General features: G+C 46.8%; 1 protein-coding gene across 3 annotated transcripts; it reads right to left on the bottom strand.

The window, feature by feature from the left end:
* Positions 1 to 57,741: 57,741 nt before the first annotated feature.
* On the bottom strand, positions 57,742 to 135,265 carry LOC141094260 (uncharacterized). 3 transcript variants are annotated; one of them, XM_073580083.1, is made up of 8 exons: positions 135,112 to 135,265; positions 133,047 to 133,292; positions 74,550 to 74,699; positions 74,241 to 74,420; positions 74,035 to 74,158; positions 73,857 to 73,951; positions 73,570 to 73,660; positions 57,742 to 62,372 (listed from the first exon to the last, which is right to left on the bottom strand). In XM_073580083.1, the coding sequence occupies exons 3-8, from the start codon at positions 74,619 to 74,621 to the stop codon at positions 61,012 to 61,014; spliced, it is 1,923 nt and encodes a 640-aa protein (XP_073436184.1). In that variant the 5' UTR covers positions 74,622 to 74,699; positions 133,047 to 133,292; positions 135,112 to 135,265; the 3' UTR covers positions 57,742 to 61,011. The 3 variants fall into 3 exon arrangements, with proteins under 3 accessions (XP_073436184.1, XP_073436183.1, XP_073436185.1); XM_073580082.1 differs by lacking the exon at positions 133,047 to 133,292; XM_073580084.1 differs by lacking the exon at positions 133,047 to 133,292 and having other exon boundaries at positions 57,742 to 62,369.
* Between the last annotated feature and the right edge of the window lie 8,914 nt (positions 135,266 to 144,179).

Raw genomic sequence — 144,179 nt, 5'->3', positions numbered from 1 at the left:
CATGGTACATGATCTGAGAGAGATAAATAAGGTTCTTGTTCCTTTGACACCAGTAGTACCTAACCCACACACGCTATTGGCGAAAATCCCTAGTCAATCGAAATGTTTTTCAGTGATTGATTTGTCAAACGCATTTTTCTCAGTGCCCCTCCACAAAAGCTGTTGGCATCTATTCGCTTTTACATTTAAGGGCAAACAATATGCCTGGACCAGACTGCCACAGGGCATGCAGCATTCACCCACACTGTACACGCAAGCATTACAGTCTGTGTTGGCCGGCTGGCCACATCCACCTGATATTGTGCTCTTACAATATGTGGATGACCTGTTGCTTTGTGCACCTGATGAGGCTAACTGTAGAATCCATACACTTTCACTACTGATGTTTTTATCAGACAATGGATGTAAGGTCAACAGAGAAAAATTACAGTTTTGCCAACCAAAAGTCATATTCTTAGGACATTGTCTATCACACGGTACCCGACACCTAACCAGTGACAGAATCACAATTGTACAACAAATGAAGGAACCGACAACCCATAAGCAGTTGAGAGCATTTTTGGGTTTAGTTTCGTCTTGCCGCCAATGGGTCATACATGCTAGTGAACATATGCAGCCACTGTATGATTGCATCAACACAATACCTTTCCAACTGACTGACATTGCACGAGACTCATTTCAGTATCTGAAGAAGGCCATAGTGTCAGCCCCAGCATTAGGTATACCCAACTATGATATACCCTTTCAACTGATGGCCGCTGAAATTAGAGGGCATGCTACTGGCATTTTGACACAGAAACATGACAAAAAGAATAGACCCCTTGCATACTATTCTGCCAAATTAGACTCTGTGGCACAGGGAACACCATCCTGTGTTAGAGCAGTCTCTGCAATCGCATTGCTGCTTGACAAAGTTTCTGATATTGTGCTGGATAACCCACTAACTGTCTGTACCACACATGATATATACGGTATCCTGAATCAGGTTTCTTCTAAACATATTTCTATGGCAAGACAACTCAGATTGCAATGTGCCTTGCTTATGCCTCCTAATGTTACATTTACCAAAACTCAGAATCTGAATCTGGCTACATTGTTGCCAATTGCAGATTCTGAAGGGGGGGATGTAGATGAGAACACATTATCGCTTTCTTTTGAGCCCCCACACGAGGTTGAACATGATTGCATAGAACTGATGCAGCAAGAAGTTGTTGGCTTGCCCAATGTCACTGACACACCATTGTCAAATCCAGATTTTGTACTTTTTGTGGATGGCAGCAGATATGCCGATGAAAGTGGAAAATTCCACACAGGATATGCGGTAGTGTCACCACATGAGACTATTGTAGCAAAGGCACTTCCACCCCACATGTCCGCACAAGAGGCTGAGCTGACAGCTCTAAATGAGGCATTAAAACTTTCCAAAGGAAAAACAGCAAATATCTACACTGACTCAAGATATGCCTTTGGGATAGTACATGATTTTGGGGTTTTGTGGCGCACAAGGGGTTTCATGACAGCAGCAGGAACACCCATAAAACATGCCACACTGATCAGAGAAATCCTCGAGAATGTGGCCCAGACACAGGGGGTGGCCATTATGAGGGTGCCAGCACACACCAGAAAAGACAACATGGAAGCAAAAGGCAATGAAAAAGCAGACCAGGCGGCGAAGCAAGCTGCCTTGGGGACTCCAGAAAAAGTAAACATAGTGCACAAGGATGCATCAGAATTGTTTACAGACTTACAAAAGTTGCAAGAAGACTCCGCTCAGACGGACAAGGAGACTTGGGAAAAGATGGGAGCTGAGAAGACGAACGGAATGTGGAAGAAAGATCAGAAGTACTGTTTGCCTAGGGTTTTGTACCCAAGGATGGCAGAAGCAGTTCACCTTCCAACTCACATGTCCGCCAATGGAATGACGCGCCTAGTCACGAAGGTTTGGATTGCTCCTGGGTTTGGGAAGGTGGCGCAGCTACACTGTACTACCTGTCCCATATGCCTAGCACACAATCCCGGACAGGTGGTGAAAACTCCACTGAAACACAGTCCTAGGCCGTTATATCCCTTCCAGAGACTACAGATCGACTACATTCAACTCCCCAGAAGTGGACCATATGAATATGTTCTGGTGTGTGTTGACATGTTCTCTGGATGGCCAGAGGCCTACCCGGTGAAAACGGCTACAGCTCGAGCTACTGCAAAGAAACTGGTGATGGAACTAATACCACGATTCGGTGTCCCTGAGACAATTGAATCAGACAGAGGCACACATTTCACTGCTGAGGTAATGCAAAATGTCATGCAAATGATAGGTGTAGAACAGGCATTTCATACACCCTACCACCCACAGAGTTCAGGGAAGGTAGAAAGAATGAACGGGACACTGAAATTGAAAATACAGAAAACCATGGAGCAGACCCATAGACCATGGCCAGAGTGTCTCCCATTAGCATTATTCTCAGTAAGGTACACACCCACGGGGAAAACTAAACTGTCACCCTTCGAGATACTGTTTGGAAGACCACCAAACACAGGGTTGTACTACCCACAGGTCTTAACACTTAATGTGGATAATTTGACAAGTTATGTAATCCAGTTGCAAAAGCATTTAACTCAAATGCATTCTCTAGTTTTCTCTTCCATTCCAGATCCAGATAGTGTGGAAGGAACTCATTGTCTACAACCTGGTGATTACGTATATGTCAAGAAACACTCCAGAAAGACCCTTGAACCCCGATATCAAGGACCTTACCAAGTACTCCTGACAACGCCTACTTCTGTTAAGTTGGAAGGACGACCAACCTGGATCCACGCATCACATTGCAAACTAGCCACAGGAATTAACAGAGCATAAGAGTGCATAATGTTTTGGTTTGGTTTTGTTGCATTTTCTGTAATAATGGTAGCTGCGTGGGATAGTTTAAATTCTCCAATGTCCTTGAATAATAAGTTTATACAACATTATGAAAAAATACTAAATGATTGGTCAAAAGACACTCAGTCTCCAGCAGACTGCTGGATCTGCACACATTCACCAGTAACAGCCACTAGTATTCCGTTCCTTGTTATTCCTGTGCCACCCGAGGAATTATTTGCCTGGACCAGTTGTTCTGATACACTTGCTAATAATGCCACAAATAATGTGAAGTTATGGAACACAACTGTTGGTATACCCATTGTGGGATGGGTAGGATATCCCTGGTGGCAGGGTAACCTTTCAGGAAGTAGTACACACCTTCAATATCTGGCATATAAAGGGGGAGCTTGGGTACCCAGGAATAGAACTCGGTTAACCTATTTGGGGCAAATTCCAATGTATAGCCTACAAGTTAGTTTTAGTGTAACTTCTCACTCTACTGACGCCTTTAAGCCAATACTGCTAGAAAGAAGGTTGCATAATACGTCCTGGGAGTATTCCAATTTATTTCCCCAGGGCAATAATGAAACTTGTTTTAATATTTCAGGTAATATACCTTGTAACGAGTTATCTGGATATGAGAAAGGAACTCCCACCTGTGGAAATCCCGATGTAGGGTATTGTAGCCCTTTAGGACAACTTCCAAATTGGTGTATGCTTCAGAATGTATCTGCGTTCATAGATTTAGTCCATAGACTGGTATTACAACATTCAGCCCTATGGGACCTACCTAGTGACATGTACTGGATATGTGGAGACAATGCATATAAATGGTTGCCAGTAGGGGTAAGAGGTACTTGTACTCTGGGACGTTTGACTCCGGCTACCTTTATCGTTCCAAACCAACAATTAGATATGAAGGCAATACCCAAACATACATTATACAAAAGAGCTGCTGACAATACACCTCGCCTCTCTGGGAGACCACATATAGTGCAGATGAGTGTGGCTAATAAAATTGTCAGCTCTATTTTTATTTATCCTATGATCACTCAAATGTGGGATAAATTAGTCAGGGCTACAGATTACTTAGATGACCAAATATGGGATATATTGGATATATTGAACACCACTGTTGCTGTCCAAAATCAGCTCATCATAGTCACTAATCAGCATACCATAGTATTAGATTATTTAACTGCAGCGCAAGGAGGTATGTGTCAAGTCATCGGACCCGCTTGCTGTCATTATATAGATCCCAACAGTAGTTTAAAGTTAAGATCAAAAATAGAGGATGTTCAAAGACTTAGAGATCAGTACGATAAAGACAATGATCGTACTAAGGATAGTTGGTGGTCAGATACATTCTCCTTTCTTAATCCAGCTAATTGGTTTAAGGGTATTGGAGGCTGGATAGCTGGGATTATACTAAGTCTATTACGTATTGTTGTTTGTATCTTCGTAATTTATGTATTTTTTAAACTTGTTTTTTGGTGTTTTTCTGTATGTAAGAAAAAGTACAGGTATAGATGAAATAGATAAATTAATGACAGAACATATGCCAAAATTGATAACTGTTTTCTTTAGGTTTCAGGTTGACATCTCATTTCTGGCATGAAGGAGCGTACTCTTGTGATGACAGACGTGGCCTTAGTAACCAGGGGATGGAGAGGGTAAAAGAAGATACCTGTCTCCCTTGGGCAACCCGTCGGCCTGGGATAGTACCTGGTGAACGAGCCACTATCCGCTGTTGTTGCAGGATCCAGTGTTCCAGATTGTGGAAAATGAAGATGTCAAAGGGGGGAATGATAGGAACTGAAGGAGTTAAATTGAGTTCTGTCTATGTTGCATTCTCTTGTTTTAAAACCTTATCTTTTCTTCGAGGAGATGTCTCAGACATCTCCCTTGTGAACCAAGGTCAAATACCTCTGCTTTTTCGCCTAAATGACTTTCTTTGTCGAAAACAAGTTGTAAAATCATTTGTACTGCGCATGTCTGTAAAATGTTTAAATTCTTTACTATAAAAGACGGAAGCCTAACTGATAAGCCAGAGGCGTCTTGGAGGCATCCCGAGTGGTATCATACAGCCGTGTCTGTGTTATCCTTCTCGACAGAGCAATTGATTAGAGACATATGGTGCTTCACACCTAAGAACATCGGTCCTTCAGATGAAAGAGTAATCTGAGGGATCCCGACAACATAGAGAATAATGGAGCCTCCGGCACCGACCTCCACCCGCAGAGCCGCACTCCACATAGAGAATAATGGAGCCTCCGGCACCGACCTCCACCCGCAGAGCCGCACTCCACATAGAGAATAATGGAGCCTCCAGCACTGACCTCCACCCGCAGAGCCGCACTCCACATAGAGAATAATGGAGCCTCCGGCACCTACCTCCACCCGCAGAGCCGCACTCCACATAGAGAATAATGGAGCCTCCAGCACCGACCTCCACCCGCAGAGCCGCACTCCACATAGAGAATAATGGAGCCTCCAGCACTGACCTCCACCCGCAGAGCCGTACTCCACATAGAGAATAATGGAGCCTCCGGCACCTACCTCCACCCGCAGAGCCGCACTCCACATAGAGAATAATGGAGCCTCCAGCACCGACCTCCACCCGCAGAGCCGCACTCCACATAGAGAATAATGGAGCCTCCAGCACCTACCTCCACCCGCAGAGCCGCACTCCACATAGAGAATAATGGAGCCTTCAGCACCGACCTCCACCCGCAGAGCCGCACTCCACATAGAGAATAATGGAGCCTCCGGCACCTACCTCCACCCGCAGAGCTGCACTCCACATAGAGAATAATGGAGCCTCCAGCACCGACCTCCACCCGCAGAGCCGCACTCCACATAGAGAATAATGGAGCCTCCAGCACCTACCTCCACCCGCAGAGCCACACTCCACATAGAGAATAATGGAGCCTTCAGCACCGACCTCCACCCGCAGAGCCACACTCCACATAGAGAATAATGGAGCCTCCAGCACCGACCTCCACCCGCAGAGCCGCACTCCACATAGAGAATAATGGAGCCTTCAGCACCGACCTCCACCCGCAGAGCCGCACTCCACATAGAGAATAATGGAGCCTCCAGCACCTACCTCCACCCGCAGAGCCACACTCCACATAGAGAATAATGGAGCCTCCAGCACCGACCTCCACCCGCAGAGCCACACTACATAGAGAATAATGGAGCCTCCGACACCGACCTCCACCCGCAGAGCCGCACTCCACATAGAGAATAATGGAGCCTCCAGCACCTACCTCCACCCGCAGAGCCGCACTCCACATAGAGAATAATGGAGCCTCCAGCACCGACCTCCACCCGCAGGGCCACACTCCACATATATGGTTGCTCTGTGTGCACAGGACCTGTGATGAGGTCACAGGAGGGGAGGAGTCAGGGGTCACATGATCAGGCCCTCAGTGTGTGCAGGACTCTGCTGTGCTGTATTCAGCTTTTCTGCTGGAGTTGCTCCTTTAAGAACAGGGAACGTTGCAAACAGTAGAACAATTTCCCCCATTAAGTGATTGGAACCTTCCAGATCTGGGAAAGATCTTAGTGATATTACAGGCGGGAGATTCCAAGAGCGCTGGATTCAGGGGTGTTCCTGGTGCTGAATGAGCCATGCGGCCTCCATCTTAGAGAGCGGCCACAACCCCAGACGATGCAGCGGCCGGAGCAATGTTAGTGATGGAGAGAATTTCTGCGAGCAGCAGATTAATGAAGAATGTTTTCCCGGAACCTCCTGGGGCATCAAGGAAAACCCGTCTCCCATCTCCACAGGTTGTAGTTATTATAGGGAGCAGGGGTAGAAGATGAGGTGGAGCGTGAGTGAGGGTCGCCTCCTGCAATGTCCCAGGGTGCAGCATCTTCCATCAGACCACGCAGACATCTCTACATTTCTGCTTTCTCAGACAAGATGGGGTGCAGAGGGGACATTAATGAGGGAAAAATGGACTTTACTGAATTTACCAAATGGCTGCAATAAAACAAAGAGGGAAAAATGTTACGGGGTCTTTGCTGCATTATACCATCTGTCCCAGAGGATCTGCACCGCAGCGTCGGCTTAACACCTTCATTACCGAGTGCCACAGGTGGCGTCACAAATTATCTACCTATAAACTTTATTCAGCTTCATTCCATCTATTTTACATGGACACCCAGGACCACGGACCGGGTCACAGCCACCGTGACACATCCCTTTAAGACACCGGCCTGGTACCGAGTGATCCCCACACCTGCCCTGGGGGTGATCCATTTTGGCGTCACGAACAGGATTTTGAATCCTGGTGCCACCGGGTCATGTGTTCCAGAGACTGTACTGTGTGCCATAATAATAATAATAATCTTTATTTATATAGCGCCAACATATTCCGCAGCGCTTTACAGTTTAACAGTTTCAAAACACAAGTCATAAGTAACAACGCTAACAATACAATAATTAAAGCGAAATAAGACGACCCTGCTCGTGAGAGCTTACAATCTACAATGAGGTGAGGGAGATACAGAGTACAGGTGTGTATTTACAATGGTGTATTTACAATGAAGGTCCAGCCATCTTGCAGGAGTGAAGGATGGATGGAGATAGTGAATGGGCTACGCACGCACACTTACACAGAGAATGACTTTGATTAGTGAATGTGATAGGCCGCTCTGAACAGGTGTGTTTTGAGGGAGCGCCTAAAACTATGCAAATTGTGGATAGTCCTGATTTCTTGGGGTAGAGCATTCCAGAGGATAGGAGCAGCACGGGAGAAGTCTTGGAGTCGGGAGTGGGAGGTACGGATTAGTGCAGAGGTTAGTCGAAAGTCGTTTGCAGAGCGCAGCGATCGGCTAGGCCGATAGACAGAAATGAGAGAAGAGATGTAAGGGGGTGCCGCACTGTGGAGAGCTTTGTGGGTGAGAACAAGTACTTTGAATTGGATCCTATAATGAATGGGCAGCCAATGTAAGGACTGGCGAAGAGCGGACGCGTCTTAGTACCGATTACCCAGATGGACGATCCTGGCTGCTGCATTGAGTATGGACTGGAGAGGGGATAGTCGAGTGACGGGGAGGCCAATTAATAGAGCGTTGCAGTAATCCAGGCGAGAGTGGATCAATGCTACAGTGAGGGTTTTTGTTGTTTCCATAGTGAGAAAAGGGCGGATTCTACAGATGTTCTTTAGGTGTAAGCGGCAAGAGCGGGTAAGGGATTGTATATGGGATGTAAAGGAGAGATTGGTGTCAAACATAACACCCAGACAGCGCACCTGCTGCCGGGGTGTTATTGTGGTACCACCCACGGAGAGGGAAATGTCAGATTTAGGGAGGTTAGCAGACGGCGGGAGCAGAAGAAGTTCAGTTTTGGAGAGGTTGAGTTTCAGATAGAGAGTGGACATGATATTGGAGACTGCGGACAGACAGTCACTGGCGTTCTGTAGTACAGCGGGGTTAAGGTCGGGGGAAGACGTGTATAGTTGTGTGTCATCAGCATAAAGATGGTACTGAAAGCCAAATCTGCTGATGGTCTGTCCAATTGGGGCCGTGTAGAGAGAGAAAAGAAGGGGGCCAAGGACTGAGCCCTGAGGTACCCCGACAGCAAGAGGAAGAGGAGATGACGTGGAGCCAGAGAACAAAACACTGAAGGAGTGGTCAGAGAGATAGGAAGAGAACCAGGAGAGTGCAGTGTCCTTAATGCCTAGTGACTGGAGCCTAGAGAGTAGGAGATGGTGGTCAACAGTATCGAAAGCTGCAGATAGGTCAAGAAGAATGAGCAGAGAGTGGTCACCGTTACGTTTTGCTGTCAGAAGGTCATTGGTCACTTTGATGAGTGCAGTTTCAGTCGAATGTAGGGGGCGGAAGCCGGACTGTGAAGGGTCTAGAAGGGAGTGAATGGAGAGGTAACGGGTAAGGCGGGAGTAAACTAGGCGTTCCAAAAGTTTAGAGATGAAGGGGAGATTGGAGACTGGTCTGTAGTTGTTTGTGCAGGATGGGTCGAGAGCAGGTTTCTTTAGTAGTGGAGTAACGATGGCGTGTTTGAAGGAGGATGGGAAAATGCCCGAGGAGAGGGAGAGATTAAAGATTGTAGTTAGGTGGGTTGTGACGACTGGAGAGAGAGACTGGAGGAGATGTGAGGGAATGGGGTCGGTAGTGCATGTAGTCGGACGAGAAGAAGAGAGGAGTCTGGAGACTTCTTCTTCTGTTATGGGATCAAATGTGGAGAGTGAGCCATGGGAGATGTAGGAAGGGATGGGAGTCACAGCACTTGGTGGTTGGGAGCAGATTTCTTGACGGATATTATCTATTTTTTCTGTAAAGTGGGAGGCCAGGTCATCAGCACAAATGTCTGTGATAGGGGCTTGTGCTTTTGGCCTGAGGAGGGAGTGAAAAGTGTCAAAAAGTTTCTTGGGGTTGTTGGCTAGTGAGGAGATCAGGGTGGTGAAGTAGGTCTGTTTGGCAAGGTGAAGGGCAGCGTTATAGGTTCTTAACATAAATTTGAAGTGGATGAAGTCTTCTGGTGTGTGGGTTTTTCTCCATAGGCGTTCAGCACTCCTGGAGCATCGCTGGAGAAGTTGAGTTTGCGATGTGAGCCAGGGCTCTTTTACTCTGTGTTTGGAGGTTCTGAGGGTGAGGGGAGCTACTTGGTCAAGGGTGCTTCTAAGAGTGTCATTGTAGTGATGAACAGCCAGATTAGGACAGGAAAGAGAGGAGATTGGGGACAGAGATGAGTGTAGGGAATCTGAAAGTGTCTGAGGGTTAATAGCTTGTAGATTTCTGACTGTGTGGTAGGTAGGAATGAGCTGGGGTGGGCGAGGATTTGTGAGCGTGAAGGAGAGAATGTTGTGGTCAGAGAGTGGAAGCGGTGAGTTGTTTAGGTGGGAGATTGAACAGAGCCGGCAGAAGACCAGATCAAGGGTGTTACCGTCCTTATGTGTCTCAGAGGTTGAAAGCTGTGAGAGGCCTAGAGAGGTGGTTAGTGATAGAAGCTGGGATGCAGATGTGGAATTAGGGCTGTTAATGGGGATGTTGAAGTCTCCCAGGATGAGGGTTGGTAGTTCTGAGGACATGAAGTGTGGCAGCCAGGCTGAAAAGTGGTCAAGGAAGAGGGTGGGTGAGCCTGGGGGCCGGTATATGACCGCTACCCTGAGGGAGAGGGGACGGAAGAGCCTGATGGTGTGGACCTCAAAAGAAGGGAATAAGAGTGATGGGACTGGGGGGATGACCTGGAAAGTGCATTGTGGGGACAGGAGTATGCCAACTCCACCACCAGGTCTGTTTGTGGGTCTCGGGGAGTGAGAGAATTGTAAGCCACCGTAGGAAATGGCAGCAGGAGAGACAGTGTCAGAATCCTGAATCCAGGTTTCAGTGAGGGCCAACAGATTAAGAGAGTTGTTCAGAAAGTAGTTGTGTAGGAAAGGAAGCTTGTTACAAGCAGACCGTGGATTCCAGAGGGCACAATTAAAAGATTGAGATGAGGGAGTACAAGTAATGTTAACCAGATTATTGTGGTTTCGATATGAGGTAGGGTAGGGGTCGAGGTTGGGGGATGGTGGACCAGGGTTGGGGGAGATGTCCCCTGAAATCAGTAGGAGAAGGAAGATAAAGAGCCAATAGTTGTTGGAATTGTAAGTAGTTTTTTTCTGCGATGTGTTTGGGCAAGATGGGCTGAGGTTTCTCAGGAAGGTGAGGAGTGTGTGGGAGCTGTACATGGGAGAGGGAAGTATAGAGGGGCTGATGTGTATGAGTCGTGATGGAGGGGGGATAGGGTGATGAATGTGGATGGCAAGGGAACACAGGAGGACAAAAATAAAGCACATGGTTAAAGGGGAAGGCAAGGTGTGGGTTACCTGACTCCTGCCCTGACTAACTGCCATGTATAACTGCCGTTTTGCTGGATGCTTATCTTCTGTGATGCTTTGCTTATGGGATTCTTGCGTGCTGTACCCCACACTGCGTGCTTCCCCTTAGCAACTACTACATATATAGGCCACACTACAGGGTCAGGAGAGAGGGATTGTGGGAGATGGTTGGGTAAAATTTGGCAGCTGGGGCCAGCACACCAGGGGATGGTTAGATGATCAAAGGCACTAGACCAAGATGTGGCAAAATGCTATAGCACCTTCCACCTGATAAGATCTAGAAAGGCCCCAGACACAGATCTAAAGCAGTAAGTATTACATACAGTGCAACAAATGAATTATACCAAAGCTTTAGCAAGCACATTTAAATATGCAGCAAAATGGTCAAGCAGCAGAAGTATGGAGTTGTACCATTTGGATATATTACAGCAGAGAAATAGAGGCAGCAGAGGTGGGAAGTTGTATCATTCAGGCTGCTTGCTGGCAGTGAATGGAGTAAATACATGCAGGGTGGCTCAGTTGATTACCATTTGGATATATTACAGCAGAGAAATAGAGGCAGCAGGGGTGGGAAGTTGTATCATTCAGGCTGCTTGCTGGCAGTGAATGGAGTAAATACATGCAGGGTGGCTCAGTTGATTACCATTTGGATATATTACAGCAGAGAAATAGAGGCAGCAGAGGTGGGAAGTTGTATCATTCAGGCTGCTTGCTGGCAGTGAATGGAGTAAATACATGCAGGGTGGCTCAGTTGATTACCATTTGGATATATTACAGCAGAGAAATAGAGGCAGCAGAGGTGGGAAGTTGTATCATTCAGGCTGCTTGCTGGCAGTGAATGGAGTAAATACATGCAGGGTGGCTCAGTTGATTACCATTTGGATATATTACAGCAGAGAAATAGAGGCAGCAGAGGTGGGAAGTTGTATCATTCAGGCTGCTTGCTGGCAGTGAATGGAGTAAATACATGCAGGGTGGCTCAGTTGATTACCATTTGGATATATTACAGCAGAGAAATAGAGGCAGCAGAGGTGGGAAGTTGTATCATTCAGGCTGCTTGCTGGCAGTGAATGGAGTAAATACATGCAGGGTGGCTCAGTTGATTACCATTTGGATATATTACAGCAGAGAAATAGAGGCAGCAGAGGTGGGAAGTTGTATCATTCAGGCTGCTTGCTGGCAGTGAATGGAGTAAATACATGCAGGGTGGCTCAGTTGATTACCTGTGTGAAGAGAGAAGATGAATGTTAATTCCATGCCATGTATAACTGCCGTTTTGCTGGATGCTTATCTTCTGTGATGCTTTGCTTATGGGATGCTTGCGTGCTGTACCCCACACTGCGTCATAGTGCCACAGACATAGTCACAGTGCCATAGACTGATCGTGCAATTGCCGCCATTACCCCGACGCATGCGGGAAGCCGAAGGGGCGTGCCGTCATGAGCGGAGCCTGTGAGAGAGTGCAAAAAGTGAAGTGCTCCATGTGAAGATATCAGCAGGTGGGAAGTTAGAAGCGGAGGCCTGCAGTCCCGGCGTGCTCCAATCATACAGCCTGCGGCGCTGCATCCTGGAAAGCCAGCAGAACACGGAGCCTGGCCAACGGTAACTGGGGGGGAAGAGAATGTCTGAGGTAGGAAAAGATGCAGCGGTGGATGCCACCGTACCCCTCACAGCACCACAAGATGCAGGGGCGAGTGCAGCTGTGGCGCCGCAGAATCCAGCGGCCAGTGCCGCCTCCAGAGCACAATAAGGTCAAGCGATCGCCAGAGCGGTTCCCATAATGCCGCTATCCATGCCATATATACCAGGAGCGGCCTAGCTACCGCAATACTCAGGCGAGTCACATACCCTGAGTGATTTTAAAGAGAGACTGTGCAGTTTGTTTGACGTATATCCTCTGTCTGAAAGCCAAAAGGTAAACATCCTTATTGGGCAGCTAACTGGTGCAGCGCAAAGAGAAGCAAAGTCTTGGCAGGACACTGATAAAGAGACTGTTAAGCAAGTTCTGGCTAAGCTGAGGAGCACCTTTGACACGCGCACTGCAGCAGAAATAAAAATGAGCTTCTTTGGGTGCAAACAAAGGGCGCAGGACAGTATACGGGACTATGCTCTTAACCTGCAGGAGGCGCTGCGGGCCATCAAGCAGATTGACCCAGACAGTGTGAAAGATGTAGATAGACTGTTAAAGGAACAATTTATTGAGGGACTTCTATCTAGCACCCACAGGACACAGCTGCGTATCATGGCCCTACAAAACCCTGATCTGGGCTTTGCAGACTTTAAAGACAGGGCTATTCGGGTGCTGCATGAACCAAATGTCAACAGTTACATACCACCAAGAGGCAGCATCTTTCCCTCAGAGCCGTGTGGAAGCTGATGCACAGACTCTAGATAGTGATCCATCTGCAGAACTACGCCTTCAGGTCCAAGAGCTGACCAAAAATATGGCTGCACTTGCCAAAACTGTGCAGTCCATGCAAATGTCCTCAAAGGAGAAGATCCAGCTGTCCTCCAGTCCAGAGGACGTCCCTTGGCTACGGAAGAAGAGGATCCCACCGCTCAGAAAGAAAGAACGATCGGTACGACCAGAACGGACGTCCCATCTGCCGCCACTGCAGCAAAGCAGGTCGCATCAAAAGATTCTGCCACCATGGGGCAGAGGGCCAACCCCCAGGAGTAGGACAACAAGGTCCAAAGAACTGGTGAGCCAAGTATGTTGGAGGGCAACTGGTCCTCCCATTGGTGATTGACGGCATTCCCAGGAACGCTTTGCTGGACACTGGCTCTCAGGTGACAACTATGCCGTATATTCTTTACAAAAGGTATTGGGCTGATTCTGAACTTACTCGCGGCCCAAGTGATGAGCTGACAGTAGTTGCCAGCAATGGTCAGTCTTTGCTGCAAGTGAGATGTAAAGAGATCACCATTAAGGTGGGGCGAGTAGAGTTAAAAAAAACCCAGGGTCTGATAGTTGAAGACATTGATCGACGGGAATGTAACCAAATAATGACCTTAGGTACTAATGTGATTGAAAATTGTCTTGCCGAGGTTATTGTTTTGATGCAACAGGTAGCTGAGACTGCTGGTTCCAGTGAGCAACAGGTCCTGCAGAAGGAGATCAAGGTCCTGATGCAAAGACAGCAGGTAGAACTATCTGGTGGAGAATTTGGCAGTGTCAGAGAGATTCATTCCCCATTGCAATAACCCCCAGGGGTGAAATGTTAATTTGGTGTCGGGCAGCCATAAGCCTCAGAGGAAAAGATTGTCAAGCCCTGGTAGAGCCAGTGTACTCTGATAGCTGGCCCACTGTCCTGACAGCCAGAGAGGTAGTTGATGTCCGCAAGGGGAGAGTACCTGTATGCATCTTAAATTGTGGGGAGGAGGAGGCCACAACACTTCAGTATGCCACAGTTGCTAAGCTGTTTACTGTCAGTAACAACGCAATACAGGCAGCAGAGCCCTTGATCTCATCCGACCAGGCGGAAGACAGTGGCTCTGTAAAGCAGCTGGAGGAGTGGTGTCAGCAGCTGCATGTGGAAACTGACTCCACCCCTTCACACCAAAAGAACGGGGTTTACCGAGTGGCTCAGGAGTAGGAGCAGGTATTCAGCAAACACCCTCTAGACTTTGGGAAGGCAAAAGGGGTCCAACACCATATCCCCACTGGAGATCATCCCCACTGGAGATCATCCACCCATTAAAGAAAAGTACCGGCCTATACCCCCAACACAATATCAATGTGCCAAAAGTATGTTGCGGGAGATGAAGGAAGCTCGGGTGATCAGAGACAGTTGTAGCCCCTGGGCAGCCCCAATAGTCTTTGTGAAAAAGAAAGATGGTACCATGAGAATGTGTGTTGATCACAGAAAAATTAACAGCATTACACATAAGGATGCCTACCCATTACCCAGAATTGAAGAGTCAGCTGCACTTAAAACTACTATTTTTCCACCTTAAATCTCACTAGTGGGTATTGGCAGGTTCCCATGGCAGAGGCAGACAAAGAGAAAACAGCGTTTACTACACCAATGGGTCTCTGTGAGTTTAACTACATGCTGTTTGGCTCTGCACATCCCCAGGGACGTTTCAACGGTTAATGGAGTGCTGTCTTGGACACAAGAACTTCGATATAGTTCTGTTGTATCTTGATGATGTCATTATTTTCTCCAAGACTTATGAAGACCATTTGGATCACCTGGCTGAGGTGTTTGAAGCCTTGTCCAACTTTGGCCTGAAAGTGAAGCCCTCCAAATGCCACCTCCTGAAGCCCAAGGTGCAGTACCTCGGTCATGTAGTGAGCGCAGAAGGTGTGGCGACGGATCCTGACAAAGTCACTGTCATCCAGGACTGGCAGAAGCCCAGCAACCTCCATGAGGTACGTCAATTCCTCTGGTTGGTAGGCTACTACCGAAGGTTCATCAAAGGCTTCACTGAGATGGCCACACCCATGCAAAATCTTCTAGTGGGCCAGCCCAAGAAAGCCAGAAAGAAGAGTCCTACATTTGAATGGAATGAGGAACTGGAAAGGTCCTTCACTCGACTGAAAATGTCTCTCACAGGAGATGAAGTTCTGGCCTACCCAGATTATGATCATCCATTTGTTCTTTATACTGATGCCAGTAACGTGGGACTGGGAGTGGTACTGTCACAGGTACAGAATGGCAAAGAAAATGTGATCTCCTATGCCAGCAGGAAGCTTCGTCCCACTGAAAGGAACCCTGACAACTACAGTTCCTTCAAACTGGAGTTCCTCACCATAGTCTGAGCCGTGACTGAATGATTCATGCACTACCTAGCCACAGCCAAGTTTACCATCTTCATGAACAACAACCCGCTGACCCACTTGGAAACTGCAACACTAGGTGCACTGGAGCAGAGATGGATGGCCCGGCTGTCTAACTACGAGTTTACCATCAAGTACCGAGTGGGGCACAAGAATACCAATTCTGATGCACTGTCCAGAATGCCCAATCTGCCAGATGGGGGGGAAGAGCCTGAAGCACTCGAAGAAATCGAGTTACCTGCCTTTCACCGGCCAATTGCAGCCCAACGCGCCCAAGGAGTGAGGAACAAATGCTATGTCGTGAAAGAGGCCACCCTAAAGCCATTGCCTCATCATGAGTGGGCAGAAACACAGGATAGCGAACCTGCAGTCTGTCTTGTAAAGGACCAACTGACACAAGCTGATTCACCCCCAGGTCTAGATGCTCCTGAAGAAACCCAGCAGTTGTGGAAGAAAAGAGGCAGGCTGTTCCTCTATGAGGGAAAGCTATGTCGGAGGAGTATCAATGCCCGCACTCATGAGCTGGTCTGGCAGGTGGTAGTCCCAAAGAGGGAGGCATCAAGGGTCTTGGAAGCATACCACAATGGAGCAGGACACTTTGGATGGAAGAAGATGGAGGCCTTGCTCCGGGAGAGATTCTACTGGGCTGGTATGAGGAAGGCCATTGAAAATTGGTGCCGGGAGTGTGGACATTGTAACCTGCGCAGGAAGGACCGTAACAACCAGAGAGCTCCCTTGCAGCCAATAATAACCAAACAGCCACTTGAATTGGTGGCCCTAGACCATGTGAAGCTGGTCCCAATCCATTCGGGCTATGTTTATGCTCTTACCATCATTGACCACTACTCAAGGTTTCCTGGTAGTTGTGCCTGTCAAGGATAAAACAGCCAGGACAACAGCCAAAGGATTCGAACACTTTTGCCAACCACATGTTTACCCTGAGAGAGTGTGTACAGATCAAGGCCCAGCCTTTGAAGCAGAAGCGTTCCAGGAATTTTGTAACTTGTACGGTTGCAAGAAGATCAGAACAACACCGTATCATCCGCAGACCAATGGCATGTGTGAAAAGATGAATCAAGTGGTGATCGATCTACTGAAGACCTTGCCTTTGGAAGAGAGAAATCTGTGGCCAGAGAAGTTGCCAGATCTGGTAGACCTCTACAATCACATTCCTGTGAATTCCACCAATTGCACTCCAGCCTACTTAATGAGTGAGGCCTGGCAAGTTGCCTATTGATTTGGATATGGGAGTCCTGACACCTGAGGTGACAGCACCAGATGCTGACTGGGACACAGAGCGGCATCAGCAATACCGTAAAGTGCAAGAGTGCATAGAAAAGAGTCTAGCTCAGACAAGACAAAAGCAGGAAAAGAACTACAATCCACATGCACCTGCAATTCCCTTGTCGCCAGGAAAACAGGTCCTAAAAAGAAAAAGGAGGATGCACAAATTAGATGACCAATGGGAGGCTGAACCTTACACCGTCCTACCATCAAACTTTGACAACACCAAGGTGTGCCTTATCAGTAAGGATGGAGGAGAAACCTCATCAGCAGTGTCGAGGGATCATCTGAAACTGTGCCCTGACCAACTAAAGGAAAGGATAGAAGAGCAAAATAACCTTCAGCCCATAGAGGAAGAAGAGAAAAAGTCAGCACTGTACTCGGTGTATTCCCTGCAAATTGGACTAGAGTGAATCAGGCTATAGTAGTGCCAGTTTTGACTTTTCCCCAACTGGTAGTGCAAGAAGAAGTGACTCAAGACCACCCTGAAAATCAGCAAGTACAGGCAGCAGATGCCACACCAGCAGTGGAGCAAGAGAACCCTTGCCCTGTCAGTGGTGAATCTGTCATGCCCACAGTGAGTAGAGGTGGTCCTAGGAAATCTATCATCCCTGTGCTATGCAGAACCACAAGTAGTGTAGCCAGTAAAGAACGCACTACACCTGTAGTAGTTAATATAAGGGTTCCAGTAAGGTCCCCAACAACACCAGTGCTACGTAGGTCTGTCCGTAGTACCCAAGGAAGACCACCCATAAGGTTCCGTATATAAATAAGTTATGTAATTGGTAAATATAAATATGCAACTTTTCAAGAATGTGCCTACAGAGATTCTGTAAGAATCTTTTGAGCAATCTCAGTTTAGTTTTTGATGGACAATTGGGCCACAGGACTAGGTGTGGCCAGGAATATCCTTGCATATAGTTACCAACTGCTCAGGAATGGACCATGGATAATGACACATGGACTAATCATCACAAGGACTATTTTTTGAGCTATGGATTTTGTAATTTTTTTTCATTTTTGAAATCTTGTAACAGTTACAACTGTTCATTTGTTTATGTTTGCTTATGTTTTCTCAGTCCGGTAGTAGTGAATTGCACTAGGGGGAATGTGGTGCCCCCAGGAGTACGGTCGCCACAGTGGCATTACCTCCCTCCTAGGGAGTGTGATGTCATAATTGGAAGCAATGAAAGGGTCTCTCAGGTAATTCCAGCACAAAGCACAGGTCCTACTCCAGGCCAGCAGAGGGAGCTCTGAAACTAACTGCTGAGGAGCTGCTCTCTGTTGTCAGGAGGAAGGAAGTTAGTTAGTGCCGAGAGAGGGAAGAGTGGAGACGAGCTGGGGACTGAGGTGAAGTCAAGCTCACCCCTAGCTGAAGCGCTTTGACCGGACCCTGGTGTCCAAGACTGTGTGGATACTAAAGGTCCCACAGCAGAAACCGGAGGAACAAGAGGCTGTAAATGCTCTATTCCCACCTAAGACTTGAAGTCACAGCAGCAGCATGTGTGAGCCAGAGAGAAGGCTACAGCTGCCTGCTATGCAAGTGGAGTTCTAAGTGTGAGCAAGAAGGAGGAACTTGAGTGTAATTCAGAACTACAAGTAGTTCAGATTAGCGCTAGAAAGGAGACTACGCAACCCATCTGCATAGAGAGATTCCCAAGTTGCTTCCAGGCCGACTAACTCCTGTACCATCTGTAATCCGGATCCTGGACTGTACCTACGAAGCAAAGTAAAAGGTACTAGAAACTGCACTGTCGTGTTCTTCGAATCCTTTCTGCAACCCCTTCAGCTCTGCTACATTTCTGTGCCTAACACTACACCATCTACCTCAACACCTACAACTACTGCCCTGGGACTACAGCTCTACCTGTGGAGAGCTATTCCGTCTTTGCTGCATTATAACATCTGTCCCAGAGGATCTGCACTGCAGCGTCGGCTTAACACCTTCATTGCCGAGTACCACAGGTATCGTCATGAATTATCTACCTATAAACTTTATTCCGCTTCATTCAACCTATTTTACATGGACACCCAGGGCCATGGACCAGGTCACCACCACCGTGACACATCCCTTTAAGACATCGGCCTGGTACCGAGTGATCCCCACACCTGACCTGGAGGTGATCCATTCTCATTGAATGTCAGAGGACTTAATGTTCCAGAGAAAAGAGCTGAAGTGTTTTATCAGACGTACATTTTTTCTCTCTTCAGGAGACCCACTTTAGGGGCGATCATACACCTCAGTTACTAACAGATATTATTCATCTTGGAGCCACAGTACAAATGCTGTTTCAAGGTCTAAGGTGCTGAGTATGGGCCGACACAAATCACAAATCAAACTTCCTAATTGTGACCAAACTAAAGCCCCTGTCACACTTAGCGAGATCGCTGCTGAGTTACAAGTTTTGTGATGCAGCAGCAATCTTGCTGTGTGTGACACGTATCAGTGACCGCCCCCCGCTGGGTATCGCTGATCATGCTCTAATGTCCTGGGCATTTTTTGATCATTGGTCTCCTGCTGGCCAGCACGCATCGCTGTGGCAGTGGGGGACCATCGATCAGCGAGCTCCCAGCGCTGTTAGCAGATGCTGGGAGCTGGTATCCAAGGTAAACGGGGTAACTAAGCGATGCGCGCGCTTGTTACCTGCATCGTCGCTGGTCTTGACCGCTGGTGAGTCTGCCTATTTACAGCACACCAGCGATCATGTAGCGACACACCAGCGATCCTGACCAGGTCATATCGTCAGGATCGCTGGTGTGTCGCTAAGTATAACGGGACCCTAAGACATGCTGTAAATATTAACAAACTAAAACATTTTGTGGGGGGCCTTATCATCATTGGAAGTGACTGTAATTTTGTTTAGGACACTTCTTTAGACGCGTCCCTGGGCCGGAGTCACCAATCTAAAACATAAGCAAAAGCTTTACTAAACATGCTACGATCTCTCCCACTGGTCTATGTATGGAGGATGCTACATCCAGACATGAAGGATTATATGTATTATTCTCTTTTATACAATACACGTAGCTGTATAGCCCTTCTCTTAAATAGCCATCACGTGCTTAACTGCTATATGGTCAGATCATGCTCCTGTATACTGTAATCTGACTATACCTAACTCCACACAAGGCTTCAGTTGTTGGAACTTAAATGATAATCTGCTTTAAAGGGAATCTGTCACCCCATTTTTGCTGTATGAGCTGCTGGCATTGACATCAGGGGCTTATCTACAGCATTCTGTAATGCTGTAGATAAGCCCCCGATGTAACCTGAAAGATAAGAAAAACAAGTTAGATTATACTCACCCAGGGGTCCGGTCCGATCTGATGGGTGTCACAGTCCGGTCCGGCACCTCCCATCTTCATACGATGACGTCCTCCTTACTTCTGCTGCGGCTCCTACGCAGGCGTACTTTATCTGTGCTATTGAGGGAAGAGTAAAGTACTGCAGTGCGCAGGTGCCAGGAAAGGTCAGAGAGGTCCGGTGCCTGCGCACTGCAGTACTTTACTCTGCCCTCAACAGGGCAGATAAAATACACCTGCGCAGGAGCCGCGGCAGAAATAAGAAGGAGGACGTCATCGTATGAAGATGGGAGGCGCCAGACCGGACCGCGACACAAACCACACCCGCCTCCTGGTGAGTATAATCTAACTTGTTTTTCTTATCTTTCAGGTTACATCGGGGGCTTATCTACAGCATTACAGAATGCTGTAGATAAGCCCCTGATGGAGGTGGCTGCAGCTCATACAGCAAAAATGGGGTGACCGATTCCCTTTAAGACTCACTCTCTGTCTCAGCCTTTCGTGAGACTGTAGCCGCTTTAAAAAATATGAGCATGATTGTGAGGAGCTGGCCACTTACTAAAGACTATTAGACTAATGGACGTAGAGCAGCGTCTACTGCTCTAAGGGATGCAGATTGTTTGTGTCAATATTTTTGTGTTTTATTAGAGATTTGCTTGATCATCAGTTCAGCCTCGGGAATCAATGTTTCCATTCAGCGACAGTAAGCAGAGGAAGGCGTACAGGCTGGATCTTATGCACACATAAGCCAAACCCAATTTATAATCAAGGAGCTCAATCATTTCATTGTTCTTCCAGCCCATAGTCTTACCATGTGTATGGGGATTGTAGGCCCACGGCAGCCGTCAATATGGAGGTCTCGCATGCAGTCCCAGGTGTTGGGCTTATGGAATATTCTAAATTCTTTGAGCTAAAAGCAAATGTTTAAGTGGGTGGGAGGAAATGAAGCCACTTGTATAGTCATGCAGTTGTTGGAGTGACGTTGAGGGGAGAGGATTTAGGCTGGAGTCCTGGAGCCATGGATGGATGACCTATGGAGTTTTGGTGATCGGTTGCCACCTGGGCTGGATATTCCTGCTATAATTGATGGATCTGTCTTCTGGATTTCACAAACTTTCTTAAGATCTATTGCTCCCGGAAACATGGACATCAGTTGTGTTATTTCGCGTCTGGAGGAGACTGTACTGTGATTACAGAATATACTGGCGGGAGATACAAAATTTTGGGGCAAACAAAAGTTGGGAGACAATGATGGGGCAGTGAGACTATTATGGGAGGGTAGTTGATCCTGTGGACTGGAGTGTTGTGAATTCTCTTGATCTGACTTCTGAGTCGGGGCGCCCTCTGGTGGTTACTGTGGGTAGTGGAGCTGGCTGGGTTGACAGAAGTCTGCCACCTGACGACGTCAGGGCATCGTATGTACACCCCACGTCTACTGCTAGTTGTGTTGTTAGGATTAGGGGTCTGCAATCCGCTAAGTTACCAACCTTTCTGGTTTCCTGGTGGCCTAGCCTATTCCTGCCATCCTCCTCAGTGACCTATTCATAACACTGGAGTTAATGTATTTTGGCTATGTATCTGTGTTTGTTGTAAAACCATGGACGTAAGGAATAAAAACAGTAGCATCGTTAACCTGCATAGGTGATTATTATTATCATTATTTTACATTTATATAGCGCCATTTATTCCATGGCGCTTTACATGTGAAAAGGGGAAATATAGACAAGTACAATAAACGTGCAAGACAAGGGACACACAAGTACAGAAGGAGAGAGGACCCTGCCCGCGAGGGCTCACAGTCTACAGGGATGGGTGAGGATACACTAGGAGACGGTAGAGCAGGTCGTGCGGTGGTTAAGTAGACCGAGGATCATTGCAGGCTGTAGGCTTGTCGGAACAGGTGGGTCTTCAGGTTCTTTTTGAAGGTTTCCATTGTTGGTGATTGTCTGATGTGTTGCGGCAGAGAGTTCGAGAGTATGGGGGAAGCACGGGAGAAGTCTTATATGCCGTTGTGGGAAGAAGAGATGAGGGGGAAGTAGAGGAGATCTTGAGTGGATTGAAGGTTGTGTGTGGGTAGGTACTGGGAGACCATGTTACAAATGTATGGAGGAGACAGGTTGTGGATGGCTTTGTATGTCATGGTTAGGGTTTTGAACTGGAGCCTCTGGACAATAGGAAGCCAGTGAAGGGCCTGGCATAGGGGGGAGGCTGGGGAATAACGGGGAGACAGGTGGATTAGGTGAATTATTAGAACCACAACTTCAGATCCTCACAATGATGAAACTGCCTTACCATTTCAATGGGAAGCAGTCAAATGTGTCCTCAGAGGGATACTAATAAAACAAGGATCCAGTATGAAAAAAAGAGAGAGCAGCTAAAGTCTCCCATTTGCTTGAGTGGATTGATATTCTTGACACACAACATAAATGATTTGCTTCCCTCCAGGTATACACCCACAAAGTGGCCATTTCTATGGAATAATGGATATACAGTCATGGCCAAAAGTTTAGAGAATGACACAAATATTAATTTTTACAAAGTCTACTGCTTCATTTTTTCTAATGGCAATTTGCATATACTCCAGAATGTTATAAAGAGTGATCAGCTTAATAGCAATTACTTGCAAAGTCAATATTTGCCTAGAAAATTAACTTTATCCCCCAAAGAACATTTCAACATCATTGCAGCCCTGCCTTAAAAGGACCAGTTAACATCGTTTCAGTGATTGCTCCATTAACACAGGTGTGGGTATTGATGAGGACAGGGCTGGAGATCAATCTGTCATGATTAAGTAAGAATGACACCACTGGACACTTTAAAAGGAGGCTGGTGCTTGGCATCATTGTTTCTCTTCTGTTAACCATGGTTATCTCTAAAGAACCACGTGCAGTCATCATTGCACTGCACAAAAATGGCCTAACAGGGAAGAGTATCGCAGCTAGAAAGATTGCACCTCAGTCAACAATCTATCGCATCATCAAGAACTTCAAGGAGAGAGGTTCCCTTGTTGCCAAAAAGGCTCCAGGGTGCCCAAGAAAGACCAGCAAGCGCCAGGACCATCTCTTAAAAGTGTTTCAGCTGCGGGATCGGGCTACCAGCAGTGCAGAGCTTGCTCAGGAATGGCAGTAGGCAGGTGTGAGTGCATCTGCACGCACTGTGAGGCGGAGACTCTTGGAGCAAGGCCTGGTCTCAAGGAGGGCAGCAAAGAAGTCACTTCTCTCCAGAAAAAACATCATGGACAGACTGATATTCTGCAAGAGGTACAGGGAGTGGACTGCTGAGGACTGGGGTAAAGTCATTTTCTCTGATGAATCCCCTTTTCGATTGTTTGGGACATCTGGAAAACGGCTTATTCGGAGAAGACCAGGTGAGCGCTACCACCAGTCTTGACTCATGCCAACTGTCAAGCATCCTGAAACCATTCATGTGTGGGGTTGCTTCTCCGCCAAGGGAATGGGCTCTCTCTCAGTCTTGCCTTAAAACACAGCCATGAATAAAGAATGGTACCAGAATGTCCTCCAAGAGCAACTTCTCCCAACCGTCCAAGAGCAGTTTGGCAATCAACAATGCCTTTTTCAACATGATGGAGCACCTTGCCATAAAGCAAAGGTGATAACTAAATGGCTCAGGGAACAAAACAGAGATTTTGGGACCATGGCCTGGAAACTCCCCAGATCTTAATCCCATTGAGAACTTGTGGTCAATCATCAAGAGACGGGTGGACAAACAAAAACCTTCAAATTCAGACAAAATAAAAGCATTGATTTTGCAAGACTGGACTGCTGTCACGGGGGGCTTAGTCCCACTAAGGCTGTAATACCCGGGGGCCCTGTGATGTCCCTATAACTAGGGGAAACCCTGTCTGACCCTCAACCCAGGGTTTTTGCTGATGGTGCAAATGCCTGAGCCTCCACCCTTTCCTTGTCTCCTGCTCAGCCCTGCACTTAACCCTCCACCCTCCACCCAGTGAGGAGACACACCACCAAAGCCCCCACACGAATAATGACAGACAGGGAGAACTTAAACTGCACCGCGCCGCATACACACAGGACTATACAGTAATGTGAACAGGGCACAACTAAACACAAATATGGGAAGGAGAAAGGATAACAACGGATCATACGACACCAGATACGAATCTCTCTCTCTACAACACCTCCACTCCAGACCGGAACCACTTGGTATGAAACACAAGCTATAATCGGCGACGCCCATAGGCCAGCATGACTATTTAAAGACCGTGGGCGTGACTAACCATCCAACCTGGTCTCCAACAGGATTAACCCCCGAGAGCCTGAAGATCAGGCCGGCGCCACTGAGGCTATAGTGGCTGGAGGTGGAACTACCTCTGCCTGCCGGACGCTGTGGTGTGAACAGCGTCCGACATGACATTACCCCGTCTTCTACGAGGGACCTCCGGACCCTCAAGACTCATAGGACCCGGCTTGTCCGGATGACGACGGTGAAAAGAACTGACCAGCCGATCCGCATGTATGTCTGAGGCTGGAACCCAAGACCTCTCCTCCGGACCATACCCCCGCCAGTGCACCAAATACTGAAGAGTACGGCGTACTACTCGAGAGTCCACTACCTTGGCGACCTCAAACTCTAAATCGACATCCACCATGACTGGAGGTGGCATCGGCGTCACGTCCACAGAGCCTACCACCTTTTTCAATAAAGCTCTGTGAAACACGTTGTGTATCTTGTACACCGCAGGAAGTTCCAACCGATACGCCACTGGGTTAATGATGGCAGAAATCCTAAAAGGCCCAATAAACCTTGGACCCAGTTTAAAAGATGGAATTTTGAGTTTTATGTTCTTCGTAGCTAACCACACCCATTCACCCACACACAGGTCCGGACCTGGCACACGTCTACTGTCAGCCACCCATTTGTACCTGGCACTCATGCTCAACAAACGCTGTTTCTCCCGCCTCCAGACTGATGACAATTGGGCTCCTAGCTGATCCTCCTCCGGGACACCCCCCGAGTCACCCTGACGTAAGGTACAAAACTGAGGATGTTGACCGTACACACAAAAGAATGGAGACTCTCCCGATGACTCTTGGCGGTGATTATTTAACGCGAATTCGGCCAGAGGAAGGAAAGTAGACCACTCCTCCTGGTTGTCGGACACAAAGCATCGTAAATATTGTTCTAGATTTTGGTTCATGCGCTCAGTTTGTCCATTAGACTGTGGATGAAACGCCGATGAATGTGACAACTTGATCCCCAAACGTGAGCAAAAAGCTTTCCAAAACCTCGCCACAAATTGCGTACCCCTATCCGATACTATGTCCGACGGTACTCCGTGGAGTCTGACCACCTCCTTCACAAATACCTGAGCCAACGTCTTAGCATTGGGCAATGAAGACAACGCCACAAAATGCGCTATCTTTGAAAAACGGTCAACCACCACCAGGATGACGTGTTCCCCGCCGAGGCTGGCAAGTCAGTGATGAAATCCATGGAGATTTCTGTCCATGGCCTATTGGGTACCCCCAGAGGCTGTAGCGTGCCAGCAGGACGGGTACGGGGTGACTTAGCCCTAGCGCACGTGATGCAAGCTGCCACGTATGAGACCACGTCCTGCCGGATTTTGGGCCACCAGAAACGACGCGATACCAGCTCTAAGGTGCCACTCACCCCTGGATGACCAGCCAGTACCGAGTCGTGGTGTTCCTTCAACACCTTAAGCCGAAGATGCAGGGGTACAAATGATTTGTTGGTGGGAAGTCCTGGTGGTACCTCCTCTTGGGCCTCGGCAATCTCCACCTCTACCTCCGTCGTGAGAGCCGAGACCACTACCCCTTTCTGGAGGATGGGTACCGGCTCTTCCCGAGGTTCTCCCCCCGGAAAACACCTAGACAAAGCATCCGCCTTGGTGTTTTTAGCCCCGGGACGGTAAGTCACCAGAAAATTGAAACGAGTAAAAAACAATGCCGAGCGAGCCTGCCTAGGAGACAGACGCTTAGCCGACTCCAGATAGAGCAGATTCTTATGGTCGGTGATGACTGTGACCTGGTGAGCCGCCCCCTCCAAGAAGTGTCGCCATTCCTCAAAAGCCAGTTTGATGGCCAACAACTCCCTGTTGCCGATATCATAATTCCGTTCGGCCGGCGACAGCTTCTTGGAGAAGTAGGCGCATGGATGCATCTCGCTCAAGGACGAGCCTTGAGACAGTACTGCCCCCACTCCCACCTCTGACGCATCAACCTCCACCACAAAAGGTTTAGACACGTCTGGTTGCACCAGAATGGGGGCTGAAGCAAAACTATTCTTCAGACGCTCAAATGCACGTATAGCCACCTCAGGCCAGCTCGCCAGATCGGCACCTTTTTTTGTCATGTCCGTGAGCGGTTTGGTGATAGTTGAAAAGTGTTTTATAAATTTCCTATAATAACTCGCAAACCCAAGGAACCGCTGGAGTGCTTTCAGACTCTCCGGCCTCTCCCATTGCAGCACCGCTTGCACCTTAGCGGTGTCCATCTTAAAGCCGGCTGCGGACACAATATATCCCAAAAAGGGCAACTCCTGGACAAAAAATAAACATTTTTCCAGCTTAGCATAGAGCTGGTTCTCCCGGAGCACCTGTAACACCTGCCTGACATGCTCCAAATGAGTGTCCCGATCGCTAGAATAAATGAGGATATCATCCAGGTATACAATCACAAATCTCCCCAGGACATGAGCAAATACATCATTAATAAAATGTTGGAAAACGGCAGGCGCGGTGGTCAACCCAAACGGCATAACCAGACTCTCAAAATGACCCTCTGGAGTGTTAAACGCCGTCTTCCACTCATCCCCCTGACGGACCCTTATGAGGTTATACGCCCCCCTGAGGTCCAGCTTGGAAAACCATTTCGCCCCCGCTACCTGGTTGAACAAATCCGGAATTAACGGCATAGGGTAAGGATCACGGACAGTAATCTGGTTTAACTCTCGGAAATCCAGACATGGGCGTAACCCCCCATCTTTCTTCTTAATGAAGAAAAACCCCGCGGCTACAGGCGAGGACGAAGGCCGGATGTGTCCTTTGCTCAGACTCTCCGCGATGTAGTCTTTCAGAGCTTGTCTCTCAGGACCAGAAATATTAAACATCCTGGCCTTAGGTAATTTGGCCCCGGGTTTTAACCTGATCGCACAGTCATAGGCTCTATGTGGAGGCAGTTCTGAGCAACCCTTCTCAGAGAAAACATCTGCGAAATCCTGCAAAGCCTCCGGCAGGCTGGGCGTCACGGCGGGCACACATGTGGCCAAGCAATTGTCTTGGCAAAAACCACTCCATTGTACTATGTCCTGAGTTTTCCAATCAATTACCGGGTTGTGTCTGGACAACCATGGAAAACCCAGGACCATTTGTGCTGGGAGTTTACGGAGGACCCTACATGTAACCGACTCAGAATGTAGGACCCCAATGTGGAGTTTCACCTCTGCCACAAACTCCGTAATCTCCCCTTGAGGGAGGGGAACAGCATTAATGGTCACCACCTGTATGGGGTGAGGAAGTTTTTCAATCTTAAACCCGGCGGTGTGTGCAAACTCCTCATCTATGAGATTGGTGGCGGAACCGCTATCCACAAACACTGATATTGGTAGCTCTCTGCCCGTGATAATAACCTTGGCAGGGAGCATACATTGAGATACCATCATGGAGGATATGCATACGCTCAGTTGGGTCTCCTCCATACCCTCTGAGCTTAACAGTTTTCCGCCGAAGTGACCCTCTTAGGTAGTACCGGGCAAACGTTAATATAATGACCTCTTTTACCACAGTAGAAACATGCTCCGGGCTGTGCCACGCCAGCAATCTGCATAAGTTCAGGGGACTCATCTACTTCAACCACACTTGCACCTCTGCTTTCCCCCAGAGGTAGCGTCTCCTGTGCCCCCAGACAAAAACGGCGATCAATACGTATCACCAAACTCATGGCAGACTCCAACGATGCCGGAGACTCATACATCAGGAGGGCTTGTTTAACACTCCCTGACACCCCATGCATAAACTGGCTCCGCAGCGCTGGGTCATTCCACTGTGTGTCTACGGCCCAGCGGCGAAATTCCGAACAATAGTCCTCTGCCAAGCGCTCCCCCTGGCGGAGGGCGCGGATTTTAGATTCCGCTAGAGCCAGTCAGTCAGGATCATCGTAAATGAGTCCGAGGGCAGAAAAAACATTATCAACAGAAAGAAATGTAGCAGAGTCAGCTAGTAAGGAAAATGCCCATGCTTGGGGGTCACCACTCAGTAATGACAACACCAGCCCTACCCGCTGGGCCTCATTACCTGAGGAGATTGGCCGCATGCGGAAGTATAACTTGCAGGCCTCCCGAAATACGACAAATTTGCTGCGATCCCCTGAAAAACGTTCTGGCAGCGGAAACTTCGGCTCTGCACCGATACCTGCAGATACCGTTTGCACTTTCGCTACTACCAGGCCCTGCTGCTGAACTGCCCCTTTCAACTCGGAGACCTGTAAGGACAGCGCCGCCAACTGGCGGGTTATGGAATCTAATGGATCCATGGACTCCTGAAAAAATGTGGGCCGATTATAATGTCACGGGGGGCTTAGTCCCACTAAGGCTGTAATACCCGGGGGCCCTGTGATGTCCCTATAACTAGGGGAAACCCTGTCTGACCCTCAACCCAGGGTTTTTGCTGATGGTGCAAATGCCTGAGCCTCCACCCTTTCCTTGTCTCCTGCTCAGCCCTGCACTTAACCCTCCACCCAGTGAGGAGACACACCACCAAAGCCCCCACACAAATAATGACAGACAGGGAGAACTTAAACTGCACCGCGCCGCATACACACAGGACTATACAGTAATGTGAACAGGGCACAACTAAACACAAATATGGGAAGGAGAAAGGATAACAACGGATCATACGACACCAGATACGAATCTCTCTCTCTGCAACACCTCCACTCCAGACCGGAACCACTTGGTATTAAACACAAGCTATAATCGGGGACGCCCATAGGCCAGCATGACTATTTAAAGACCGTGGGCGTGACTAACCATCCAACCTGGTCTCCAGCAGGATTAACCCCCGAGAGCCTGAAGATCAGGCCGGCGCCACTGAGGCTATAGTGGCTGGAGGTGGAACTACCTCTGCCTGCCGGACGCTGTGGTGTGAACAGCGTCCGACATGACAACTGCTATCAGTCAGGATTTGATCCAGAAGTTGATTGAGAGCATGCCAGGGAGAATTGCTGAGGTCCTGAAGAAGGGTCAACACTGCAAATATAGACTTGCTGCATTAACTCATTCTGTCAATACAATCTTTTGTTACTCATAATATGATTGCAATTATATTTCTGTTTGTGATAAAAACATCTGACAAACACACATAAAAACCAGAGGGCAGCAGATCATGTGAAAATAAAATATTTGTGTCATTCTCTAAACTTTTGGCCATGACTGTATTGTGTGTTTTCATATAAATGCTGTGCATTTTTATGTGGACTCGGCCTTCTAAATACTTTGTGAGACCTGCTGACAGCCAGCGCAAAAAGGGTTAATCCTCTCCCAGGCTTGATCAGGTGACCAGCTCTCTTAATTTGCAGAAGGTTTCAGGCCTCCATAGAATTGTTTTTGTTGTATCTTAGCCTACTTATTCACACAATTTTTCTGCCCAAAAAATACAGGCAAGATATTGAAAGTGGGCGAACTCCGTCAGACGCCTCATCTATCTGTGGGCTGCAAATTGTGGCATTTTAATCCTCCATTGAACTGCTTTTCCTGTGTCTTACCCTAGTTATTGACACCAGTTTGCTGAAAAATCAAATGTTACAGGACAGATATTTTAAACTCTGGTTTAAATGCACACGGATCACTTAAGGGCAGCACGGTGGCTCAGTGGTTAGCGCTGCAGCCTTGCAGCGCTGGGGTCCTGGGTTCGAATCCCACCAAGGACAACATCTGCAAGGAGTTTGTATGTTCTCCCCGTGTTTGCGTGGGTTTCCTCTGGGTACTCCGGTTTCCTCCCACATTCCAAAGACATACTGATAGGGAATTTAGAATGTGAGCCCCATCGGGGACAGTGATGATAATGTGTGCAAACTGTAAAGCGCTGCGGAATATGTTAGCGCTATATAAAAATAAAGATTATTATTATTATCACTTAGCAGTTGGCTTGAAATCCATGTGGCCATCCAGTACGTGGGTTCAAAGGCTTATTGGCATGCATGTAACTTTGGTGCAGGTCAGGCCTTGCATTCAGTGCATAAGCAAATAGTATGGGAGTGCCAAATGAATAATGTGAACTTGGTTTTCTTGTGGCCATCCAGTGCGTGGGTTCAAAGGCTTATTGGGATGCGTGTTACTTTGGTGCAGGGCAGGCTTGCATTCACTAATAGGCTAACAGTATGGGAGACACACTTTCTTCTAATGGGAACATTTTTGTCATGAGGCCCTCAAGTACATCTGTGGAAAGGGTTATTGGGGAGTGTGTAACTTTGGTGCAGGGCAGGCCTTGCATTCAATGCATAGGCTAACAGTATGGCAGTACCAAATGAAAATAATGGGAACTTTGGTTTCATGTGGCCATCCAGGACATCTGTTCCAAGTGTTATTGGGGTGCGTGTAACTTTGTGGTAGGGCAGGCCTTGCATTCAATGCATAGGCAAACACTATAAGATGCAGGATAGGAAAAAAGTGGTCAGACAATCCGCGCAAGTATCATGAAGGCTCATGATACATGCATGTGGTTTTCTCCTGAGGAAGGAGTTCTGTGAAACTTCGAAACGCATTGAATAAAGACCACTGTAATAATAATTGTTCATAGTGATTCGCAGCGCAGATTGTCTGACCACTTTTTTCCTATCCTGCATCTTCTACGTTGGTCCCTCGTGGATCTGTGGTTTCTGCAGCAGCGAATCCTCCATGCTAATTACAAGCTCCATCTGGTGAGTGTATTATTTTTAAATTGATATACCTACACTGGATAATGCACTATTGCGCTATTTCTCTTCAATAGTATCCCTAGCCAAACACTATGGGAGACCAACTTTCTTATAATGGGAACAGTTTTTCAGGAGGCCATCCTCTACGTCTCGTCAAAGGGGTATTGGGGTGCATCCTAATTTTAGCAGCCCAGCCATTCACTGCATAGGCAATAACAGTATAGGAGACCCACTATTTAATAATGGCGCTTTAAGAATAGTAATGCCTACTGATGCCCCTATAAAAATAGGCCTTGTGACCAGGGGAAGAGTCTTGAGGAGATCATTTGCATATTCCCAGTGCCTTCTGGGATAAGTGAAGAGTCTCCGCGAGCTCAACGATCACTGGGTTTTGGCCGTTGCAGCTGAAAAGAGGAAATCGGAAAACTAGGGGAAGAGTCTTGAGGAGATCATTTGCATATTCCCAGTGCCTTCTGGGATAAGTGGGCTCATCTTTCATCGTTTTTAAGAAATCTCAAGATGGAAGAGGCCAGGAGCCATTTGGTGAGCTGCATTTCTTGCTACATGTTCACAGACTTACCAGTGGAAAAGCCAAACTTCACATGCCACAAATGCAAGCTTGTGTCCCTGTTGGAGGAAAAGTTGCAAAATCTCGAAGAGAGGTTAGCTACGTTGAAGATCATTAAGGAAGGTGAAGAGTTCTTGGACAGAGCAGAATTATCTCTTCATGTTACAGAAAGAGAAGAAATTCGAAGTGCACCTGAAGAAACAGAGGAATGGAGACATGTGACCCAGAGAAGCAGGAGGATCAGGAGGCAGTCAGCACCCATACTGCTCAGAAACCAGTACCAGGCTCTCACGCAGGAAAACAATGAAGAAATACATCAGGATAAGACTTTGCCAACAAGCAGCAACCTTGTACGCCTTCAGAGTCCTCCTGGATGGAGAAAGAAAAATGTTGTGAAGAAGAAACGGAGAGTGGTGGTCATGGGGGATTCCCTGTTGAGAGGAACTGAGGCCGCTATCTGCAGACCGGATATAACTTCAAGAGAAATGTGTTGTCTTCCAGGTGCAAAAATTAAAGATGTGTCTGACAGGATATCAGGACTCTTCAGACCTACAGATGACTACCCATTCCTGCTACTACATGTGGGGACAAATGACACTGCAAGAAACGACCTGGAAACCATCTGCAGAGACTTTGAAGACTTAGGTAAGAAAGTGAAAGAACTGGGAGCGCAGGTGGTCTTCTCTTCCATCCTCCCAGTGGATGGCCATGGAACAAGGAGGTGGAATAAGATTCTGCAGGTGAACAACTGGCTACGTCGATGGTGCCGTCAGCAACGATTTGGATTTCTGGATCACGGAGTGAACTACTTATACGATGGACTACTTGCTAGAGATGGGGTGCACCTTACGAAGACTGGTAAGCATGTATTTGGAAGTCGCCTTGCTACACTTGTAAGGAGAGCTTTAAACTAGAACAACATGGGAAGGGAAGCAAAAGACCAGAAAAAGCCATACACCTGACAAATGCTATTGAGAACTCTGCTATTAGAAGTGGAAAGGAAGAACAAAGACGAAAGAATCTAATTAATAAAAATATTGGAGAAAGAGAAACCAATCACAAACTAAAATGTTTCTATACTAATGCACAAAGCATGGGCAACAAACAAGGAGAATTGGAACTACTAACACAGGAAAAGAAATATGATGTCATTGGAATCACTGAAACTTGGTGGGACAATACACATGATTGGAATACAAGACTAGAAGGATACAACTTATTTGCAAGAAACAGACTTGATAAACGAGGAGGAGGTGTCGCATTGTATGTTAGAAACGCGTATATCTGCACAGAGATTGAAGCTTCAGAGACTGGGAGTTCTGTGGAAACTGTTTGGGTAAGAATACAAGGACAGAACAATGGAAAGGACACCATTGTAGGCATTTACTACAGGCCGCCTGTGCAAGCTGAAGCTATGGATGAACTCTTTATGCATCAAATGGCCAAGTTCTCCAAAAAATATGACATAGTTGTCATGGGAGATTTCAACTATCCAGACATTTGTTGGGAATCTCTCTCAGGCAAAACTAACAGGTCAAGGAAATTCTTATCCTCTCTTGCTGACAACTTTATCTTCCAAAAGGTAAGGGAGAAAACAAGGGGAACTGCTACCTTGGATCTAATCCTTATAAACAGGGAGGAAATGGTTGAGGAGGTAAAAGTGGCTGGGACCCTAGGAGGTAGCGACCATGCTATTTTAGAATTTTGGATAACTAGAGGCGGAAGACCTGTGAAGACTCAGACGTCAAGGTTAGATTTCAGAAAGGCAGATTTTAAGGGATTCAGAAAGAGAATTGGAGGGATCCAATGGCTGGATATCCTTAAAGACAAAAATGTCCAGGAAGGATGGGAAATCTTGAAAAATGAAATTCTCAAAGCACAGTTGTTAACAATTCCGAAAAGAGGGAAGAATAGGAAGCAGTTAAGGAAACCAGGATGGATGAACACAGAACTTAAGCACATGCTAAAAAGGAAGAAAAAAATGTTTATAAAATGGAAAGAGGGAGGCATATCTAAAGAAGAATATAATGCTGTCTGCAGAACCTGCAGGGCACAAATCAGATTAGCTAAAGCTGAAAATGAATTGAGGCTTGCAAGAGATGTCAAAAGTAATAATAAAGGATTTTGGGGATATGTCAAAAGTAAAAGAAAAGTCAAAGATGCTATAGGATTTTTACAGGATGAAAATGATGCAATGGTAAGACAGGATGTTGAGAAGGCTGAACTTTTAAATTCCTATTTTGCATCTGTTTTCTCTCAGAAAGGAAATGTAACATCAACTGTTATTCACTGTCCTATTAAGGGAATAGAAGAATCCAGGATATCTATAAACAGAAAGATAGTGAGGAAACACTTAGCTAGCCTAAATGAATTCAAGTCTCCAGGTCCAGATGAATTACACCCCAGAGTACTGAAGGAGATAGCAGAAGAAATTTTTGAACCCCTCTCTATAATCTTTGAAAATTCTTGGAGAACAGGAGAAGTGCCAGAAGACTGGAGAAGAGCAAATGTTGTTCCTATCTTCAAAAAGGGGAAGAAGGTGGACCCAGGTAACTATAGGCCGGTGAGTCTGACTTCTATACCAGGAAAGATCTTTGAACAAATTATTAAACAACATGTATGTCAATACCTGGATAAGAATGAAGTGATTAAACAGAGTCAGCATGGGTTTGTAACTAATAAGTCATGTCAGACTAACTTAATTTCCTTCTATGACGGTATCACTGATTGGGTGGATCAAGGAAATGCTGTAGATATAGTATATCTTGACTTCAGCAAAGCATTTGACAAAGTCTCTCATACAATTCTTATTGAAAAAATGATTAAGTATGGAATGGACAAGGCAACTGTTAGGTGGATTCATAACTGGCTTAGTGATCGGACCCAAAGAGTGGTCGTAAATGGCTGCACATCCAGTTGGAAGAATGTCTCAAGTGGGGTACCACAGGGCTCTGTCCTGGGCCCTGTATTGTTCAACATCTTTATCAACGATTTAGATGAAGGCATTGAGGGTAAACTGATTAAATTTGCTGATGACACAAAGCTAGGAGGGATAGCTAATACTAGAGAAGAGAGAGAGAGGATTCAAAAAGATTTAAATAAACTGGAGAAGTGGGCAGCAACAAACAGAATGGTTTTTAACAGGGAGAAATGCAAAGTACTACATCTGGGCAATAAAAATGGAAAAAGCATATATAGAATGGGAGGAATAGGGCTAAGTGACAGCACATGTGAAAAAGACTTGGGTATACTAATAGATCACAGACTGAATATGAGTCAACAGTGTGATGCAGCAGCAAAAAAGGCAAATGCAATTCTAGGATGTATTAACAGAAGCATACAGTCTAGATCACGTGAGGTCATTATTTCCCTCTACTCCTCTTTGGTCAGACCTCATCTGGAATATTGTGTCCAGTTTTGGGCACCACATTTTAAAAAAGACATCAACAAACTGGAGCAAGTTCAGAAAAGAGCGACCAGAATGGTGACCGGTCTGCAAACCCTGTCTTATGAGGAAAGGTTGCAGGATTTGGGAATGTTTAGTTTGCAAAAGAGAAGACTGAGAGGAGACTTAATAGCTGTCTACAAATATCTAAAGGGCTGTCACATTGTAGAAGGATCAACTTTATTCTCATTTGCACAAGGAAAGACTAGAAGCAATGGGATGAAACTGAATGGGAGGAGACACAGATTAGATATTAGAAAAAACTTTTTGACAGAGTGATCAATGAGTGGAACAGGCTGCCACGAGAAGTGGTGAGTTCTCCTTCAATGGAAGTCTTCAAACAGAGGCTGGACAGACATCTGACTGGGATGATTTAGCGAATCCTGCTTTGAGCAGGGGGTTGGACCAGATGGCCCAGGAGGTCCCTTCCAACTCTACGATTCTATGATTCTATGATTCTATGATTCTTTCAGAGTCCCTCCTTCATAAATGAAACAGGATGTGTCTGATGATGTGTCACACACCACATGGCCAGCTAAGGTTGTTAAATGTTAAAATGACATTTCCCAGTAAATGCATTTGTGAAAGCAATACTAAAGATTAAAAACGCTATGTGTGAACATAGCGTTTTTGGTGGAGGTACGTTTTTTGGGTTATTTCTTTTGCCTTACATGCAAATTATTACCCTGGAAAGGATGTTCCTTAACATATTTCCCTGAAAAATCTATTTTGGTTTTGCTTTTGTATGGTTTAGTGTGCTCCTGTAAAAGTGGCATCACACTCTGACAACACTGGTCACAGCAGTGACTTAGGAATCAGAAATGCTTCCAGGGGTCTTCCCCATGATGTTCCCATGTCATTTTAGCATTGTTCCCATCGATTTCAGATGTTTTTAGACCCTAATATGACCCCCGGGGGGGATCACGGTAAAAATGCTAGGATTTCCCATAGATTTACATTGGGCTCGTTGCTCGGGTTGAGTACCTGAATATTCCAATTTGCTCGACCCGAGCAATGAGCATCTGAACATTTTAGTGCTCGCCCATCACTAGAACTAGCAAATCTGATCCTCACCCTCTCCTCTTTCTGGTTGGGAGGCGTGGGTCTGCTCGATGGAGAGAGATCTGAAACCCTCAGTCCCTACCTCATGCAACCTCCTCCCCTACTCTGCTCATTCACACTTCTTCCTTTCTTTTTACTCACCTTTTCTTTTCTATCTAGAAACTTATGTCTAAACCTCCTCATGCATAAATATGCATAGTATAGCTATTGTTGTCAGCATAATATTTTTTTATTGATTTCATTGACAGAAGTAATCAATATTACCGAATGGAAGTAGTGGCAATCTTCAATACTAAACAATCTCACTGAAAATGATATGCTAATAACAACCACACGGTTGTGATCAAGTTATACCAACATTTAGTATAAATGTTTATACTTCTATATTATATATTCAATTTCAATAAACTTGATTTCTACAAAAAAGTTGCCATTTTCCGAGACCTGTACCTGTCCACTACCACCTATATCATGGTATTGCCACTGGAAGGTGGTAGACCGGTGAGTCCATGGCCTGTCAGGTGTGAGTTCTTCAGCCGGCTGGCTATGAGTGCTTTTGGAATGGGCACAAACCCCACAAGCCGATATAAATTTCTTGACATCGGAACCAAGTGAAGGCCACCAAAAAACCCTGGCTATCGACTCTTGTGTGGCCGTGATACTGGGATGAGCACTCATCCAGGACTGGTGAAACTTCTGCAGGTGATACCGGGATGAGCACTCATCCAGGACTGGTGAAACTTCTGCAGGAGATTAGGCCGCAATAGTTCTGGCACAAACAATTTATCCCTAGGCCTAGAAGCCGTGGCCAGAGACTGAGCCCTCCCATTCCAACTCTGAAGATACCCCGTCACCACCACCCCGGGACGAAGAATGGAGGATGGCAGTTCAGGGGGATACAGGGTCAAAACTTCTGGACAGGGCATTTGCTTTAACATTTTTAGAACCCGGATGAAAATTAATAGAAAACTGAAATCGTGACAAAAAAAACGACCAACAGGCTGTCTAGGAGTCAGTATGTTAGCAGATTCTATATATGCCAAATTTCTATGATCCGTGATTTCAGTGATAGGGTGAGCCGCCCCTTCCAAAAAGTGCCTCCATTCTTCGAATGCCAATTTGACTGCAAGAAGTTCTCTATTGCCTACATCGTAATTTACTCGGCGGAAGAGAATTTCTTGGAAAAAAGGTGCAGGGTTTGAGGTTAGTAAGGGTGGCCAGACCCTGGGACAACACTGCCCCCACCCCCACCTCAGAAGCATCCACTTCCACAACAAAAGGTTTGAATGGGTCTGGCTGTACCAAAACCAGGGAGAACATTAAACCTTTCTTAAGTGCCGAGAATGACTCCTTGGCGAGCCCTGACCAATTCTTTACGTCTACTCCCTTGCGGGTCATATCAGTGAGTGGTTAACCACTTGTGAGAAACCCTTAATGAATTTCCAGTAATAGATAGCAAATCCTAAGAAGCGCTGAAGCCCCTTAAGATCTCGAGGCTGAAACCAGTCTGCGATCACCTGCACCTTCTTCGGATCCATGTGAAACCCCTCACAGGACACAATCAGACCCAAAAAAAGACATTTCTTGTACAAAAAATGAACATTTTTCCAATTTAACAAACAATTGGCTCTCCCTGAGTCTTTGGAGAACTGTCCGTAGATGTTGTTAATGAGACTGACTGTCCGGGGAATACACCAAAATGTCATCCAAATAAATTATAACAAAGCGGCCTATCAGGTCAGAAAACACAACAATAATAAAGTTCTGAAAAATAGCGGGAACATTAGTAAGTCCAAACGCCAGGTTTTCAAAGAGTCCCTTCGACGTGAGGAACTCCTTTTTCCATTCATACCCTTCCAGAACCCTTATCAGGTTGTCGGCTCCCCGGAGATCTAATTTGGGAACCATTGAGCCCCTGATAACTGGTTACATAAATCTGGGATGAGGGGAAGTGGGTAGTGTTGTGAATGGGTCACCGAGGAGGAAAACAAAAAGCTAAGTCCCAGAAAACCAGAGAGGTTTGTAACTATGCAGATTGCAGATCCCTGATCCTATCCACACAACTAGCAGTAGCAGTGGAGCGTTCCTACGATGATCTAGACGCCTCGTCACCGCCGGAGGACTAAATAAGCCTAAAGCAAGAAAAGGGGAAAACTAACTGCCCCACAGCAGACCCCAAAGGAATAGACAGCCCCCACACATGTATTGACGGTGAAACAAGATGAAAACACAAATACAGGCAGAAAAATAGGCTGAGCAAACGATGGGGCCCAAACTAACTATAAAGGACAGGAAAGGACAGACACTCTGCAATCTGCCAAAAACCCTACAAAAAAAATGTCCAACACTTCTGATAACAAAATTAACCCTGAAGTCACTAAACTCCCACTATATCAGCACTCTGAAATATTCTGAGACAGAGCAAAAAGAGGCCAATCTAATAAGGGACCAAAAAGCAAATTGGCAAATACAGATAAATAAGAGTGGAAATTCAGCACAGCCCCAGCTGTTCAAGTGTGAACATTAGCAAAAACACTTATTTTGAGAAGGCTGGAACAGAGCTGAAAACCAAGACCTGAAAAGCAGAAGCAATCACCAACACTGACTAGGGCATCGCCTGTCTTAAATCCAGTCTGATTCCTGAGGTCCAATCGTCATCCTCATTATCAGGTGGCAGATTACTACTGATTAAATCAGCCTCACTACCTCCTGTTACCACCAGAGGGAGTCTGGAAGGAGAACTCACAACTGGTGGACCCGAGAATGAACTCACAGCAGGGTAGGTGTTCCTTACAGTTATTTTGTTGAGCTCCCGAAAGTCGAGGCACGGCCGCAAGCCAACATCTTTCTTTTTTACGAAAAAGAACCCTGCTGCAATGGGTGAAATAAAAGGCCGAATATGCCCCTTGTGGAGACTCTTGGTTATGTACTTCTTCATGGCTTGTTGCTCAGGTCTGGACAAATTAAACAAACGAACCTTGGGTAACTTGGCTCCAGGGACTAAATCAATGGCACAATCGAAGGGTCTATGTAGTGGAAGTGCCTAAGCCTCGCTTTGGGAAATCACGTCTTCGAAATCCGTCAGGTATTCCGGAATACCTTCCAGACCGACATAGCCAGATTTTACAGAGGTGACAAGAGGTACCAGGTTACAACAGGAATCATTATCCTTACATCCCCACTGAGTGATCTCCCCCATCACCCAATCAATGATAGGATTATGGCATTGAAGCCAAGGCATCCCTAGTACCAGTCCTCCAGGCAAGTTATCTAACACAAGACAAGTTAATTTTTCCACATAAGTGGGACCCACTTTCAGCAAAAAACTTCAAACATGAAACAAATACCATCGCGGGTGAGAGGAAACGAGTCATTAGCCACAATTTTAACAGGATCCTTGAGCCTCTGTCCCTATTTTATTAAGAGTAGTGATGGGCGAACACTAAAATGCTCAGATGCTCGTTGGAATACTCGGGTACTCGGACAGAACAACGAGCCCTTTGTAAGTCTATGGGAGACCCGAGCATTTTTACCGCGATCCCCCCGGGGTCCTTTTAAAGTCTAAAAACATTGGAAAATGATGGAAACACTGCTTATATGGCACAGGGACATCATGGGGATCGCCCCTGATAGCATTCCTGACTCCTAGTTCACAGCTTTAAACAATTTTTTCAGAGTTTCATGCCATTTTTACCGGTGCACCAAAAAAAATACCAAAACGATACGAAAACGGATTTTGCTGGGAAATATGTTAAGGAACATCCTTTCCAGGTTAATGACATATATAAGGCAAAAAAATTAAGCCCAGACCAAATTGTTCCTCCCCCACTTGGGCTATGTTCAGACGCAGCGTTTTTGAAGCATTTTTCAACTTTAACATTGCTTTCAACTAAAACAAATGCATTCACTGTGAAATGTCATTGTAACATTTACCAACACTAGCTGGACATGTGGTGTGTGATATAAGCAGACACATCTTGTTTCATCTATGAAGGAGGGACTCTTAAAGTCACAGAGCCTGTTTTTACAGGGGCATCAGGCAGCATTAATCTGCTTAAAGGGCCATTATTAAACAGTGGGTCTCCTAAACTGTTATAGCCTATGCAGTGAGTGGATGGGCTGGCAAGAATTACGACGCAGCCCAATACCCGTTCTTGAGATTTAAAGGAGGGCTTCCCTGAAATATTGAATGCAAGGCCTGCCCTGCTACCAAGTCAAATGCACCCCAATAAGCCTTGGAACCCACATACTGGATGGGCCCAGGAAAATTCACTTCACATTATTCATTTTGTACTCCCATTCTGTTTTCTTATGCATTTACTGCAAGGCCTTCCCAGGTACCAAGTCATATGCACCCCAATCCCCCATTGGAAGAAATATGGAGGATGAACCCTTGACAAAAAATGTCCCATTAAAAAGGAGCGGGTCTCCTAGACATGTAAAGCCCATACACTAAGTGTGTTGGCTGGCAAACATGTTCCCCTGTGGGGTACACATCAACCTTTTCCATAACAAGTATTTTACATGCAGCAAAACCACCCACCCTTGTTCGTGTGATGACACCTGGAGTGGATCCTCTGGGCCATGATACCAACCCACCCAAGGCGAGCTGACCTAGTGAGTACCACCCCCTGTACATGGAGCATCAGGGTCAGGCCCAGGGGAATAAAGTACCACGACTGCTGAAACGAGGTGGCCAGCTCAAAGGAGGCACGAGAGACGGTGTTTAGCAGGGTGAAGACGGGGGCACGCAGGGTACAGGAATAAGTAAAGCATGTACTCGCGGCACGCTGGGTACGAAAGTGTGTAGAGCGTGTACATGAGGGCTTGCTGGGTACAGGATGGTGCAGGATGCGTACTGGGAAGTACGTCTGGGTACAAGACAGAGCAGAGCGCGTACTGGGAAGCACACCAGCGTACAAGGTAGTGGACCTGAGTACAGAGAGCCACCATGCAGGCATTAAGAAGGCCTAGTAAGGAAGTAAAAGCAATAGTTAGTTGCCGCCTACAGGATGATTAGACAGGAAGACGTGTAATTTTGGTCAGTATGGACTCGGGTGATGTCAGGTACAGATAGATAGATGTGCGTGTCTTCAGCATAGTGATGAGATTGCTAACCGTGCCATTACATCAGCTGTCCCAGGCTGAAGGTGTAGATGGAGAAGAGTAGGGGTCCTATAACTGAGCCTTGGAGAACACCGAAAGACAGGTGTCGAGGAGAGGTGGTGTGGGAGAGGAAGACAATGAAAGTCCCCCTACCAGTCTTGTTGGTTTTTAAAGACTCTGCCGATAACCCCAAAAAGGCCATTTGTACCACTGGCCATGCTCTCATAAGCAGGGGTAGCAAAACTACCAGCCTTACCACCACCAGCATGATCAGGCACATGGCAGCAAAGCACCCGACTTTGTTGGTTGAACATCAGGCTTCATGAACAGTGTCTGCGCGTGATACCACTAATTCTTCCGTTTTGCGTGCAAGCCAATCCCTTGTACGTGGTGCATGCAAAGATTCCTCCTATCCCGGCGTCTGTAGTTGCACACAAACTCAACTAGCACCATTAACAACCACGTCCATGTCCTTGTCCCAATGCAGCGTTCAGTTGTCCATACCCCAGTCCTTGGAATGCAAGCGGAAATACGCAGGCAACGCCACAGTACAAAATTTACACATTTCTCATCTGCTTGCGCTTGAAATGTTGCATCTTAGGCTCATGGGAGATGGAAGCTTTCTGCAACCTGAAGGTGGTGACCGTAACTAGGTACTCGGTCCACACCCGTCACTCTTTCTCCCGGTCTGCCGTCATGACATTACACAAGCAAGCACGTGTCCCACAACATTACCCGGGCCCTCAACAATGCTGTTACAGGGAAAGTGCAGGGACAGTACATCTCGCTGACAGCACACTGGGTTAGCGTACAAGAAGTCATGACCCATGTCGGACATTGGGAGACCATGTCACAGACGTATGGAGGAGACAGGTTTGTGCAAGGCTTTGTATGTCATAGTTATTGAACTGTAGCCAATGGGCAATAGGAAGGCAGTGAATGGCCTGGCAGAGAGAAGCTGACAGTTGGATTACTCTGGCAGCAGAGTTTAGGATAGATTTGAGTGTTGCAAGAGTGGAGACCAGAGAGTAGAAGGTTACAATAGTCGAGGTGGGAGATCATGAGTGCATGCACAAACATTTTTGAAGTTTCTTGGAGTGTACGGATCCAGGAAATGTTTTAGAGTTGTAGTGGGCAGGGGGAGGCAAGGTCTTGGATATGTAGCTTGAAAGAGAGGGCAGAGTGGAGGATCACCTCAAGGCCACGAACATGCGGGACTATTTGTCCCAGTGTGCCATCCCGGCATTACACAGGCACGTGTCCCACAACATTACCCGTGCCCTCCACAATGCTGTTACTTGTTAAGTCACCTAACCACAAACACGTGGACAAGTGCTTGTAGTCAGGGACAGTACATCTCACTGAGGGCATACTGGGTTAACATAGTGGAAGCCGGGACCCACTCCGACCTTTGTATGGTGCACGTCCTCCCAACCCACAGTATTGCGGGCCCTACGTCAATCCAGGTTGCCCCCAGGCTACAGCTGCACCTCCTCCTCCGCTTCCTCTTCAGCCTCCATCTCCAAAAGTAGCACATCAGTCACAAGCTTGAAGCACTGCCTCATCAAAGTGGCAACAGGCTGCGGTGAAGCTAATATGCTTAGGTGACAAACTGCACAATGATGAAAAGTTGTGGACAGCTCTGAAACAGCAGGCAGATCTGTGGCTGACACCGCTGAACCAACAGTCCGGCATGGTTGTGTGTGACTATGGCTGGAACCCGGTGGCTACTCTGTGGTGAGGCGAGCTCACACATGTGCCATGCCTGGATTATGCACTTAACCGAATTGCTCAATGTTTTTTGAAAAGTGACACGGAGCTGGCAGATCTGCTTGTAAAAATACAATGCTCTAAATGCCCATTTTAGAAAGTCAGTTACAGCTTCATCCGCCCTTGCCATGATTCAGCAGCGGTTGCTGCTTCTGGCTCACTGACTGGTGTGTGATGCCCCCAGGCCTTGGACCTCTACTCTGCAGATGTAGGAAAGGAATTCTGAGCAGAAGAGGGCAGTTGGTGACAAATCTACCATCCAGCATCAACAAGGTTATCGGTATTCAGCTCTGCCTTCACATATAACATCTGAGGTGCGGACATGGATGTCTGACATGTGTACCATCCTCCAAAACTTTGAGGAATCCACCAAGAGGATGAGCATCAATGACAACATAACTAACATCTCCATCCTGCTTATCTGTGTTCTAATTTGAACATTGAAAGTTATTATAGAGCGAAAACATATTTACAGTTTAACAGTTTCAAACACAACAGTCCTAAATAACTACAATAACAATAATCCATTAATTAAACACAAATAAAACTACCATAACCATGACAGCTTTCAATCTGCACCAGTGGGCTGACTTTATGCTGCTCTGTGTTGCCTGTGACCCTCACATTATAAACATTTTCAGTGACACTCATTACTGGTTGGTGACACTACTAGACCCACGCTACAAGGAGAACTTTCAATCTCTTCTTCCAGTGGCAGAGAGGTGTACAAAATTGTTGCTGTACCAGAGGGCACTTGTAGCGGAATTACTGCAAACAATTCCCATGTGAGAATGCTGGCAGCAGACGTCAGAGTTTGTTGTACAACCAAGGAGTCCAAGTGAGAGAGACAGAAGTACAATCCAGCTCAGGCAGGGGAACAATGGCAAAGTTCTGGGACACTTTTCTCAGACCTTCCCATCGTGCCGGCACAGAGGCATGGGGTGCTGGCATAAGAAGTGCAATGTTTGGGAATATGCTGAGGGAGTACCTTGCAGATCGTACAAACGTCCATCGGGATTCCTCTGTGCTTTTTAATTATTGGGTATCCAAGCTGGACATGTGGCATGAACGGGCTCCCTATGCCTTGGAGGTCCTGGCCTGCCCTGCGGCTAGCGTTCTGTCAGAGGGGGTTTTTAATGCCGCTGGTGGAATTACAACAGATAAGCGCATCCGCCTGTTAACTGACAAGGCTGACAGGCTGACTTTTATAAAAATGAGCAAGGCTTGGATTGAGACAGACTTCTGTACACCACCGAATGAAAGCAGTGAAACATAACCTCCAATACATTCTCTTTTTTTCTGGAGGTGTATTCCCATGCACCTCTTCACAACCATATATGGGTATCCGCTTCATGATTTGGTCTGTTTGGTGTTATCCTCTTCCTTATCCTCATCCTCCACAACCAGTAGAACACCTGGGTGAACATATAACAGAATAACCCTCTGCAGCAGGGATAATGCACCCTCAGAGGAGTCTATAATTCTCTCCATTTCAGTGTTTTCTTACTACTCCATATTCACGGACCACTCAGGAGCAGCCTGTGTATTGATGAAGGTCGGATGTATTGACTGAAACGTTTACTGCCTTTGACTGCAAATTAAATCCTTTGTTTATTCTCAAGTTGAGTGCCAAAAATTTACATTCATTATTTTTCTTCTGGGAGAGACGCAGATCAAATGTAACTAATATTGCAGTTTGAATATAAGCTTTTATTTTTTTCTGTATTTTTCTGACTTTAACCCCTTTCTGCCATGAGACGTACTATCCCGCCCATGTGCCCTGGGACTTAATTCCCAGGGACGGGATAGTACGTCATAGCGATCAGCGGCACTCACGTGGTGAGCGCCGCTGATCGCGGCCGGGTGTCAGCTGATTATCACAGCTGACACCCGGCACAATGTGGCAGGGGTGGTCACGGACCACCCCCGACACGTTAACCCCTTGTACACAGCGATCAAACACGATCGTGGTGTACCGGGAGTTAAAGGGAAGCATCGGCAGGGAGGGGGCTCCTTCCGTGCTTCCGAGCCCCCCACGGCAGCGCAATGTGCAGTGCTCCTGCAGGGTGGCTCTTTCCCTACAGGCCCCCAGATCCAAGATGGGGACGGGGACCTTCAGGGGCCTGTAGGGAGCTGACTTCCTCACTGCCTGCAAAGCGCAGGCATGAGGAAGTCTGCGTCTATGCCTGTGACAGATCGCTGATCTGTGATGTGACAGGTAAGCGATCTGTCACAGGACAGTGATGTCCCTCCTGGGACAATATAATAAAATTAAAAAAAAAAAAGTGTAAAAATATTTTTATAAAAAAAATCGCTAATTAAATTAGTAAAAAAAAAAAAATTCCCCAATTAATTTTTTGAAAATAAAAAAACAATAAAAAGTAAACATATTTGGTATCGCCGCATCCATGGCGATCTGCCCTATAAAACTGACCCATTAGTTAACCCCTTTAGCGAACCCCTTAAAAAATAAAAACGAAGCAAAAAATAATGATTTATCATACCGCCAAACAAAAAGTGCAATAATGAGCGATCAAAAAGACGCATATAAATATCCATGGTACCGCTGAAAACGTCAGCTTGTCCCGCAAAAAACCAGCCGCCATACAGCATCATCAGAGAAAAAATAAAAAAGTTATAGCTCGCAGAATAAAGCGATGCAAAAATAATTTTTTATATAAAATAGTTTTCATTGCATAAAAGTGACAAAACATAAAAAAACGACCTAAATGAGGTATCGCTGTAACCGTACTGACCCAAAGAATAAAAGCGCTTTATCAATTTTACCGCACGCGGAACGGTGTAAACGCACCCCCCCAAAAGAAATTCATGAAACGCTGGTTTTTGTTCATTCTGCGTCCCAAAAATCAGAATATAAAGCGATCAAAAAAGTCACGTGCCCGAAAATGGTACCAATAAAAACGTCAACTCGTCCCGCAAAGAATAAGCCCTCACATGACTCGGTGGGTCAAAATACGGAAAAATTATAGCTCTCAATATGTGGTGATGCAAAAACTATTTTTACAATAAAAAGCGTCTTTTAGCGTGACCGCTGCCAAACATAAAAACCGCCATAAATAGTAAATCAAACCCCCCATTATCACCCCCTTAGTTAGGGAGAAATAAAATTAAGAGAAAATGTATTTATTTCCATTTTCCCATTAGGGTTAGGGCTGAGATTAGGGTTAGGGGTGTGTTGGGGTTAGGTGTTGAGTTCATTCTCCCCTTCACCTTTGATGTCTGATGAACTCCCTCTGCTGGTGAAGAGAGGTAGTGAAATTGATTGGGATGGGAAGAACCCATGATCTGAACAGGCGGAGTGTGATTGGACATCTGGAATTTCTGAGTGGATATAAGGCAGCTGACGCCCTGCAGGGCTGCTGGTGATCCTTTCTGTTCTGAGCTCTTGCATCCAGTTTAGTTCCTGTCTACTAAAAGCTAAGTTTTTGCCCTGCTATTATTCCATGAGATTTTGTCTGGTTTCCTTGGTGTTTGTATTCAGCCAGTCCTGGTTGGGACTGGCTGAATTCCATTTTTGTCTCTGATCAGTTGATCTCTTTGCTCTGTTTTCAGAATATACCTGAGTGCTGATATAGTGATTTTGAAGTCTAGCGACTTCAGGGCCTTTTTCCCTATCAGACGGTTGGGACATTTTTGGTAGGGTTTTTTGCGGATTGCAGCCAGCATCTTATCTGTCCTGTCCTATCTGGTTAGTTGGGCCCCATCGTTTGCTCAGCCTGTCTTTCTGTCTGTGTTTGTGTTTTCATCTGTATTTCACCGACAATACATGTTGGGGGCTGTCTATTGCTTTGGGGTCTGCTCTGGGGCAGTTTAGATTTCCCCTTTCCTTCTTTAGGCTTATGTAGTTCTCCGGCTGTGACGAGGGGTCTAGGGTACCGTAGGAACCCCCCACGGCTACTGTTAGTTGTGGTGTATAGGATCAGGGGTCTGCAATCCGATAGCTACCAACCTCTCCGGTTTTCTGGACTTAGCTTGTATTTTTGTTTTCTCCTCCTCCGGTGACTCATTCATAACAGAATCACCAGCCATACCGCAGATTCTAGGGTACTCAATAGCAGGAAAGAATTGTAAAAAAAAAAAAAAAAAGTGTCAGTTTTTTTTTGTGCATATTTTTTCCTCTATTTCTTTGAGGCCGTAGGGGGAATTTTTTCTCAATGGAGATTAAGCAATTGTCTGATCGTGTGCAGCAGCTTACTGCTGAAGTGCGGGGAATTTCCGCCTATCTTGCTCATTCACATGCTGCTGAACCAAAGATCCCTACTCCTGATGTGTTTTTTGGAGATCGGTCTAAATTTCTGAATTTTACGAATAATTGTAAATTATTTTTTGCCTTGAAGACTAACTCATCGGGGAGCTCCGTGCAGCAGGTTAAAATTGTCATCTCTTTGCTGCGCGGCGATCCCCAGGACTGGGCGTTTTCTTTGAAACCTGATGATCCTATTCTGAATGATGTGAACACATTTTTTCAGGCCTTGGGGTTGTATGATGAACCTAATGCTATTGATCAGGCTGAAAAGGCCCTGTTGGCATTGAGCCAGGGTCAGGATTCTGCAGAGTTGTACTGTCAAAAATTCCAAAAGTGGGCGATCCTTACTACCTGGAATGATGGTGCCTTGGCAGCTGTCTTTCAGAAGGGTTTGTCAGAAACCGTAAAAGATACTATGGTGGGATTTCCTGTTCCCTCTGGTCTTGACGATTCTATGTCATTAGCCATTCAGGTTGATCGGCTTTTGCGTGAACGCAAAACTGCACGAGAGGTGTTGCCACCTGAACAAATGTCTGAACCTATGCAATGTGATAGATTTTTGTCTAGGGCGCAACGTCAGGAGTTCAGAAGGCGTAATAAGCTGTGTTTTTTCTGTGGAGATGCCTCTCATATTATTTCTGTCTGCCCTAAACGAGAGAAACGTTTTGTGTTATGATGAGTCACCGAAGGAGGAAAAAACAAAATACCAGCTAAGTACAGAAAAACCAGAGAGGTTGGCAGCTATCGGATTGCAGACCCCGAACCTATCCACAACAACTAGCAGTAGCCGTGGGGGGTTCCTACGGTGCCCTAGACCCCTCGATCACAGCCGGAGAGCTACATAGCCTAAAGACAGAAAGGGGAAAAACTAAAGTGCCCCAGAGCAGACCCCAAAGCAATAAGCAGCCCCCAACATATAATGACGGTGAAGCAAGATGAAAACACTAACACAGATAGGAAGATAGGTTGAGCAAATGATGGGGCCCAAGCTAACTACATAGGACAGGATAGGAAAGCTGCTGTCTGCCATCCGCAAAAATCCTATCAAAATGAGCCAACCGACTGATAGGAAAAACAGGCCCTGAAGTCGCTAGGCTTCAAAAGACTATATCAGCACTCAGGTATATTCTGAAGACAGAGCAAAAGATCAACAGATCAGAGACAAAAATGGAATTCAGCTCACCCCCGGCTGGGGATGGCAGAACTCCCAAAAAACAAGGCAAAACAAAAACAAAACTGAAGAGTACAAAGCAGAGCAGAAAAACTTAGCTTTGAGATGCAGGAATCAGACTGGTCTCCAAGAATCCAGCAGGAAAATCACCAGTCAGGAAGAAGGGTGTCGGCAGCCTTATATCCAGTCCTCAATTCCAGCCACCCAGTTATCATCTAGCTGCCCAGGTGTTTGGTAATCAGTCTCACTACCTTCCTTCACCAGAGGAGGGAGTTCATCAGACCTCAATGGTGAAAGGAAAAATGAACTCAACAGTTTTGCACACACATTTGCTGTGGGTGGTGTTCAACTTAAGTTTCTTCTGGCAATTACTCTGATCTGCTCCCTGTCCACATTTTCCGCTAAGGCTTTTGTGGATTCGGGAGCAGCTCTGAACCTGATGGACTTGGATTTTGCTAAACGTTGTGGGTTTCCTATGACACCTCTGCGGATGCCTAGCCCTTTGAGGGGTATTGATGCTACTCCTTTGGCGAAGAATAAACATCAGTTTTGGACCCAGGTGGTAATTCGGGTCGCCCAGACCATCAAGAAAATTGCAGATTTTTGGTGTTGCATAATTTTCATGATACCATCGTTCTGGGGTTTCCCTAGTTGCAAATCCACAATCCAGTTTTAGATTGGAAATCTTTGTCTGTGGTGAGTTGGGGTTGTCGGTGTGCCCTTAGTGACGCTCCAATTTTCTCCACCTCTCCCCAGTCGCATGATGTTCCTGACTATTTGGCTGATTTTTATGATGTATTTAGTGAGAATGAGTCTGCGTCTTTGCCTCCTCATAGGAGTTATGACTGTGCAATTGAGCTGAGCCCTGGGTGTAAATTTCCCAAGGGTCGACTTTTCAATTTATCTGTACCTGAGCACGAGGCTATGCGATCCTATATTAAGGAGTCGTTGGAGAAGGGTCATATTAGACCATCCTCTTCACCCTTAGGTGCTGGGTTTTTTGTGGCCAAGAAAGATGGTTCATTAAGGCCTTGTATTGACTATCGTTCCCTCAACAAAATTACTGTTAAATATCAGTATCCGTTACCCCTGATTTCTGAACTATTCTCCAGAGTTAAAGGTGATTGCTGGTTTACCAAGCTTGACCTCAGGGGGGCGTATAATCTTATTCGCATTAAGCAGGGGGATGAATGGAAGACAGCGTTTAATACTCCGGAGGGACATTTTGAGTACCTGGTGATGCCTTTTGGGCTCACTAATGCCCCTTCTGTCTTCCAGTGCTTCATGAATGATATTTTCCGAGACTTTGTGGATACATTTTTGATCATCTATCTGGAAGATATTTTGATCTTTTCCAAGGATTGGGACTCTCATGTGGAACATGTTCGGACTGTGTTCCGGATTTTGAGGGAGAATTCCCTGTATGTCAAGGGATTGAAATGCCTTTTTGGTGTACAGAGGATTTCATTTTTGGGATTTATTTTGTCTCCGTCAACTATTGAAATGGACCCGGCCAGGCCAAGGTACAGTCCATTTATGATTGGGTTCAGACCACTTCTTTGAAGGCCCTCCAGAAGTTTTTGGGTTTTGCTAATTTTTATCGTAAATTTATAATTGGTCTCCGGAGGCTGTTTCTTCCTTTCAGGAGCTGAAGTGAAGGTTCACTTCTGCTCCGGTTTTGCGGCAACCTGATGTCTCACTCCCGTTTCAGGGAGAGGTGGACGCTTCTGAGATTGGTGCAGGAGCTGTTTTGTCCCAAAAAGATCCTGTAACATCTAAAATGAATCCCTGTGCTTTCTTTTCCCGAAAGTTCTCCCCATCCAAACGTAACTATGATGTGGGGAATCGGGAACTGTTAGCCATGAAATGGGCATTTGAGGAGTGGAGACATTGGTTGGAGGGAGCTAAACATCAAGTTGTGGTCCTTACTGACCACAAGAATTTGATTTATCTGGAGTCGGCCAAACGCTTGAATCCTAGACAGGCTAGGTGGGCCTTGTTTTTCACACGTTTTGATTTTGTGGTCTCTTTTCTTCCGGGCACTAAGAGTGTCAAGGCAGACGCCTTCTCTAGGAGTTTTTTTGCTGATTCTCCTATTGTGACCAAGCCTGCTACCATCTTAGGTGAGGGGGTAGTTCTTTCTGCCATCTCACCCGATTTGAGACGTGTTCTGGAAGAGTTTTAGGAGGACAAACCTGAGCATTGTCCCATTGGAAAATTGTATGTTCCTGATCAGTGGAGGAAGAGAGTGATGTCTGAGGTTCATTGCTCCGCATTAGCTGGTCATCCAGGTATTTTTGGTACTAGAGATTTGGTGAGTCGGTCTTTTTGATGGCCCGCCTTGTCTCGTGATGTCAGGAATTTTGTGCAGTCCTGAGGGACTTGCTCCCGGTCTAATCCTTGTTCTCGCTCTAGTGGGTTGTTGATGCCTTTGCCGGTGCCCCGGAGGCCATGTACCCATATTTCAATGGTTTTTATCTCTGATATGCCTGTCTCTCAGAGAATGACTGTTATTTGGGTGATTTGTGATAGATTCTCTAAGATGGTCCATCTTGTACCACTCCCTAAGTTGCCATCTTCCTCAGAGTTGGTGCCCTTGTTTTTGCAGCAGGTGGTTCGCTTGCACGGGATTCCTGAGAACATTGTATCTGACAGAGGAGTTCAGTTTGTTTCTAGATTTTGGAGGACTTTCTGTTCCAAGCTGGGAATTCAGTTGTCCTTCTCTGCGTTTCACCCTCAGACCAATGGGCAGACGGAGAGAACAAACCAGATTTTGGAGTCATATTTGAGATGTTTTATTTTTGCTGATCAGGATGATTGGGTTTCATTTTTGCCCTTGGCAGAATTTGCTTTAAATAATAGAGCTAGTTCTGCCACTTTGATGTCACCTTTTTTTTGTAACTTTGGGTTTCATCCTCGATTCTCTTCAGGGCAGGTGGAGTCTTCTGCCTGCCCAGGTGTTGACACTGTGGTGGAGAGAATGCACCAGATCTGGGACCAAGTGGTGGATAAGTTGTCTCTCTCCCAGGAAAAGGCCCAGCGGTTTTCCAACCGGCATAGGACTATTGATCCCCGGTTTAAGGTGGGTGATATGGTTTGTTTGTCATCAAAGAATACCTCTATGAAGGTGGCTTCTCCAAAGTATAAACCTGGATTTATTGGACCTTACAAGATTTTGGAGATTCTTAATCCGGTCTCTTTTCGATTGGCTCTTCCTGTTACATTCAAGATCCATAACGTGTTTCATAAGTCTATGTTAAAGAGGTTTGTTGAGCCAGTAGTTCCTGTGGTGGCACCTCCTGACCCTGTATTGGTTGAAGGTAATGTGGAATATGAGGTTGAGAAGATACTGGATTCTCGTCTGGCTAGACGGAGACTCCAGTATTTGGTTAAATGGAAGGGTTATGGCCAGGAGGATAATTCTTGGGTCCCTTCATCCGATATTCATGCCAAAAAATTGGCTCATGCTTTTCATTGGGCTCATCCTGATCGCCCTGGTGGCGTGGATGAGGGTTCGGTGACCCCTCCTCAAGGGGGAGGAACTGTTGTGAGTTCATTATCCCCTTCACTTTTGATGTCTGATGAACTCCCTCTGCTGGTGAAGAGAGGTGGTGAAATCGATTGGGATGGGAAGAACCTGTCATTTGAACAGGCGGAGTGTGATTGGACATCTGGAATTTCTGAGTGGATATAAGGCAGCCGATGCCCTGCAGGGCTGCTGGTGATCCTTTCTGCTCTAATGTCTAATAAAAGCTAAGTTTTTGCCCTGCTATTATTCCATGAGATTTTGTCTGGTTTCCTTGGTGTTTGTATTCAGCCAGTCCTGGTTGGGACTGGCTGAATTCCATTTTTGTCTCTGATCAGTTGATCTCTTTGCTCTGTTTTCAGAATATATCTGAGTGCTGATATAGTGATTTTGAAGTCTAGCGACTTCAGGGCCTTTTTCCCTATCAGACGGTTGGGACATTTTTGGTAGGGTTTTTTGCGGATTGCAGCCAGCATCTTATCTGTCCTGTCCTATCTGGTTAGTTGGGCCCCTTCGTTTGCTCAGCCTGTCTTTCTGTCTGTGTTTTCATCTGTATTTCACCGACAATACATGTTGGGGGCTGTCTATTGCTTTGGTGTCTGCTCTGGGGCAGTTTAGATTTCCCCTTTCCTTCTTTAGGCTTATGTAGTTCTCCGGCTGTGACGAGGGGTCTAGGGCACCGTAGGAACCCCCACGGCTACTGTTAGTTGTGGTGTATAGGATCAGGGGTCTGCAATCCGATAGCTACCAACCTCTCCGGTTTTCTGGACTTAGCTGGTATTTTTGTTTTCTCCTCCAGTGACTCATTCATAACAGTTAGGGCTGGAGTTAGAATTGGGGGGTTTCCACTGTTTGGGCACATCAGGTTATCTCCAAATGCAACATGGCATCTGATCTCAATTCCAGCCAATTCTGCATTGAAAAAGTCAAATGGTGCTCCTTCCCTTCCAAGCTCTGCCATGCACCCAAACAGTTTTTTACCCCCACATATAGGGTATCCGCATACTCAGGACAAATTGCTAAACAACTTTTGGGGTCCAAATTCTCCTATTACCCTTAGGAAAATAAAAAATTGGGGGCAAAAATATCATTTTTGTAGAAAAAAATGATTTTATTTTCACGCCCAGATGTTATAAACTTCTGTGAAGCACTTAGAATCAGAGTTGGAAGGGACCTCCTGGGCCATCTGGTCCAACCCCCTGCTCAAAGCAGGATTCGTGAAATCATCCCAGTCAGATGTCTGTCCACCCTCTGTTTGAAGACTTCCATTGAAGGAGAACTCACCACTTCTCGTGGCAGCTTGTTCCACTCATTGATCACTCTGTCAAAAAGTTTTTTCTAATATCTAATCTGTGTCTCCTCCCATTCAGTTTCATCCCATTGCTTCTAGTCTTTCCTTGTGCAAATGAGAATAAAGTTGAGCCTTCTACAATGTGACAGCCCTTTAGATATTTGTAGACAGCTATTAAGTCTCCTCTCAGTCTTCTCTTTTGCAAACTAAACAATCCCAAATCCTGCAACCTTTCCTCATAAGACAGGGTTTGCAGACCGGTCACCATTCTGGTTGCTCTTTTCTAAACGTGCTCCAGTTTGTTGTCTTTTTAAAATGAGGTGCCCAAAACTGGACACAATATTCCAGATGAGGTCTGACCAAAGAGGAGTAGAGGGAAATAATGACTTCACGTGATCTATACTGTATGCTTCTGTTAATACATCCTTGAATTGCATTTGCCTTTTTTGCTGCTGCATCACACTGTTGACTCATATTCAGTCTGTGATCTATTAGTATACCCAAGTCTTTTTCACATGTGCTGTTGCTTAGGCCTATTCCTCCCATTCTGTATATGCTTTTTTCATTTTTATTGCCCAGATGTAGTACTTTGCATTTTTCCTGTTAAAAACCATTTTGTTAGTTGCTGCCCTCTTCTCCAGTTTATTTATATCTTTTTGAATCCTCTCTCTTCTCTAGTATTAGCTATCCCTCCTAGCTTTGTGTCATCAGCAAATTTAATCAGTTTACCCTCAAATCCTTCATCTAAATCATTGATAAAGATGTTGAACAATACAGGACCCAGGACAGAGCCCTGTGGTACCCCACTTGAGACATTCTTCCAACTGGATGTGCAGCCATTTGCGACCACTCTTTGGGTCCGATCACTAAGCCAGTTATGAATCCACCTAACAGTTGCCTTGTCCATTCCATAATTAGTCATTTTTTCAATAAGGATTGTATGAGATACTTTGTCAAATGCTTTGCTGAAGTCAAGATATACTATATCTACAGCATTTCCTTGATCCACCCAATCAGTGATTCCGTCATAGGAAATTAAGTTAGCCTCACATGACTTATTAGTTACAAACCCATGCTGACTCTGTTTAATCACTTCATTCTTATCCAGGTACTGACATACATGTTTAATAATTTGTTCAAAGATCTTTCCTGGTGTAGAAGTCAGACTCACCGGCCTATAGTTGCCTGGGTCCACCTTCTTCCCCTTTTTGAAGATAGGAACAACATTTGCTCTTCTCCAGTCTTCTGGGACTTCTCCTGTTCTCCAAGAATTTTCAAAGATTATGGAGAGGGGTTCAAAAATTTCTTCTGCTATCTCCTTCAGTACTCTGGGGTGTATTTCATCTGGACCTGGAGACTTGAATTCATTTAGGTTAGCTAAGTGTTTCCTCACTTTCTGTTTATAGATATCCTGGATTCTTCTATTCCCTTAATAAGACAGTGAAGAACAGTTGATGTAACATTTCCTTTCTGAGAGAAAACAGATGCAAAATAGGAATTTAAAAGTTCGGCCTTCTCAACATCCTGTCTTACCATTTCATCCTGTAAAAATCCTTTAGCATCTTTGTCTTTTCTTTTACTTTTGACGTATCCCCAAAATCCTTTATTATTGCTTTTGACATCTCTTGCAAGCCTCAATTCATTGTCAGCTTTAGTAATCTGATTTGTGCCCTGCAGGTTCTGCAGACAGCATTATATTCTTCTTTAGATATGCCTCCCTCTTTCCATTTTATAAACATTTTTTTCTTCCTTTTTAGCATGTGCTTAAGTTATGTGTTCATCCATCCTGGCTTCCTTAAATGCTTCCTATTCTTCCCTCTTTTTGGAATTGTTAACAATTGTGCTTTGAGAATTTCATTTTTCAAGATTTCCCATCCTTCCTGGACATTTTTGTCTTTAAGGATATCCAGCCATTGGATCCCTCCAATTCTCTTTCTGAATCCCTTAAAATCTGCCTTTATCCTTGTACCCTTGGGAAAATAAAAAAATTGGTGACTAAAAGATCATGTTTCTGGAAAACATGGGATTTTTTTATTTTCATACACGGGCGTTATAAACTTCTGTGAAGCACTGAGGGGTTCAAAGTGCTCACCACACATCTAGATTAGTTCCTTGGGGGGTCTAGTTTCCAAAATGGTGTCATTTGTGGGGGTTTCTACTGGCACATCAGGGGCTTTCCAAACGCGACATGGTGTCCGATCTCAATTCCAGCCAAAAACGTCAAATGGCGCTGCTTCCCTTCCGAGTTCTGCCATGCACCCAAATAGTGGTTTACCCCCACATGTGGGGTATCAGCGCACTCAGGACAAATTGCACAATAACTTTTAGGATCCTGTTACCTTTGGAAAAATAAGAATTGAGGGTGAAAAGCTCATTTTTGTGGAAAAAATATGATTTTTTAATTGTACCGCTGTACGTTATAAACTTCTGTGAAGCCATTGTGGGTTCAAAGTTCTCACCACATATCTAGATAAGTTCCTTGGGGGGGTCTAGTTTCCAAAATGGGGTCACTTGTGGGGGGTTTCCACTGTTTAGGTACATCAGGGTCTCTCCAAACGTGACATGGCGTCCGATCTGAATTTCAGCCAATTTTGCATTGAAAAAGTCAAACGGCGCTCCTTCCCTTCTGAGGTCTGCCATGCGCCGAAACAGTGGTTCCCCCCCACATATCAGGTATCAGGGTACTCAGAACAAATTGCACAATAATTTTTCCAGTCCAATTTCTCCTGTTACACTTGGTAAAATAAAAAAAATTGAATCTGAAGTATTTTTTTGTGAAAAAAAGTTAAATGTTCATTTTTTTTAATTATTCAAAAAATTCCTGTGATGCACCTAAAGGGTTAATAAACTTCTTCAATGTGGTTTTGAGCACCTTAAGGGGTAGTTTTTAGAATGGTGTCACTTTTGGGTATTTTCTACCATATAGACCCCTCAAAGTGGCTTCAAATGTTATGTGGTCCGTAAAAATAAAATGGTGTTGCAAAAATGAGAAATCGCTGGTCAACTTTTAACCCTTATAACTTCCTAGCGAAAAAAAATTTTGGTTCCAAAATTGTGCTGATGTAAAGTAAACATGTGGGGAATGTTACTTATTAAATTTTTTGTGTGCCGTATCTCTGTGATTTAAGGGCATAAAAATTCAAAGTTGGAAAATTGCGAAATTTTCTAAATTTTTGCCAAATTTCCGTTTTTTTCACAAATAAATGCAAGTTATATGAATGAAATTTTACCACTAACATGAAGTACAATATGTCACGAGAAAACAGTGTCAGAATCACCGGGATCCATGGAAGCGTTCCAAAGTTATGACCTCATGAAGGGACAGTGGTCAGAATTGTAAAAATTGGCCCGGTCATGAACGTGCAAACCACCCTTGGGGCTTAAATTGTGGTTATGAGTTTTTTGGTGCTTGTTTTTTATTCTGCCATTTTTCCTTTGTTTTTATCTTTCCAGTTGGTTATAAGGGATTCTAATATAAGCCCATATATTCCGGTAAGTATATCAGGTTCTGGGATTTAATTGGATTTTTTAATAATAATTTAATTCACGATTATTCACATATTTTATTAAAAAAATGTAATAAACAATAAATTAACATTTCTCTTTTTTTACACATCCTAATACTGATTTATTTATATTTCTATACTTTAAAGAAAACATTTTTATAAGTGTATACACTTCACAACAAACACTTTTCCATATATTTTACTATATATATTTTTTCTCAAATTATCCATCACTTTTTTTAAGCTGCTTTTATCTTTACAACTTTATCATATCAGTTTTTATTCTGCATTTCTCATCCATTGCACAGTTGCCCTTTCACTGGTCACTTGGTGGTGTCACATTTGGCACTTTTCACATGCATGGTTTTGTTTCCTGACACCCCTCACTATCACTTTACCTAATTGATCGCTACCAGATCGCTCTATGCAGCTTTATCTTGGTCTTACCAGCAGGTTTTCATCCTGAACTTACGGCTTCTTTGGGGATGCTGAACGCTTGCGTGGTGTGGGCTAGTGCGGTCTCCATGGCGATGCGTCTATCCAGCGTCGTTCCAGTCACACTTTTTCCCCAGAGTTACTCTCCTTGCCTGGATTAGTGCAGGACCTTGGTTTGTTGGAAACCCATATAAATACACCTTTGGAAGCACTTATCCGCACCCTCTCTGTCACGTGATTGCATGTCATCAATGGGTTGGCATGACAACCAGGTCTCCAGCAGACATCTATGGTTGTCACTGCCTGATCCTAAGAGTGCTGCCCGGTGGTCGGCGTGCATAGCAAGTGAGCAACTACTGTATGATACATACAGGTGATCTGATCATCACCTCTATGTAGCAGAGACGATCGGGTTTTGGCAGCTACTAGTCTCCCATGGAGACTAATGAAGAATGCCTGTGGAGACATGGGGGGGGGGGGGGGGTCAGCGGCCGCCCCGGTTCGCTAGCCGAAACTGCATGGACCAGGGATCGTCCCGCAGAACTTCCGCTCTCCTTTTAACATGGGCAAAACGCTACTCAGACAACACAGGGTGAGGGAAAACAGTGTGGCAATGCTTTATTGAAGCAGAAAACAGGCAGATAACACATGGAACAGTCCCAGCAAAATACCCAAGATGGGGCACATTACAGAGCCTCACCCTTCCGCAGACTCGTCGGGATAACAGCAGCTGTGACTTCAGAGCTCCCAGGGTCGCTACCCCACCTGTGGCACACGCACAGAGAGAAGGTAATGACAAGCGTAGGAAGATGACAGTCCATTGAGTCCATACAAGGTACAAGACCAATTGATCTGAGGATCACAACCTGCCTTCTCCAAATGTATCCATGGTTCAGCGATGGTCAATGAGCGAATCTGTATTCTTCCAACCGAGGCTGAAAACCCCTAGGTTGTTTCCTATAGAATGATAGATCCGTGTCCCTCGTGATGGAGCCATGATCTAAAATTGCTGCTGTCCTGTCTCTGTCCTTTGGAGGTATTAATGTCTTGGCAGGATCTCTCTGGCTGTTTCTCTCTCTGTCTCTTTATACAGAGGCATGTAACCTATTTTTAGACTTAATAAGTGTCCCCCATTCAGAATTTACATAAAGGGTAAGAATGGAGATGAGATCAAGCAGCATTACTTGATTATTTTAACTGTTTGTATAGTCTTTCCCTCTCTGCTTTCGAATTCAACAAACTGGTTCCATAATACAATGCATAATCAGCATATCAGTAGTGATGAGCGAGTATGTTCAGTGCTCTGGTTTTCCTGAGCATGCGCGGGTGTTCTCCGAATATTTGGGTGTGCGCGGAGATTTAGTTTGTGTCGTCGCAGCTGCATGATTTGCGGCTGCTAGACAGCCTGAATATATTTGGGGATTGCCTGTTTGGGTATTCCACATGTATTCAGGCTGTCTATAAGCCGCAAATCATGCAGCTGCGGAGACACAAACTAAATCTCCGAGCAGGCTTAAATACTTGGAGAACACCCGAGCATGCTCGCAAAAACTCGAGCACCGAGCATACTCACTCATCACTACATATCAGCAAACATCACTAGTGATCAAGGATAAGCGCACAATAAAAGTCAATATTACAGGCTTACACAAACAAAAGTCTGTTTTCTTGACCAATCAGAAATCAACACTTAAATATGAAAGCCAACATACAGATAACATTCTATTATTCTTTGTTTGCTAAAAATAGACATCCGGTTAATTAAGATACAATGCTATACGTCTCCACAATGACAAAAGTAAAAAAAAATGTTATTAAAAACAAAAAAAAAATATAAAAGTTCAAAACACCCCCTTCACCCCACTCAAAATAAAACAAAATCAAACATACACATATTAGGTATCGCCGCGTTCAGAATCGCCCGATCCATCAATATAAAAAAAGAATTAACCCGATCGCTAAACGGCGTAACGAAAAAAAAAGTCAAAACGCCAGAATTACGCTTTTTTGGACGCTGCAACACTGCATTAAAGTGTGATCAAAAGATTGTATCTGCACCAAAATGGAATCATTAAATACGTCAGCTCAGCGCGCAAAAAATAAACCAACACCCAACCCAAGAAAATGAAAAATGGAGCCGCTACAGGTATCAGAAAATAGTGCAATACTTTTATACTTTACCTAATAAAGATGAGTTACTTTTACTGATAAATGTTTGTTTTGGGTCATTTATTTTCTGTTGGTATTTGGTTTATCCTATAAAACTCCCATATAATATTCTCACCTTGAATTTATTCAATAAAACTCCCATATAATATTCCATCCTTGATCGCACGCCGCGCGCATCATGTTTTAATACAATTTGTCAATAATATATATAGGTTCTCCCCGTCTGAGTTATTTTTGAAGGTCAACAAAATACAAATTCCTGTAATTCATTTCTCACACTCCAGGTAGGATAATGACTTCTCTCTGTGTGGGATTTTTGATGTTTAAAAAAGGTTGTCCACTATTGGGCAATCCCTTCTCATTCCTCATGTTTAGTCCTGTTAAAATAAAAGTACTTATACAAACCTCCCATGCTGGCGCCATTTCAGCAGTGTCGGCACTTGCATTCTTAGGGCATTTTGAGGTTATGTCATGTGATCCTTGTGCCCCACTTTCGGACAAATCGAGCATCATGAGGCAGTCAGAGAGCAGCCGCGGCCCTGGCTTCCTGATGATGTTAAATACGTTCGAAGGTGGGAACAGTGAAGCTGCCGCTGATTGGGCGCAGGGGTCGTGTGATGTGACAACCTCACATAAGTCCCGTGAAAGTGAGTCTCGACACCGCTGAAGTGAAGCCGGCACACCAGAAGAGTATGAGTGTTTTTATTTTAATGAGGCCAAACATGAGGAATGAGTTCATTAAGAAAAAAAAAATATATATATATAACATAACAACGCATACACCAGCTAACCTCCGAGCTCTGGATGGTAAATACCTGTTTCCTCTGAATTGCATGGACCAAGACTGGGAACAAATCCAAATGTAGAAATAGTTTCGCGGTAACGAACTGCCGCCTTCTTCACGGTCTCAAACTGTTTGAGACCGTGAAGAAGGCGGCAGTTCGTTACCGCCGAAACGCATAGTCTGTTCAGCATTATGTCTGCATCTTGTTACTGAACTCTGGATTTTTTAAATTATCTGCAATAAAAAATTCTTGAATTTTATTACACCACCTGAAGTTTCTGCTTGCTGGACTTTTCTGCCTTGAGATATATATAATTATCCCTTGATTAGACAATTCACTGACAAGAGGATAAAACTAAACTTTATTCATTCCAAATATATACTGTATTTTCACATACTATCTATTCCTCACACCGGAGTGGCTTATATACTTACAAAGTATATAGTGTGAAGTCTGGGGTCTGCCAATATGTGGCTAGTTTTCTGACTGCTTCAGATAACATTATTTTAGTTTTTTTTTGTCTAGTCTCACTTGAATATAGGTCAATATTAAATAGTCTCCTGATGAGTCGCCTTTGGTGAGGACGATGAAACCCGTAGAAATGAGAGGCTTGGAGAGTGAGTATACATCACATCACCAAATATATACTTAGACGTGGGGAATGTGTTTTTTTTCGATTTGTCACATCCTGACTAACCTTCAGGGGGTAAATTTTGGGTATAGTTTTATATTTGGAATTAACAAAGTTTAGTTTTATCATATTGTCAGCAAACATGAAGAATGACAAGAGACAACCCATTTAAGAAGATCCAATTTTCGTTAAAACTATTCCAACATTATGAACTTAAAGGTTTCTCCCCTATGTGACATCTCTTATGTTTATTAAGAGTTGATTTCCAAGTAAAATATTTCCCACATTAAGAAAATGAAAAAGGCTTCTCCTCTGTGTGAGTTCTCTGGTGACTAACAAGACGCTCTTTCCGGTTAAAACATTTCCCACATACTGAACAGGAAAACGGCTTCTCCCCTGTATGAATTCTCTGGTGACTAACAAGAGGTGATTTCTGGTTGAAACATTTCCCACATTCTGAACAGGAAAAAGGCTTCTCCCCTGTATGAATTCTCTGGTGACTAAAAAGATGTGATTTCTCGTTGAAACATTTCCCACATTCTGAACAGGAAAAAGGCTTCTCCCCTGTGTGAGTTCTCTGGTGGCTAACAAGAACAGATTTCCAGTTAAAACATTTCCCACATTCTGAACAGGAAAAAGGCTTCTCTCCTGTATGAGTTCTCTGGTGAATAACAAAAAGTGATTTCTTGCTGAAACATTTCCCACATTCTGAACAGTAAAAAGGCTTCTCCCCTGTATGAGTTTTCTGGTGACTAAAAAGATATGATTTCTGGTTGAAACATTTCCCACATTCTAAACAGGAAAAAGGCTTCTCCCCTGTGTGAGTTCTCTGGTGAATAACAAAAAGTGATTTCTTGCTGAAACATTTCCCACATTCTGAACAGGAAAAAGGCTTCTCCCCTGTGTGAGTTTTCTGGTGACTAAAAAGATATGATTTATGGTTGAAACATTTCCCACATTCTGAACAGGAAAAAGGCTTCTCCCCTGTGTGAGTTCTCTGGTGGTTAACAAGAACCAATTTTCGGTTAAAACATTTCCCACATTCTGAACAGGAAAAAGGCTTCTCCCCTGTGTGAGTTTTCTGGTGACTAACAAGATGTGATTTAAGTGCAAAACATTTCCCACATTCTGAACAGGAAAAAGGCTTCTCCCCTGTGTGAGTTCTCTGGTGATTAACAAGAACCGATTTTCGGTTAAAACATTTCTCACATTCTGAACAAGAAAAAGGCTTCTCCCCTGTGTGGATTCTCTGGTGCTGAACATAATCTGATTTCAGGTTAAAACATTTCCCACATTCTGAACAGGAAAAAGGCTTCTCTCCTGTGTGAATTCTCTGGTGTGCAACAAGATTCCATTTCCGGTTAAAACATTTCCCACATTCTGAACATGAATAGGACTTCTTTGCTTTAGGAGCAGTTTGTTTTTTAATGCCTCTTTTGTGACTTTGATTTTCCTTAGTAGTCGATAATGAATCAGAAGATGGGACCTGTTTCATAGGATCAGATGACCGATCTTTGCTGTGAATGGATGATGGTATATCTGGAGTAACAGCAATCACTTCAGTTGTATCTTGTAGGATCTCAAGATCATCAGATTTAAAAACTGAAGATGTCAGCTGTCCTTCTGATCTCCTGGTACAGTCATCTGCTAAGATAAACAATTTTTTTTAATAAAATATCCTCGAGTTTTATATTTTTGAATATTTCTACTTAAACTGTTCATAAAAATGACAAGCTATGTAAAAAAACTTTATTTAGGCTGGTTTCACATTTGCGTTTTTTAGCGCTGGAAAAAAACGCATACGTGCGCATGCGATTTTTCCCCTATATTTAACATGGGTGTGCATACCTGCGCGCTGGCATGCGCACGTATGCGATTTTCATGCGCTGCGTTTTTTTGGGGTGTGCGTTGGTATTTTCCAGACGCAGCATGTTGCATTTTTTGGCCCTGGAAAAAAGCGCATGCGCACGTATGCGCACGTTTTGCGCTAAAAATGGCCATTATAGCCTATGGATGCGCATACGTGCGCACTGGCATGCGTTTTTTTAGCGCTGCGTTTTTTGGGTGGTGTCCACTTGTTATCCTAGTTATAATCTTCTAAAGTCAAAAAAAAAAAGTCTATATAAAGGAGGTGCCTGCCAAAACTCTGCCACTACTACACTGACAGATTGAAGAGCAGACAGTCAACCAAGAACCCATTATATCAGCGAAGAATGTGAGTATATTACATTATATGCCTGTCCTTTTAAATTATGTATGTACTAATGATTTTTATTATTTTTACATGCAGTATGTCTTCAGAATCCGAGTATTCCCCATCGCGGCAGGAATTGGCTCAAGCAGACCGTGAGGTGATTATTTTCGTGCATCTGGTAAGTATATCTGCTGCTTCTCCAAATCTCTTACGTTTTTTTCAACTTTTTTAAGACATCGTCATCATCATCTGCGGACGGGACTAGTGAGGGCGAAGAGCAGGAGCAGCGAAGCCAAGTCCCGGTGGTGATACGGAATGTAAGTATCAAATGATTTGTAATGTTCTTTATTTTTTATCTTCTATTTTTACCCTTTTTTTTGTTTCTTTTTTTGTAACTTTTTATTCAATTTAAATTTGATTATTCTAATGAATGTGTTTTGTCTAGGTTCCACAACGGGATGAAGACGTCTACCTGGATAATGAGCAGCTCATCAGCCTGGTCCAGGAGCGTTCGCCGTTGTGGGACAGCCGTGACCGGCTGTACAAGGACAATGTGGTGACCCGGCGGCTATGGAATGAGGTGGCCGCAGCGTTGATGGATGGCTGGGACAGCGCCACAGCATCCTCCAAAAAGGCGTTTAGTGAGTATTTCCCTGCTCTGTATTGTGCCGCAGTGACTGTTGTCCTTGACGGCACTGTTGGGTTTCGTGCTAGGCATATTCTAGCAGGAAACCCAACAGTGTCATCGGGGTCTACAGTGACTGCTTTGAGTATTGTATTGCTACATTGTCCCTCAGTGACTGTTGTCCTTGACGGCACTGTTGGGTTTCGTGCTAGGCGTATTCTAGCAGGAAACCCAACAGTGTCATCGGGGTCTACAGTGACTGCTTTGAGTATTGTATTGCTACATTGTGCCGCAGTGACTGTTGTCCTTGACGGCACTGTTGGGTTTCGTGCTAGGTGTATTCTAGCAGGAAACCCAACAGTGTCATCGGGGTCTACAGTGACTGCTTTGAGTATTGTATTGCTACATTGTGCCGCAGTGACTGTTGTCCTTGACGGCACTGTTGGGTTTCGTGCTAGGCATATTCTAGCAGGAAACCCAACAGTGTCATCGGGGTCTACAGTGACTGCTTTGAGTATTGTATTGCTACATTGTGCCTCAGTGACTGTTGTCCTTGACGGCACTGTTGGGTTTCGTGCTAGGCGTATTCTAGCAGGAAACCCAACAGTGTCATCGGGGTCTACAGTGACTGCTTTGAGTATTGTATTGCTACATTGTGCCGCAGTGACTGTTGTCCTTGACGGCACTGTTGGGTTTCGTGCTAGGTGTATTCTAGCAGGAAACCCAACAGTGTCATCGGGGTCTACAGTGACTGCTTTGAGTATTGTATTGCTACATTGTGCCGCAGTGACTGTTGTCCTTGACGGCACTGTTGGGTTTCGTGCTAGGTGTATTCTAGTAGGAAACCCAACAGTGTCATCGGGGTCTACAGTGACTGCTTTTAGTATAGTATTGCTACATTGTGCCGCAGTGACTGTTGTCCTTGACGGCACTGTTTTTTTTTTTTATCAACAGTGGACAAAGTCCGAACACGTTGGCGTTCGATCAAGGACCGCTTCAACAGTGATGTTCGTGCTGAGGGCCAGGTTCGCAGTGGATCTGCGTCAAGGACCAGAACTAGATACCGTCACTATCACGCGTTGCAGTTCCTAAGACCGGTCCTTGCCACGAGATCGTAAGTATTATACATTTTGGGTTTTTATTTTTATTAATCTGTGTTTTTCTAATCCACAGCTGATGCTTCTTGTAAAGGCATGGTAGTAATGATTTTCCTTTCTTCCACAGCACCTGGAGCAGCACCCTGCAACCTGGCCCTGGAGCGGTCCTTCCTCGGACGTCCTCTGACCCGTCCCAGCCATCCGACAGCCAGGAAGCACCTTGCAGGTCAACCACACACACAGCTGGTGACCAGGAAGCTGGGCCATCAGGTGTTCCCCTGTCCCAGGTCTCTGCCACTGGTTATGCGGGCACTACCCGCCAGCGGCAGAGGGCCTTGGACAGGAATGTCTTGCCCAAGTTTATGCATTTGAGCGAGACATTTAATTCCAGCCTCAAGTCACTGTCCGACAGAGTTGAAAGCGGTTTTGCACTCATGGAACGTGGTTTTAACCACTTTGAACACCGCTTCAATTCTGTAGAACAGCGCCTTGACCGTCTGGAGGCCGACCTCAACAGACCAGCACACCATTTTTTTAGTAAGATTGAAAAGGGCATGGCGGAACACCTTAGTCCTGATCAACAGCTGAATGTGCTGCAGGCCTGCAACAATGCTTTCTTGCAGGCTATGCAGCATAATCGGTACGGTCAGCAGTCAGTGGTGTCCTTTCCACCTGTGCCACCATTGACTCGCTTCACCTCACTACCGACTTGTGCTGCATACCACTGCACGGACACCTCTATTCAAAGCCAGGACACCCACCGTTACACCACCACAAGTCTGAGTGCAGCTGGTCACTTCACCGACACCACCATGGCAAGCGCTGCTCCTGTCTGGAGCACCACCGCCAATCCCATGCATGCGTGGAGCTCAGCCACCACTAGGCAAACATGGAACAGCCCTGCCGCTACAACAACATGTAGTAGCCCTGCCACCACCACTCTGCAAACCTGGACCATCACTGCCGCCACCAGTCCTCCTGCAAGGACGAGCACTAACAACGAAGAGCAGCAGCAGCCACCTCAGCAGCAGCCACCTCAGCAGCAGCCACCTCAGCAGCAGCAGCCACCTCAGCAGCAGCAGCAACCACCTCAGCAGCAGCAGCCACCTCAGCAGCAGCAGCCACCTCAGCAGCAGCCGCCACCTCAGCAGCAGCAGCCGCCACCTCAGCAGCAGCAGCCATACTAGCAGACGGGGGACCTACATTCCATATTTGCCCCTAGTTCAAGGCGAAATCAATCAAGGCGGGCATTGGGCCAAAGTCGGTCCAGGCACACAAGCCTACGGCGACATGCCATTACAACTAATGTACCTGAACAGATTTCCTCTCCTCCAAGTGTTCCTAGTTTAATTCCCTTAACTGGACTACCTTCCCCCACAAGTTTTGTTGCCCCTTCCCCTCAAACACCGTCTTCAACTGCAAGTGTTGCATATTCCCTGCACACCCCCAAATTGAAACCATCTGCCCCCAAACGCCGTAAAAAATAATTTTTAGGTTTATTTTTGTGATAAAAAATAAATTTACATTTGTGGTTCACCATTACTAAGTTTCATTAATGTTGTTTGCGCCGCTCACACACACTGATGGGTAAATACATGTTAAAAACCAACCCAAGGCCTAGTATAGTCATATGTGAAATAACACGGACTAGTATAGTCATACCAAGGCCTAGTGTAATAACTCGAGTTTTACCAACTTGGATCTGGTTTCATGAAAAACAAACTGTTGAAACTTGTCTAAAAAATAAGTTTCTTTCTAGTTTCACCAGTTTGTTTTTTGTGAAACAAGATGCTAGTTGTTAAAAATCCAGTTATTACAGTAGGCCTTGGTATGACTATACTAGGCCGTGGTATTTCACATATTACTATACTACTAGCCCCAAGGCCTACTATACTCATATTTGAAATACCACGGCCTAGTATAGTCATTCCAAGGCCTAGTGTAATAACTCTAGTTTTACCAACTAGAATCTATTTTCATGAAAAACAAACTGTTGAAACTTGTCAAGTTTCACCCGTTTGTTTTTTGTGAAACAAGATACTAGTTGGCCAAAATCGAGTAGGCCTTGTTATGACTATACTAGGCCGTGGTATTTCACATATGAATATACTAGTAGGCACAAGGCCTAATATACTCATATTTGAAATACCACGGCCTAGTATAGTCATTCCAAGGCCTAGTGTAATAACTTGTAATGGAGCAGATTACATGAGCAGATTACATTCATCCACTCAATGCTGACTTGTATTCCCCATGGACTTTCATTGGGGTTGGGTTTTGAGGGTTGTGTTTTGAGAAAATCACATACTTTGTTTTAAACTAGTTAAACAATTTTCTCTTGAAAAAAAATGGTTTCCTGATTCATGGCCTGCAGCTTTGCTCATTCCAATATATTTCACGCAGACTAGCAATGCTGCATTTTAACTCATATGTGTATTTACCTGCCCAGGTGTGTGAACATAAAAAAATTCAGTTATACATGGGAAGTTTTTTAATTAATTGGAGTTTAAAAAATATAGTGCACTCAGTAATGGTATCAAATAAGGATTTTTATTACCATAAACAAACAACAACATTACACCATTTCATCTTGCCAGTGCACCCGTCCTACATCAGAAATAAAGTAGGCCGCAAATTTGTCCCTCATTTGGCCAACTTCAACGGATGACCTGAGAGTGTGCTGAGTGAATTCAGGCAATGGGTTAGGAGCATCATCGTCCAGTTCAAAGGTCGGGTGCTCTTTAGCCATCACAAAGTTATGTAGAACCACACAGGCCTTCACCACCTCATCGACTGTTTCAAGTTTAAGATTAATGGCCGTGCCCAGAATTCGCCATCTGGAAACAAGAATCCCAAAAGCACACTCGACAGTTCTTCTGGCCCTGGTCAGCCTGTAATTAAATATTTTTTTGGTGTGGTCCAAGTCCCGGCTGGAGTAGGGTTTCAGTAAGTTTCCGCACATTTGAAAAGCCTCATCGCCAACCATTACAAAGGGCAGTGGCGGAGCTTCGGTGTGAGGAAGAGGCCGTGGCATAGGGAAATTGAATTGGTTGCCATACAACCTCCGGCCCATGTCTGAGTTTTTAAAAGCCTGTGAGTCATTACCACGGCCAAATGCTCCAATGTCCACTGCTACAAACATACATCCGGCATCTGCAATCGCAATGAGTACTATTGAAAAGTACTTTTTGTAATTATAGTACTCAGATCCCGTTCTTTGGGGTTTGATGATCCGTATGTGTTTCCCATCAACAGCTCCCAAACAGTTGGGAAAATTGCATACTGTCCAGAATTTGTCAGCAATTTCCATCCACTTTTCAGCGGTGGGCAGGGGCATAAATTCTGGGCAAAGAACATTCCAGAGAGCCCGGCAGGTGTCAGCAACAATTCCAGACAAGGTAGAGATTCCAATACGGTACTGGAAGTGTAGTGAAGATAGGGTTTCTCCAGTCGCCAGGAATCTGTGAACAGACAAAGAAGTAAAATTAATATTTATGTATATTATTTTTAAAAACTATAAAATAAAATATTAGTACATTCACGAAAACTAATTACCCAAGGTTTTGAATACTAAATTTACAAAAAAAAACATCAGACCACACCCCTTGGTTTTTAAAACATACCGTAATGTCACCAGTAGCCGTTCCTCAGGAGGAATCGCACGACGGAGCTGTGTGTCCTGTCTCCGGATGGATTGTTGGACACGAGCAAGCAAATCCATGAAACTTTCGTGGGACATCCGGATATAATCTGTAAATTTCTCCGGGTTTGCCCGTAGCTCGCTGTAGAGGGTGTGGTATGCCCCACGGCTCTCCCGGAGTTCAACAATCGGATGTATCCACATACGCCGCCGTCTTCGCTGCCTCTCTCTCTTCCTTTGTTCATGGCAAGCAACTGCATACGCCTGAGCCATCGCGATGTCCAAATCCAAGTTGAAGTGAAAACTCTTCCAGCGCAGATCCATGGTCACGAGAAGAATCAAGCAAATGTGAAGAATACTGTAGACAGGGTCTATATATTAACATACCACACCCACAATGAAGTCCCATTGGTCTTGTGTGTTGTTGAATGGTTGTTTTTTCATTTTTGTGGGGTTTTTCAAAAATCTGTAAAAAAACGCTAACGCACAAAAAACGCATACAAACGCGCAAAAACGCTGCGTTTTTTTCCTGCATGCGCATAAAAATGCTTGAAAAAAACGCAGCGTTTGTATGCATTTGTATGCGTTTTTTTAATGCGGTTTTTTGCGGGAAAAACGCGCTGCAAAAAAAAGCAAGTGTGAAACTAGCCTTACCAAGACAATGACAGTTCACAGTCTAGTAGAAAACCTTGCTGGATGAACCAGTAGTGTGTGGTGATCCAGATCCACTCCCCTGTCACATTTACTTTCCTTGCTTTGGAAACGCTAAATGTATTTTGGTCCTGACAATAAAGCCTATTTGAGTCTTAGTTCAACTGTTACATTCTGCCTCCCAAATATCAAATAAAAAGAAACCAATCAATGTTATGTAGGCGAAAATAATACCAATTCTCATGTCACAAAAAACAAGTCCCCACTCAGGTCCATCATCTGTCAATGGAAAAGCAGAGGTTCCCACACCATTAGTGGCTGGAAGGCTGTTAAAAAGCAACAGGGTTCCTATAAACCAACCCTGCAAAATCCGCTCTCATTTCTGAGCCTTGCAGTGTGCTCAAACAACATTTAGGATCCCTGTATGTATGAATTGGGGGGAAGGGGCATGTAAATATAATGAGTCGGGGGAGCGGGAGGTACATAGTGAGGAGCGTGGAGTATGCAGTGACTGGTACTGAATTGGCGGAGAGAGTACAGGTGCTAATTTATATATTTATTAGGTTGGGAAAGTGGCTATGTATAGCTAGAAGGGGGTCAGTGACGTATTATAATTTATATTTGGAATGGTGGGTTGCATAATAACCAATTATATATTAATGGTGGGTGCATATCTGTATTCAGATGTGTAGTGAAGAAGAAAGGAAAAAAGAGGGGAATGTGCTCTGGAGGCCGTGCCCTAGGTAACTGTGTTATTTTATGCAGAGATGAGTCCTGGCTGGAAGAATTGATGGCGGTCTGCGCTGCATGAAAAAGAAAAGCAAAGATTAAGGACTTCAGCTAGAGACATCACTGGTGAGTCAGTGTGTTACCTGTACACTGACACTATACACTATATACAGAGCTCCTGTGTATAATGTCACCAGTGATCACTGTATTACCTGCATACTGATACGGTATACTATGTACAGAGTTCCTGTGTATAATGTCACTAACTATTGTTTTTTTGTATTAATGTTCAGTTTTGAAGTATTCAGTCACTATGTAGTGGTAATATGTGGTCTGGTCATGGTGTGATGGTATTTGTCCCTTGTATGTTTTATTAATGGTCATTTAAAAAAATGTATGTGACTCATTCCCTTAAAGAAAAATACATAAAAATATATTTATATTTAATAGGTTAGAGTAGATTCGGCCAAAAGAGTCTATCGTGTCGTGGTGGCGGCTTAAAAATTCTTTTGGCCATAACAAAAGCTGCTGGCTATGTATGTGATCTGGTGTTTGATGGGAATTGCTAATATCTGATTGATGAGGACGTGGTGAAGTTGAGTTTTTCAGAGTTAGTGGTGGAAATGTGGAAGGTTCGAAGGGTGGAGGCGGAGCTGGGGTGGAGCCTTGGTGTAGTCTCAAGGGGGCCTGAAAATTTTGCAAGTATGTAGCACTGAAATTCCTAGTGGCAGCCCTGCTGCTCATTATCACTTTTAATGTCCTGCATACACAGCGCACAGTACCACTCCTCCTGTACGGTATATATACACTGCTCAGTACCACTTTTCCTGTCCTGTATATATACACTGCACAGTACCACTCCTGTCCTGTTGTTGGAGAGACGACATTCGTCTTTGGGAGGGTTAATATTGGTTTATTATTTTCAGGAATACTATGGTAAAATAAGAAATACTGTATTTTTCGGACTATAAGACGCACTTTTTTCCTTCCAAAATGTGGAGGAAAACGGGTGGTGCGTCGTATAGTCCACATGTACCGGCTCTGGCTGTGGTGGGGAGGTGGGGGAGTGGGCGGAGCAGTGGGTTACAGAGGCAGGAGCCGTCGGCTACGGCTAACTCCTGTGCCCGCTGCTAAAGAGAAATGAGTTTTCACTGCATTCCACCCCCATGGAAGTGGAGGGCAATGAATAATTTCTTTTTAGCATCCTGGTATGATTGGCCCTCATCTCCATCCTGTTATGATTGGTCCCATCCTTATTCTGGTATGATTGGCCCCCACCCTGATCCTGGTATGCATTGCCCCATCCTTATCCTGATATGCATGGCACCATCAGAAAAGATTAAAAAAAACAAACCATTACACTTACCTTCCTGGCGCTCCCTCACAGCGTCCTACTCCATTGCCAGCAGCTGCTTAATGCTTGTAAGCAGCTCATGGAAGGGATGTCATGCACTGCTTCCAAGCTGAAAGGCAACTGCTGGAATACTCAGTGCTCTGCACACAGGGACTGTTTGTGCAGAGAGCAGTGAGTATTCATTGCTCTTCAGTAGCGTGCAGTGTCAGCCGAAGCAGCAGGAAGGCTCCAGCTGAGACTGTGAGTGCTACTGAAGAGCAATGAATACTCACTGCTGTCTGCGATGAACAGTCCTGGCATACAGGGAGCACTGAGTATTCTGGCATCTGCCCTTAGGCTTGAAAGCAGCGAATAACGTCCCTGCCAAGCGCTGCTCACAAGTATAAAGCAGCTGCTGGCGTCGGAACAAGATGCTGCAAGGGAGCGTTGGGCAGGTAAGTGTAATGTTTGTTTGTTTTTAATCTTTTCTGATGGGGCCATGCATACCAGGATAAGGAAAGGATGGGATCAATCATATCAGGATAAGGATGGGGTCATGCATACAAGGACTGGGATGTGTTGTGAGTTCACTTTCCCCTTCACCATTGAGGTTGATGAACTCCCTCTTCTGGTGAAGGAAGGTAGTGAGGCTGATTACCAAGCACCTGAGCAGAATGATGATGACTGGGTGACTGGAATTGCTGACTGGATATAAGGCAGGCGACGGCCTTCTGCCTTGCGGGTGATTTCTCTGAGGGATTCTAGGAGACCAGTCTGATTCCTGCTCCTCAAAAGCTGTTTTCTGCTTTGCTTTTTGCATTTGTGTTTTGGATTTGTTTTGCCTTGTTTTTCTGGATTTCTGCCATTCCCTGCTGGGGTGAGCTGAATTCCTTTTTGCTCTGTCTTCAGAAAATACCTGAGTACTGATATAGTCTTTTTGAAGCCTAGCGTCTTTAGGGCTTTTTTCCCTATCAGTCTGTTGGCCCTTGTTTTGATAGGGTTTTTGGTGGATTGCAGACAGAAGCTTTTCTATCCTGTCCTATTTAGTTAGCTTGGGCCCCATCATTTGCTCAGCCTATCTTTCTATCTGTGTGTGTTTTTTCATCTTGCTTCACCGTCATATGTTGGGGGCTGCCTATTGCTTTGGGGTCTGCTCTGGGGCAGTTGAGATTTCCCTTTCTGTCTTTAGGCTATTTAGTTCTCCGGCTGTGATCGAGGGGACTAGGGCACCATAGGAACCCCCCACGGCTACTGCTTGTTGTTGTTGATAGGTTCAGGGGTCTGCAATCCAATAGCTGCCAACTTCTCTGGTTTTCTGGACTTGGCTAGTATTTCTGTTTTTGCCTCCTACGGTGACTCATTCATAACAGGGATGGGGACCAATCATAACAGGTAAAGGATGGAGACCTGCAGAGCAGGACAGGGATGGGGCCATGCATACCTTTATAGGGATAAGGGCGATCATTCCTGCCAGGATAAGGTTGAGGTGGACGATTTCTACCAGTATAGGGATGAGGAGGCCATGCATACCATGACGGGGATGAGGGCCATGCATACCAGGATAGGGATGAGGGGCCATGTGTTTCAGGATGGAGATAAGGGGACCATATTTACCAGGATATTAAGTACAGAATTTACCACATTTTTGCTTGTCTTTTTTTCCCCCTAATTTCCTCCTCTAAAACCTAGGTCCGTCTAATAGTCCGAAAAATACAGTGTACATATTGGAAAACCCATTTAAATGGATTATGCAAAGTAATCCCCTATCCCGAGACCTATGTAGTTGCTGGGGTATGACTACTGGGACCTCCATGATCCCGAGAACCGGCAATCTAAAGAGGAGGTCAATCATGCACACTGAGGTGGCATTCACACATGGCACTTCAAATAACTCCTTTAAGATGTGTTGAAGGGCACGACAAAGTATAACAAAATCCACTGATCGGGTGTGGGGGGAGTGGGGTTTGAGTGGCAGGGCTGCTTTTTATCCCAGTCCAGCTCTGAAAGTCAGGATAAAAGGAAACTGTTGCTATTGTACAGAAATTCACACTTGACACTCACTGCACATTTAATGTTGTCACTCATAAAAGCAACTTTTGGCCAGAAATACTGGACCTGGTCTTGTAGGGACCATATGAGCACATTCAGCAGCACAGAAGGGAGAGAAGGTAGATTCATCCAATAAGATACCAGGGTTCTAGGAAGCCAACAGCATCATTACCCTCCAATTTCTGATACAGACCCATCATAATACTTTTCTTCAAGTGATTTTCTAAATTATCAGAACATTCTATGTACGCTGTCATTTGGCTTTGTAGTTTACAGACCTGGGTAGGTAACGATCAGCGGCTTCTAATCCCAGGGGGTAGATGGATCCTCCAGGTGATAAGTTCTATAGAAAAGGGCTTTCAATGCCCAAAGTAATTTGAACAGTTTTGGGTGAGGGACAATGTTGTGGTCTAAAGGCAAAATGGTGATCATGGTAATACGGCCGGACTACACCAACGATAAAGCAGCCACAGCCGGTGACTGAGAAGAATCTGTGACTTCTCTGCATTTAGTGGTTATCACTCACCTGGGTAGTCATATGTAGGAATCTCCTCTTTACACCGCTCACCACCCCTCACATATGTCTCTGTAGCATTAATATGGGTCAGATCTTCACCCTGAAACAAATATTATAAAAGTCACGTACAGATGGAGAAGTCACATCTATGAGAAGCTCTAATCCTGCCATCTCCACCGCTCTCATTACACAAGTATAAAACATAATACTGGTGGATAAAACAAGACTGAGCACAAGACCTTCACAGCCGTCTACACATCATAGTGGAGATCTCATGACACCTTCTCTCCATCTACCTGATGATCCTGAGGAACATTAGGATCTTCTTGTTTACAGTCCTCTGGAAGAGGGCAGGGACATCTCTCTGGTGTTGTCATCTTACTGGATAGATCTGGAGGAAACACATACAGGGACTGAATTCATTCTTTACATACAGATAATTATAGACCGAGTGTATTTAGTCCAGTCTATTACCTGGTGATGTGAGGGGCTGGGGAACCTCCATTATGACGTTCTTGTACAGATCTCTGTGTCCTTCTAAATACTCCCACTCCTCCATGGAGAAATAGACGGAGACATCTTGACACCTTATAGGAACCTGACACATACAATGATACTGTCATGCCCCGATCCCTTCATAGCATTACTGTATAATGTCCCAGCATTCCCAGCAGTGTCACCTCTCCAGTCAGAAGCTCAATCATCTTGTAGGTGAGTTCTAGGATCTTCTGGTCATTGATGTCCTCATGTATCAGGAGGTGAGGTGGAGGCCCTGTGATTGGGCTCAGGGGTCTTCCGCATCCCTCAGACACAGGGTCCTGATAGTGATCACTAGAGGTCTTCTTCACTACTGTGTAATCCTGGTTATGGAGAGACACATTAATAAATCTCACTACAGACATTCCCAGAGTCCTCACCTCTCCAGTTCTGTCCATCTGTTATTCCAATATATAAGAATGATGTAATGTGACGTCATCAGGATCTCTCACCTCTCCAGTAAGCCGGAAGAGGATCTCTAGGGTGAGGTGTAATATCCTCTCCGCCATCTTCTCTCTGTCCATATCTATCTTTGATGGGTAAATCAGGAAAATTCTCTTTTGTAGACGATCTTCACTGAGAGGATCCGATATTGTAGAGACCTGAATGAGAAGATGAGCCGATGTAACATCATAAAAATCCTGTGTAGTACAATTACAGGGGATAATAATGGGAACATAAGAGGAAATTATTTTACAGTATTTAGTTTTCTTCTTTACATCTACAAATAAAACCTATATATTTAGGCCACAGACAACAAGCAGTTTCTTCCTCGGAGTCGGCAGCTGAATACGTTCCTCATAGACTCATCTTCCATAACGCTAATTCTCGTCTCATTTACCGACACTGGAATCGGCATTAGCAATACTGCAGGAGACATTCATTACACGTGACAGGAGAAATAACTACTTCATGATGAGGACGACATCTTCATCTTCTACTGCGGCTCTAGAAACAGATTTGGCCAGAGTCCGTCACTGACTCCATCCCCACCGGCCGTCTATATGAAGGTTTCCCGTCTTCCATGGACTGCAATCTTCAATCACGTTAGATCTTATGTCGAATTCACACACAGAAGTTTGAAGCTCTTTTGTAAGAACATCAAGACATGAGTTATTTGCTGCTAATTAGTGTTGAGCATTCCGATACTGCAAATATCGGGTATCGGCCGATATTCGCTGTATCGGAATTCCGATACAGAGTACCGATATTTTTTCAATATCGGAATGCAAAGAGCCACTGCTGTGGCTCTGATTGGCTGCCGAAATGACGTCATCATGATGCGCTGTCTGTGCGCATCATGATGCGCCGTCAGTTCAGGCCTCCCGGGGGGGGGGGTCTATGCCGACTGCCCGGGGTTCCGTACCGGCCTCCCGGTGGTCTGTGCCGACTGCCCGGGGGTCTGTACCTGCCTTCCGGGGGTCTGTACTGGCCTTCCGGGGGGCTGTGCCGGCCTGTCCGGGGGGCTGTGCCGACTGTCCGGGGGGCTGTGCCGACTGTCCGGGGGGCTGTGCAGGATCGTCCGATGGGACTACAAGTCCCATCGGGCGATGCCTGCTACCATGACGGTGATTGACACATTAGCCAATGATGGGACAGTAGTAGTCCCATCATCCGGCCTGTGTTGAATGTAAAAAAAAAAATAAAATAAAAAAAATTACATACTACATACATACTACATGCTACATACATGCAACATATATACTACATGCTACATACATATTACATACATGCAACATGTATACTACATGCATGCAACATACATACATACTGCATATATATCACATGCATGCAACATGCATACTACATGCATGCAACATGCATACTACATATATACCACATATACCGGGGGGCTGTGCCGACTGTCCGGGGGGCTGTGCAGGCTGCGGGGGTCTGTGCAGGCATCGTCCGATAGGACAACAAGTCCCATCGGGCGATGCCTGCTACCATGACGGTGATTGACACATTAGCCAATGATGGGACAGTAGTAGTCCCATCATCCGGCCTATGTGTTGAATGTAAGAAAAAAAAAAATACATACTACATGCTACATACATACTACATACATGCAACATATATACTACATGCATGCACCATACATACATACTGCATATATACCACATGCATGCAACATGCATACTACATATATACTACATGCATGCAACATGCATACTACATATATACCACATATACCGGGGGGCTGTGCCGACTGCCCGGGGGTCTGTACCGGCCTGCCGGGGGGCTGTGCCGGCCTGCCGGTGGTCTGTGCCGGCCTGCCGGTGGTCTGTGCCGACTGTCCGGGGGTCTGAGCGGACTGCCGGGGGTCTGTACCGGCCTGCCGGGGGGCTGTGCCGGGCTGCCCGGGGGGCTGTGCCGACTGCCTGGGGGGCTGTGCCGGCCTGCCGGTGGTCTGTACCGACTGTCCGGGGGTCTGTGCAGGCTGCAGGGGTCTGTACCGGCCTGCCGGGGGGCTGTGCTGACTGTCCAGGGGTCTGTGCAGGCATCGTCCGATGAGACTACAAGTCCCATCGGGCGATGCCTGCTACCATGACGGTGATTGACACATTAGCCAATGATGGGACAGTAGTAGTCCCATCATCCGGCCTGTGTTGAATGTAAGAAAAAAAAAAAAAAAATACATACTACATACATGCTACATACATACTACATACATGCAACATATATACTACTTGCATGCAACATACATACATACTGCATATATACCACATGCATGCAACATGCATACTACATATATACTACATGCATGCAACATGCATACTACATATATACCACATATACCGGGGGTCTGTGCCGACTGCCCGGGGGGCTGTGCTGACTGTCCGGGGAGCTGTGCAGGCTGCGGGGGTCTGTGCAGGCATCGTCCGATAGGACAACAAGTCCCATCGGGCGATGCCTGCTACCATGACGGTGATTGACACATTAGCCAATGATGGGACAGTAGTAGTCCCATCATCCGGCCTTTGTGTTGAATGTAAGAAGAAAAAAATACATACTACATACATACTACATGCTACATACATACTACATACATGCAACATACATACATACTGCATATATACCACATGCATGCAACATGCATACTACATATATACTACATGCATGCAACATGCATACTACATATATACCACATATACCGGGGGGCTGTGCCGACTGCCCGGGGGTCTGTACCGGCCTGCCGGGGGGCTGTGCCGACCTGCCGGTGGTCTGTGCCGACTGTCCGGGGGTCTGAGCGGACTGTCCGGGGGTCTGTACCGGCCTGCCGGGGGGCTGTACCGGCCTGCCCGGGGGGGCTGTGCCGGCCTGCCGGTGGTCTGTACCGACTGTCCGGGGGTCTGTGCAGGCTGCAGGGGTCTGTACCGGCCTGCCGGGGGGCTGTGCCGGCCTGCCGGTGGTCTGTAACGACTGTCCGGGGGTCTGAGCGGACAGCCGGGGGTCTGTACCGGCCTGCCGGGGGACTGTGCCGACTGCCCGGGGGGCTGTGCCGACTGCCCGGGGGGCTGTGCCGACTGTCCGGGGGGCTGTGCAGGATCGTCCGATGGGACTACCAGTCCCATCGGGCGATGCCTGCTACCATGACGGTGATTGACACATTAGCCAATGATGGGACAGTAGTAGTCCCATCATCCGGCCTATGTGTTGAATGTAAGAAAAAAAATACATACTACATACATACTACATGCTACATACATACTACATACATGCAACATATATACTACATGCATGCAACATACATACATACTGCATATATACCACATGCATGCAACATGCATACTACATGCATACTACATATATACCACATATACCGGGGGGCTGTGCCGACTGCCCGGGGGGTCTGTACCGGCCTGCCGGGGGCTGTGCCGGCCTGCCGGTGGTCTGTACCGACTGTCCGGGGGTCTGTACCGGCCTGCACCGACTGTCCAGGGGTCTGAGCGGACTGCTGGGGGGCTGTGCCGGCCTGCCGGGGGGCTGTACCGACTGTCTGGGGGTCTGAGCGGACTGCCGGGGGGCTGTACCGGCCTGCCGGGGGGCTGTGCCGGCTGCCCGGGGGTCTGTGCCGACTGCCCGGGGGGCTGTGCCGACTGCCCGGGGGGCTGTGCCGACTGTCCGGGGGTCTGTGCCGACTGCCCGGGGGGCTGTACCGACTGTCCGGGGGTCTGAGCGGACTGCCGGGGCGCTATGCCGGCCTGCCGGTGGTCTGTACCGACTGTCCGGGGGTCTGAGCGGACTGCCGGGGGTCTGTACCGGCCTGCCGGGGGGCTGTGCCGGCCTGCCGGGGGGCTGTGCCGACTGCCCGGGGGGCTGTGCCGACTGCCCGGGGGGCTGTGCGACCGCCCGGGGGGCTGTACCGGCCTGCCGGGGGGTCTGTGCGACCGCCCGGGGGGCTGTACCGGCCTGCCGGGGGGTCTGTGCGACCGCCCGGGGGGCTGTACCGGCCTGCCGGGGGGTCTGTGCCGACCGCCCGGGGGGCTGTACCGACCGCCCGGGGGTCTGTACTGGCGTGCCTGAGGGCTGTGCTGGCCTGTCGGTGGTCTATACCGACTGTCCGGGGGTCTGAGCAGGCTGCGGGGGTCTGTGCAGGATTGTCCGATGGGACTACAAGTCCCATCGGGCGATGCCTGTTACCATGACGGTGATTGACACATTAGCCAATGATGGGACAGTAGTTGTCCCATCATCCGGCCTATGTGTTGAATGTAAAAAAAAAAAAAATACATACATACATGCATGCAGCATGCATACTACATATATACCACATACATACTACATACATACATGCTACATACATGCTACATGCATGCAACATACATACTACATATATACCACATGCATGCAACATACATACTACATATATACCACATGCATACAACATGCATACCACATATATACTACTGCATGCAACATACATATATACTACATGCAACATGCATACTACATGCATGCAACATACACACTACATATATACCACATGCATGCAACATGCAAACTACATATATACCACATATATACCACATTCATGCAACATACATATATACTACATTCATGCAACATGCATACTACATATATACCACATGCATGCAACATACATACAACATATATACTACATGCATGCAGCATACATACTACATATATACCACATGCATGCAACATACATATATACTACATGCAACATGCATACTACATATATACCACATATATACTACATGCATGCAGCATAAATATATACTACATGCAACATGCACACTACATATATACTACATTCATGCAACATACATATATACTACATATATACTACATGCATGCAACATGCATACTACATATATACCACATATATACTACATGCATGCAACATACATATATACTACATGCAACATGCATACTACATGCATGCAACATACATACTACATATATACCACATGCATGCAACATGCATACTACATATATACTACATGCATGCAACATACATATATACTACATACAATACATTCATACAATACATACATATAGACATACAGTACATATAACAGAGTACATACTCACCATCACTTGTCACTTTGATCCCCGAAGCCATTGTCATCTATGGAATATATATTAAAATAACAAAGCACCAATATACTCACCCCTGATCCGCAAAAGTCCACTGGTGTCCCACAACGATCTTGCGTGGTGAACAGCAACTTCAGCTGATACTACCGTTCTCTACGGGCTCCAGGAAACCAGTGTTGGGAGGTAGGTATCCTTCCGCCCTGTATTCCTCCGCCACTGTAAAGAAAAAAAAAAGTCCCTAGTCTCATTTTATGGCATTGCTGTGTGAGAAATTTCCCATGCAGCTTTTGCCATAAAGTGAGACTAGGGACTTTTTTTTTTTTACACTGGCGGAGGAATACAGGGCGGAAGGATACCTACCTCCCGACACTGGTTTCCTGGGGCCCGTAGAGAACTGTAGCATCAGCTGAAGCTGCTGTTCTCCATGCAAGATCGTTTTGGGACACCCGTGGACTTCTGCGGATCAGGAGTGAGTATATTGGTGCTTTGTTATTTTAATATTTATTCCATAGATGACAATGGCTTCGGGGATCAAAGTGACAAGTGATGGTGAGTATGTACTCTATGTTATATGTACTGTATGTCTATATGTATGTATTGTATTTAGTATATATGTATGTTGCATGCATGTAGTATATATGTAGTATGCATGTTGCATGCATGTGGTATATATGTAGTATGTATGTATGTTGCATGCATGTAGTATATATGTATGTGGCATGCATGTAGTATATATGTAGTATGCATGTTGCATGCATGTGGTATATATGTACTATGTATGTTGCATGTAGTATATATGTTGCATGCATGTAGTATATGTAGTATATATGTATGTTGTATATATGTGGTATATATATAGTATGCATGTTGCATGCATGTGGTATATATGTAGTATGTATGTTGCATGCATGTAGTATATATGTAGTATGCATGTTGCATGTAGTATATATGTATGTTGCATGCAAGTAGTATATATGTGGTATATATGTAGTATGCATGTTGCATGTAGTATATATGTTGTATATATGTATGTTGCATGCATGTGGTATATACAGTGCCTACAAGTAGTATTCAACCCCCTGCAGATTTAGCAGGTTTACACATTCGGAATTAACTTGGCATTGTGACATTTGGACTGTAGATCAGCCTGGAAGTGTGAAATGCACTGCAGCAAAAAAGAATGTTATTTCTTTGTTTAATTTTTTTTTAAATTGTGAAAAGTTTATTCAGAGGGTCATTTATTATTCAACCCCTCAAACCACCAGAATTCTGTTTGGTTCCCCTAAAGTATTAAGAAGTATTTCAGGCACAAAGAACAATGAGCTTCACATGTTTGGATTAATTATCTCTTTTTCCAGCCTTTTCTGACTATTTAAGACCCTCCCCAAACTTGTGAACAGCACTCATACATGGTCAACATGGGAAAGACAAAGCAGCATTCCAAGGCCATCAGAGACAAGATCGTGGAGGGTCACAAGGCTGGCAAGGGGTACAAAACCCTTTCCAAGGAGTTGGGCCTACCTGTCTCCACTGTTGGGAGCATCATCCGGAAGTGGAAGGCTTATGGAACTACTGTTAGCCTTCCACGGCCTGGACAGCCTTTGAAAGTTTCCTCCCGTGCCGAGGCCAGGCTTGTCCGAAGAGTCAAGGCTAACCCAAGGACAACAAGGAAGGAGCTCCGGGAAGATCTCATGGCAGTGGGGACATTGTTTTCAGTCAATACTACTAAGTAACATACTCCACCGCAATGGTCTCCGTTCCAGACGAGCCCGTAAGGTACCTTTACTTTCAAAGCGTCATGTCAAGGCTCGTCTACAGTTTGCTCATGATCACTTGGAGGACTCTGAGACAGACTGGTTCAAGGTTCTCTGGTCTGATGAGACCAAGATCGAGATCTTTGGTGCCAACCACACACATGACGTTTGGAGACTGGATGGCACTGCATACGACCCCAAGAATACCATCCCTACAGTCAAGCATGGTGGTGGCAGCATCATGCTGTGGGGATGTTTCTCAGCCAAGGGGCCTGGCCATCTGGTCCGCATCCATGGGAAGATGGATAGCACGGCCTACCTGGAGATTTTGGCCAAGAACCTCCGCTCCTCCATCAAGGATCTTAAGATGGGTCGTCATTTCATCTTTCAGCAAGACAACGACCCAAAGCACCCAGCCAAGAAAACCAAGGCCTGGTTCAAGAGGCAAAAAATCAAGGTGTTGGAGTGGCCTAGTCAGTCTCCTGACCTTAACCCAATTGAAAACTTGTGGAAGGAGCTCAAGATTAAAGTCCACATGAGACACCCAAAGAACCTAGATAACTTGGAGAACATCTGCATGGAGGAGTGGGCCAAGATAACTCCAGAGACCTGTGCCGGCCTGATCAGGTCTTATAAAAGACGATTATTACCTGTAATTGCAAACAAGGGTTATTCCACAAAATATTAAACCTAGGGGTTGAATAATAATTGACCCACACTTGTATGTTTAAAATTTATTAAAATTTAACTGAGCATCATAACTTTTTGGTTTGTAAGATTTATGCATCTGTTAATAAATCCTGCTCTTGTGTGAAGTTTGAAGGCTCTAACTTATTTGCATCTTATCAAACCTGCTAAATCTGCAGGGGGTTGAATACTACTTGTAGGCACTGTATGTAGTATGCATGTAGTATATATGTGGTATATATGTAGTTTGCATGTTGCATACATGTGGTATATATGGAGTATGTATGTATGTTGCATGCATGTAGTATGTATGTTGCATGTAGTATATATGTAGTATATATGTATGTTGCATGCATGTAGTATGCATGTTGCATGCATGTATGTATGTAGTATGTATTTTTTTTTTTTTTTACATTCAACACATAGGCCGGATGATTGGACTACTACTGTCCCATCATTGGCTAATGTGTCAATCACCGTCATGGTAGCAGGCATCGCCTTGTAGTCCCATCGGACGATCCTGCACAGACCCCCGCAGCCTGCTCAGACCCCCGGACAGTCGATATAGACCCCCGGCAGGCCGGTACAGACCCCCGGCAGTCCGCTCAGACCCCCGGACAGTCGGTACAGACCACCGGGCAGTCGGCACAGACCCCCGGTATATGTGGTATATATGTAGTATGCATGCATGTAGTATATATGTGGTATATATGTAGTATGCATGTTGCATGCATGTGGTATATATGTTGCATGTATGTAGCATGTATTTTTTTTTTTACATTCAACACATAGGCCGGATGATGGGACTACTACTGTCCCATCATTGGCTAATATGTCAATCACCGTCATGGTAGCAGGCATCGCCCGATGGGACTGGTAGTCCCATCGGACGATCCTGCACAGACCCCCGGACAGTCGGTATAGACCACCGGCAGGCCAGCACAGCCACCAGGCAGGCCGGCACAGCCCCCCGGGCAGTCGGCACAGCCCCCCAGGCAGTCGGCACAGCCCCCCGGCAAATGTGGTATATATGTAGTATGCATGTTGCATGCATGTAGTATATATGTGGTATACATGTAGTATGCATGTTGCATGCATGCATGTGGTATATATGCAGTATGAATGTTGCATGCATGTAGTATATATGTTGCATGTATTGTGAGAATCATGTGGGAATAGTGGATGAGGGCAGGTATATCTCGCCCAGATTCCTTTCCTATGTGGCCTAGTCTGGTCAGTATCGCACCTGGTTACTAATGAATAATGGGAGGTGGATATAAAAGGATGCCAGGTGGTTGTGTGAGTGTCTCAGCCTGGGAACACAGAGAGCCTGTCTGTGTGAGAGACACACGTGAGTGGAAGCAGTGCCCACTGCAACTGTGGTTTGGCTGGACGGGAGAAGCCAGTCAGTTGGTAGTTAGGTTGTCCATTGTTTAGTTAGTGCCGGACATGCAAGGATTTGTTTTATGTTTTATTTCCTTTTGCATTGCTTTCACCGTTAATAAACCTGACCCAGGGTCAGTTATACACGAATCCCAGCTCTGCGCCTGAGTTTCATGCTGAATGCACGTGACCTTTGACCCCAGCAAAGGCGATCCCAGAGTGTTTTATCACATTGTGGTGGAGAATGCGGGCATCACGTTGCAAGCATGAGCATGGAGGACGTGGTGAAAGCGCTGGTACAGTCCACCGCCGTCCAGCAAGAAGCTAATCGGGTGATGATGGCCCAGCTGAAGGAGTTGGTGGACATGACAGTTACCGATCGTTCGCTTCTCCAGCAGGTGGCGCAGCGCTTGGCAAGCTTACCTGAGCTTAACCTGGAAGCCGAGTCGAGAGTGATTCACGTGAGTCGGTACTGGCAGAAAATGACGACCGAAGATGACGTCGAGGCATACCTGACCACGTTTGAACGGACGGCGGTGAGAGAAAAGTGGCCGAAGGCTCGATGGGCCGGCCTGATTGCCCCGTTTCTTTCCGGTGAGGCCCAAAAGGCTTATTATGACTTAGAGCCTGAAGCCGCGCAGGACTTTGACAAACTAAAAGCCGAGATCTTGGCCCGGCTGGGAGTGACGACCGCTGTCCGTGCACAGAGAGTGCATCAATGGACTTATCAGCCGGATAAACCACCGCGGTCCCAGAAGTTCGACCTGATCCACGTGACGAAGAAGTGGCTACAACCCGAGGTGTTGACAGCGCCAGAGATAATCCAGAGAGTCGTCATGGACAAGTACCTGAGAGCTCTACCGCCAGCCTTGAGGAAGTGGGTAAGCCATGGAAATCCTACGACGGCAGATTAACTGGTGGATCTGGTTGAACGTTACTCCGTGGCGGAAGGACTCCGAGATGACGCTACCCCACCTCGTTCTTCATCATCTCCACGTGGAACCGGTAAGACTGTTCCAGGGAGTAGGGGAGATGGAAAAATCCCTAAGACAGTGGGGGAGGAAAACGGGACTGCCCGCACTGCGAGGCCGAGAGTAACGAACTATGGTCTAAGCAAGGGGCCCGTTAGGTGTTTCCGCTGCCAAGAGATGGGACATATTGCTGCAAACTGTCCGGTCACTACTGAACCCATGCAGTGCGACGTCACAGACACTAAAAACCGCATGTCTATGGTTGCACGGGTAGTGAGTGTGAATGCCGGTCAAAAGGATGTGGAAAAACACTTGTGTGATTTAACTGTTGATGGCAAAAATGTGGTGGCATTGTTAGACTCGGGAAGTGTGGTGACTCTGGTGAAGGCCAGTCTGGTGTCAGCCCCGACTGGACCATCAGACAAATTTTCTGTAACGTGTGTGCATGGAGACACCTGTTCGTACCTCACCACGGTCATATGCATTACTACTTCCTATGGGTCTGTGCAACATAAAGTGGGACTCGTCCCGGCGTTATTGCATGATGTTATCCTGGGCCGGGATTTTCCCCACTTCTGGCAATTGTGGGAGAATCAGTTGATGCCCTCGGGTAATAGTGTACATGATTCTTCTTCCAGGGGTTCGGGACCCACACGCTCCCTGGGAGAGGTCTCCCCGGAAGACTCGGGGGAAGAGTCTGCGGGAAATGACCTGCAGTTCCCGTTTTCAGTCATGGCGGGTGATAATGAGGAGACCGAGGAAGAGGAGGAGGCTGACAGCCATCCACCTCCCCGTTTGCCGGATTTAGAAGTTCAGAAAGATGACTTCCAAAGCGAACAAATAAAGGATCCTACCCTTTCTCAGGCTAGGACAAATGTGAAAGTGATAAATGGGGTACCCGTAGAACCTGGCTCTAGGCTGGCATATCCTTACATGGTTCTGGAGAATGATTTACGCTATCAGATAGAGAAAAAGGGGGAAGATACGGTGCAACTATTAGTCGTGCCAAAACCCTACCGGCGGCAGGTGCTGGACCTGGCCCACGGACATGTGATGGGAGGTCACCTGGGAGTCCAGAAAACCACCGAAAGGATATTACACTGTTTTGTTTGGCCAGGCATGCATCACGATATTCGTGTATATTGCGAGTCTTGTCCTGACTGCCAAGCCTCTGCACCTAAGCCCCGGTTCTGTAGCCCTTTGGTACCCCTACCTATTATTGAAGTCCCGTTTGAGAGGATTGTGATGGATTTAGTTGGGCCCCTTCCACGGTCTGCACGTGGACACCAACATATCCTGGTCATCTTGGATTATGCCACTCGTTACCCGGAGGCCATCCCTTTGCGTAACACGGCCACCAAGACGATTGCCAAGGAGCTGGTGCATGTGTTTAGTCGGGTCGGTATACCAAAACAGATACTCACCGACCAGGGGACCCCCTTTATGTCCAGGATAATGAAGGAGCTCAGCCAATTGTTACAAATCGAACCGTTACGCACATCCGTGTATCACCCTCAAACAGACGGGTTGGTTGAACGGTTCAATAAAACTCTGAAGCAGATGCTGAGAAAGGTGATAGACAAGGATGGGAAGAACTGGGACTATTTACTTCCGTATTTGCTTTTTGCCATCAGGGAAGTACCCCAGTCTTCCACGGGATTCTCGCCTTTCGAGTTATTGTACGCCCGACGTCCTCGCGGACTGTTAGACGTTGCAAAAGAAACCTGGGAGGGTCAGGTCACTCCATTTAAAACAGTGATAGATCACGTCACACAAATGCAGGACCGTATTGCGGCTGTTATGCCTATCGTCAAAGAACACATGATAAAGGCTCAAGGAGCCCAAAAAAGAATCTATGATAGGGGCGCCAAGATCCGTACGTTTGCACCCGGAGATAGGGTGTTGATCCTGGTCCCCACGGTGGACAGTAAGTTCCTGGCAAAGTGGCAGGGCCCCTTTGAGATCAAGGAAAGAGTTGGTGAAGTAAACTACAAAGTATACCAGGCAGGTAAACGGAAACCTGAACAGATTTATCATGTAAATCTGATAAAGCCCTGGAAGGATCGGTCTGCCTTGTCAGCGGAGCTGGCCCGTCCTGTCTGCTCGCATACCGTACCGGAGGTACGGGTTGCAGAGACTCTCTCGGAGCGACAAAAGACTGAGGTCAGGCAGTTTCTACTTCACAACCAAAAGTTTTTCTCAGAAAAACCCGGGCAGACTATGCTAATGAAACATGACATCGTAACGGAACCTGGTGTCACAGTTCACGTAAAGCCCTACCGAATCCCGGAAGCGCGCCGTGAAGCCGTTTCCCGAGAAGTGAAGGCAATGTTAGAGTTAGGAGTCATTGAGGAATCGCACAGTGTGTGGTCCAGCCCGATTGTGCTAATTCCTAAACCGGACGGCACCATCCGGTTCTGCAATGACTTCAGGAAACTGAATGCGGTCTCAAAATTTGATAACTATCCTATGCCCCGGGTCGACGAGTTAATAGATCGGTTAGGAAAAGCCCGGTATATTACGACCCTAGATCTAACAAAGGGGTATTGGCAGATCCCTCTGGCTGAGGCTGCCAGAGAAAAGACGGCATTTGCTACGCCGGAAGGTTTATTTCAGTATGTGTATATGCCGTTTGGATTGCACGGGGCACCGGCGACCTTCCAGAGACTGATGGATCGAGTCTTGAGGCCACATAGGCGGTACGCTTCGGCCTATTTGGATGACATTGTCATTTACAGCTTGGACTGGGAGACTCATCTCCAGAAAGTACAAGCTGTGATTGACGACCTGTGGGAGGCAGGTCTAACCGCGAACCCCAAGAAATGTCACATCGGGCTAGAAGAAGCCCGGTATTTGGAGTATGTAATTGGGAGGGGTGTTGTTAAACCCCAGGTTGATAAGATTCATGCGGTTCAGGACTGGCCACAACCTGTCAACAAGAAGCAGGTGCAAGCCTTCCTGGGGATCGCAGGCTATTATCACCGGTTCATACCCAATTTTGCAGCCATCGCTACCCCCCTGACGGATCTTACAAAAGGGAAAGACTCCGTCATGATTAAATGGAGTTTAGCGGCTGAAGAAGCCTTCCATAGCCTAAAACGGGCACTTTGCTCTCAGCCCGTACTGGTGACTCCGGACTTCCGCAGCGAGTTTGTGGTACAAACGGATGCCTCTGATACCGGTATCGGGGCCGTACTCTCACAAGTGAGGGACGGAGTGGAACACCCAGTCCTCTATCTCAGCAGGAAGCTGAATAAACACGAGCAAAGGTATGCAGTCGTAGAAAAAGAGTGCCTCGCCATTAAGTGGGCTCTAGAGGCCCTCAAATATTACCTGGTGGGCCGAAAGTTCAGGCTGATCACTGACCATGCCCCTCTCAAGTGGATGCACTTGAACAAGGAACGGAATAGCCGGGTGACCCGGTGGTTCCTTGCCCTGCAGGCCTACACTTTTACGGTGGAGCACCGCCCAGGGGTACAGATGGGGAATGCAGATGCCCTGTCCCGAGTGCACTGTTTGGCGGGTGTCATTGCTCGACCAGAGTGGTCTGAGCAGAAGGGGGGTATATGTGAGAATCATGTGGGAATAGTGGATGAGGGCAGGTATATCTCGCCCAGATTCCTTTCCTATGTGGCCTAGTCTGGTCAGTATCGCACCTGCTTGCTAATGAATAATGGGAGGTGGATATAAAAGGATGCAAGGTGGTTGTGTGAGTGTCTCAGCCTGGGAACACAGAGAGCCTGTCTGTGTGAGAGACACACGTGAGTGGAAGCAGTGCCCACTGCAACTGTGGTTTGGCTGGACGGGAGAAGCCCGCCAGTTGGTAGTTAGGTTGTCCATTGTTTAGTTATTGCCGGACAGGCAAGGATTTGTTTTATGTTTTATTTCCTTTTGCATTGCTTTCACCGTTAATAAACCTGACCAAGGGTCAGTTATACACGAATCCCAGCTCTGCGCCTGAGTTTCATGCTGAATGCACGTGACCTTTGACCCCAGCAAAGGCGATCCCGGAGTGTTTTATCACAGTATGTAGCATGTATGTAGCATGTATGTAGTATGTATTTTTTTTTTTTCCTTACATTCAACACATTAGCCGGATGATGGGACTACTACTGTCCCATCATTGGCTAATGTGTCAATCACCGTCATGGTAGCAGGCATCGCCCGATGTGACTTGTAGTCCCATTGGACGATCCTGCACAGACACCCGGACAGTCGGTACAGACCACCGGCAGGCCGGCACAGACCACCGGGCAGTCGGCACAGACCCCCGGACAGTCGGCACAGACCCCCGGCAGGCCGGTACAGACCCCCGGACAGTCGGTACAGACCACCGGCAGGCCGGCACAGACCACCGTCAGTCCGCACATGAAAAACACAAAAAAAGTGTGAAATATTGCTAAAATAATTATAGTGAAGTGTTGAGGCACCAAATAGAAAGTTTTTACCCAGTATCTGGACACACTGAACCAATGTTACAACCTCCACTATATTAAATCTTCAGGGTGACTATTTATAATCTAGACAATGGAATGAAGAAAATCAGCACTCACCCCTTTTGGAAGATACTTCAGTCCTTTTTAATTTATTTGATTCAGGACAATGGCAAAAAGTGCAACAGTGCTAGCAGCGTGGCGGCAGGTGCAGTGATTCCCAAAAGAAAAAAAAGATATGACGGACAAACGTTTTGGACTTAATTTGCGCTTCTACTGGTCCGTGTTCCACTGGTCTAAGAACATGGACCAGTAGAAGGACTGAAGTATCTTCTAAAAGGGGCGAGTGCTGACTTTCTCCATTCCGTTATCTTGATTACAAAAATAAAATTGAGGATGGTGGTACTGTGGGAACATTATATGGTATGTGGGTGCCAAAAAAGGGGCTCAGTACTATGAGAGTAATAAATGTGTCATGATCCAGACTGGGTTTTGAGTCCTGTCTTCCTCTCTCCCGGTCTGGTCATATCAGGGGTCAACTTTCTCTGTCTCGTTCAGGTGTCAGGTCTGCTGTTTCTCTGCGCTGCATCCTGCAGGCAGTGTCAGTTATATTTTCTGCCTACGGCATGAGTAGCGGACTCTGGTGATACCCTGATTTGTTGTGCTGTGTTTAGCTGACTTTGCCCGTATCTGTTCCTTTCTCTCTTCCTGCCCCGACTCAGTGTTTCCCATAGTGTTTGGATTTCCCTGTACTGGACTCTGCTTTGGCTAAGTCCTGATCCTGTCTCTTGCTTCTTGTACATCTGCTTCTGACCAGTACTTACCTTTTGGCGCTCCTCAGACTCTATTTGGTATAAACCTTGGTACTTCGCTTCTCTCTGGTATCGACCCGGCTTGTTTGACTATTCTGCTGCCACCTGGTGGTAACCTCACTGCAGTGCTGCTGGTCTGCTCTGAGTAGAATTGCAGTCCTCCCTCCACTTTGCTGCCATCTAGTGGAGTTTGCATTTACTTGCAGAGCTGCAGCATGACATTATAACTGACCATAGACAGTTTTTTTTCATTGTTCCTCTCTTTATGGATCCACTTCATACTCTGGCGGATCTGATGTCTAATCTGACTCAAATGTTGCAGGACTTGTCTGTGGAACATAGAGCCCTGGCCACTTCCCATAATCAACTCCAGAGGGAACTTTCTGAGACAGTCAAGTCTTTTCAGGGTTCAACTACATAATCAGCCTGTAAGCACTTGGAACCCATAGATGTCTTGCTACACTCTCCTGAACCTACGGTCAGGCTCCCAGATACTTTCTCCAGGGAAAAGGAGAAGTTCCATACATTCAGGAAGAGTTGTAGGCTGCTTTTCTCCCTTAGACCCCAATCCTCTGTTGATGTGAGTCAACGGGTGGGGATAATCATTTTGTTATTAAGGGAGGGTCCTCAAACGTGGGTTTTTTCTTTACCTGCTACTGCCCTAGAATGTGTGCCTGTGGATAGGTTCTTTGAGGCTTTAGGACTGATTTTTGACGAACCGGGTCAGGGTGGCAGAGGACACAATCATGGGTTTCTCCCAGGGTAAACTTATTGCCGAATGGTATTGCTCAGAGTTTAGACGGGGTCCACCGATGTGACCTGGAATGACTCTGCGCTAAGATGTCTGTCGGATCATCTTAAGGAAGTTCTGGCTCTCCATCCTCCACCCAGTTCTTTGGAGGAGGCCATGACTCAGGCTAATTATATGGATCGGAGATTGCGGAAGAGAGGAGTAATCCAGCGAGAGGTTTCAGTATACTCTGTTAAGTCCGAGGTGATGCCATATATGGAACCTATGGAGGTTGGGGCCATTAACCTCAAGGAGAAGAAGCGGCGATGCGAAAGGAGACTATTCTATTGTGGAAACCCGGGACATTGGAAGAAGGACTGCCCCTCTTGCCTACCGACTAACAAACTGCCGAGTCTGGGTGATTTTCGAGGTCACCCGGACTCAGGTACCTTGTTCCACAATTCAAAAGATTTTGTTGGAGGTGGAACTTGTTGTGGGGATTGTTACACACCCACTTCAGCTTTCATGGACTGTGGGTCATCCATGAACTTCATTGACTCAAGCTTGGTGTCCTAGTCTAACAGAGACAGTTAGGCTTGAAACCCCAATTCATATCATTGCCATTGATAAAACACCGCTGGTTAGGAATATTGTTAAACTTGTCTCAGAGGAGTTCCTCCTCAAGGTGGGTTCCTTGCATCAGAAACACATTTCATGCTATGTTCTGGATAATCTTCCAGCGGGACTGGTGTTGGGATCCCCCTGGTTACAGCTGCACAATCCTGTTATTGACTGAGAATCTCGGGATATTGTGAAATAGAGTCCTAATTGTTCAAAGGGATGTCTTTCTGCTGTGCTGGTGTCGTTCGTTAATCTGGATGGTATTCCGGAGCACCTGAAAGATTTTAAGGACGTGTATTCTGAAAAAGAAGCTGAGATTTTGCCCCCACATTGCCCCTATGATTGAACTATTAATCTCATTCCAGGTGCTAAATTGCCCAATGCCCATCTGTACAATCTTTCCGGCCCGAAACGTACCGCTATGAAAGAGTATGTCTCAGAAAGTTTACATAAAAGGTCACATCCATCCCTCTGTCTCTCCTGTGGCTGCTGGATTCTTTTTTGTAAAAAAAAAAAAAAAAAAAAAAAAAAAAAAAAAAAAAGAAGAAGATGGTGGTTTACGTCCTTGCCTCGATTTTCGGGAACTAAATAAAATTATGGTGAGAAATACCACCCCCTCCCTGATCTTTACAATCAATTATATGGGGCTAAGTGGTATTTCAAGTTGGACCTCAGGGGAGAGTAATCTTATCGGTATTCGGTAGGGGGAAAAGTGGAAAATAGCATTCCTCACCTCTGAGGGTTTATTTGAAAATTTGGTCATGCCCTTTGATCTCATGAATGCGCCAGCAGTTTTTCAGAATTTCATTAATGATGTATTTTCTGACTTCATTGGATGCTTTATGGTGGTATATTTAGATGACATTCTTGTATTTTCATCTGACAAAGAATCTCACATGGGTTATCTACGTGCAGTTCTTCAGAGGTTACGGGAGAACTCTGTTCGCTAAACCTGAGAAGTGATCATTTTTTGTCCAAGAGCTGTCCTTTCTTGGATTTATCCTGTATGCCAAGGGGCTTTGTATGGACCCTGGAAAGGTACAGGCCATTGTTGATTGGGTTCAACCCAGAGACCTTAAAGGTCTTCAGCGTTTCTTGGGTTTTGCCAATTACTATTTCATATTTATTAAGGGGTTTTCTAAGGTTGTCAACCCTCTCACTGATCTCACTCGTAAGGGGGCTGATCTTAGAGACTGGTCACCCCCGGCAGTTGTGGCCTTTTCTACATTGAAAAAATGTTTTATGTCTGCTCCTGTATTGGTCCAGCCCGATCCGTCTGAACCATTCATTGTTGAGGAGGACGCATCGGAGGTGGTAGTGGGAGAGGTGCTGTCTCAGGGACTGATCACTTTGACCAATTTAAAACTTTGTGCTATTTTCTCCAAGAAATTTTCTCCTGCTGAGAGAAATTACAATGTCAAGAATCAGGAGTTATTGGCCATAAAACTGGCTTATGAAGAATGGAGGCACTTTTTGGAGGGGGCTACTCATTGGATCACGGTGATTACAGACCACAAGAACCTGTCTTACATTGAGTCTGCCTAACGTTTGACCCCTAGACAGGCGAGGTGGTCACTTTTTTTTTTCACGTTTTCATTTTTCCATCACCTTTCGGCCTGGTTCCAAGAATGACAAGGCTGATGCCTTATCTCGCAGCTTGGAGCCGATAACACCTCCTGAACCTCCTTCCTCCATTCTTCAGCATGGGGTGGTCGTTGCTGGAGCGGGATATTCGTGAGGCTCAGGGACTTGCTCCTCCGTCATTGCTTGATAACAAGCTCTTCGCTCCTGTTAAGTATCAGTTGAGGGTGCTCTGAGAGTTCCTCGACTCTGCTTTCTGTGGGCACCTTGGAGTCTTGGCCACCCGGAGAGCTATTGCTAGACTGTTCTGGTGTTCCTCCATGTCTTCTGACATCGCCATGTTTGTGTCTGCTTGTGCTACGTGTGCAGGTGTTACAGTCTCCCATAACAGGCCGGGGAATTGGTACCATTGACATTGTCAATTCCGGATAGACCTTGAACTCGTTTGTCCATGGATTTTATCACTGATCTTCCTCCTTCCAATGGCAAAACTGTTGTCTGGGTAGTGGTTGACAGATTTAGTAAACAGGCGCATTTTGTACCTTTGGCAGGACAGCCTAACGCAGAAACACTATCCAAGTTGTTTATTGAGCACGTTGTGTGGTTGCATGGCGTGCCTCTGAATTTGGTGTCTGATAGAGGGGTGCAATTTGTATCCAAATTCTGGAGGGCATTTTGTAAGAGATTAGATATTAGCTTGACCTTCTCCTCAGTCTACCATCCCGAAACCACTTGTCAGACCTAGAGGACCAACCAGTCACTTGAAAAGATATTGCGGTGTCTTGCCACAACTCAGCAGGATGATTGGTGTTCCACATTGCCCGTGGCTGAGTTCACATTTAATAATCAATCAGTGCACTGGCATTTCTCCGTTTTTCTGTAACTACGGTTTTCACCCCCATTTTGGTGAATTTGCCATGCTGGATTCAGGGTGTCCAGGGTCTGATTCGGCGGTTCAACGGGTGGGGGAGGTGTGGAGGGAGATCCAGAAAAACATTGGGGTGGCTCAGGGCAAGCAGAAACATTTTGCTGATAAGCGACTATCTGTAGGACCTAAATTTCTGGTAGGAGATAAAGTGTGGTTGTCTAGCAGAAACAAGTTTATTGGTCCTTACGAGATCATTAAGGGTGTTAATCCAGTTGCCTTTCACTTATGCTTACCACTGTCGCTTCGGACCCCCAACGTGTTCCATAAGTCCCTTTTAAGTCATTTGTACCTTCCTCGGCTGGGTCTCCATCCCCTCTGCCTCCTTTCACTGTGGTGATCAAAGTTGAACGGATTGTTGATTCTCGCATGGTTTTCAGTTCGCTTCAGTACTTTGTATATTGGAGGGGTTACGGTCCTGAGGATCGATCTTGGGTCCGGGAGCGATTAGTCCATGCTGATCGGTTGGTTCGAGCTTTTCATGCACGTTATCTTGTGAAACCTTGGGGTCCGGTGGCACCCCTTGAGAGGAGGGTACTGTCATGATCCAGACCGGGTTTTGAGTCCTGTCTTCCCCACTCCTGGTCATGTCAGGAGTTAAATTTTCTCTGCCTCGTTCTGGTGTCTGGTCTGCTATTTCTCTTCGCTGCATCCTGCAGGCAGTGTCAGTTATATTTTCTGTCTATGGCGTGAGTAGCTAAGGCCTCTTTCACACATCAGTTTTTGCCTTCAGTCACAATCCGTCTTTTTTAGAAAAAAGCAGATCCAGTGAATGATGCCACTCGATCCGCTTTTTTCTCATAGACTTGTATTGGCGACGGATGGCCGTCCGTTTCATCCGTCGTTTGACGGATCCACCGTAAATTCTCTCTCGGTCGGCCGGAGACAATGGACAAAGTAACGTTTTTTGTGTATGTCGAAAAGTCGGACAGTGACAGATTCAGAGCCGTCTGTTGTTGGCTATAATGGAAACCAGTGGGCGCAGGATCCATCGCTGTCCGTCAAAAGACGGAATCCAGCGACGGATTCCGTTTTTTAAAACTGAGCATGCCCTGAATAATTTCTTTAATTTAACCCCTACAGCTGCTTTTTCCATTCTAGCACATAAAAATTCTCTGTCTCTCTCTAGAATTCTGTTCCTTTTAAACTACTACAGCTGCTGCTTCAACGGATCCGTCAAAAACACGAATGCGGTGCATCAGTTTTTTACAATCTGCACAGGATCCACTTTGACGGATTGTGACTGATTCTAAAAAACTGATGTGTGAAAGAGGCCTAACTCTGGTTATACCCTGATTTGCCCTGCTGTGTTTAGCTGACTTTGCCCATGTCTGTTCCTTTCTCTCTTCCCGCCCCAACTCAAATTAACCCCCCCCCCTGAATGTCACCATGTCGTGGGGGTGAGTGGGAAAATTGTGTGGGAATTGATGCACCCACTGCTGGATAAGGGTTATCACCTCTACATTGCTAACTTTCATACCAGCATCCCCCTCTTCAAGACCCTCTCTGCCAGAGGTACAGTTGCCTGCGGCACCATGTGAAAAAAATCAGAGAGGTCTGACTAAGCCACTAATTGGGCAAACGCAGAAAAAAAAAGGTAAAAGCCGAGTCCAATGCAACGACAACATGCTGGTGGTCAAGTATAAGTGTTACAAGCACGCCGCTAGGTTCAAATAGGGGCGGCACATGTCTCATGAATTCTTGGGAACTCTGGGGGACCCATTAAACAGGGCAGGACCGGTTTTAGGCAAAGTGGGGCCCTAGGCAAAGTTTAAAATGGGGCCCCAAATGCTAACATATTGCACATCACACAGAAGCATTTCGGTTTTATTTACATGCGCTGAGTTCAGGACACTAAATGAGTGTGATCGACAAAATTGAAGTCGTTCAACACTTGTTTCCCGGCCTCTTTCCACCATCTGAGAAAGAATGATGGCGACAGAGTGATCACTAACAGATATACAGTATCATCTTATCAGCAGCACATCTACAGTTTATACCCCATAGTCCTCCATATAATGTCCCCCATAGTCCTCCATATAGTATAATACACTCCTCATAGTCCTCCATATAGTGTAATACACTTCCCTTCGTCCTACATATAGTATAATACACTCCTCAGTCCTCCATATAGTATAATATATTCCTCATAGTTCTCCATATAGTATAATGCACTGCCATAGTCATTCATGTAGTACAATTCCCTTCCCATAGTATAATGCACCCCATAGTTCTTCATATAATGTATTCCCCATAGTCCTCAACACAGTATAATGCAGCCCACATATAGTATAATGCAGCCACCCCATAGAGAATAATGCAGCCACCCCACAGAGTATAATGCAGCCCCGCCATACAACATAATGTAACCCCACATAGAATATAATGCAGCCCTTCTCTTATAGTATAATGCAGCTACCCCAGAGTACAATGCAGCCACTCCACAGAATATAATGTAACATCCCATAGAATATAATGCGGCCCCCCATATAGTATAATGTAGCCCCTCCATAGAATATATGGCAACCCCCTCATAGGATATAATGCAGCCCCTTATATAGTATGATGCAGCCCCTCCATAGAATACAATGTAGCCCTCCTCATATAGTATAATGCAGCCCCCATAGAATATAATGTAGCCCCCTCATGGTATAATGAAGCCTCCATACAATATAATCTAGCCCCTCATAGAATATAATGCAGACCCCCATGGAATACAATGTAGCCTCCTCATATAGTATAATGTAGCCCCCTCAAAGTATGATGCAATCACCCCCCCATAGAATAGAATATAATACAACCCCCATAAAATATAATGTAGTCTCAAATAGAATATAATACAGCCCACCTCCCCATAGAATATAATGTAGCCCCCCCATAATATATAACAGCCTCCCCCATAGAATATAATGTAAAATGTACCCCCCATGGTGTATAACACAGCCGCAAAGTATATAGCCCAGTACCACATGGTATATAGCCCAGCACCACATGGTATATAGCACAACACCACACGTTATCTAGCACAGCCCACCATGGTATATAGCACAGCACCACATGGTATATAGCACAGCATGGCATATAGCCCAGACCACCATGGTATATAGCCCAGCCCCACCATGGTATATAGCCCAGCCGCACCATGGTATATAGCCCAGCCGCACCATGGTATATAGCCCAGCCGCACCATGGTATATAGCCCAGCCCCACCATGGTATATAGCCCAGCCCCACCATGGTATATAGCCCAGCCCCACCATGGTATATAGCCCAGCCCCACCATGGTATATAGCCCAGCCCCACCATGGTATATAACAGCCTAGCATGGTGTACAGCCCAGCATAGTATACAGCCCAGCATAGTATACAGCCCACTGTTGTGAATTCTCTTTCTGGCCTCCCTCTGGTTATTACTGAAGGTAGTGGAGCTGGTCAGATTGACAGAGGGGTTGTGAGTTCTCTTTCTGGGCTCCCTCTGGTGGTTACTTGAGGTAGTGGAGCTGATCTGATTGACAGAGGCTGGCCACCTGATAATGAGGATGATGATTGGAGATCTGGGGTTTCAGATTGGAATTTAAGACAGCCGACTCCCTCTATTCCCTGCTGGTGATTTTTTTCCTGTGCCTTCTGATGTCTCCTGCTCTGTCTCTGCATGATTCAGCTAAGTGGTTCATTTGCTTTTCTGTTTGCATTTGATTTTGTCTATCTCTGCTTTGTGCGGGTCAGCCAGCTCCGGCTGGGGTTGTGCTGAATCACTGCCCATATGTTACTGCTTGCCAGTTTGTTTTGTCCCCTGTTATATTGGTCTCTTTTTGCTTTGCTTTCAGAATATACCAGAGTGCTGATACAGTGGGGGCGAAGTCGTGCGACTTCAGTGTTTTTTCTGCATCGGACGTGTTGGACTTTTTGCAGGGTTTTTTGCATGATTGCAGACAGTGTCTTTCCTTTCCTGTCCTATCTAGTCAGTGTTGGCCCCATCGTTTGCTCAGTCTATTTTCCTACCTGCGTTTGTGTTTTCATCTCGTCTCAACAACAATATGTTTGGGGGCTATCTATTCCTTTGGCGTCTGCTCCAGGGCAGTTTAGATTTCCCCTTTCTTGCTTTAGGCTTAGTTAGCTCTCTGGCTGTGCTGAGGCGTCTAGGATCATCGTAGGTACGCTCCATGGCTACTGCTAGTTGTGTGGATAGAATCAGGGGTCTGCAATCCGCTTAGTTACCAACCTCTCTGGTTTTCTGTGGCTTAGCTTGGACCTGCTATCCTCCTCGGTGACACATTCATAACAGCCCACCATGATATACAGCCCAGCATGGTATATAGCCCAGCATGGCATACAGCCCAGCATGGTGTACAGCCCAGCATGGTGTACAGCCCAGCATGGTGTACAGACCAGCATAGTATGTAGCCCAGCATGGCATATAGCTCCCCCAGAATGGCTCCACAGTCTAGTACTCACACTGATTAAAAAAAAAACAAACACACTCCTCACCTTCTCCTCGTGCCTGCGCTGCTCCCGGCTCCTGTCTCCTGCACTGCCTGGCACACAGTGAGTGAGTGATGACGTCATTGCGCAACTACTGTGTCAGAGGCAGAGCGGGGAATGATGGGAGAGGAAGCGTCAGCCTATGCTCTCTCCTCCTTCATTGCCTCCTTTAATGCGGCAGCGGGGGGAGTCGGCGCTGGGGGAGTAGAGAAGGAGATATTGAGAGGATCGAAGGTTGTGTGCGGGTAGATACCGGGAGAGCATATCCAGTACAATTCAAGTCTCTTAAGTACAGGCTTTAAAAACAGTACACTTGCTTCTTAGAGGCACATTGACTAACAGTCTCTTGATAGCACATTTCAGCACAGATCAAGACTCTTTACAAAGGCACTGCAGTCCACAGCATTCCTTCTAGCACAGTGTAATGGAGGAGGGGGGAGGGTTTGCTGAGGGAGATAATCCCTGTAACACAACTTCTTCCAGTCCTTATCTTCCTGCTCCTGATAGACTTTCTCAACTAGAGGTATAGGAGATAGCCCAACTCCACTCTGTAATGGAATCCTATGTCCCTATGATTCACTTGCCTGAACTTTTGTGAAAGAGAGATCACACACCATTCATCCATTTGGCTGCTGCCAGAACAGTAAACAATTTTCCCACAATTTATCTGGGGCTTTGCTAACCACTCCCTGTCTCCTGTGACTGTTAACCCCCTCATTGCTGGATGCTTTTATAGCACAGCATTTAGCGCTACTTCTGCATTTCACACTCTTCCCTCGTTTTTGAATGTCGTCCTCGACATTTGCCTCAATTGATCGATCTGACCAATTCTAAGACAGTGGTGGGAGTCATGTCACTTCATATACATATTGGCATAAACATTCATAAATATTAATAACAACCTATTCTTATGACCTTTTACTTGTAGGACTCCTGTAAGAAATAAACAACTGAATCAAACAGCATCTCTTCAGCAGGAAGTTAACGTATGTCTTCAACCAGCTCTCTCTCACTAGGCCTTAACAGTTCTTTGTTTCTACAAAGTCTTTTAAAGAAAATCAGAGCGATAAAACAAGTTTTTCCACCATGCAACATCTTCTATACTACCTCTTGGTGGTGAATACCCCTCAAGTGGGCTTACGTGGTCCATGGGTAGAGATACCAGTCTCCAATTGACAGTCCTTGGCACGCGACTTGGTTCACCAAGTGTCTCATACGCAGCATCACAGGCCTCCTCATTTCTTGAATAAACATCCTACTGCTGGGTTGTTCCCCTGATACAACGGGTTCCTCGGTTGCAGGAGTTTCTTCTGCCGCTCATTTCTCGTACTTCCTCAGATGCTCTTGGAACTGCCTCTGTAAGTTCCTGTACTTCTCCTGAATTATCTGTTTCCACACAGTCCAGTAATCCCAATCCTGAGTGTCGATTGGTCTCTGCAGTGATCGGTGTTCAATCATCAGAACTACTTAGTACAAACTCTGAAGCCTTGGGACATATTTCACTCTCCTGAGGATAGTACATCCCTCTCCTTGCCCATCCGAAAGATACAATGTGGTCTTCTTCATCGGAACTCTCAAGGTCACTATCCACCTCCAGAGCTTCAGTCTGTGGAAGTCCCTTAGTCGATCTCGGTCGATGTCGGTCTATTTCTGGGGAGTCGTCTTGTAGTGGGAGATAATCACAGGGTAGTAGTAAATGCCGATGGACTATTCTGGTTTTCTTGTCCCCCATTTCCAATCAGCTATCATACACTGGACAGTCATTGGCTTTCCTCCTTACAACCACATACACCTTTTCTTCCCAGTACGAATGAAGTTTTCCTGGACCAACTTTTTCAAGTATGCTCTTGACTAGCACCTGACTTTCCAGTGTTAATTCTGTTCCATACCATTTTCAATCATAGTACACCTTACTCTTGCTCTGCTCTTGGGTAGCCACTTTGGACGCTGTGTTGTTTGCCTCTGTCTTCCGTTCCTTCCATTTCCGAACGTACTCCAGATAAGTTTTGTAAGTCTCTGACACCGGACTGCTGGACATGTCGATTGGCTGTCTTGGCGATCATCCATACAATAGGAAGAAAGGTGAGTAACCTGTTGCCTCGCTCTTGGTACAGTTATAGGCGTGTACCACTTTTGATAGAACTCTTCTAATCTTTCTTCTCATCAGCTGTTAAAGTATGCAACATTGACAATATTGTCCGGTTAAAACGTTCCACTTGTCCATTACCCTCTGGGTGATAGGGGGTTGTATGGGATCTCTGAATTCTACAGTACTTTCCTAACTTTGCAAAGAGCTGGTTCTCAAATTCTCTTCCTTGGTTGTGGTGCAATTGCAGCTTGGAGAATGTGCTGAGCTTCTGGGCAGGAAAGGGTGGATAGTCATTGATGTTGCTATTAATAGCTCTCCTGTGGAGCAGCCTTTGCTGCCATAGTTAGATATGATGTACGGCACACAGCGCATGGGCAGTAGACAACTTACTTTATGAAGACTACTTTCTTATAGTGGAACGCATCAGTGCCATCTTGAGACCTGCTTGTCAGGATCCTGTCAGCGCCAGCGTGCAGCCTCCGCTGAGCAGGGACTAACCCGCACTGTAGGGGGGCCAGGGGTCAGGTACAGCCGGAAAGTACCGATACACAGGACCTGTGGATGTTGACGTTTAGCAAGCAGTCACAGGACCTACAGTCATGTGACTGCAAGGGGGCGGGGCTTAGCATCCTGCTTTCAGAGATGGCAGGACACTATATAAATACACAGAGTCAGGCAAAACGGAGGTCATACACAGAGATATCAATAAAGCACCAGGGATGAGACAGAACGGATAGTCAGGGCAAAGCAGAAGTCAAAACCAAACAGACATAGAAGGTACGAAGCAGAATCCAAAGCAATACCCAGAGCACAGACCGAGTCATACACAAAGAATCAAGCAACCAGAACACAGCACAAACACACTCAGGGGTCACCACACAATGCCAAGGGCGAAAGTATAACTGACGGTGATGGGAGCATCCTAGAAGCCTGTCCCAGAACCAGGGAGAGGCCACAATCATAGCCCCAGGAGTGCAGGTAAGCCTGCACTGGGATCACAACCTTTAACCCCAGAAATGCCAGTCATCAGCACTGGTTCCAGACATTAACCCCACATGTGCGATTCAAACCCGCACTGAGATCATGACACTGCTGAACCACATCTAGCACATGCGCAAGCCTGGAGTTTCGTTTTCACATAGACCGGAAGTGCTTGGGAGGTGCTGCACACAGGTTTCGGCATACCCAAAGCACTTGCAAATGCATTTGCAACATATATAAGAAGACTTGACTGACTTAGAGACTACTTCTCTGACGAAGCTGTTGTGGGGACAGCGACACGCATCGCACCGGACAGACCTGATGGTATAACCTGGGCTCTGGGTAATTATGTGATCGCAGTGTGTGTCTGTTAGGCTGTGTTCACACGTCGCATTTTTTCCGCATTTTCGCGGCAGTTTCTACCGCACAATTTTGCTGCGAAAAAACAGCATCCCTTGCAATCCTATGGGATTCCGCAATGCTGTTCTAATGCTGCGGATTTTCCCACGGCAGAATCGCTTCGCAGTAAAATACGCAGCATGCTCATTAATTTGCGGAATGGCGGCGATTCCGCCCACATAGGAATGCGTTCTGCTTACTTTCTGCATGTGGCTGTGCCCACCATGCGAAAAGTAAACAGAACATTTGCGGATGGTACCCACGGTCCGGAGGAAAGGAGACTGTCCTCCGGGCTCTGGGTACCATATCCCTGTAAAAAATGGAATTAAAATAAAAAAAATTGGGTTATATTCATCTTCCGGGGTCCCACGCAGCGTAGCCAGGCTTCAGCGGTACACGTGGCAGCTATCGTTCCCAATAATGCATTGCGATTAGTGTTGAGCATTCCGATACCGCAAGTATCGGGTATCGGCCGATACTTGCTGTATCGGAATTCCAATACCGACTTCCGATATTTTTTCAATATCGGAATTCGGCATCGGAATCGGAAGTTCAAAGTTGATTGACAGACTGACGTCATCATGATGCGCGGTGTGTGCGCATCATGATGCGCCGTCATTTCGGGCCTTCCGGGGGTCTCTGCCGGCCTGCCGGGGGGCTGTGCCGGCCTGCCGGGGGGCTGTGTGGACTGCCCGGGGGGCTGTGTGGACTGCCCGGGGTCTGTACCGGCCTGCCGGGGGGCTGTGCCGGCCTGCCGGGGGGCTGTACCGGCCTGCCGGGGGGCTGTGCCGGCCTGCCGGTGGTCTGTGCACCCTGTGGGGGTCTGTACCGGCCTGCCGGGGGGCTGTGCCGGCCTGCCGGGGGGCTGTGCACCCTGTGGGGGTCTGTACCGGCCTGCCGGGGGGCTGTGCTGATGTCCGGGGGTCTGTGCAAGCATCGTCCGATGGGACTACAAGTCCCATCGGGCGATGCCTGCTACCATGACAGTGATTGACACATTAGCCAATGATGGGACAGTAGTAGTCCCATCATCCGGCTAATGTGTTAAATGTTAAAAAAAAAAAAAAAAAAAAAAAAATACTACATACATACTACATGCATGCTACATACATGCTACATACATGCTACATACATGCTACATGCTACATACATACCACATACATACTACATATATACTACATGCATGCTACATACATACATACTACATGCATACTACATGCATACTACATGCATACTACATGCATACTACATGCATGCTACATACTACATGCATGCTACATACATGCTACATGCATGCTACATACATACTACATGCTACATACATACCACATACATACTACATACATGCTACATACTACATACATACTACATGCTACATACATACCACATATATACTACATACATACAATACATTCATACAATACATACATAGACATACAGTACATATAACATAGAGTAACATACTTACCAATACTTGTCACATTGTTCCCCGAAGCCATTGTCTTTTCCGGAATAAATATTAACATAACAAACCACAAAAATACTCACCCACGATCCGAAGCAGTCCACGAGTGTGTCCCACGACGATCTTGGGTAGAGAACTGCAGCATCAGATGATGCTGCCGTTCTCTACGGGCTGCAGGAATCCAATGACGGAAGGTAGGTATCCTTCCGCACTGTATTCCTCCGCCACTTAAAAAAAAAAAAGTCCCTAGTCTCACTTTATGCCATTGCTGCGTGGGAAATTCCCACACAGCAATGGCATAAAGTGAGACTAGGGACTTTTTTTTTTTTTTTAAGTGGCGGAGGAATACAGTGCGGAAGGATACCTACCTTCCGTCATTGGATTCCTGCAGCCCGTAGAGAACGGCAGCATCATCTGATGCTGCAGTTCTCTACCCAAGATCGTCGTGGGACACACTCGTGGACTGCTTCGGATCGTGGGTGAGTATTTTTGTGGTTTGTTATGTTAATATTTATTCCGGAAAAGACAATGGCTTCGGGGAACAATGTGACAAGTATTGGTAAGTATGTTACTCTATGTTATATGTACTGTATGTCTATGTATGTATTGTATGAATGTATTGTATGTAGTATGTATGTAGTATATATGTGGTATGTACACTCACTGGCCACTTTATTAGGTACACCTGTCCAACTGTGTGTTAAGACTTAATTTCTAATCAGCCAATCACATGGCGGCAACTCAGTGCATTTAGGCATGTAGACATGGTCAAGACAATCTCCTGCAGTTCAAACCGAGCATCAGTATGGGGAAGAAAGGTGATTTGAGTGCCTTTGAACGTGGCATGATTGTTGGTGCCAGAAGGGCTGGTCTGAGAATTTCAGAAACTGCTGATCTACTGGGATTTTCACGCACAACCATCTCTAGGGTTTACAGAGAATGGTCCGAAAAAGAAAAAAAATCCAGTGAGCGGCAGTTCTGTGGCCGGAAATGCCATGTTGATGCCAGAGGTCAGAGGAGAATGGGCAGACTGGTTCGAGCTGATAGAAAGGCAACAGTGACTCAAATTGCCACCCGTTACAACCAAGGTAGGCAGAAGAGCATCTCTGAACGCACAGTGCGTCGAACTTTGAGGCAGATGGGCTACAGCAGCAGAAGACCACACTGGGTACCACTCCTCTCAGCTAAGAACAGGAAACTGAGGCTACAATTTGCACAAGCTCATCGAAATTGGACAGTAGAAGATTGGAAAAACGTTGCCTGGTCTGATGAGTCTCGATTTCTGCTGCGACATTCGGATGGTAGGGTCAGAATTTGGCGTAAACAACATGAAAGCATGGATCCATCCTGCCTTGTATCAACGGTTCAGGCTGGTGGTGGTGGTGTCATGGTGTGGGGAATTTTTTCTGGGCACTCTTTGGGCCCCTTGGTACCAATTGAGCATCGTTGCAACGCCACAGCCTACCTGAGTATTGTTGCTGACCATGTCCATCCCTTTATGACCACAATGTACCCAACATCTGATGGCTACTTTCAGCAGGATAATGCGCCATGTCATAAAGCTCGAATCATCTCAGATTGGTTTCTTGAACATGACAATGAGTTTACTGTACTCAAATGGCCTCCTCAGTCACCAGATCTCAATCCAATAGAGCATCTTTGGGATGTGGTGGAACGGGAGATTCGCATCAGGGATGTGCAGCCGACAAATCTGCGCCAACTGTGTGATGCCATCATGTCAATATGGTCCAAAATCTCTGAGGAATGCTTCCAGCACCTTGTTGAATCTCTGCCACGAAGAATTGAGGCAGTTCTGAAGGCAAAAGGGGGTCCAACCCCTTACTAGCATGGTGTACCTAATAAAGTGGCCAGTGAGTGTATGTAGCATGTAGTATGTATGTAGTATGTATGTAGCATGCAGTATGTATGTAGCATGCATGTAGTATGTATGTAGTATGTAGTATGTATGTAGTATGTATGTAGCATGCATGTAGTATATATGTAGTATGTATGTAGCATGTAGTATGTATGTAGCATGCATGTAGTATATATGTAGTATGTATCATGTAGTATGTATGTAGCATGCATGTAGTATATATGTAGTATGTAGCATGTAGTATGCATGTAGTATGTATGTAGCATGCATGTAGTATGTATGTGGTATGTATGTAGCATGTAGTATGTATGTAGCATGCATGTAGTATATATGTGTTATGTATGTAGCATGCATGTAGTATGTATGTAGTATGTATGTAGTATATATGTGGTATGTATGTAGCATGTGGTATGTATGTAGCATGTAGTATGTATGTAGCATGCAGTATGTATGTAGCATGCATGTAGTATATATGTAGTATGTATGTAGTATATATGTAGTATGTATGTTGCATGTAGTATTTATGTAGTATGAATGTAGCATGTATGTAGTATGTAGTATGAATGTAGTATGTATGTAGTATGCATGTTTTATGTATGTAGCATGTAATTTTTTTTTTTTTTTTTTTACATTTAACACATTAGCCGGATGATGGGACTACTACTGTCCCATCATTGGCTAATGTGTCAATCACTGTCATGGTAGCAGGCATCGCCCGATGGGACTTGTAGTCCCATCGGACGATGCCTGCACAGACCCCCGAAGCCTGCACAGCCCCCCGGCAGGCCGGCACAGCCCCCCGGCAGGCCGGCACAGCCCCCCGGAGCCTGCACAGCCCCCCGGCAGGCCGGCACAGCCCACCGGAGCCTGCACAGACCACCGGCAGGCCGGCACAGACCACCGGCAGGCCGGCACAGACCACCGGAGCCTGCACAGACCCCCTGGCAGGCCGGCACAGCCCCCCGAAAGGCCCGTACAGACCCCAGAGAGGCTGTACAAGGGCAGGAAAGGGTTTTTCTTATTCCGATACCGGAAGTCCCATAGACTTGAATGGGACTTCCGGTATCGGAATCGGCGATACCGATACTTTTTTTAAAGATCGGCCGATACCATCCGATACGATACTTTGAAGTATCGGACGGTATCGCTCAACTCTAATTGCGATGCCTTTGCTGACGTCGCGTCTCGCGATCATGTAGCGATCTCGCGACGACAATGATCATTGCCGCAATGCATCACTGGGAATGGGACCTGTTGGAGCATCGCGGAGGCCTGGGGACTCTGCGCCGGACGCCGGAAGGTGAATATAACCCGATTTTTTATAAATTATTTTTAACATCATATCTTTTACTATTGATGCTGCATAGGTAGCCTCAATAGTAAAAAGTTGCTCACACTTGTCAAACACTATGTTGTGACCAACCTGTCAGTTTTCCAAGCGATGCCACACATCGCTTGGAAAACGCTAGCATTCTGCAAGCTAATTACGCTTGCAAAACGCTAATTTTTCCGTGGGAAAATCGCAGGAATTTAAAATTCCCGCGGAATTGAATTCAGAATTCTCGCGGTAATTTCCGCGAGAGTTATGCTACGTGTGCACATAGCCTTACTCTTATGCATGTGTTTGTATGCACCACATGGCCACTGCTGAGAGTGCTTATGGATAGAGCATGGTTATTGCTCTGGCGCTATTTTAAAGTGATAACATTTCATTAAAGGGAATCTGTCACCCTTTTTAGCCCCTATTAGCTGCCGGCACAGACATCGGGGGCTTATCTATAGCATTCTGTAATGCTGTAGATAAGCCTCCGATGTAACCTGAAAGATAAGAAAAACACGTCATATTATACTCCCCGAGGTGGGCGGTCCGATCCGATGGGTGTTGCTGTCCCGTCCGGCGCCTCCCTTCATGCAATGACGTCCTCTTCTCCCGTCCTGTAATGGCTCCAGCGCAGTGTGCAGGCGCCAGACCTCTCCCGATGCCTGCGCACTGCAGGACTCTGCTCTGCCCTCAACAGGGCAGAGCAGTGCGCCTGCGCCGGTGCCATTACAGGACAGGATAAGAGGACGTCATTGCATGAAGAAGGGAGGCGCCGGACGGGACAGACGCCCATCGGACCGGACCGCCCACCTCGGTGAGTATAATATAACGTGTTTTTCTTCTCTTTCAGGTTACATCGGGGGCTTATCTACAGCATTACAGAATGCTGTAGATAAGCCCCCGATGTCTATGCCGGCAGCTAATAGGGGCTAAAAAGGGTGACAGATTCCCTTTAACTATCTACCATACCAGCCTTTCTGGTTTTGAGCACTTTTTTACATGATTTTTGGCTTTGTGCATAAATTATTTCTCTGTATATTGCATTCACCAGAGCAATAAAATGGTGCCTAGTGCCCCAGCTTTGGCTAGTTTGTGAGTTATTTTTTGATCTTTATAACACAGTTGCATGGAGCGCGCTCAGTCTATAATGTTTATACACTGTGTTCCAAATTATTAGGCAAATTGGATTAAAGTGTCATAAAGATGTAATTTTTTGTTTTTCAAATAAACTAATAGATGGTATTGTGTATCAGGGCTCTTTGGATCACTGAAATCAATCTCAAACGCCTGTGGTAATTAGTTTACAAGGTGAGCCCAATTAAAGGAAAACTACTTAAGAATGATGTTCCACATTATTAAGCAGGGCACAGGTTTCAAGGAATTTAGGAAAGAAAAAGGATCTCTCTGCTGCTGAAAAGCAACAAATAGTGCAATGTCTTGGTCAAGAGATGAAAATATTAGGTATTTCCCAAAAATTTAAGCGTGATCATCGTACTGTTAAGAGATTTGTGGTTGATTCTGAGCACAGACATGTTTGTGCTGATAAAGGCAGAATGAGGAAGGATTCTGCCAGGCAAGTTCATCGGATTAAGAGAGCGGCTGCTAAAAAGCCATTGCAAACCAGCAAACAGATATTTAAAGCTGCTAGTGCCTCTGGAGTCCCTCGAACCTCAAGGTGTAGAATCCTTCAAAGGCTTGCTGTGGTGCATAAATCTACTATTCGGCCACCCCTAAAGAGTGTTCACAAGCAGAAATGGTTGCAGTGGGCCCAGACATACATGAAGACTAATTTTCACACAGTCTTGTTTACTGATGAGTGTCGAGCAACCCTGGATGGTCCAGATGGATGGAGTAGGGGATGGTTGGTGGATGGCCACCATGTCCCAACAAGGCTGCGACATCAGCAAGGAGGTGGAAGAGTCATGTTTTGGGCCGGAATCATGGGGAAACAGCTGGTAGGGCCCTTTAAGGTTCCTGAAGGTGTGAAAATGACCTCTGCAAAGTATATCGAGTTTCTGACTGACAGCTGTCTTCCATGGTATAAGAAGAAGAAATGTGCCTTCAGGAGCAAAATCATCTTCATGCATGACACTGCACCATCTCATGCTGCAAAGAATACCTCTGAGTCATTGACTGCTATGGGCATAAAAGGAGATAAACTCATGGTGTGGCCACCATCTTCCCCTGACCTCAACCCTATAGAGAACCTTTGGAGTATCATCAAGCAAAAGATCTATGAGGGAGTTAGTTCACATCAAGACAGCAACTCTGGGAGGCTATTCTGACTCCATGTAAAGAAATACAAGCAGATACTCTCCAAAAACTTCCAAGTTCAATGGATGCAAGAATTGTGAAGGTGATGTCACAGAAGGGTTCCTATGATAGCATGTAACTTGGCCTGTTAGGATGTTTTGGAGTTAAATAGCTTTTTTGTTCAGTGAATGTGACCTAATGCTGCAAATTCCACAAATGAGCATTTTCAGTTCTTTAAAACATATCAAATGTTTAGAAATTCTACTGTGCCTAATAATTTGGAACAGTGCAATTTGAGTTTTTATTCATTTTGGAGATTATACTGTTATCATTGGGAGGTTGCTTCAATAAAATTTGATGTATAATCTAACAGGTGATGACTTTTATTAGACTGACTGTCATTTGTACCGACTATTTAGGAAAATCAGAGAAAAATATCATTTGCATAATAATTTGGAACACAGTGTATATGTGTCTAGCGCATGATCTCTGCTCAGGGCGCTTATGGTATTAGTAAATTAGCAAGTTGGAATAATTTTTTTGTGATATTATATTATCGAACATTAGCTATAATGCCATAGCATCTATTTATATTTTGGACTGGAATATTAGTTATCCTTTACATGCCGCCCTGGCAGTGATCTGTGTGTGAGTCACTCATTCACAGCTGCACCTTTATCAAATATTGCCCTCATGGTATACCTTGTCAGGTTTGAATTGTCCATGTTCTTTGTGATTTTATGGTGTTTTTAAATAAATTTTCTGTCTGTCAGACATTGGTGTTGAATAAAGCCTTTTTATACACATATTTGTCCTGTATGTGCCCTGTTTTCTGCGCTTCTGTTTCTACTCTTCCAATTTACAATGCGTGGCATAGGGAATGCATCAGTGACCGTGACAGCGTTCAGCCCCCGGTAGTCCACGCAGAACCGGGTGGTTCGGTCCTTTTTGGGGACGATGACTACGGGTGACGCCCATGCGCTGTTGGATGCTTGGATCCCCCCAGCTTCAGTATCTCATCAATCTCTTGGCGCATCTGCTGCTGCAGCTCAAGAGAGACCGATATGCTGACCACCGGATCGGGGGGTGATCCCCAGTGTCCATGTGATGGACAGCCAACTCGGTCCTTCCAGGAAGGCTGCTGAACAGCTTCCAGAAGGGGTGCAGAGTATCCGCTATCTGGGACCATTGGTCCTCGGTGAGCTGGTGGCCAACCTCCACGTCCTCAATGGATCCACCCGCCTTGGTATGTGTGAGCAGATCCAGGAGGGTCACATGGTCAGAGTGTATGAACCTGAATGGTTCAGACTGCTAGTTCCTGGAAGGTCTGTGTTGGAAGGTCCGAGGTGGGGATGAACTTAATGAAGAGCACGCAGTGAGACCTTGGACCTGGTGGCCTGGGTGTTGGACAAACGTCCTGAATAGCACCTGGACAGGCCACATGTGTGTGCAGAGCCTGGGAAGGCCCTGCATTGAGGAAAATGCCGTCTTGTTGAGGACCTTGGACTGATGAGAAGTAAGCCTGTGAAGCAGCTCCTGAAAGATAACCCTGGATATGGGGAAGGAACTATGAGCACTGACAAAGGTCAGTTACTGAACTGTGCAGTCACCCGTGATGAAGTAATGGACTATATGTAAGTTGGTGATGTGCAACATAGCTTATGGTGCGGGTTATGACGTTTTAAATAAACCGAAATGGATTGTTTGTGTGAAAATCCATGCCTGTCTACATTAATCAGCTGCCAAGCGAATGTTCCCCAACACACAGTAAGCACTATCTTACAATACGTACAGCCATACATACAGTCATACATCTATACAATGCAAAGGAAAAAAAATTTAAAAAAAGCTTAGACTTACCTTCTCGCCTCTTCCAGGAAGTGCTGCATCCTGTTCAGTGCAGAGCAGTGTGACTATCTTCCTGCTGTGCACTGAAGAGGTCGCAGCTTGTACTGGAATACTAATTACAGGCTGCAATCACCCTCTCCGCTGCAGATACTCACCCTGGACCCTTGTGTCCCGGCCGCTTCTCCCTGGCAGCTCCTGTCATTGCACACATTCAGTACTATGTGCGATGAGAGGGGAAAATACAGCCCACAGCATATGCTGCGGGCTACAATAAATTGGCAGCTATCTCCTCCTACAGCTGTGACCTGAACAGCCCAGGGGCATGACCAGGTCACAGCTAAGAGGCAGAAGAAGCGGCCTCAATGGAAGAGATGCGGTCAGATTCTGACTGCAGTCTCTTATGCCCATGGCTGCTGTAAAGTGAGGTGTGCAAGTGTCGTGCCCAGACACATGCCCCCACTAATGAAAATGGCAGCCTCCAGTGGCAAAAGTAAAAGTCAATAACTAAAAACTGTTAAAGTAGTTCATTTAATTTGTATTAAAAATAATTGATTATATAATAAATAATTACTAATACAAAAATTTAAATCACAGCACCTTCCCTTTAAACAGTGGACACATACTGCACTCTGATTTGATGAACGGCACGCCTCACAAGCCGGGTATCTTCTGTTTTCGAACCCACTCTTGGGTCTGAGAGCTACAGATCTTGGCCTGCAACAAATCAACTCTTTCCCTCCATCAGCTCAGCTCGCAGTTCTCCTATTACTTCTTCCCAGTCAGCTCTGGCTGTCCTCCTGTTTGTTGGTGGTTTAAGGTTCTCGCTCAGCCGTGGTACTGAAGGCTCTTCATCATTATCTTTGGACTCGCAAAAGGGGGTCTCCAATTTCAGCTGACTCATTTTCGTAGCTTTAAGAGCAGAGCCCTTCTTTAACTTCTGTTCGCTCTCCGACTCCAAACTAGCTGCCTCATTCATTTCATCAAATAGGATCTTCTAGGTAGTGTTTCAGCTGTAACTTAATATATTTGCTGATTAAGCCCGTTCCCAACGATCTCAAGAACTTCTTCTGGACTAGCCCAGCATCTCCTCCGCCCTTACATGTCTGGATGCTAACAACAGTCTATCCTTAAGTTCAATCGCTCTGAACAAGAAACTTTAGGGTGATTGATTATTGTTCTGCGAGATGTAAATGAGTCAGTGGAACAATTCTGAAGTAATCTCTTCTTTATATTGCCCCTTTAAAATAAATCTCCAACTGTGGGTAAATTGACTTTTCATCTCTAGCATACTGCGGAGGTTCAGTCCTGGGTTGATCGCTTTCACCATCCCCTCAATGATCTTATCTGGCTGGTAGCATTCCAATATTCCCACCCCCCTGCTTCCTCTCTCTGGAGCACTTCGGAATGCCAGCTCCATCAGCTCCATCTGCAAAAAGCTCCATGTGATCCACGATCTGTTTACTTCCCGAAACCTTTTCTTCCAGGACCTCACAGACCAGGATGACGCCCCCTGACATGGCCTCCACTGCTGCACTGAGTTACAGTGCCCTCCAATTTACCCACACTCCTTGCTCCTCTGGCAGCAGACATGGCGGAGGAGTGGATTTTCTTCTTTCAAAAAAACTGTTCCTTCAACCCTATCCAATCCCCACCCTCCCTTATCCTACCTTCTTTCAAGGTTCACTGCCCGAATCTACTCTCCCTCTAATCTCCAAATGGCTGTCATATACCGACCACCAGGCTCAGCCACTGCCTTCATTGACCAATTCTCCACCTGGCTTCTTCACTTTCTCTTGGCTGATATCCCCACCATCATCATGGGTGACTTTAATATCCCTACTGACATCCACTAGCCAACAGCCTCCTCTGAGGCTGGAGAGGAATGGGAGACCGCCGGTAGCAAGGCTCGGGATTCCTGCTGTGCAGCAGCAGGAGCCCGACGCCTAACACCTTGCATCTTCATTATCCTACAACCCAAAACAACTGGTCAGGACATTCAACTCTCTCCTCCGCCCACCACTGCCACCTCCAACTCCCCTCATCTCTGCCAAGGACTTTGCCACCTACTTCAAAAATAAGATCGACCAAACAAGGCAAACCTTTATTGTTCCACCACCCCAACCACTCCATATACCAGACCTCTGCCCTTCCCTAATAACCTCCCTCCCCAACATCACTGAAGGAGAGCTTAATTACCTCCTTTCCAAATTACATCTCACCACCTGTGCACTTGACGCCATCCCTTCCCACCTGCTCCACAACCTCACTAACATGCTTATTCCAGCCCTAACCTATCTCTTCAACCTATCGCTATCTTCTGGTACCTTTCCCTCTGCCTTCAAACATGCCACCATCACACCCATCCTCAAAAAAACTAACCTTCACCCAACTGCTCGGCTCAGCTATCACCCCATATCACTGCTTCCGTTTGCTTCCAAACTCCTTGAACAGCATGTCCGTGCTCAACTTTCCTCCAAACTCTCATCTAACTCTCTCCTTGACAACCTCCAATCTGGCTTCCGCCCCCACCACTCCACCAAAACTGGCCTGACCAAAAATACTAATGACTTACAGCCAAAGCTAACAGACAGTTCTCCATCCTTCTCGACTTGTCCTCTGTCTTCAACACAGTCAACCACTGCCTAGTGCTACATATTATTTCTTCCCTTGGCATCAAAGACCTTTCCGTGTCCTGGATTGCCTCATACCTTTCTGACCGCAAATTTAGGGTTTCCCTCTCCCACACTACCTCCTTATCCCGCCCTCTCTCTGTTGGAGTCAATCAAGGCTCTGTCCTGGGGCCCCTATTTTTTTCCCATCTATACCCTTGGACTAGGACAACTCAAATTGCCATGGCTTCCAGTGCCACCTGTATGTGGATGACACTCATATCTAACTCTCTGGCCCAGATGTCCCCTCTCTGCTGCCCACAATCCTGGAGTATCCATCAGTCATATCCTCCTTCACCTCTCGCTTCCTAAAATTCAATGTAGACAAAACAAAAAATCATCTTTTCTCCATCTCACGTATCTCCCCTACCAGACCTATCTATTTTGGTAAGCGGCATCACACTCTCCTGCACCTGAAATCCACTGCCTCGGAGCAACTCTCAACTCTGCCCTGTCTTTCAAACCCTAAGTCCAAACTCTTGCCACCTCCTGTCTCCTCCAACTCAAAATTTTTTTTCCAGAATCCGTCCCTTCCTCAGCCCTCAATCGACTAAAACTCCAGTATATGCCTTCATCATCTCCCGCCTTGATTACCGCAACACCCTCCTCTGTGGCCTCCCCACTAACTCTCTTGCACCACGCCAGTCTGTCCTCAACTCTGCTGCCAGACTAATCCACCTCTCTCCTTGCTATTCCTCCTCTGCAAATCCCTCCACTGGCTCCCAATTCCCCAACGAATCCTGTTCAAACTACTAACACTGACCTACAAAGCCATCCACAACTTGTCCCCTCCCTATATTTCTGAACTAATCTCCCAATATCTTCCTTCACGTAATCTTCAATCCTCCCAAGATCTCCTACTCTCCTCCACACTTATTCGATACTCACACAACCGACTCCAAGATTTCTCTCGAATATCCCCCATCCTCTGGAATTCCACGCCTCAACACGTCCAATTATCCACCACCCTCAGATCCTTCAGACGGAAACTAAAAACCCATTTCTTAAGGAAAGCTTATAGCCTGCAGTAACCATTAAGCCGCCTCACCACCGCCCGAGCTGCCGCCTCAACACCACTAGATCTGCTGCACCCACGACCTTCTGTCTCTTCCCCATTATCCCATATCATGTAAGTCTGCAAGGACAGGGCCCTCTCGCCTCTGTACCAGTCTGCCATCGTAAATTTGTTTACTGTAAACGATATCTTTAACTGTAACCCCTTCTCATGTACAGCACCATGGAATTATTGATGCTATATAAATAAATAATAACTAGGTGTGTATTTCCTGAAGGAAGTACAGATAGTGCTTTGAAATGGAGCCCGGGCTGCCCCTTTGAGACTTGCCTGCTGCCCCTTCAAGACTATCAACTCAGGATCCGTTTTAACTGTGGGTGCCTCTCAGGGTCCGATTTGGCACGCGGGGCCACTCTGGGTCCGATTTGGCACGCGGGGCCACACTGGGTCCGATTTGGAGGCAAGGGTGGTTCAGCCTCCGATTTGTAGGCCAGGGTCGATCAGCCTCCGATTTGGAGCCTGGGGTCACTCAGCTTTCGATTTGGCGTGCTGGCCCTTTAAGACTCATTTTGGTGCCTCGGCCCTTTAAGAATCACTTAGGCGCGTCGGCCATTTAAGAGCAAGTTTGGCGCACTTGGCTTCTAAATTCACTTTGGCGCATATTCTCTCTCAGGGACATGCGTCATGTGATGAAGCTAGATTTGCATTTGTGCTGTGGATTTCGCTTCAAGAGCAGAAATTATCTGCCAGAATCTGTGTCCTGGAGAGGTCATGAAAAGTTCGTAGGCGTTGGCATAGTAACTGGGTGTGCCTGCACATATCAATGAGCTTAACTGCCATTTCAATCGCCTCAGGGCATGTTTTGACTGTGGCAAAATTTTCCCATTGAAATGCATTGAGGAAAATGTTTTTTTCAAATGCAAATTGTGCAAAAACTACAAATCCGATCGACACGAAAATTACTTAGCACACCTCTCGTGGACGTTGGCTTCGAAACGACACCTCAACGGAGTCTGTGCGTGTAGTGGTTAGGGTCGCATTAATTGCGGAAATCAACTGAATAATAACTAGATGTGTATTTCCAGAAGGAAGTAGAGATAGTGCTTTGAAATGGTGCCTGGGCTGCCCCTTTAAGAGAGACTTGCCTGCTGCCCCTGCAAGACTTTCAACTCAGGATCCATTTTAACTGTTGGTGCCTCTCAGGGGCCACGTTGGCCTGTGGGGCCCCTCAGGGTCTGATTTGGTGGATGGGGCCCCTCAGGATCCGATTTGGTGGCCTGGGCTCCACAGGGCTTGAAATGGTGGACAGGATCCCTCTGGGTCCAATTTGGTGGGCGGGGCCCCTCTGGGTCCAATTTGGTGGGCGAGGCCCCTCTGGGTCCAATTTGGTGGGCGGGGCCCCTCTGGGTCCAATTTGGTGGGCGGGGCCGATGAGCCTCTGATTTGGAGGCCGCGGTCAATGAGCCTCTGATTTGGAGGCCAGGGTTGATGAGCCTCCGATTTGGAGACCGGGGTGGCTCAGCCTCCGATTTGGAGGCCAGGGTGGCTCAGCATCCGATTTGGACCCCGGGGTCGATCAGCCTCTGATTTGGACCACGGGGTCGATGAGCCTCTGATTTGTAGGCCAGGGTCGATCAGACTCCGATTTGGAGGCCGGATTGGCTCAGCCTCCGATTTGGGGCCTGGGGTCACTCAGCTTTCGATTTGGTGCGCCGGCCCTTAAAGAATCACTTTGGCGCGCCGGCCCTTTAAGAATCACTTTGGCGCGTCGGCCCTTTAAGAGCTAGTTTTGCCCACTGGGCTTCTAAATCCACTTTGGCGCATATTCTCTCTCAGGGGCATGCGTCATGTGATGAAGCTAGATTTGCATTTGTGCTGTGGGTTTCGCTTTAAGAGCTGATATTATCTGCTAGAAACGGTGTCCTGGAGAGGTCATGTGACGTTCGTAGGCGTTGGCATAGTAACTGGGTGTTGCTGCGCATATCAATGAGCTTAACTGCCATTTCAATCGCCTCAAGGCATGTTTTGACTGTGGCAACATTTTCCCATTGAAAAGCATTGAGACAGTGCATTCCAATGACAGGAAAAAAAATTTTCAAACACAATTTGCGCAAAAACTACAAATCCGATTGACACGAAAAATACTTAGCACACCACTCATGGACGCTGGCTTCGAAACGACACCTCAACGGAGTCTGTGCGTGTAGCGGTTCAGGCAGCATTAATTGCGGAAATCAACTGAATAATAAGAAGAAGAAGTTAGCAGCGTTCGGATTACAATATAGTGGTTTTTTCAAACCACTATAACTAGATGTGCATTTCCTGAAGGAAGTACAGATAGTGCTTTGAAATGGTGCCCGGGCTGCCCTTTTAAGAGAGACTTGCCTGCTGCGTCTGCAAGACTTTCAAGTCAGGATCAGTATTAAATGTGGGTGCCTCTCAGGGGCCACTTTGGCCGGCGGCGCCACTCTGGGTCCGATTTGGTGGGTGGTGCATTGTATAGATGACACCATACAATGTTTTTGTGCTGTTCTGATCTGCCGGCAATACGGGGACCTTCCATCAGTCTCAGGAGGTAGTCATCAAGGGCATAATGTTTGGCACTCAGGAAGGTGGTGGTTCCAGTACTTCTGAAACTGATAGTGCCTGTATTGTCCCAGGTCAACATTTTATAGGATTGGCTCCCCAAACTGAGCAGAAAGGAAAATCACAAAACCAGAGGGGAATCCGAAAGTACACAACTTACCAATGTGAAACCTGCCCTAAGATACGCGGTCTTTGAATTCAGGATTTATCAGGACCTGCCGCCTGCCGGGCGAACACTCACCAGGGGTCTGAGCAGTCCAAGCTGCGGGAGGTCAGAGTCACAAATGCCTCAGGACAGATGGCAGCTCCCACACTGTCCAGGAACTGAGGGCAGCAACTGCGGTGCCGCGGTGCAGGCAGAAAAGCCGGGAGAGTGAGTAGAATGCAGGAACAGGACCTGTGATCACGTGAACGCAGGTCACGAGGGAAGGTGGCGGGGCCTAGCGCAACGCTGCCAGAGGAGACAGTGGAGCGCACAGCAAACACCCAAGGTGGGTAACGGTAATTATGGGAAAACTGAGAGGGAAGGACACAAGGGAAGTATAGCCAAAGCAAGCCGGGGTCAGGGAAGCCTGGTCAGATGAGGAAGTACCGAATCAGAAGACAAGTAGAAAAGCACTAGGACACATCCGAAATCAGAAACCAGAGAAGCAGATGAGGTACAGAATCAGTAGGCAAAATCACAACGGGGAGCAAACCAGGTCAAAATCAAACATACAGAAGAGGACTCATGCACAAAGGCACTGACACACGGGGTTCGACGTACTGAGCCGAGGGCAAAATTATAACCGACGACACTTAGATCCACAAAGAGGCTATAAAAAGCCTCGCTGAAACTAAAGGGAAGCTCCCAAGATTAACCCCAGCAGCTTCAGACCTAAGCATCCCAGGCAAACCATGACAGGGATTGCTTCAAAGCATACCACATGTCCACAAATTAATAAAATTAGTTTTTACCCTGTTGACACAACACACTTTTATAATCTGATGTACTCCACACATATACATCTTACACATAACAGCACATTATAAATTCATACACTAGTAAAACTAAAAACATTATAATCACTACTATAAGGCTATGTGCACACGTAACGGAACTCTCGCGGAAATTACTGCGAGAATTCCGGAATTCCATTCCGCGGGAAAATCGCATTTTAAATTCCCGCGATTTTCCCGCGGAAAAACTAGCATTTTGCAAGCGTAATTAGCTTGCAGAATGCTGGCGTTTTCCAAGCGATCTATAGCATCATACATAGTGTTTGAGGAGTGTGACCAACTTTTTACTACTGAGGCCGCCTATGCAGCATCAGTAGTAAAAGATAGAATGTAAAAAAAAAAATAAAAAATACTGCTATTCTTACCTTCCGACGTCCCGCGCATCCGTTCCCAGTAATCCTTTGCGAAAATGCCCGCGATGGCGTCTGTTCTCGCGGGATTGCGACGTCTCGCGGTCATTCGCGATGACCGCGAGACTTCGCGATCCCGCGAGAATGGATGCCATCGCGTGCATTTTCGCAAAGGATTACTGGGAACGAGATCGTGGAGAGAGGCGGGAAGGCTGCGCGGGACGCCGGAAGGTAAGAATAACAATATTTTTTATTTTAAATTCTATTTTTTACAGGGATATGGTACCCAGAGCCCGGAGGACAGTCTCCTCTCCTCCGGGCCGTGGGTACCATCCGCAATTGTTCTGCTTACTTTCCGCATGGTGTGCACAGCCACATGCGGGAAGTAAGCTGAACAATACATTCCTATGGGTGCGGGATCGCCGCGATTCCGCAAAATAATGAGCATGCTGCATTTTTTACCGCGAAGCGATTCCGCCACGGTAAAAACCGCAGCATTTGCACAGCATTGCGGAATCGCATAGGAATGCATGGGATGCTTATTTTTCGCGTTTTCGCGGCAAAATCGCGCGGCGGAAACGCGAAAAAAACGCCACATGTGAACTCAGCTTAAAGCTATGCCTCTAGATAAAAAATTCCTTGAGGGGAGTAGTTTCCAAAATGGGGTGCCTTTTGGAGTATTGCCACTGTTTAGGCACAACAGGGGCTCTTCAAGTGCGACATGACAACCGCAGACCATTCCATCAAAGTCTGAATTCCAAAACATCACACCTTCCCTTCCTAGCCCAGCCTTGCACCCAAACAATTGTTTTCCTCCACATAGGGGTATTGGCATACTCAGGAGAAATTGCACAACTTTTGTGGTCTATTTTCTCCTATTACCCTTGTGAAAATAAAAAAAAAAAAAAAAAAATCAGAGCTACAAGATCATTTATGTGTAGTGTTGAGCATTCGGATACCGCAAGTATCGGGTATCGGCCGATATTCGCTGTATCGGAATTCCGATACTTTTTTCATATCGAATACCGGAATCGGAAGTTGCCATAATGCTAGGAGCCCGCTCGATTTGATTCAGCCAATGGGGATCCTCAGAAGTGTGGGCACATCCTGTTAGGCATGTAGGCATGTTAACTACTGGCATGGCTGTGATTGGCTGCTGAAATGATGTCATGATGCACTATAAAAACCGCTGCAGCCGCCATTTCTGGTCACTCTGCTGTGAATTCAGTTAGGGACAGGCTGCTGTTGAAGACTGTGAGGGACAGTTAGAAATAGCGATCATCAAAAATATCTATTGCTCTACCCAGGCTACATAATCCACCACTGTAGCATTTTTGTAGCCCAGCAGCGCTGTTTTAATAGCTGTCTGCAAGGGCTGTGTGAGTGCAGACCCACGCTGTGTAGTGTGTCCTGCAGGCACGTCTGCTTGTAGGCCGCCCAGCATGTGTCTCTGCCTCATACACATTTTTCTTTTATTGCTGCTTTTTTTTTCTCCTCTATAGTGTGCTTCCCTACGTATCCATATACGTTGGTTGCAAACACTAAAGGAGTGGACAGCGGAGCCTTTCAGCAGCCTTTCAGTGCTATAGCCCATTTCTCTGCACTGTTTTTGGCTGTCTGATAGGTCTCTCTGTGTGTGAGTGCAGCTCACGTTGCAGTGTGTTCTACAGCCACCGCTGGTTGTAGTCCGCTCAGCGTGCGTCACTGCCTCATACATAGTCCTTTTTTTGCAGCTAGTTTAGCCAGGTTTTTGCTCCTATATTAGTGTGCTTCCAACCGCATCCATTGTCATTGGTTGGTTGCAAACACTATATAGGATTAGATAGAGGAGCCTTTTTGCTGGCTTGTGCCCTTCAGGGCCAGCCAGACTAGTATCACGCTATTTTTTGGAGCCTAATCAATTGCATTGTAGGTTAGCTTCCTGCATTGTAATCGCTCCAAAAAGTTTGTGATACTATAGCTTTCAAACTTTGGTCACATCCTTTCCTTTCCTTTCCCCCCACCCAAAAAAAAAAAAGGAAATAAAGTTCACCAAACACTCCACTTTACAGTTGTGTAGGCCACATTAGATCATATTAAAGTGTAGTACACACACTCTTAGCCAAATTAGTGTTTCTTATACTGGTTAGCAGGTGTTCAGGAATAAGAACACTAAGCCACCCCTTTTTTACTTTTCTGCCTATCTTTATCAGTCTACCAAGATGAAGAAGGCAGGGAGTAAGGCACGTGGTCGTGGCGTTTCAGCAGGGAGAGGACGGGGGGATTCAGCAGGGAGAGGACGGGGGGATTCGGTGTCTGCTGTGGCCACCAGTGACCCGGCATCCCCCACTTTTACCAGGCAACAGTCCTTCATGCGCAGCTTTGTAGGACCTCGCCGTACCCCACTGCTGCGTGACGAACAAATTGAAGCCGTTGTCGGATGGATGGCAGCTAACGCATCCACTTCAATGACTTCCGTATCCTCCCAAGGCCAGAGCACTGAAGAGCAACCATCTGTCTCTTCACCACCTGCCAAATTGCCCAGGCAGTCTGAGAGCCCTGGACAGGAGCCATCTCAATCTTTACTCCTGTTCTCAGAATCTGTTGGCTTGGAAAGAGGTGGCCAGCCAAGCAGCATTCTAGAGCGTGAAGAAGAGGGAGTATGCAGTGATGCGCAACTGCTTTGTCCCTCTGAATCTGAAGAGGCGGGTGGCCCAGTGCCTACTGTCAGCACACCTCAGTGCTCATCTGATGATGAGACTCAGTTGCCAATTTCTGGTGCGTACGGTGCTGGCGAGACAACCCAGGACCAGCCGGTGCTTGAAGAGGGGAGTGGAGATGATGAGGTCCTCGACCCATCATGGCGTCAGCCACAGGAAGGTGGTGGGAGCAGCTCTGAGGAAGAGATTCCCCGAACGGCCGAAAGAGGAGGGAGAGGGCGGGGGCAGACTTGGTTGCCTGTAGCCTCCACTTTGGCACCCGTAAGGAGCAATCCTCTTCCAAAACACAAAACGGGCGCTCCCAGGACTTGCAGTGCGTGGTCTTTTTTTGACACAGTTGCAGATGACATTTGCTTTGTCAAATGCAAGCTGTGTCATCAGAAAGTGAAACGAGGGAAAAATGTGAGCAACCTCAATACCACAAATATGTGGAAACACGTGCGTACCAAGCACGAGGTGGAGTTACACAGACACACTGAAGATGTAGGCCAACCTTCAGCAGCACCTACCACCTCTTCAGCTCGTGTTGGGGCCTCTTCCTCCAGCTCACACACAGCTGGTTCGGCTTCCTCACTGGAACGCCATGGAAGAACCACTGCCACTGTTGTCCAGAGACCCAGTGAAATTCCACCCACTGAACCACGTTCGCAGTCATCAGCACACTCCCAGGCCACTCACCAGCAATCGGTAGCACAGGCATGGGAGAAAAAGCGGCCATACTCGGCAATCCATCCCCGAGCACTGGCTCTGAATGCCGGCATTGCCAAACTACTGGCCCTTGAGATGCTGTCATTCAGGCTGGTGGAGACTTACACCTTCCGGAACTTTATGTCATTGGCAGTTCCACAATACAATGTGCCCAGCCGCTTTTATTTCAGCAGGCAAGCCGTCCCTGCCCTGCAAAAGCATGTGGAGGGAAAAATTAAAAATGCGCTACTAAACGCCGTCAGTAGCAAGGTCCACCTGACCACCGATGCGTGGACCAGTAGCCATGGACAGGGACGATACCTTTCCCTCAGTGCCCATTGGGTCAATGTTGTGGAGCCGGGTACAGATCTGGAGAGTGGCTCTGTACGTATTCTGCCAACTCCAAGGATTGCAGGAATGCAGTCTGTACATATTGAGTCCTCCTCCTACTCTAGTTCCTCGGAATCAGCACTGCATGAGACTGTTAGGCCAGATATGAGCACAGGTGTGGCCAAACGTCAACAGGCCGTCCTTAAATTAATTTCTTTGGGGAATCGGAGCCACACAGCACAGGAGCTCTTGAATGCCATCAAGCAGGAGAGCGATGTGTGGTTTGTGCCAGCGAATCTCCAGCCAGGTTTGGTAGTGAGTGACAATGGCCAAAATCTAGTGGCAGCTCTGGGCCTAGGCAACCTCACTCACATACTAAGTCTGGCACACATGCTCAATTTGGTCATGCAGAGCTTTCTGAGGGACTATCCGGATCTTGATGCACTGCTGCACAAGGTTCGCCTAGAGTGTGCTCACTTGCGGCGTTCCAGCATGGCAAGATCCCGCATTGCATCTCTGCAACGCCGATTCCGCCTGCCAGAACATCGCATTATATGTGACCTCCCCACCAGGTGGAATTCAACGTTACATATGTTGGAGCGGTTGTGTGAGCAGCAGGCCGCAGTAATGGAGTACCAGCTGCATCAGGCGCAAACAAGTCGCACTGTGCGCCGGACACACTTCACCACCACTGAGTGGGCCACTATGAGGGACATCTGCCAAGTTTTGCGTGCCTTCGATGACTCCACGCAGATGGCCAGTGCAGATGATGCACTAATCAGCATGACTGTCCCCCTCATCTGTCTGCTTCAAAAAACCTTACAAGCACTAAGTGAGGAGGTTTTTGAAGAGGTCGAGGATGAGCAGTCAGAAATGCCATCTGCTTCTGGCAAGTCTGCGCAACGTGCTTCCACTCAAAGGCCCAGGCAGGGGACACTTAGTGAGGAGGATGACGAGGAGTCAATGGAGGAGGAGAAACACATCTCTCCAGAGGAGGGAGGTACACAAGGCTATAGTAGTCAGTGTGTACAGCGATGGTGGGGTGATGCTGAGCAGGCAGAGATGCTGCCTCAAGCTGGGGACAGCGTTTCCGGTCCAGTTGGCAGTCTGCAGCACATGGTTGATTTCATGCTGTAGTGCTTGTTAAATGACCACCGCATCGCCAACATTCTCCACACGGCTGATTATTGGGTGTACACCCTCCTAGATCCTCGCTACCGGGACAACTTACAAAGCCTCACACCACAGTTGAACCGGGAGCGAAAAATGCGGGAGTACCAAGAAACACTTGTGCAGGCCATCATGTTCTCCATTCCCCCCGCAAGTGTTGCTGGTAGTGCTTTTCAAAGCAGCCATGTGGGTAGAGGCAGTGGAGGAAGCTCTGCACAAAGAGGTAGCAGAGGCAGTGCCGCAGGACAAGGCAAGGCCAGTATGGCCCAAATGTGGAAAAGTTTTGTGGGACCGCCACAAACGGCTACACCATCACAGACGGCTCCAGTCAGCAGGAGGCAACGTTTCCATCAGATGGTGACAGACTACTTGTCTAGCCCTGTTAGTGTACTCCCAGACGGCTCTTCCCCATTCAAGTATTGGGTCTCTAAGCTGGATACATGGTCAGAGCTTAGCCAGTATGCATTGGAGGTGCTGGCTTGCCCTGCTGCCAGTGTATTATCGGAACGTGTCTTTAGTGCTGCAGGTGGTGTGGTAACAGACCGTCGCACGCGACTATCGGCCGATAATGTTCACCGGCTTACTTTTCTGAAAATGAACAAGGCCTGGATCTCACCTGAATTTGCCAGTCCTCTTCCAGAATAAATAATTGGCTGGCAATAGGATCCAGGTCTCCTGTTGTGTTCATGTTTCTATGACCTGAACTTTATTTCCTGGGCTACAGCAACGCCCGTTGTTGCTCAGAAGTGCTGTCCACACAGACAAAACACTCGCTCATGTGTAAGTGGGGTTCGGTAAAGTCAGCTGATCCCCTGCTGTGTGTACGGCAAACTCTCCTGCTGCCTCCAAATTCAAACAACGTCTTATCTTAAACTGCCTCCAAGTAGGCCTCAGCCTACAAAATGACTATCCCTGGGCTCCAACATCGTCAGTTGTTGTTCGGAAGTGCTGTCCACACAGAAAAAAAAACACTCGTTCATGTGAAAGTGGGGTTCGGTAACGTCAGCTGATCCCCTGCTGTGTGGAGGGCAAAGTGTCCTGCTCCCTCCAAAGTCAAAATACCTCAGCTTTACACCTGGCTCCTAGTAGGCCTCGACCTGCACCCTGATTGTCCCTGGGCTCCAACAACGCTAGTTGGTTCTCAGAAGTGCTGTCCACACAGAAAAAAAAACACTCGTTCATGTGAAAGTGGGGTTCGGTAACGTCAGCTGATCCCCTGCTGTGTGGAGGGCAAACTGCTGCTGCCTCCAAATTGTAACTACTTCAGATTTAAACATTCTCTGATTTGGCCTCTGTCTCCACTCTGTCTCTAGTATTTCCCCTGACCTCCAACACCGCCAGTTCCTGCTCACAGTTGCGGTCCACGCATTCCACATGTGTTCCTGGTGTTCTGTTACGTGAGCAGATCCCCCAATGTGTGTCCGCCACTGTCTCCTGCGCTGTCCACCTTCCCACTGCAAGCTGTGGGAATGTGGACAGAGCAGGAGACAGTGGCAGACACACATCAGGGGATCTGCTGACATTACAGAACCCCAGTAACACAGGAACACGTGTGGATTGGGCAGACGGCTACTGTACGCATAAACTGGCGGTGTTGGTGGTCACGTGAAATCCTGGAAACAGAGTGGAGACAGATGCCTAATTGGAGCACGTTGACAGTCTGTTGTAGCCTACAAACAACCAAAAACTGCCACCAAGTAGGCCTCGGCCTGCACCATGATTGTCCCTGGGCTCCAACAACGCCAGTTGGTGCTCGGAAGTGCTGTCCACACAGAAAAACACACTCGTTCATGTGAAAGTGGGGTTTGGTAACGTCAGCTGGTCCCCTGCTGTGTGGAGGGCAAACTGCTGCTGCCTCCAAATTCAAACAACGTCTTATCTTAAACTGCCTCCAAGTAGGCCTCAGCCTACAAAATGACTATCCCTGGGCTCCAACATCGTCAGTTGTTGCTCGGAAGTGCTGTCCACACAGAAAAAAACACTTGTTCATGTGAAAGTGGGGGTCGGTAACATCTGCTGATCCCCTGCTGTGTGTACGGCAAACTCTCCTGCTGCCTCCAAAGTCAAAATAACTCCGATTTACACCTGGCTCCTAGTAGGCCTCGGCCTGCACCATGATTGTCCCTGGGCTCCAACAACGCCAGTTGGTGCTCGGCAGTGTCTTTGGCACGGGTACTCCCTGTTGCCCAGCCTGGTTCCAGCACGCCAGCTGTTTCCGGGTAGTGTCAAGGTCACTATGCCACCAATCCGTTGTCCTGTCGTCTTGCGGCTGGGTTAGCCGACTCTACGGTGCCTGCAGTTTAGGTGACTCCTATGTGGACTGCGGGAACTGGCACTGAAGGCTGGATCCGTAGTGCCAATGGGACATGGACCCCCTGTAGGACTGTGGGTTTCGGTAACTGCGGCCAGCTTGCGGCCTGGCTACTTTGCTTTGAATGGGTACCTTCTGCTACCGACCCGGGTTCCGGCATTGTCAGCTGGTTCTCGCCAGAGCCTTTGGCCTAGGTGCCTCTATCTAGGTATCCGAAGTCCAGCACCGTCAGCTGGTCCTTGGTAGTGCTTTCTAGCACAGGTACCTCCTGCCTAGTAACCGTGGTCCAGCACCGTCAGTTGTTCCTCGGTAGTGCCATTGGCTCTTGTAGCTTTTGCTACCCATCTGGGTTCCAGCACCGTCAGCTGGTTCTCGCCAGAGGCTTTGGCCTAGGTGCCTCCATCTCGGTATCTGAGGTCCAGCACCGTCAGCTGGTCCTTGGTAGTGCTTTTTAGCACAGGTACCTTCTGCTTAGTAACCGTGGTCCAGCACCGTCAGTTGGTCCTCGGTAGTGCCATTGGCTCTTGTTCCTTCTGCTACCCATCCGGGTGCCAGCACTGTCTGCTGGTTCTCGCCAGAGCCTTTGGCCTAGGTGCCTCCATCTCGGTATCCGAGGTCCAGCACCGTCAGCTGGTCCTTGGTAGTGCTTTTTAGCACAGGTACCTTCTGCTTAGTAACCGTGGTCCAGCACCGTCAGTTGGTCATCGGTAGTGCCATTGGCTCTTATTCCTTCTGCTACCCATCCGGGTGCCAGCACTGTCTGCTGGTTCTCGCCAGAGCCTTTGGCCTAGGTGCCTCCATCTCGGTATCCGAGGTCCAGCACCGTCAGCTGGTCCTTGGTAGTGCTTTTTAGCACAGGTACCTTCTGCTTAGTAACCGTGGTCCAGCACCGTCAGTTGGTCCTCGGTAGTGCCATTGGCTCTTGTTCCTTCTGCTACCCATCCGGGGGCCAGCACTGTCTGCTGGTTCTCGCCAGTTTCTCAGCCTTCTTGTACCTTCTGCTACATTTCCAAGATCAAGCTTTTTGAAATTGTCTTTGGTAATCCTTATTGATCTCCATGACGACGACCCTGATGACGACGACCCTGAAGACCACACCAAAGAAGACCAGAAATATGACCCTAAATAATAAGACCAAGAGGACAAAGAACATGAAGACAACCACCAAGATACAGAACAAAAGACAGAAGAACAAGAAGCAGAAGAAGCAAAAGCAGAACAACAGAAAGCAGAAGAACATTAAGCATAAGACTAAAAATCAGCATAGAAGAAATCAAAATTATAAGCAGAAGACTAAGCAGTAAATGGGGGCGAGTCCGTTCCTCCTCGTGGTGCCCCTGGAAAATGCCTGCTGCTGCAGGCCAAACTGAACGCGGACAAATCCTGTTGTAAATCTTTAGTGACAGGCAGAACGTAAGGTGTAATCTTATAATTTTTATAGATAAGTACTACAGGAATGCCTGTCACCATAAGAAAATGAAGACAAAGAAGAATAGGAAGAAGATGAAGAAATAGCATATTAAAATTAATAATAGCTGAATAAGAAGAATATGAAGAATGGAAAAAAAAATTAATGGGAAGAAGATGAAGAAGAAGAAGAAGAAGAAGAAGATGAATAAGGCGAAGAAAAAGTTGATGAAAAAAATGCTACTGCTGCGGATCATGAAGGAGAAAGTGTGGGAGAAGTACAAAAGAAGGTGAAGAGCATGGAAGTTGTGAAACATACATATCTGACAAAATATAAAAAAGGTTAACATAGTCAATATCTTTTTAACGCCGAACGTCTTGAAAAAAAAAAAATTGGAATTAATGCTATGCCATGTGATTTGAATAAACCACTATGCCTTTAATGTCTCCTCCACCTCCCACAATACATTCTACATGATTCTTATTTGTTTTCAATTATGTAGAATTAGCCAACAAGGAAATAAAGGGCTTTTTTAAATTCCGATACCGGAAGTCCCATTGACTTGAATGGGACTTCCGGTATCGGAATCGGCGATACCCTATATTTTTTTCGTATCGGGCGATACTATCCGACACGATATTTTTGTGTATCGAACGGTATCGCTCAACACTATTTATGTGGAAAATGTGATTCCTTTATTTTCATGGGTCTATGTTGTAAACTTCTGTGAAGGACTTGGGGATGAAAGTGCTCACCGCACATCTAGATAAGTTCCTTGAGGGGTCTAGTTTCCAAAATGGGGTCAATTATGGGGGATTTTTGTTTAGGCACATCAGGGGATTTTCAAATGCGACATAGCGTCCGCTCTCAATCCCATCCAATTTTGTGCTCTAAAAGTCAAACCATGTTCCTTCCTTTCTGAGCCCTGCCATGCATCCAAACAGTGGTTTTCCCCCACATATGGAGCATCATCATACTCAGGAGAAATTGCACAACTTTTGTGGTCCATTTTCTCCTGTTACCCTTGTGAAAATAAAAAAAATGGTGCTAAAAGTTCATTTTTGTGACTAAAAAGTTAAATGTTCATTTTTGCCTTCCACGGTCTTCGGTTCCTGTGAAGGGTTAATAAACTTCTTGAATGTGGTTTTGAGCACCTTGATGGGTGCAGGTTTTAGAATGGTGTCACTTTTGGGTATTTTCTGTCAGATAGGCCCCTCAAAGTCTCTTCAAATGTGAGGTGGTCCTTAAAAAATTGTTTTGTAAATTTGTTGTAAAAATGAGAAATCGCCGTTCAACTTTTAACCCTTAGGGTAAGTTCACAATGGGCGTTTTTGCTGCAGCAAAACCTGATCTTGGCAGGAAAAAGCTGCAGCAAAAACGCAGGGTTAGGTGCCTTTTTGGTGCGTTTTTTGTGTCTCTTTGCCCATGCTAATATCCATGACTTATCTGCAGGAAAAATGCTGCAAATAATGATACCTGCGTTTTTGCAGCATTTTTTCAACACTCATTCAGGTCAGTGGGTGAAAAACGCTGCAGCTGACATTCTCTATGTCCAAAAAACGCAGCAAAAAAAACGCCCAGTGTGAATTACCTTAACTTCCTTACAAAAAAAATTATGTTTCCAAAATTAAGCTGATGTAAAGAAGACATGTGGGAAATGTTATTTATTATTAAATTAACTATATTGTGTGATATGTGTCATGATCCAGCGTGGATCTGACAGTTTAAATGGATAAGTGAACTTTTTTCCTTTGGCTAGGTGTCAAAGTGGGTTGATTGCCCCAGGTGGCCATTAGAATTATTACACGTGGTGTTTCATTCTAAGTTGCCCAGAGGTGGTGAGTGGTATTGCACCTTAGTTTTAGGGTTAATGTGCACGCAATTACAAATCAGGTGTTAGGCTCTATAAAAGGGAGCCAGGTGGGTTCAATCACTGCTGGTGATATTGATTGTGTGTTAGTCATTCACAAGGAAGCCTGGGTGAATGAAGGAGCTGAACATGAGTCCTGCGCTGCCCAGCCAGAGGGGACGAGTGGCAGCTAGGTGGTCTGCAAGAAGGGCTGGCATGGCGTGGTGGAGTCACAGTTTATGGTGTCAGCAGGAGGCGTTTGCATGGCTTGGTGGAGTGGCGACGATGGTGAGAGTTGCACTCACCATGCTGGACCTGGTTGCTGAGAGCTGGACTCAAGCATGCTTGACTTTTTGGGCAGGAGCTGAACTCATCATTGGGACTCTGTTACTGGACTGCTGCAATTGGTGGTGGACTCTGCTCCAAGGCTGCACTATGGTGATGGATCAGATTATGGTGATGGATCCGGGTGGAGAAGATGCACACAGGTGGTGGGCTCTGTTGCTAGGAGCGTACGCAACAGAGCAAAGCTAAGTGGTGTTTCCCCTGTTTTGTCATCTTTCCTCATGTGTGTTTTCGTGCAGTGGTGGGATTAGTTTCCGCACCGACCAATTCCCTAGTGAGGGTTTAGGTCAGGGCGAGCTAGGGTTTTTAGGTTCCTGTTGCGCGCCCGGTGCGGAACCGGCATAGGGATCGTTAGGAAAGTGGAGAGCTCCCCTGAGCCAGTGTCCCTGCACTTCTATCGCAGGGCCCACCATTGTTAATGTTTTCCAGGTTCCCCTTTATTATTTAAATTCGCCTTACTGGAGGCGGGGTTTCCAGACTTGTATATACGTGTAATGTCTAACTTCGCCAGTTGGAGGCGGTGTATCCAGCTGCACGTGTTTATTATTTAAATTCGCCCCACTGGAGGCGATGTATCCAGGGTCACGTGTGTCATATGGGTTCGCCTTGCGGTACTCGCTGCGTCCAGACACACATGACCGTGACATTATGTCTCTCTGATTTAAAGGTTCAATGATTCAAAGTTTTTAAACTTTGACACATTTCCAATTTTTTCACAAATAAAAGTCATATCGAAGAAATTTTAAGACTATCATGAAGCCCAAACATGTCATGACGAAAACAATCTCAGAATCACTAGGATCTATTGAAGCGTCCAGAGTTATGACCTCATAAAGGGACAGTGCTCACAAATGAAAAAATTGGCCTGGTCAGGAAGGTGAAAACAGGCTTCGGGGTTAAATACACCCTAGGGCCACATGAAAGACACTAAAGGATACAACTTTATAATATTTAGGGGGTGAACAATTATCTAAGCGCTCCCTCCTATAACAGCTCTCCCTGAGCTGCCTCCTGAGGACGGTGTGCCGAGCATCGCGTCACTGGGTCTTCTATAAACCCGATAACGTGATGCGGCCAGACAGTCACAGTAATGTCAGTAGCCAACATGACTGCAGCCTTACCGTATATGGCGGGCAATCCCAGCATGTTTATTGGCTGGGAACTCGAGCATGGCGCTCCATCACCTGCGATAATCGAGTAACAAGCTTGTCCGAGCTCCCGATGTCTGATCGAGTAGTGGAGAGCGGCTCACTCATCACTAGTATCTACATTATTGTGCTGGAGCGAAATAATCACATTGTGTGGGAACTTCTTTGGGCTTCTGTCCTTTCATCCTGCAGTTGTCTAAATGGATCTAATGTGGACTTGGGAACCAGCGAAGCCACATTCTGTCCACAGCTGTTATGAAGTAGTGTAGATACCAGAAGGGGCAGAGGGGGCAGTCGCCCCGTGCCCCGCACTCTGAGGGAGCCCACCAGGAGCTATGGTACTGTAACTATCGACGTGCACAGCGCGCCCGTAGTGTTACATTCTGTGGCAGGGCAGGGAGAATTGATCTCCCAGCTCTGCTGCCCGGCTGCTATGGGGCCCTTGAGCAGGCGAGGGTACGTTGCCAGCACTGGGCCCCCCCACCCATCATCACAAGTTCAGCAGTATTGGCTAGAAGCCGATACAGTTGACCGCATTGATGAGAGGAGCGTTACGGTCCCTCTCCCATCATCACCCTCTCAGCGTCTGACATCACCGATGTCAACACTAACAGGGGGTCACGATGACGTCATTACCTGGTGCCCACTATCCGGAGATGTGCGGGCACTCAGAGAAGCGGAGGAACCAGGAAAAAAGGTGAGCATTGGATTTATTTTTTATGATGCTGAATTATGCTATAGAGATTGGCTATGGGGGTGCATTATATTAGGGGCTGCATTATACTATAGAGACTGCCTATGGGGGTGCATTATATTAAGGGCTGCATTATACTATAGCGACTGCCTATGGGGGTGCATTATATTAAGGGCTGCATTATGCTATAGAGGCTGACAAAGGGGGTGCATTATATTAAAGGCTGTATTGTGCTATGAGGCTGCCTATGGGGGTGCATTTTATTAAGGGCTGCATAATACTATAGAGTCTACCCATGTGGGTCCATTATATTCAGGGCTGCATTAAGCTTAAGAGTCTACCTTATGGGGGTGCATTATACTATAGAGGCTGCCTATCGGGTGCATTATATTAAGGGCTGCATTATACTATAGAGTCTACCTATGGGGGTGCATTATATTAGGGGCTGTATTATACTATAGAGGCTGCCTATGGGGGTGCATTGTATTAAGGTCTGCATTATACTACAGAGTCTACCCATGGGGGTGCATTATATTAGGGGCTGAATTATACTATAGAGGCTGCCTATGGGAGTGCATTATATTAAGGGCTGCATTATACTATAGAATCTACCTATGGGTGCAGCATTATTTTAGGGGCTGAAATATACTATAGAGGCTGCCTATGGGGTGCATTATATTAGGGGCTGCAATATGCTATAGAGGCTGCCTGTCACGCTCGCACCTTGGCAGATTGGCACGAGCAAGGGGGTTGTGGCCCCACTGTTCCACAAACCACACTACCCTGGAAGGGGCATGATTAGGACAGCTGCCTTGGTCTTCACTGGAGCCTCTGATGATGAGATCAAGGCTTGTGCAGTAGGTAGCTGCTAGGTGCCACTCCAAAAAAAACGCATGGCTGTGGAAAGGAGCTGCAGTTTGTAGCAAGAGGTTGAGCAGCATCAGACGCAGAACGAAGCAGTACTGCAGGAGTGCGGAGCACCAGCAGAGCCACAAGGTTACGAAGCACAGGCAGAGCCACAAGAGTGCAAAGCGCAGGCAGAGTCACAAGAGTGCAGAGCAGGCAAAGCCGCAAGAGTTCAGAGCACAGGCAGACGGAGAGGACACAAAGATAGATACAGCAGGGAAAGGAGCCACAGACAAGGAGACTGACAGACAGAGGTAGGACTGAGTTCAGTCAAGGTAATGGTACAACACAAGGTACAGGAACAAAGACACAGAGACCCGGATATACTGCCTCCTGAAGGGCAGAGAGGACAAGTATGAGACACCTGATGAAGGCCTACACAGCCGAAACGTATTGTTCTTTTTTTTTTATAACAAAAAATGTTTTTATTGCTTTTTAAAAAACTTTGCATTTTACTTAGCCAATAAAATATCATCTGATTTAACATCAGAGATACTCAGTTATTTGGCTTTATAACCTTCTTGCTTCAAATTGGGTTAAAGATCCTCTGAAGGAAGCGCCCTGAAACTACTTTATTCGCGATGTCACGTGGAGGAAAACTTCTTTCTGGGAAAGGAACATTATCTCCATGCTATTACAGACGGGCAGCATACCGGTGGAAGGATCACCCTTGTTTGCAAACTTTTTCCAGTGTTGTGCCTTCTTGCACAACCACATAAGGTGAGCAAGTTTTAAGCTGTATTTTTCTCAAACTGAATTGACTCATCCACTACGCTTAGATAGCACTCTCCCTATATTTTCCCCTCTTCCTTTCTTTCCCAGGACCTTATTCACAAAGTATGGGACAAGGCAAGGAACAATAGCACAGGGACCAGGATATTCTGCCTCTTTGAGGGCGGACGGATACAAGGCAAGTCTAGGAACAGGGACACAGAGACCAGGATATTCTGCCTCCTTGAGGGCAGAGCAGACAGGCACAGATACAGGACTAGGAAACAAGCCTCCAGAGAAGGTGAAACACAGAACAGGACCTAGCAACTCAGCAGCAAGATACTGAATAAAGGCGTTGCTCAGGCAGCTACCACCGGGTGGAGCTGCCCTAAATACTAGAGGCCTCTTCGTAATTGGCCAGGGACACATTAGGCAGGTGCACCGATTCCATAAGAACCAGAGTTCTGGCGCCGCCCCCCTATGCATACAGCCAGGAAGCATGCAGAGAGCAGGAATGAAGCAAGAGGCACACAGCATGGAGTCGGCAGCAGACGGAACTCACAGTATGGTCTGGAGCAGTGATTAAGTTGGTGTGTCGGGGATGGGAGGCCAAGCAGTGATGCGGCAGGGTTGTTACACTGACTTTAGGGGTGCATTATATTAGGGGCTGCAATATACTATAGAGTCTGTCTATGGGGGTGCATCATATTAGGGGCTGCAATATACTATAGAGTCTGTCTATGGGGGTGCATTATATTAAAGGGAACCTGTCACCAGGTTTGGCCGATAAGAGATACAGCCATCACCTTTCAGGGCTGATATACAGCATTCTATAATGCTGTATATCTGCCCCCAAATCGGCTTGTAAGAGGAGAAAAATAACTTTTATTATACTCACCTGCAGGGCGGTCCAGTCCGAGGGGTGTCACTCTTCATGGTCTAGCGCCTCCCATCTTCCGATGATCGCCGCCGTCCTCCTGCTTGCTTCGTGTGGATGATGAGTCACTGCGTCATCCACACAGGCTCCCCGGCATCACGCTCCTGTGCAGGTGTACTTATCTGCCCTGTTGAGGGTAGAGGAAAGTACTGCAGTGCGCAGGTGGCGGGGCTCTTTGACCTGTGACATCCATGGGACCGGATTGCCCTGCAAGAGAGTATAATAAAAGGTCTATTTCTTCTCTTACAGGTCAGGTTGGGGGCCGATATACAGCATTATAGAATGATGTATATCAGCTCCAAAAGGTGATGGCCATAACTTATATAGGCCAAAACTGGTGACAGGTTCCCTTTAAGGGCTGCATTATACTATAGAGACTGCCTATGGGGGGTGCATTTTATTAAGGGCTGCATTATGCTATAGAGTCTACCTATGGGGGTGCATAAGAGAGCATTATACTGTGTATAGTGGAGCTGTACGTGGGAAGACTCGTGACATTATAAAATGTAAAGTGAGCACTTACTGTTATAGGGGAACTCTGGTTACTGTGATTGTCAATGGGGCACACAGAGGGCACTATTACTTTCTAGGGGGCAAAATATGGGCACTGATTTCTAGGGCACTTGCACCCGGCATTAATATATTCTAGAGGGCTGCTTTAGAATTTAGAGGTCACACAGCAGGTGCAGGAATCAGGGACACATACGGCAGCAGTGGCTCAGTATTGGGGTATCAGGTGCAGTAATAGGGACACATACGGCAGCAGCGGCTCAGTATTGGGGTATCAGGTGCAGTAATAGGGACACATACGGCAGCAGTGGCTCAGTATTGGGGTATCAGGTGCAGTAATAGGGACACATACGGCAGCAGTGGCTCAGTATTGGGGTATCAGGTGTAGTAATAGGGACACATACGGCAGCAGAAGAGGCTCAGTATTGGGGTATCAGGTGTAGTAATAGGGACACATACGGCAGCAGAGGCTCAGTATTGGGGTATCAGGTGCTGTAATAGGGACACATACGGCAGCAGAGGCTCAGTATTGGGGTATCAGGTGCTGTAATAGGGACACATACGGCAGCAGCGGCTCAGTATTGGGGTATCAGGTGCAGTAATAGGGACACATACGGCAGCAGCGGCTCAGTATTGGGGTATCAGGTGCAGTAATAGGGATACATACGGCAGCAGCGGCTCAGTATTGGGGTATCAGCAGGATGAGGAGGTTGTGCAGGTTGGGAATAGATGGTGACGGGGCTGGAATATGAGGTGTGAAGTGTGTCTGTGCTGTATTCTCTGCAGCCGCGTCCTGGCTGGAAGAAGTGGTCATATCGGTCTGGGCCAGATGGAAAAGACGGGAAAAGTGAACGACTCCATCAGAAAGAACGTCAGCGGTAAGTCATTATTGGTAACTGTGCTGTGACCTGTTATATGTTCCACAGGACTGGTATCTACCACTGACCATATGGCGGTAACATCAATATTGGTCTTTACATAGAGATTATTTTCAGTAACAGCGCGGTCATCTTAGAGGTTCTCCTACATCCACTATTACGGTGCGTCACCCAGTTGTCATCAAGGTCACCTGGTTAGGGGCCACTCAGAAGCTTCACCCCCGAACCAAAACCCTAGGTACTCCTCTGCTGTTATGCATACCTCCCAACCTTTGAAGAAGGGAAAGAGGGACAAAGGCTGCGGCAAAATTTAGGTCACACCCATGTCCATGCCTCAACCACACTGACTGGTACTGAAGAAAAGAATCCCACCGGAAGTTCAACCAGACCCCACAAGTGTGCATTAACCCTCTACCTGACCTAAATGGACCCCACAAGCCAGCATTACCCCCCCCTCCCAGATGCCAAGCAGCCCCCACAAGTGTGCAAAAACCCCTCGGGAGCCCAACAAGCTCCCAGTGACCCAAACATTAAGCCCCCAAATCCCACTAGTTAGCCCCAAGTATCAGCCCCCAACAACCAAACATCTAAGAAGACACCAACCTGTTACTTACTAAACCCTCCTGCCTGTCACTGACCTCACTCCACACTGCTCACAGCCGCCGGCACCAGAGACACAGCTGAGACAGGGTGTAATGGAGGCTTCTCTCCCTGCACCAGACGGCAGAGACACGTATGTAATGACGTCTTCTCTTCCTGCCTTTGTTGTCAGGACACGCCTCCCGGTGTGACACGCCCTCATAAATGACATCACACCAGGAAGGAGGGTAGATGCTAGACTGTATGGGCTCCTTCCAGGTGTGATGTCATACTGGGGGCGTGTCCTACCGGGGGCGTGTCCTGACAGTAAAGGCAGGAAGAGAAGATGCCATTACACTGTCTCTGCCGTCTGGTGCAGGGAGAGAAGCCTCCATTACACCCTGTTTCAGCCGTCTGTGAGCAGTGTGGAGTGAGGTCAGCGGCGTCACTGACAGGCAGGAGGGTTGGTGTCTTCTTAGATGTTTGGTTGATGGGGCTGATATTTGGGGGCTTATCTGGGAGCTGTTGGGCTCCCGGAGGTGAGGGGGGATTAATGCTTGCTGGTGGGGTCTGGTTTGGTCTGGGGGGGGGGGGGGGGTACTGCATGCTTATGGGGTCTCTGGGTAGGGGGTTAATGCTTGGTTGTAGGGTCTGTTTGTACTTCGGGGGGGGATACTAATGCATGCTTGTGGTGTCTGTTTGGGTCGGGGGGGGTTAATGCACACTTGTGGGGTCTGGTTGGGTCCTGGGGGGTTAATGCACCTCTGCGGGGTCTGGTTGGGTCTCCGGGGGAGGTGTTAATGCACGCTCCCGGGGTCTGGCTGGGTTCCCGGGGGGCTAGTGCACGCTTGTGGTGTCTGGTAGTCCCGGGAGAGGGGGCATTAATGCACGCTTGTGGTGTCTGGTAGTCCCGGGAGAGGGGGCATTAATGCACGCTTGTGGTGTCTGGTAGTCCCGGGAGAGAGGGGTTAATGCACGCTTGGGGTGTCTGGTAGTCCCGGGAGAGGGGGGGTTAATGATGCACGCTTGGGGTGTCTGGTAGTCCCGGGAGAGGGGGGTTAATGATGCACGCTTGGGGTGTCTGGTAGTCCCGGGAGAGGGGGGTTATTGATGCACGCTTGGGGTGTCTGGTAGTCCCGGGAGAGGGGGGTTAATGATGCACGCTTGGGGTGTCTGGTAGTCCCGGGAGAGGGGGGTTAATGATGCACGCTTGGGGTGTCTGGTAGTCCCGGGAGAGGGGGGTTAATGATGCACGCTTGCGGTATCTGGTAGTCCCGGCAGAGGGGGGTTAATGATGCACGCTTGGGGTGTCTGGTAGTCCCGGCAGAGGGGGGTTAATGATGCACGCTTGGGGTGTCTGGTAGTCCCGGCAGAGGGGGGTTAATGATGCACGCTTGGGGTGTCGGGTAGTCCCGGGAGAGGGGGGTTAATGATGCACGCTTGGGGTGTCTGGTAGTCCCAGAAGAGGGGGGTTAATGATGCACGCTTGGGGTGTCTGGTTGTACTTCGGGGGGGTACTGATGCATGCTTGTGGTGTCTGGTAGTCCCGGGAGAGGGGGCATTAATGCACGCTTGTGGTGTCTGGTAGTCCCGGGAGAGAGGGGTTAATGCACGCTTGTGGTGTCTGGTAGTCCCGGGAGGGAGGGGTTAATGATGCACGCTTGGGGTGTCTGGTAGTCCCGGGAGAGGGGGGGTTAATGATGCACGCTTGGGGTGTCTGGTAGTCCCGGGAGAGGGGGGTTAATGATGCACGCTTGGGGTGTCTGGTAGTCCCGGGAGAGGGGGGTTAATGATGCACGCTTGGGGTGTCTGGTAGTCCCGGGAGAGGGGGGTTAATGATGCCCGTTTGGGGTGTCTGGTAGTCCCGGGAGAGGGGGGTTAATGATGCCCGCTTGGGGTGTCTGGTAGTCCCGGGAGAGGGGGGTTAATGATGCCCGCTTGGGGTGTCTGGTAGTCCCGGGAGAGGGGGGTTAATGATGCACGCTTGGGGTGTCTGGTAGTCTCGGCAGAGGGGGGTTAATGATGCACGCTTGGGGTGTCTGGTAGTCCCGGCAGAGGGGGGTTAATGATGCACGCTTGGGGTGTCTGGTAGTCCCGGCAGAGGGGGGTTAATGATGCACGCTTGGGGAGTCTGGTAGTCCCGGCAGAGGGGGGTTAATGATGCACGCTTGGGGTATCTGGTAGTCCCGGAAGAGGGGGGTTAATGATGCACGCTTGGGGTGTCTGGTTGTACTTCGGGGGGGTACTGATGCATGCTTGTGGGGTCTGCTTGGGCTCCCAGGAGGGTTAATGCACGCTTGCTGTGTCTGGTTGGGTCCCGCGAGGGTTAATGCACGTTTGCCGTGTCTGGTTGGGTCCCGGGGGGGGTTAATGCACATGCTTGCAGGGTCGGGTAGTCCCGAGGGGGGGGTTAATGCATGCTTGCGGGTTATGTTTGGGTCCCGGGAGGGTTAATGCACGTTTGTGAGGTCTGGTTGGGCTCCGGGGGATTAATGCATGCTTATGGGTTCTGGTTGGATCCCAGGGGTGGTTAATGTACGCTTGTGGGTTCTGTTTGGGTTTCCGACGGGATTAATGCATGCTTGTGGGGTCTGGGTGGGCTCCTCACTGTGGGGGGATAAGTGCACGTTTTTGTGGTTTGGTTGGGCTCTGGGGGGTTAATGCATGCTTTTGGAGTCTAGTTGGGCCACGGGGGGGTTAATGCACGTTTGCGGGGTCTGGGTGGACCCTGCATTAACCCACCCCAGAAGCCCACCAGATCCCACAAGTGCGGAGGGTTTAATGCACGCTTGTGTGTCTGGCTGGGCTCACGGAGAGGGGGTTAATGCATGCTTTTGTGGTCTGGTGGGCTCCTTGGGGGTCTAATGCAGGGCCCAACCAGACCTCTCAAGCATGCATTAACCCCCCCGGGACCCAAACAGAACCCGCATGATCGCCGTCCTCCTGCTTGCTTCGTGTGGATGATATGTCACTGCGTCATCCACACAGGCTCCCCGGCATCGTGCTCCTGTGCAGGTGTACTTATCTGCCCTGTTGAGGGTAGAGGAAAGTACTGCAGTGCGCAGGTGCTGGGGCTCTTTGACCTGTGACATCCCTGGGACCGGATCGCCCCGCAAGTGAGTATAATAAAAGGTCTTTTTCTTCTCTTACAGGCAGGGCTGTGGAGTCGGAGTCGTGGAGTCGGAGTCGGTGCTCATTTTGGTGGAGTCGGAGTTGGTATAAAATGGACCGACTCCGACTCCTAAAATATATAATAAATTGGGTACAGTAATTCAATGCAGGATGTGCTGAATATTTTTTCATAGGAGTTTGGGAAAGTTATGAAATGTCCTATAAATGGCTGTTCTATTCCTGATCTAAGGCTACATTCACACACAGCGTTTTTCCTGTGTTTTTTGAGGATACGTTTTTCAGCTGCAAAAGCTGATCATCTTTCTAAAAAACTGCATCACCTGAAAGGTTTTTTAGCTCATAGATAATGTTTTCAATAGCAAAAGCAGATTAGAAATCTGCTCTATCTATCCATTTATCCATATCTGTCTATCCATATCGTATCTGTACCAAAAAGAATGAAAACCGGGTAGTACACCAATATATATTCTGTTCTATCTAAATATCTTGATTATTGGATCATAAAAATGATTAAATGTCTGAGGTTCACATTGTACTGCAATAAATTTTTCATTTAAATATAAGCAATATGTGTGGGAGTCGGAGTTGGAGTCTGAGTCGGTGTAAGGGAAATTGAGGAGTCGGAGTCGCAGGTTTGGCTTACCGACTCCACAGCCCTGCTTACAGGTCGGGTTGGGGGCCGATATACAGCATTATAGAATTCTGTATATCAGCTCCAAAAGGTGATGGCCATAACTTACTGTATATTGGCTAAAACTGGTGACAGGTTCCCTTTAAGGGATACATTATACTATAGAGGCTCCCTATGGGGTGCATTATGCTATACAGTCTACCTATGGGGGTGCATGAGAGAGCATTATATTGTGTATAGTGGAGCTGTACGGGGGAAGACTCGGGACATTATAAAATGTAAAGTGAGCACTTACTGTTATAGGGGAACTCAGGTTACTGTGATTGTCAATAGGGCACACAGGGCACTATTACTTTCTAGGGGTCAAAATATGGGCACTGATTTCTAGGGCACTTGCACCCGGCATTACTATATTCTAGAGGGTTGCTTAAGAATTTAGAGGTCACACAGCAGGTGCAGTAATTGGGACACATACGGCAGCAGTGACTCAGTATTGGGGTATCAGGTGCAGTAATAGGGACACATACGGCAGCAGCGGCTCAGTATTGGGGTATCAGCAGGATGAGGAGGTTGTGCAGGTTGGGAATAGATGGTGACGGGGCTGGAATATGAGAAGTGAAATGTGTCTGTGCTGTATTCTCTGCAGACGAGTCCTGGCTGGAAGAAGTTATCATATCGGTCTGGGCCAAATGGATGAAACGGGAAAAGTGAACGACTCCATCAGAAAGAACGTCAGTGGTAAGTCATTATCGGTAACTGTGCTGTGACCTCTTATATGCTCCATAGGACTGGTATCTACCACTGACCATATGGCGGCAACATCAATATTGGTCTTTTCATAGAGATTATTTTCAGTAACAGCGCGGTCATCTTAGAGGTTCTCCTACATCCACTATTACGGTGCGTCACCCAGTTGTGATCAAGGTCACCTGGTTAGGGGCCACTCAGAAGCATCACCCCCGAACCAAAACCCTCGCTACACCTCTGCTGTTACGTCACTGTTCACACCACACAGAGACCCCAAAAGAGTCTCAGTGCTGAAGGAGTTAATGTCCCCCGCACCCAGTAATCTTCAGCGCCTACCTCCACCCGCAGAGTTGCACTCCACATAGAGAATAATGGGGCCTCCAGCACCGACCTCCACCCACAGAGCCACACTCCACATAGAGAATAATGGAGCCTCCAGCACCGACCTCCACCCGCAGAGCCGCACTCCACATAGAGAATAATGGAGCCTCCGGCACCGACCTCCACCCGCAGAGCCGCACTCCACATAGAGAATAATGGAGCCTCCAGCACCGACCTCCACCCGCAGAGCCGCACTCCACATAGAGAATAATGGAGCCTCCAGCACCGACCTCCACCCGCAGAGCCGCACTCCACATAGAGAATAATGGAGCCTCCAGCACCGACCTCCACCCGCAGAGCCGCACTCTACATAGAGAATAATGGAGCCTCCAGCACCGACCTCCACCCGCAGAGCCGCACTCCACATAGAGAATAATGGAGCCTCCAGCACCGACCTCCACCCGCAGAGCCGCACTCCACATAGAGAATAATGGAGCCTCCAGCACCGACCTCCACCCGCAGAGCCGCACTACACATAGAGAATAATGGAGCCTCCAGCACCGACCTCCACCCGCAGAGCCGCACTCCACATATATGGCTGCTCTGTGCGCACAGGACCTGGGATGAGGTCACAGGAGGGGAGGAGTCAGGAGTCACATGATCAGGGCCCTCAGTGTGTGCAGGACTCTGCTGTGCTGTATTCAGCTTTTCTGCTGGAGTTGCTCCTTTAATAACAGGGAACATTGCAAACAGTAGAACAATTCCCCCCATTAAGCGATTGGATCCTTCCAGATCTGGGAAAGATCTTAGTGATATTACAGGCGGAAGATTCCAAGAGCGCTGGATTCAGGGGTGATCCTGGTGCTGAATGAACCGTGCGGCCTCCATCTTAGAGAGCGGCCACAAGGAAAGACTAGTAGCAATGGGATGAAACTGAATGGGAGGAGACAGATTAGATATTAGAAAAAACTTTTTGACAGAGTGATCAATGAGTGGAACAGGCTGCCACGAGAAGTGGTGAGTTCTCCTTCAATGGAAGTCTTCAAACAGAGGCTGGACAGACATCTGACTGGGATGATTTAGCGAATCCTGCTTTGAGCAGGGGGTTGGACCAGATGGCCCAGGAGGTCCCTTCCAACTCTACAATTCTATGATCCCAGACGATGCAGCGGCTGGAGCAATGTTATTGATGGAGAGAATTTCTGCGAGCAGCAGATTAATGAAGAATGTTTTCCCGGAACCTCCTGGGGCGTCAAGGAAAACCCGTCTCCCATCTCCACAGGTTGTAGTTATTATAGGGAGCAGGGTTAGAAGATGAGGTGGAACGTGAGTGAGGGTCGCCTCCTGCAATGTCCCAGGGTGGAGCATCTTCCATCAGACCACGCAAACACAAACATCTCTACATTTCTGTTTTTTTTTCAGTCGAGAGTGCACATTAATGAGAAAAAAATGAACTTTTTTGAATTTACCAAATGGCAACAAAGAGTGAAAAATTTTAAGGGGTCTTTGCTGCATTATACCATCTGTCCCAGAGGATCTGCACCGCAGCGTCGGCTTAACACCTTCATTACCGAGTGCCACAGGTGGCGTCACGAATTGTCTGCCTATAAACTTTATTCAGCTTCATTCCATCTATTTTACATGGACACCCAGGACCACAGACCGGGTCACCGCCACCGTGACACATCCCTTTAAGACACCGGCCTCATACCGAGTAATCCCCACACCTGCCCTGGGGGTGATCCATTTTGGCGTCACGAACAGGATTTTGAATCCCGGTGCCACCAGGTCATGTGTGCCAGAGACTGTACTGTGTACCATAGACTGATCGTGCAATTGCCACCATTACCCCGGCGCACGCAGGAAGCCGAAGGGGCGTGCCGTCATGGGCGGTGCCTGTGAGAGAGTGCAAAAAGTGAAGTGCATGCAAATATATCAGCGGACGGGAAGTTAGAAGCTGAGGCCTGCAGTCCCGGCGTGCTCCAATCATACAGCCTGCGGAGCTGCATCCTGGAATGCCAACAGAACATGGAGCCTGGCCAACGGTAAGTGGGGGGAAGAGAATGTCTGAGGCAGGAAAAGATGCAGCGGTGGATGCCACTGTACCCCCCACAGCGCCACAAGATGCAGGGGCGAGTGCAGCTGTGGCTCCAATGGCGTCGCAGAATCCAGCGGCCAGTGCCGCCTCCAGAGCACAACAAGGTCAAGCGATCGCTAGAGCGGTCCCCATAATGCCGCTATCCATGCCATATATACCAGGAGCGGCCTGGCTACCGCAATACTCAGGCGAGTCACATACCCTGAGCGATTTTAAAGAGAGACTGCAGTTTGTTTGACGTATATCCTCTGTCTGAAAGCCAAAAGGTAAACATCCTTATTGGGCAGCTAACTGGTGCAGCGCAAAGAGAAGCAAAGACTTGGCAGGACACTAATAAAGAGACTGTTAAGCAAGTTCTGGCTAAGCTGCGGAGCACCTTTGACACACATACTGCAGCAGAAATAAAAATGAGGTTCTTTGGGTGCAAACAAAGGGCGAAGGACAGTATACCGGATTATGCTCTTAACCTGCAGGAGGTGCTGCGAGCCATCAAGCAGATTGACCCAGACAGTGTGAAAGATGTAGATACTGTTAAAGGAACAATTTATTGAGGGACTTCTATCTAGCACCCACAGGACACAGCTGCGTATCATGGCCCTACAAAACCCTGATCTGGGCTTTGCAGACTTTAAAGACAGGGCTATTCGGGTGCTGCATGAACCAAATGTCAGCCGTCCAGTGCCCCCTAGGCTCCCAGCAGTTACATACCACCAAGAGGCAGCATCTTTCCCTCAGAGCCCTGTGGAAGCTGATGCACAGACTATAGATAGTGATCCATCTGAACTACGTCTTCAGGTCCAAGAGCTGACCAAAAATATGGCTGCACTTGCCAGAACTGTGCAGTCCATGCAAGTGTCCTCAAAGGAGAAGATCCAGCTGTCCTCCAGTCCAGAGGATGTCCCTTGGCTACGGAAGAAGAGGATCCCACCGCTCAGAGGGAGAGAACGATCGCAATGACCAGAATGGACGTCCCTTCTGCCACCACTGCAGCAAAGCAGGCCTCATGAAAAGATTCTGCCACCATGGGGCAGAGGGCCAACCCCCAGGAGTAGGACAAGGTCCAAAGAACTGGTGAGCCAAGTAAGTTGGAGGGCAACTGGTCCTCCTGGTGGTGATTGACAGCATTCCCAGGAACGCTTTGCTGGACACTGGCTCTCAGGTGACAACTATGCCGTATATTCTTTACAAAAGGTATTGGGCTGACTCTGAACTTACTTGCGGCCCAAGTGATGAGCTGACAGTAGTTGCCAGCAATGGTCAGTCTTTGCTGCAAGTGAGATGTAAAGAGATCACCATTAAGGTGGGGCAAGTAGAGTTAAAAAAAAACCAAGGTCTGATAGTTGTAGACATTGATCGACGGGAATGTAACCAAATAATGACCTTAGGCACTAATGTGATTGAAAATTGTCTTGCCGAGGTTATTGTTTTGATGCAACAGGTAGCTGAGGCTGCTGGTTCCAGTGAGCAACGGGTCCTGCAGAAGGAGATCAAGGTCCTAATGCAAAGACAGCAGGTAGAACTATCTGGTGGAGAAATTGGCAGTGTCAGAGAGATTCATTCCCCATTGCAATACCCCCCGGGGGTGAAATGTTAATTTGGTGTCGGGCAGCCATAGGCCTCAGAGGAAAAGATTGCCAAGCCCTGGTAGAGCCAGTGTACTCTGATAGCTGGCCTACTGTCCTGACAGCCAGAGAGGTAGTTGATGTCCGCAAGGGGAGAGTACCTGTATGCATCTTAAATTGTGGGAAGGAGGAGGCCATAATACCTCAGTATGCCACAGTTGCTAAGCTGTTTACTGTCAGTAACAACGCAATACAGGCAGCAGAGCCCTTGGTCTCATCCGACCAGGCGGAGGACAATGGCTCTGTAAAGCAGCTGGAGGAGTGTCAGCAGCTGCATGTGGAAACTGACTCCACATCTTCACACCAAAAGAATGGGGTTTACCGAGTGGCTGAGGAGTATGAGCTGGTATTCAGCAAACACCCTCTAGACTTTGGGAAGGCAAAAGGGGTCCAACACCATATACCCACTGGAGATCATCCACCCATTAAAGAAAGGTACCGGCCTATACGCCCAACACAATATCAATGTGCCAAAAGTATGTTGCGGGAGATGAAGGAAGCTGGGGTGATCAGAGATAGTTGTAGCCCCTGGGCAGTCCCAATAGTCTTTGTGAAAAAGAAAGATGGTACCATGAG

This window comes from Dendrobates tinctorius, unplaced genomic scaffold (genome assembly GCF_039654945.1).
Source record: "Dendrobates tinctorius isolate UK_male_01 unplaced genomic scaffold, ASM3965494v1 ptg000063l, whole genome shotgun sequence".
NCBI classification, from domain to species: Eukaryota; Metazoa; Chordata; class Amphibia; order Anura; family Dendrobatidae; genus Dendrobates; species Dendrobates tinctorius.
Note: the sequence above shows the minus strand (reverse complement) of the source record. Positions and strands in the feature narration are given on the sequence as shown.

What these genes read in the sequence shown, in the direction of transcription:
- LOC141094260 (XM_073580083.1), bottom strand. Translation starts at nt 74,621, where the DNA reads ATGGACAGAGAGAAGATGGCGGAGAGGATATTACACCTCACCCTAGAG. An exon ending in TTGAGCTTCTGACTGGAGAG is followed by an intron (nt 74,159 to 74,240) that starts GTGACACTGCTG and finishes TGTATGTGTCAG; the next exon opens with GTTCCTATAAGGTGTCAAGA. An exon ending in TCCTACATATGACTACCCAG is followed by an intron (nt 62,373 to 73,569) that starts GTGAGTGATAAC and finishes TGTTTATCTTAG; the next exon opens with CAGATGACTGTACCAGGAGA.